At 41.8% G+C, this 142074-nt stretch overlaps 12 protein-coding genes and 1 long non-coding RNA gene across 15 annotated transcripts; 6 read left to right on the top strand and 7 right to left on the bottom strand.

Annotated features, from left to right (window-relative positions):
• Positions 1–212: 212 nt before the first annotated feature.
• On the top strand, positions 213–39980 carry mrpl11 (mitochondrial ribosomal protein L11). Its single transcript, XM_076103815.1, has 6 exons — positions 213–339; positions 12989–13163; positions 31836–31931; positions 37612–37705; positions 38132–38291; positions 39732–39980. The coding sequence occupies exons 2-6, from the start codon at positions 13041–13043 to the stop codon at positions 39847–39849; spliced, it is 591 nt and encodes a 196-aa protein (XP_075959930.1). The 5' UTR covers positions 213–339; positions 12989–13040; the 3' UTR covers positions 39850–39980.
• Positions 21550–22608, bottom strand: tmem265 (transmembrane protein 265). The gene has a single exon (XM_076103461.1). The coding sequence runs from the start codon at positions 22606–22608 to the stop codon at positions 21550–21552; it is 1059 nt and encodes a 352-aa protein (XP_075959576.1).
• A 3945-nt stretch (positions 39981–43925) lies between the features above and the next one.
• npas4a (neuronal PAS domain protein 4a) lies at positions 43926–47879 on the bottom strand. The gene is made up of 8 exons (XM_076103981.1): positions 47705–47879; positions 47139–47296; positions 46934–47036; positions 46526–46826; positions 46264–46373; positions 45970–46105; positions 44076–45844; positions 43926–43954 (listed from the first exon to the last, which is right to left on the bottom strand). The coding sequence occupies exons 1-8, from the start codon at positions 47877–47879 to the stop codon at positions 43926–43928; spliced, it is 2781 nt and encodes a 926-aa protein (XP_075960096.1).
• Positions 47880–64420: 16541 nt separating this feature from the next.
• On the bottom strand, positions 64421–70835 carry efemp2a (EGF containing fibulin extracellular matrix protein 2a). The gene is made up of 10 exons (XM_076103304.1): positions 70655–70835; positions 70054–70102; positions 69723–69908; positions 69066–69188; positions 68769–68885; positions 67619–67738; positions 67391–67510; positions 67094–67220; positions 66435–66630; positions 64421–65295 (listed from the first exon to the last, which is right to left on the bottom strand). Exons 1-10 carry the CDS (start codon positions 70754–70756, stop codon positions 65122–65124), a joined length of 1314 nt encoding a protein of 437 aa, XP_075959419.1. The 5' UTR covers positions 70757–70835; the 3' UTR covers positions 64421–65121.
• Positions 70836–76730: 5895 nt separating this feature from the next.
• fibpa (fibroblast growth factor (acidic) intracellular binding protein a) lies at positions 76731–81234 on the bottom strand. 3 transcript variants are annotated; one of them, XM_076103359.1, is made up of 11 exons: positions 80944–81234; positions 80727–80811; positions 79928–80126; positions 79560–79686; positions 79198–79298; positions 78850–78983; positions 78212–78320; positions 78019–78082; positions 77824–77910; positions 77579–77676; positions 76731–77049 (listed from the first exon to the last, which is right to left on the bottom strand). In XM_076103359.1, the coding sequence occupies exons 2-11, from the start codon at positions 80809–80811 to the stop codon at positions 76980–76982; spliced, it is 1074 nt and encodes a 357-aa protein (XP_075959474.1). In that variant the 5' UTR covers positions 80944–81234; the 3' UTR covers positions 76731–76979. The 3 variants fall into 3 exon arrangements, with proteins under 3 accessions (XP_075959474.1, XP_075959473.1, XP_075959472.1); XM_076103358.1 differs by having other exon boundaries at positions 78212–78335; XM_076103357.1 differs by having other exon boundaries at positions 78212–78344.
• A 2084-nt stretch (positions 81235–83318) lies between these two features.
• Positions 83319–86239, top strand: ccdc85b (coiled-coil domain containing 85B). Its single transcript, XM_076103562.1, has one exon. It carries the CDS (start codon positions 84383–84385, stop codon positions 84983–84985), a length of 603 nt encoding a protein of 200 aa, XP_075959677.1. The 5' UTR covers positions 83319–84382; the 3' UTR covers positions 84986–86239.
• An 824-nt stretch (positions 86240–87063) lies between these two features.
• On the bottom strand, positions 87064–90715 carry fosl1a (FOS like 1, AP-1 transcription factor subunit a). Its single transcript, XM_076103561.1, has 5 exons — positions 90563–90715; positions 90334–90449; positions 89743–90000; positions 88623–88730; positions 87064–88503 (listed from the first exon to the last, which is right to left on the bottom strand). Exons 2-5 carry the CDS (start codon positions 90442–90444, stop codon positions 87946–87948), a joined length of 1035 nt encoding a protein of 344 aa, XP_075959676.1. The 5' UTR covers positions 90445–90449; positions 90563–90715; the 3' UTR covers positions 87064–87945.
• A 3029-nt stretch (positions 90716–93744) lies between these two features.
• Positions 93745–99003, top strand: yif1a (Yip1 interacting factor homolog A (S. cerevisiae)). The gene is made up of 9 exons (XM_076103446.1): positions 93745–93842; positions 94230–94274; positions 94652–94896; positions 95997–96101; positions 96718–96796; positions 96884–96941; positions 97042–97197; positions 97408–97501; positions 98338–99003. Exons 2-9 carry the CDS (start codon positions 94241–94243, stop codon positions 98494–98496), a joined length of 930 nt encoding a protein of 309 aa, XP_075959561.1. The 5' UTR covers positions 93745–93842; positions 94230–94240; the 3' UTR covers positions 98497–99003.
• A 2017-nt stretch (positions 99004–101020) lies between these two features.
• LOC142962541 (uncharacterized) lies at positions 101021–103568 on the top strand. Its single transcript, XM_076103086.1, has 4 exons — positions 101021–101632; positions 101918–102039; positions 102660–102715; positions 103140–103568. Exons 1-4 carry the CDS (start codon positions 101021–101023, stop codon positions 103490–103492), a joined length of 1143 nt encoding a protein of 380 aa, XP_075959201.1. The 3' UTR covers positions 103493–103568.
• A 1431-nt stretch (positions 103569–104999) lies between these two features.
• Positions 105000–113678, top strand: LOC142962470 (atlastin-3-like). Its single transcript, XM_076102979.1, has 14 exons — positions 105000–105116; positions 106554–106776; positions 107227–107361; positions 108464–108568; positions 108650–108700; positions 108995–109051; positions 109151–109243; positions 109344–109482; positions 109585–109712; positions 109791–109847; positions 109944–110015; positions 110108–110299; positions 110492–110731; positions 111910–113678. Exons 2-14 carry the CDS (start codon positions 106573–106575, stop codon positions 111970–111972), a joined length of 1536 nt encoding a protein of 511 aa, XP_075959094.1. The 5' UTR covers positions 105000–105116; positions 106554–106572; the 3' UTR covers positions 111973–113678.
• Positions 113679–116569: 2891 nt separating this feature from the next.
• Positions 116570–121904, top strand: cfl1 (cofilin 1). Its single transcript, XM_076102980.1, has 4 exons — positions 116570–116714; positions 120047–120354; positions 120442–120518; positions 120910–121904. Exons 1-4 carry the CDS (start codon positions 116712–116714, stop codon positions 121020–121022), a joined length of 501 nt encoding a protein of 166 aa, XP_075959095.1. The 5' UTR covers positions 116570–116711; the 3' UTR covers positions 121023–121904.
• Positions 121905–122460: 556 nt separating this feature from the next.
• Positions 122461–126296, bottom strand: prss23 (serine protease 23). Its single transcript, XM_076103837.1, has 2 exons — positions 125946–126296; positions 122461–124271 (listed from the first exon to the last, which is right to left on the bottom strand). Exon 2 carries the CDS (start codon positions 124255–124257, stop codon positions 123094–123096), a length of 1164 nt encoding a protein of 387 aa, XP_075959952.1. The 5' UTR covers positions 124258–124271; positions 125946–126296; the 3' UTR covers positions 122461–123093.
• A 509-nt stretch (positions 126297–126805) lies between these two features.
• Positions 126806–139866, bottom strand: LOC142963132 (uncharacterized). The gene is made up of 3 exons (XR_012957389.1): positions 139771–139866; positions 134770–134930; positions 126806–133525 (listed from the first exon to the last, which is right to left on the bottom strand). It is a non-coding gene; the product is annotated as an uncharacterized LOC142963132 (long non-coding RNA).
• Positions 139867–142074: the final 2208 nt, after the last annotated feature.

Below are 142074 nucleotides of genomic sequence, written 5' to 3' on the forward strand. Positions count from 1 at the left end.
TTTGATGGAATGGTTCAGCCATAGCAGACTTGGGTGTAAATATGTACTCAGTGTAGTAGTAGTCTGCTGTATATGAAGAGTTTGAGCCAGCTTATAGTGTCTAAGGTCTCAGAGGAAAGGACAATTGGAAACATGGGGAAAATATAAATAGCAGAAGTGTCCTTGCGCAACATCTCAGCTCCTCCGTTAATTCCTCCCGGATGCTGCAGCTGCTCCTCCAGTCCAGCAGGGGGCAGCCTTCTGATTACCAGCAGCACACAGCCCGCTGCGTTCAGGAATCCAACATGTCTGCGCCCTGTAGGATGCTGCTATAACGTGAAGGTACAGGACAAGTCTCAGGTAAGACAACACTAAGGTTTATGTCGGTTTTTTAGAGTTGTAAACTTTCCTCTTTCACACGTTGTAAAGGTTTTAAGCGGTGTGTCGGGTCACTGAGTGTTAATGCAGGGCACGTGCACGTAGCTTCTTGCTGTTCAATGTGACTGTGGAAGTGTTGCAGCTGTGCGTCACGCTTGTTTTTAAAGCATTAGTGTTATAAGAGGTGAAATGATGCCGTTCACACGTTGTATCCGTCTAATAATTGTTCATCACGTAGTTTGGGTCCTCAACGGAGAGTTTTTAAAGAATCGTCCGTGGTGTTCAGACTTAACCTGGACGCAAAGTCAAAGCTCCCATTTACGAGCAAATTACTATGAACACAATGTCTTCTACACATTTTTATTTATTGTGACATTTGTGTTTTTGTTTGTGAGGCTCATTTGAGAAAATGCATTCGTTTACATGCATGCACTGATCAGTATTTTTTAATGTAATATTTGAGTTAACATCTGGTGACAGTCTGGGGTTGTTTGCTCGTGTTTCCTGATCAAAGCACAACCACAGTCTTGAAGATTCAGATTACCTGAGATTTTGAGTGTTTAACTCTTATGAAACATTACCTATGAATCCTTTACATTCATTGTTGCTAATTTATCATAATTATTTACTGTCATAAAGAAGTATTTCGGATCTTCTGTTGTATTGACAGTGAATTGGAGAGAAACAGTTTTCATTTATTAGATCTGACTGATGTGTTTGCTTGATGAGTATACCATCTGTTTTGTTTTTTCTTTCTTGTCAAAATACTTATTAAACTTAATTGTTTTATTTTACTAACCAGATTCTTAATAGCCTTATCAGCATCAAAGAACAGTTTGTTTTTCTAAATCGTTCTCAGATTAATCGGACTCACAAACATTTGTGGAACTAATAACATCAACAATCGCTTCTGCAATTATTGGAATGCAGTGCAATGAATGATGTTAATAGTTATTGTGTTTGACATATCAACAGCTGGTTGTGTGGGCTCCCTGCAATGACTCTGTGGCCCCCATGTGGCCCTACAGTGTAAATCACACCGTAAACCTTCCTGTTGACACATCATTGTTTTTCTATCTTTAAATGTAAATGAAGGAATGCTTTTAGATTATATTTCCCTTAAAACTGCTTCAGACCAGACCTCAAATATCATCATTTGAGAAACGTCTACACGTCCTGTTGGTGTGGAGCATGTGTTTTAGTTCGTTACTGAATATTCTTGAAGTACTTTTAGTCACCTGACAGTATAACCGGACATCTATGGAGAATATATTTATTTGCAGGTCTAAGTTAATGCGCCAACAATAAAGCAACTACAAGAAACTTTCATTTGCTCTGCAGACAAAAGCGATAGTTTACGTGGAATGGAGACGTCGCCACTGCCTTGTGTATTTAAGATCTTCATTTGTTCTTTTTCCTTAAACCTCAGAATCAGAATCAGAATCGGCTATCTCAACCTGAAAGGGTTGCCGTCGTATCCTGCCCCAGTATCAGCCATATAACCACGAAATATAACTCAAAAGAATCAGAATCAGAATCAGAACCGTTTATTGCCATGTATGTTGAGCATACAAGGAATTTGGCGTGACGGGAGGTGCAAACATTTAACAATCAACAACAATCAGTGCAAGTAGAAACATATTAAAATTTACAAGAGATATAAAATAAAGATGAAATATAAAATAAAGTGCACAAACGAACAGATAACAGGACTATAAACAACGAACAGATGACAGGACTATAAACAAGTGAGATGTAATTGTAGTGTAAAGTGTCGAGTGTAATAGAAGGGATGCAGGGGAGTGACCGGTGGGAATTTGTCCTGGGGTGACAGAGTCAGTGGGGGACCCGGGCTCTGTTAATGAGCCCGACTGCGGACGGGAAGAAGCTGTTCGTGAGGTCTTGGTCCTGATGGACCTCAGCCTCCTACCAGATGGAAGGGGCACAAACAGTTTTTGTCCAGGGTGAGAGGGGTCGGCTACAATCTTCCTTGCTCGCTTCAGGGTCCTTGAAGCGAACAAGTCTTGGAGGGACGGCAGATTGCAGCCAATCACCCTCTTGGCAGAGCGGATGATGCGTTGCAGTCTGCCCTTGTCCTTGGCAGTGGCTGCAGCGTACCAGACTGTGATGGAGGAGCAGAGGATGGACTCAATGATGGCTGTGTAGAAATGCACCATCATTGTCTTTGGCAGGTTGAATTTCTTCAGCTGCCTCAGGAAGTACATCCTCTGCTGAGCCTTTTTAGTGATGGAGCTGATGTTCAGCTCCCACTTGAGGTCCTGGGATATGATGGAGCCCAGGAAGCGGAAGGACTCCACCGCGTCGACGGGAGAGTCACACAGGGTGATAGGGACATGTGGGGAATGTGGGGAATTAATTCTCTAAAGAAAAATCTCTTCCTTCCTTTTAAACTGGAAAATGTTACTGACTGCAAAACGTTGCCTGTGAGAATCCGTAGGTCATAAAGCTGCATGAGTATTAAATCTAGACGGTTTCATAAACTCCTCGTAGAAGCTTTAACCTGCAGCTAAAGAGCACGGAGCTAAGGCTGCTTCTGTAGCCACCACTAGAGCTGGGAAGTAAATCAGATTATTATATTGATATCGTGATATGAGACTCTATTGTTTTAGATTTTGGATATCGTATTATTGCAAAACGGTTTTCTTTTCCTAATTTTAAAGGTTGCATTTCAGTCAAGTGATGTCGTTTTCTTTCTTCTTACCAGACGGTTCTATTATTTATCTTTTACCCAATTAGTCATATCAACCTTACTGATGATTATTTATCATAATTCTCATTGTCTAATTAGGCTTTTTGGTGATAGAAGCAATAATCAACCCTGCAATGTCGTTGTTATATCGATATCAAGGTTTTTGGTCAAAAATACAGTGATATTTGATTTTCTCCACATCACCCAGCGCTAGCCAACAACAACAACAACAACAACACAACAAATATGAATCTGGATACCAACACACAGTAGGAGGAGGAAAGAGAGGGTTTTTAGAAATGGTGGAGCTGGTACCTTCACTGCTTTCTGGCGTCAGGGGTCTTGTAGCCTCAGTTCAGTACAGTCATGCATCGCACAACTTGTCCATGGAAAGCTCATAAAGACATGTTAAAAATGACCCATTCAAACAAGCCCAAACTCTGCTCTACCTGGCAGTACATAAGATGATGTGTTGTTGTTTTTGCTTAGGACCCCTCATCACTGGGTGTTTGTTTATTAGTTCAAAGCAGTTCAATGGAGGAGTTTTCCCCTCAAAGTGTTTGGTAGTATTTCGCATTAAAAAGAAAAGATTGGAGAACAGTGAGAAAGATAAACAGTCTTTTCTAGCTAGGTTTTATATGTTCTTATCGTGTATGCCTGAATGGTTTAAATATTTTAGAAAACATCAGGGACAAAGGATTTCCAGCTTCAAAAGAGCCGAGTCATTCCCTAAACTGCAAATCTTCTGCTGGCTGCAAAATGGAGCTCCAACTTTAACTCCACCCGGATTCCTTGTCGCGATTAATGTCCTGTGTTAATTCTAGTGTCCACCTCCCAGTTCACTGCCCACCCGCCCGACCACGCTGTTACGATCATCCCGCCCCAGTGTTTTGGATACGAGGTCCAGCTGCAGCCGGTGCTCAGACGGCTCCAGAGTTCAGAGGGTTTACTGTCGCGTTCTGGCTGCAGTCACAGTTGGCTTACGGCTTCTGAGCTGTACTTCTGAAGGCTGGACGTTATAATGTCAGAGCCTTGTGCATCCATGTGTTGCCTAGAGATGGAGTGCATGTGTGTAGTCATCTAAATCTGTGACTGCAAGGCTTGTCCTCCTCTTCCTTTCCTCACATCGCTTGTTGTTGCTGTTGCATAAAGAAGTCTAATGATGTTGTGAGCAATGTATTGCTTCTCTTGGTACATCCAGACTTTATAAATCATTTATCCAGACTTCACGTTGAAGTTACAGTGGAACTCCTCATGTAACTTTAGCCTGTTTTTGACACAGCAGTGTGTAGGTTTCATGTGCTTCGTGGTCAGATAGAAAGTAGGAAGTCACAACATGTGATGCTTGCTGCATGTCTGCAAAATGTATCCGGAGATGATCTGAAACTGGGGGCTGTTTCCCCCTTTTTTTTTTATATTTCAAAGTATCTGCTGCTGATGCAACATTGTCGCGGTTTGTTGCCTTTTTAGATTTATTCAAAGTGCAGGCGGTTTGTAACACACTCTGTGTCACCATTCAAACATGACAGGGAGAGGGTAATGTATTCGGGGGAGCCGGGAAGGAAAACGGCCTCCCTGGGATTTGATCACAGGCGAGCAGAGATAATACATGCAGGGAGTTTAGACTGGGAGTCATCACTATTCAAGTACAAGGTCCTGGTGTGAGCCCAGGCTGCAGTGATGGCACTAAAGCGGCGCAGAGAACAGCTGCTGCCCTCATTAACGGTCTTACTTCTGCACCGTGACTGTTTGACAACTGGAAGACAAGTGAACTGATTACAATACGCCGAGTGGCCACAAATATAATGGACTCCAAACATTACACACACACACACATGTGATTGGCTCACAGTTTGTGCAAGAGTTCATACCAGAGGTGTTGGATGGGGTCGGGGGTCAAGCCTCCAGGAAGAGTGCCGGGCGTTGGACCAAACCGTGGAATTACAGCTTATGGGTTTTTTATATAGACTTACTTTGGAAAATATTAGTTTTTACTGGTAAGTTCATTTACCTAAAAAAAAAAGAAATTAACCGAGAGTTGCAACTTAGGTAGGTCCTAAAAGTTGTAAATGCACTCGTAGACAAGTCTAAGTTCTTTTCCCCTTGGAGGCGGAGTTATAAGAGGCGTAGGTTCACGTGCTCGATGGGCTCATGGATGTGGCCGATGTGGCCGATCGCTGGAAGATCTGAGGAATTTTGTCAGAATTTTGTACTCGGAAGTGAAACTTTTTTTTCTTCATGCGCCACTGAGCTAATTTTTAAAGGAATTAAACGTGGATCAACTTGTTGAATGTGTGGATTCGCTGCTGTTTCTTTCTTACATTACAGCTATTTGAATATATTTGTGTTCTATTGCACTTCTGCCGATCCTGGGAGAGGGATCCCTCCTCTGTTGCTCTCCCCGAGGACAAATTCATTCATTTGAACTGAATTAAATTTGACTGTTGGTCCATCAAAATAACGTTAAGACGTCATCTTGAGCTCTAGGTAATGGTGACATGTTATGTTTCACTGTTTTTTATTGTTTCATAGACTGAATTTATTCATCAATCCCAACAATAATTCAGCCACCAGTGAAAACAATAGTAGGGAATGAGGATAAGATTGAAACAAGGCATTGTATAATAATGTATAATAATATTTTGGACTGTAAAAACATGCTGAACACTGAAAATGTCTTTCACTCCAGTTTTGATTAATATTTTGGCACAAAATAAATGTCTGTCTGCAGAGTGAGAACACCAGCTTAATGCAAAACATGAATTTTAAGCGGCACATCTGGGTGATGCTGAGAGCTGAGAGCTGTAGGTTCAGGTCTCAGTTAAATCGGGTCATGCGGTCTTGTGGAATCATCCAGACTCTTCTTGAGTTCCACGTTTTATTCGACTGGCCTTTAGCACTTTACTTTCAGCAATCAATAGCTCCAGGACCGGAGTTTGACGGGCTGAATACTGATGTGGAGGAACAGCATTGGCACACGACGGGCTCTCTATACGTTTATATCTGAAACCTGATCTCTTCATCTCGCCCCACGTGGCTCAGTGAATGATCACAGCACAGTTCATTCCTGTTTGGTCGCCGCATTAGACTCATCGATCACAGGTAATCTGCTGCTTCTAATTCATAATGTGGCGCCGTCTCAACAAATACGACACACCAGAGTTCCCTGCTGCCGGTGAAGGTCCTTCCTGTGCCGTTTATTGTGCTGTTAACAGATTTGCCATCTTGTCTATTCAAGGACGGCAGTCATCTATTGTGGCTCTAATGGTATTCAGACTTTTCTGCAAAGATGGGCAGAAACATGAAATTGCTTTTATAATTTTATATTTAATTTTCTATTAATATCTAAGGGCTTCAGTTTGTCTCCAGGGCCTTTCTTCTTGTTTATCTTCAATTAGTTTGGTGGCAGGTTCTTGTCGTGGTCGCATAAGTCACACACACACACACACACACACACACACACACACACACACACACGTGACTTACCGCTAACTTATTGTGAATTAAGCTCTCAGCTTTCGTCTTGCGTCTAATGTAAAGGTGAATGCAACCACTAGATGGACTGCCACGCTAAGAGTTGAATAACACTGATTGTCAGAGTTTTAATGTCGTTGGAAGATAAGAATGAATTCTGTCCTTTTTTTACTTTTAATTTCAAAGAAAACTGATCTTTCTGTTTGGAAATGGCCTCTGACGGGTTTTTATCTTTACTGAGATGGAAACCGAATGGATTTGTTTTTTAAGGGGTGAGACCAGAATATGAATACTTCAGTTCTTATCAGAGCAATACAAACCTAGACCCCCCGGGACCAGAAATATGCATCAAGTAATGGATCACACATTTTAAACATAACCGAGGATAGAAGCTTGCTGCGTACATTTATTATATCGACTAAAATCATCCTAATTAGGGTTGTGAACTATCAGCTACGCTATAAATACCATGTTACTGCAGCACGTGGGGAACAGTAGGACAGTAAGTAAATGAAGAATAGGGGATGGGTGATAACATCCTCTATCGCAGCGTGTTTGGACGGATACTATATACTACAGTCCCTGACAAAAGTCTTGTCGCTTGGGTACAAGTTGACCTTAAGTGCCCCTCAAATATATTTGTAATACATTTTTTTTTTTACAAGAAATGGCTAATTTCAATCACAACAGCTTTTGAAATAATGTTTTGGTGCCAAACAAAACTGCTGAAAAGCATTCTAACGTTCACAGCTTGGTAAAGCCCACTGAGTCAGTTTTTGCAAAGACAAAAGTCTTGTCGCCTTGTCATATGATGCACCCAATCCTAGATTACAGCCTCACCTGTGATCAATAATTGATCAATCAATTAGTGGGTGTGTATAAAAAGAACCCCAGCACACCAGACCTTCACATCAACTGCAACTTGACCTCTGACAACATGCCTAAGATTCACCCTGAGACCAAAGCGTTGATTATCAAGAGGCTGAAGACCAGATCCACTGCTGAGGTGGCTGACGCCTTCAATGTGTCTCAGCGTCAAGTACAAAGAATAAGAAAAAGATTTGAAGAGACTGGAGATGTTTTTGACAAGCCCAGGTCCGGCAGACCCCGCAAGACAACTGCTCGGGAGGACCGTTTGTTGGCTCGAAAATCCAAGGCCAGCCCCTTTTCCACTGCAGCAGAGCTCCACCAGGCCTGGTCACCTCAAGTCCCCGTGTCAACCAGGACAGTTTGTAGAATTCTGTCTCAAAATGGCCTCCATGGTCGAATCAGTGCCCAGAAACCAGCACTAAACAAAAGGCAATTAACAAAACGTGTGGCATTTGCCAAGGCCCACAGCCTGCTAAAAGGATGGACGCTGGAAAAGTGGCAGAAGGTGGATTTCTCAGGTGAATCTTCGGTTGAATTACATCACAGCCGCCGCAAATATTGCAGGAGACCTACTGGAGCCCGCATGGATCCGAGATTCACCCAGAAAACAGTTAAGTTTGGTGGCGGAAAAATCATGGTCTGGGGTTACATCCAGTATGGGGGTGTGCGAGAGATTTGCAGGGTGGAAGGCAATATCAATAGCCTAAAATATCAAGAAGTATTAGCTACCTCTTACATTCCCGACCATAAAAGGGGTCAAATTTTGCAGCAGGATGGTGCTCCATCGCATACTTCCATCTCTACATCAAAGTTCCTCAAGGCGAAGAAGATCAAGGTGCTCCAGGACTGGCCAGTCCAGTCACCAGACATGAACATCATTGAGCATGTCTGGGGTAGAATGAAAGAGGAAGCATGGAAGACGAAACCAAAGAATCTTGATGAACTCTGGGAGGCATGTAAGACTGCTTTCTTTGCTATTCCTGATGACTTCATCAATAAATTGTATGAATCATTGTCGAACCGCATGGATGCAGTCCTTCAAGCTCATGGAAGTCATACAAGATATTAAATATGGATCTCACAGCACCACTACTTAATTCACTGATGTTATGCAACATATTTTTGTATTTGAAGTAAATTATTTGTTCAATTTTCACATTACTCTCTGTAGGCGACAAAACTTTTGTCTTGCCAAAATCTGACCTTTCTGTGTTCATTAAATTATCAATCTTTCTTCAGTGAAGCAAATTTATTTTAGTATATTAAACATAATTTGGGAGGGTTTTAGCTTTCATATGAGCCATTTCTAAAACCAATGGATTAATTACAAGTCAGGTTACAAGCTGTTGTTTCTACAAAATGGATAAGTGACAAGACTTTTGTCAGGGACTGTATATAGTATATAGTGTCTGATTTCAGAGGGACCTTTGTTTATTATTCACACTTTTTTCCCATCATTTCCTGTCACATCTTAACTGTCCACTTTTGAATTAAAAAAAGCAAAAATATAACGTGTTAACTCACAATCTACAGCATCACCCAGATGTGCCGATCTCTGGGATGAGGAAAAACTGGGACCGCGACCACATCTTTGGCACCTCTTTCATTCCTGAAGAGTTTGCATGCAAGAAATAAATGGCAAATGTCAACCTCATGGTGGCGCGAGAGGGAAAGTCCGGTTCCCTAAAGTCTGTATCGGATTCATCCTGGTGGCATCATGATTGAATATAGAATACCACGTCACGCCGTCCTTTAGTTGTTGACATGTTTCTGTCTGAAGTGGTGGACCGGCATCGCCATCCTTTACATCCAAGTTTCCAATCGGCAATGATTTCACTTTTATTACGTTTTTTTTTTTTTTTTTTTTAAATCAACAGGTGATTAAGCTTTGCGAGCACAAGTCAGCAGTACGAGCTGTAGTCTGGTGGGCAGAATCAATCCTACAAAGATGGTTTAGGGTGGACAACGAGAAACACAAACCAGCCACATAAAGGTGCTGCGATGGTTAATACTGCATTCATGCTCAAATGAATCTCTGTCAGAGGGTTGAATGAGATCATAATCTTTGATCGACTTTATTATTATAATCTTTTTGCCATGTGGCAACACAAAATCGGTTTCATTGCAAAGTATTTGACTTTGTGTCTCTTTCAAATTAGCTGAGATGTGAAGAAGAGAAAACAGACAAAGTGTAACAAAGACTATTGAACCGGCCTCGGTTCTGTGGTGCAGGTACAAAGCATGATCCCAGTGAGAAATCAAGTCATATTCAGCTTTTACTTCATCAGACTGCAGTAAATAGATATGAAAGATGGAAAGAAGAGAAGAAGATATGATCTCCTCGAGGCTGATGCAGCGTCTAGAATTTACAGTGAGGACGGTCCGGGACTTAAAGACCATTTCTTCCATTTTTCAACAATGTCATTTTATAGAAGATCAATATCTGTAACCTTGAACTGTAAATAAATAACAGATTTTGGAGGATTCATTGATGTTGGCCACAGTTTGATGTGTCTCCTAAATGAAGACTAATGAGAGCGTTGATATTCTAAACAACTAACAGCGGTGGGCTTCACCACTCCGGCTAATCATACATTTTTAATAGCAAACTGATTAATTTCTTTAATCGCAGTCGTCTTCATCGTTGAAGTGCAGTCAGTGTTAATTATGCTGAAAACACACCACAGAAGCTGCTGTCGTGTGAAAATCTAAAGGAATTTTCAGACTCGTTGTAATGAACTGATAAAAGATGTAATGAGTTTGTACAACGGGAGTTTCAGGTTATTCCACTTTTAGGTTATCTTTTCACGACAGCTTATGTAGACCTGCACATTTTAATAACGGGTGGGATTTCTCTCCAGCTTCTCCCCCGTGTGCTCAGGTTTTATTGACATGTTTACCTCCGCCAAAGATGTTTCCATCCCAGGTAGTTTGTCTGACAGGCAGCAGGGGAGATTTCCTAAATAGATAGGCCGAGAAACAGCTCGGATTTAGAGTTTGGATTTTGCCGGTGATTTATAACTAAGGATGAATTTTTGCACCGTGATGTTTAATATCGAACATGTCATTTTCATAATAACGCTGTATGAACTTTTAAAACTTCCTCTTGGTTCATCTGGAGAGTCCATTGTTTACTTCTGGTAAACCATGTCCATGTATGAAGACCCGGCAGCTTCACTTCTTACAGTGTACGCCAGTATTACTGTGGCTAAGTGGATAGCAGGGCCGTCCTTCAATCAGAGGGTCGGCGGTTCGATCCCCGGCTCCGGCTCTGCTAGTCGCATGTCGATGTGTCCTTGAGCAAGACACTTAACCCCAAAATTGCTCCCGTAGCTGTGCCTACGGTGTAGAAATGTGATAGAATCTGAATTGTAAGTCGCTTTGGATAAAAGCGTCTGCTAAATGACTGTGATGTAATGTACTCCTGACTACGACCTAATATTCATGACTTTGTGTCCCATGGAATAATCTCAATAAAAAGAAATGCATTATACCTAAAAATGTCAGCAATAGGAATGCCGTTGTTGGGTGCAACAACAGTTTGGAGAGTGCTCCAACATTTGCGGTGTTATTTTCTCTATTATCGCTCCCCTCGCCCTCCTTTATCAGGTGGTGATTTAAACACTGGCTTTGCAGCATGTCATTTATCGAGCATGTTTAAACAAAGTGCTTTTATGCTGCAAATCTACACGGCCCAAACGCATTGCTCTTTCTGTGTTATCGAAGACGCCGTTGCCAGTAATTGCTGTAGGAATATAATATTCAGCCTAAAGAGCAGCTCAGAATTGTGCCTGTTCCTTTCAAATTACTGCAGCTTTGATTTGATTATTCACAGCAAAACATTAACCCAGCTCTGACTCGGGCTTATTGTATTGCCTTCAACCGTGTTTCCCGCCGCTTCGCGGTTTATGCTCCTTTATACCTTGACTCTAATGTAAATGCAGCTGCGTGAAACCTACCGTCAGTGCGGTTGTGATGCCTTATGTAGGTCAATTCTTCTTCAGCGTTCACTGCTTGGCCTTGTGATGAGTGATTTCATTTTGTGAAAGGAACTGCGGTTTTATTATTCATACTCAACCGAGATTGGAGTTGCGGTGCATTAAAGCATGACGTTGTCATTCCCCACTCGCAGAACTGTTATTCCCTTTGCCCCAAATTGGAATTAAACCCTACATTTGATGCTGGCCCTAATTGTTTTTCTCTCGCAGCCGCAAAAAATCCAGTTAAGCCTCGTCTCTGAATGTACAGTGTGTAATTTTACTGGTTGAAATCTTTTTTGAACCCCCCCCCCCCAAACTGCGATTTTACAAGTTTTTCTGCAGCTTGCCATTTAGGATTCATGAGCCTTTCTGTCACTGTTTGATACCAGTGGGTTTTCTCACTTACGGTTTAATGCATTTAATGCTAACCGGCTCCAAAATTGATCTGAACTGCATCCCGATTTTCTTTCTACAACAAAGTATCTGAGCACATGAGGCGAGTAGCGTGACATTGACCTCTGAAGTGTAGAAGTGTATGAGACTTGCATTGTAAAAGAGGGAATTCAAACTAAATGGATTGTATTTGGGACTCTTTCTGCAGCATGCGCACCACATTAATGCCCTAAATGTTGCTTATGGTGGTTACACTTCAACGGCTGCTAGATAACCAGCAGCGCAGATGGAAGCACAACTTTTCTTGGGAGCAGTTTGTTGCTCCAAAGCAGCGTGAGGTCCCATATATCTTTTTGGTACTGTCTCTTCTGTTGATCTAATTGGATACCCTCTGTTGCCTACAATGAATCATTGCTGGACCACCTCGCTCCCCTCAAGTACTTATTTTTATTGAATGCAGGGTTCCCCTGAATCACGAGGCTCAACCTTAAAACTTGTATTTGTCCCTTGGCTCTAGTCATTGATCTTTTTTTTTCTTCTTACAGCTGCGTCAGTATCACTTTTATTCCAGCAGAGGATTACAGGCTTGCTTTTATGCGTTTCTGCCTCCCCAGAGAAAAGCCAGGAGTTCAGGCCGTTCTCCCCACTCCACTAATTGACTCCTAATTTGGCAAATGCATTTTAAGGTGGAATGGAAAAGCCGACCCCTCTTTGCGTTCAAACAGGAGGGGGGGGGGGGATTGCCACTTCCAGCCCTCCTCCGTGTATTAGTATTGTTACTTATCCATATCCTGCCCTCTACTCTCGACCTCGACTGATGCAGAGGAAGCTCTGCTGCAGCGCAGGGAGTTTAATGGTGACACATCTGAAGCTGAAGCGAGGTGCTTTGGCATGCACCCCATGATTTCTTTGGGAAGAGAAGTTTTAAATCCTGCCAGTTCTCAGGCTCTTCAACACGGCGAGCGTCAGCACTGATGCACACTGCAAACACCTCCAGGAAAGTGGCTCTCGCTGAGCCGATCGAAGGCAAAGATTTTCTTAATTACTCGCCCGCTGCAGAGTGGAAAGGCACGGGTTCAGCCTGTGGGTATCTGTATCGATTTGACTGTATGATGTTTTAATGAGCCCGGCGTGTAAATGATTTGTTGCAGTTGTGTATTCATGAAAGGCTAATTTGTTTGTTTTTTTTCTTCTGCATTCCCAGTGGATGGATTCTCAGTTGACGTGGAGGCAGATTTAAGGCTTTTGAGACCAGGATGTCGAAGATCTCTAAGGCAGCCAAGGCTGTGAAGAAATTGGATGTCAGCAATGTAATCCGGGCTATAGTGCGGTCAGGACAAGCGGCCCCCGGGCCTCCACTGGGCCCCATCCTGGGACAGGTAAAACATTACTTACAATTCCACTTCTTGTTCCATCTGTCTGCTCCGAATAATCAGGAGTGTAAACTTAATTGCAAGAGCATGGCTTCATTTTATCAGCTGACCCTCTGCACACAGCTCTCATTAACTGCGAGACAACCCGGTCCTTTCTTATTTTCACTTTGCCAATCACACAGTTGCCTCTCTCTCTCCTCAGTCACCTCCTCCTGCATCCCCACCACCACCACCACCTCCATCCCCTCTCATAGCCCTATTCATATATATTCTTATTCTAGTCGCACCGCTCCATTGTGCAGGTAGGTGCTACACTCTGCTTCAGTCTGCAACTATTTTCTCACAGTTTCCAAAGACACGAACACCTCCATCCACAGCAGCTGTCCGTACACATTAGCCTCACTCTTTACAAGCCATTTGACGAAATGGGACTGAACCTGTGAGGGTTTTGTCTTAAATTCTTGTATACTTCTCTCTGCTTCAATTACTCCAGAGAGAGAGACAGCTGAGGTTGTCTTGGTTTTCTTTATTGCTCAGGGATGCACCGCTCCGACTCTTTCATCACGGATGCCATTTGCTACTCGTAAAATGTATGTATCTGCTGGTACAATCACAAAATAAGTCGGCAGTCCTCAAGCGTTGAGCAACGAACAAAGATGGATTGTAGTAAGTGGAGAAAAATGACTGAGGATACATCATTATATTTGTTTTGAATAAAGTTATCCTTCCAGTGATGATGTTCGGTACGCGTCCTGCGTCTCTGATGCATTAAAATCTGAAAGGACTTAATAAACTCACTATTGACGCGTCGGGACGACACTGTACATTTAATGACAGAGTCTCATCTTCATAGTCTTAATCATCATGAGAGAGTCATAATTTCCTGCAATATAATTGTGTATTTTAATTTCATCACCAGACTTTCAGTGGAAAGCTTTTTACTACCTACTGATCACATTTACACATAAACTCTGACTGAATACATTGTCTTATTATGTTACGTTGAAAACTGTCCAATTCCGATGCTCTGTTCGTTAACCTCATCTACGTTTCTGATCACAGATCACACAAGTGCATTGTTTTAAATCTTTCCTGTAAAATGTGTCTCTTATTTTAGACCATAAAAGCACAATCTGCTCCGGCTTTAATGGAGATTCAGCGCTTTAACTTTCATTGTCCTTTGCGAGAGTGAATGAGTGAAACCCTATGGCTCCTTCTGTCCATGCAAATGATCCAGTTAGGCTCTTTAATGGACGGAGCTCATCAGCCTGGACTGCTGTTGAACGCTTGGAAACCAGATCAATTCTCTCAGTTCATCCAGCTCTGTGACTTATTGACAGCAGAGAGACATCGAGAGAGAGGACGATGGGGAAAGGGATCAAAACTGGCAGAAAAGAGCTCCACGTGAATAATAATGTCAGGAACAAGTGAATGTTGAGATGTCACAAAGGAGTTAATTTATGTGAAAACATCTCATCGTCTGTTGTTGACTGTAAAGGTGTCGTTACTTTATGGTTATGTTCAAAATGATGTACTTTGCTGTCACCAGCGACATCAACTATCACATAAATTCAGCTAATTAATGGAAATCTGAACTCCCTGCCAGACTGGGACGATGATGAAGTGCTCACAAATACTGGAAGTTTTAATTAAACAAATTTCTCTCCTGTTTTGTTTGAACTTTACCCGCATTTCTCTACACATCCACTCGATCATCTTTTCACCTTTTTATATTGAAATAACAAATAGTTTCTTTATTGATTTGTTGATTATGTTCTTGATTAATCACTCAACTCTGCAGCTCTACATCTTTAAAATCATTGTTTTGATGAACCCTTACTGTATTGGTTCGCTCTCGCTGCTCTCATAGTGTCGTTTTTGTCCTCGGCAGATAGAAAAAGCTTTAAAAACCTCCGGTACACAACCTGCTCAGCACCAAACGCCAGACAAACACAGTAAGCGACGAGCTGGCAAACACAGTTGAGCATTCAGCAGTCTCACATTTTTCTTGAGGAGATGGTGGAGCCCAAAAACGGAGCTAAAAGAGAGTGAACATTGGAAATAAATTCACCATGTGACTCAAAGCAACACGTTTGCTTTATCAACTAAAAAAGTGATGATGCGTCAGATGTTTTGTTTACAGCTTTTTTTCGGTTGCTCCCAAGGGGACAAAAAAAATAAATCAATGAACCAATTTAATTTTTTTTAAATGACCACAGGCGTAAGACGTGTTGTTCTCAAGAGTCTTGCAGACAAACACAGGTCACAGCGTTTGGACTGATGTTTGACTGCGACTTCTCTTTTGAAGGAATAATACAATGAGCAGTTACAGTAATGAGCCATTTTCAGCCAGTAATTAGGAGGCGGATCGATTCTTTAATCTCATCCTATTTCAACATCTTTTACTTCCTCTGAAAAATACAGCAGCCAGGGTTTTAACTGCTGCCAAGTGAAGAGACCGTAATAACCCAATTTTACCGTCTGCACTGTTTACCAGTTAGATGTATAATTGATTTTAAGATTTTCACAGATCACATTTAAGGCTCAGCTAAAGCTTCCCTCCGCTACACTGGAGACCTTTAAGTTCCTTCTGATCCTCCAAAGCTGAGAACTAAGAAACTCGCTCTGACTGTCATTCAACTCTCAACCCTAAAGGTTATTAAGTTGTTCAGTTTGTAGCGCGTCGTGCCTCCGAAAAAATCCCTGTAAATTGACTTTTTTTTACACCTACAACATTGGGTGCAAAAACCTGTTTTTTTATTGCAGAGTTGCATTACTTGACAGAGGGGTTATTTTGAATGGCAGCTCCCCATAGGCATACAACAATAACACTTTGAACAATCCTCTGTGTCTCTCATCCTATGAAACCTGTCACAGTGACACGAGTGCTGCTGATATGTCAGCATCAGTGGTATTTTTGGGTGTTTTCCCCCAAAAAACACATTTTCTTTTCCCAAAAGATGCTCTGGTTGGAATTTGATCGTTTTAAAGAATATGAATTATGTGACAGCTCAAGATAACAGGCAAGAATAAAGATAGTGGTTTCTTTACCATCTTAGACGAGTAGCAGGTGTGATCTTTACTGCCTTTCTTCGTCCTGTCCAAATATTCAGACATTTTGGATATATTTCCCACTTTGAGTTTATTTTTCTTAAAGACCACAGTTAGTTTTATATTGTTATTTTAATGCCTGACTTTTACTTTTAACAGTATTCCGACACTCTGGTATTGTTGGATTTAATTAAGTAACAGATCAGAGTACTTCCTCGGTTCGGTTCACAAAGGAGTTGTAAATAACTCCAAAATAACATTTTCTTTTCAAAGATTCTTAGTCACTGATGATGTTTTTTGTTCACTTGTTCTCCGAAGCATCGCCGTTCATACGGACGTTCAGCTGTGATTCTGTCTTCAGTTCAAAACATTCAGTCAGTTGAAGGTGTCGCGCTCAGTTCAGTACAAAACTAACGCATAAACAATGAGCTATTGGATTATGAATTCATCAGTGGCGTTTGCTCTTTTTCTGAAATTATTTTGATGTGCCAAAAGCGGACGTAATTCAAGACAAAATACATTTCCCTCGAAACGTATTTCACAATGCAGTTTCGGTGAATAGGAACTTAATTTTTAGGAGACCAGGCTGCCTTTTAAAGACCCAGTGATGTAACTATAGACTTTACATAAGGCTGCCAAATTGACAACAAGTTGTTCTACCCCTTTCTAAGACTTTATGTGATTTATTTTTTTTTTTTTCATTTCCAAAGACCATCGATCAATGAGGAGAGAGGAATCACATCTCCATGTCACTGCAATGCGTTTCTTTTGCACATAAAGTAATTTCATCAATTTAATCTGTGAATTAGTTGAATTAGTCTGCTGACTCTGAAATTCTCCAGGAAGCAAATGAGCAGGATCTAATAACTCCTGTGATCTTTGTCGAGGTGTCACAGAAGTAGAACAAACAGGGTACAGCTTATGGAGGACATTGTAGTGAACCAGTTTCTATGAGCTTATTAATAGAAGCTGACAAACTGTCTTGTCATAAATCTGACCAGAGATCTGCATCAACTGTGTTCAGATGTGATTCCCGTCTCGCTCTAGATTTATGCAAACCTGGCTTTGGGCCCTCAATGCAGCAGTAAGGAGTTAGATTTTAGAGATGAATTAGTAAACATTTCCCTCATGAAGCAGTTTCTCCACATCAGTAAATACAGATAGAGTCGTTCCAGGGCTCAGGTTGGTCCTAAAAAAAAAAGGCTTTAATTGAAGATGGCAGAAGAAGGTATTTTTGTGCAAGTCATGTCTTTTAATAGACTTTTAAAGAGGAAGTAATGTGAATCGCAGCAGAGCGCTTATTCACCGCTAAATGGAGCTCCAAAGCTAAAAGCTACTGACTTTCAAAATAGCTTGAAAGTAATCTACCATATTAGCATCAGGTTTATCGTTTATTCATGTGCAGAATAGATAATCTTGTTATTCTGTTTCTCTAAGCTTTTGGCAATACCATATGACTGTCACACGTTCAGCTCATCATTTGGTCCTCGTGGCACTTGTGTTTATCATTCACCTGTGTGTTCGTGTGGCATGAGAGCGCGTAATTATCATCCATATTTTAGAGAAAGGCAAGCACTCTATTTAATGTATCACGAGCTATAGGACGTACAAAGTAAAACGTGTTGCACATATGGACATAGATATATAGATATGGAGCAGAAAAGCAGTCATGTGTGAGACGCTTCTTTCAGACTTGGGATGCAATTCGTCTCTCTGTTTGTAATTACAATATAATTGCTTTACTTTAGTGTTTTGTGCTTTATTTTCTGTGCGTTTGTGTGCTTACATGTAATTTCCACAACAATAGTCGGTTCAGTTTAAAGATTTGTTGGTGGATTTACTGAACACCTGTGATTTCTAATGATAAATAGAGATAAGCAGCAGATCCTCACATCTGAGAAGCTGGAACAGGAAACAGTTTGGCACTTGTGTTTGACAGAAAAACAATTAAACAATAATTCAATAAATGTTCTTTCAACCAGCTAAATGATTAATCGACTAAATGTTCTAGTTAATTTCATTAATTAAGTCTGATGTCACCTGAGATCAGCACGAGTGTGCGTTTGTCTCCGGTATTGCAGATCTCAGACTCTTTTGCATCATTTCTTTCTCCTAGAATATACTTTGAAGTTCTGCCCAAAAGCGACGAGATCGGCGTGTGCTCCGATGAATGATTTAGACATCTGTCTGTTAAATGTGGCTCTTTCTGTCAGACCACGGGGGCGTGAGCTCGGAGGCATACTGTAGCTGTTGCCGTGTCGGGGGTAATGAGGGGAGATGGGGTGTAACCAAATGCTCAACGGAGCAAAACCAAGCCATATGTTTGTCTGAAGGTGCCTCCATTTGGACCCTTGAGGATGTCATTGTTGTCGGGGCGGCGTGTTGAGCGCGTTTGTCTCTCTGGGTTCCTGCGCTCCATCAAGCTAACACTGTGTAACGGTAAATAAATGGCAGTCGGCAGCCGCCCTGCTTGAGGCGGTGGCTCCGGCCCTTTAATCTTAGCCAGCCTCTCCTCCTCTGGGTTTGTCCTCCTCTCTGACTAACCACCCTTGACAGGGCAAGTGCAGAGAGGTAGGCCGCCTGTCGGCTGCGGGGCAAAATTTAAACAAACGAGAGAAATAAAAGAAGGAATGGGAGACAAAAAAGGGAAACTGACAGCTTTGGTACAGGAAAATAATTACAGACTGGAGTGGAATTAACACATGAGAATGGACGGGAAGAAGAGAGGCAAAGGAAGAAAGAAAATAGGGGAGCCACTCGTGCACTTTTCTCCAGGAGCTGGTTATGAGAGTCGCTGGGAGCTGAGGGAAAATGCTGAGCATTGTATCTAGAACTTAACAGGTGTAAAAAATTCTAGGAGGTAGTGGTTTGCCGAGGCTGCCAATGCAGTTGCTGCTTTTAGTATAATAGAAATATGAGAAGTTGCACACCGGGGAGTGCATCCAGAATGCGTAGGTTTGAAATGTTGAGTGAAACAGGGAGGAGGAGATGAAAGAAAGGAAGGGAGGCGAGGGCTGGATGCTGTCTACTACTCTGGTTATCCCGCTGTGGCTTTTCCTTAAAAGTTTTCTCTGAACCAGCAAGAAATTCCCCACTGAAACTTTGAATGCGTTGTTGTGCCCGAGTGTGTGCATTAGTCTTAATACATCCTGTGAATCTAGCCTGTAAATCAAGCATAAAGCACTGAGAATAAGCGCTTGCTTTTTGACGAATAGCCACAATTTCAATTAATAGGACCATTTTAGCAAAGAGGGGAGGCCGGCGGGTGCATTCATGGCCACTCAGAGCAAAGAGCCAGTTCACTGTGAAAACATCACACACTTACTACAATTCTTGACAGGCACACCCCATCTCTCTTTCAACATGAAACAGACAACACGACGGCACACTCAAGGATTACTGCGAGAGGATCCAAGCTGATGGCGCCGCCGGCATAATTGTGATAAATGACAGCCTTTTGTCAGCGTGGCGCACCATGAAGCAAAGAGCAAGCTTTTCTAGCTTGAATATGTGAGGGGGAGGACGGGGGGGGGGGTGCGTCCATTCACTTCACTTCACTTCACCAGCTCCAGTATGAGAGAAAAACATGCAATTTCCAGTGATAGCAGATTGACTTGTTTAAAAAGAGCCTCTTGGCCTTGAATGGTTGGGACTGAGTCCTCTTGTTTTCCCCTATATGTGGGTGACAGTTTGCCAATAACGCTCCTACGCAATAGTCAATGAACTGTCAACACTGGGCGAGTATGAAACACTTTTTTATTAGTTTGCACTCTGTCCTGGAGGTGTAGCAGACAGCAGCTGTGGAATAACTTTACAGTGTACACGTGGCATATGTCCAAGTTCCACATGGTACACTTAATGTGTACGCCTCGTGGCTCCATGAGGAAACAAGGCACTTGACTGTACTGTACATCCTCTACACCTGCTGCTTAGGTCCATGATCCCCATGATGCCCCCAAAACCCCACATGTTAACAACTTAGTGAATGAGACGGGCCATCCATTATTCATGGCATCAAAGAGTTAACTTTCATCTCTAGTTAAAAGGGGGATTAAGGGTTTTTCTTCTTCTTATTGAAAATGACTGAAAAAGACTTTGAGACAAAGTACAGACGACATCAAAACATGAATTTTAAGTGTGTTCTGAAACGGTAAAGGGATTACTTACATTGGTGTTCTGGCTTTGTAAACAATGTAGTAAAATAGACTTGTACTGTTGTTTGTGTTGCAGTAGGATTAAGATGATGCAAAAATGCTCATCTTTAAGCTCCACCATTGAAAGATTTTATTTGTGGAAGCGGTGTCTTTCATAAATAGTTGGCATCTTGAGTGAAGCACATTTTGATGTGTTGAAATCGCTGCAGGAGGGTTTTAAAAGTAAACAAACAAGTGACTGTACGGTATGCATCTCTGAAATCATCTTGAGCTGATGTTCTGCATTTAAATCAAATAAAATGTCATAATACCAAAGAAACTCACTCCAGACACCACAGTTGGTGATGTCACTGAGTAACCTTTCTGCTACACATGTTTTTATTTTCTTTTTTATTGTGGAAAAACTAGAAATGTAATCTTTCAAGCCTCTAGAATGTGTTAAAATACGGAAAATCAAAGCAGGGACTTTGGGTCGTGAGTAGACTTTGATTTAAAGCGCTACAAGCCTAAAAGGTTTGGATCCACTGGATTTGACTCTAAATTGAAATACTGGAGCACCGTGAAGAGTGTGAGCTTTACAGGCAGACGGCTTTTAAATCCTGGAGCTGTAGGGAAAAATAAATCATCACTCCCTTTGTATTAAACTTTTCTCTGTGAAAGGTCCCTGTAAAGTGACGGAGGAAAAAAAGTACACTAAAGGTCACAGTCTGAATTTGGCATCTAATCGGAGAAGAGTATTGATCTAATTTTTCTGACAAGCCACATGACCTGAACTCACTGATGAGATGCTGTATATTGAGTTGCAACAAATCTGAATGCAACAAATCTGTGTCAGTTTGGGCAGCGGTGCCGAGATCAAAGAAGGGAATGAAACACTACGAGTTACGATATACATTTCTGGAATATTCTTTACAGGCTGATAGATGTGTTCACAGTGTTTGAATATAAAAAATACACTGCCGCAAATCCCAGCAATGCATTTTAAGTTATTCTCAGCACAACAAAATGTGGAGAAAGCCAAGCTTGCCAAATGCTTTTCCACAGCTCAACATTATACCCATCTCTGTTGTACTGCAAATTCAACACAAGTTATCTGTTTGGATGTGATACTGGCTCTGCTGGTCTGGGTTTTAAGTGTGGGTGTGATCACATGCTTTTGTGTGTGCGTGTATGTTTAGAGCGACTCTCTAGAGTTCATGGGAGATGAAAGACGGTCCTAAGGGCGTCTCCGCGGGCTCCAGGCTGACGGGGGAGAGAGTGTGGCTTTGGGAGCGAGACAGTGTGTGATAATGAGCGGGAGGAGCTTTCCCCTGAGCCTGGCCCTCTCCCTGCTCTGAGCTCTGGCTTGGCAGGGTCGAGTCTCCTGGTTCTGCTCCAGACACAGTCTCGGCTCCTGCAGCGCCGCGCTCCTGCTTGTGTCTCTCCCAAGCTGAGCTCAGCTTCACAGCCAGAGCCAGCAGGTTCTTCCCCAGGAACACAGTGGACACACGGGAGTCCCTGTACCACAGCATGCCTGTGCCCCTCAGGGCCAGGGTCAAGATGTTGATGGTGACCAGGCTGAGCCACGGGTACAGAGCCTCCTTACGGGGCCCCCTCTGTCCTGGCAGGCCGGTGGCCCCCAGCTCTGTGAGAGCCACACAGGGCAGCAGCAGCAGGAGGGCGTAGCAGTAAAAGAAGACCAGGCCCTCGGCCCAGATGGGCAGCTTCTGCTCAACGACCCCGCCGCTCCCCGCCGCTGCTGCCCCGCCGTGGGCTTCCCACAGCCCCGCCTGCAGGTCCAGCACATCCAGCAGGTCCACCACCACCCACAGGAGCCGGCCCCGCACCTCCTGCTTCCTGCGCAGCGGGGTCATGTGGTCGGCTCCCGTCAGGATCAGAAACAGGGAGGGCAGGCAGATGGACAGCAGCAGCGTCAGGGTCTTCCTGGCCAGCGGGTCGGGCGGCCGGCGCTCCTGCCGGTAGTTATGGCAGACAAAGAAGAGCTTGAGCTGCAGCAGGGACAGGAACAGGAACCAGAGGGCGTTGGCGAAACCGCGACGCGGCGAACGCGCCTCCGACATCACGCCGGCCGACACGAAGCGCAGCGCGAGCAGGAAGCCCGCATCGCCTAGCAACACCGTCGCACACTGCCACACACTAGGACCGCGAGCCCCCAGCATGCTCTGCTCCAGCAGGTAGAGGTCCACCACTGCCATCGTGCTCACTGTGACCAGGGTTGAGACGCACACCTGGGGCGTGGGCACCATGCCTGAAAGAGACACACAGAGGAGCACAGTGGTAAATCTGTTCCATCGTCACATCGCTGCACATCCGTCCCCAGAACTCACACATTTAAGGGATAAGAACATGCTTGTTTTTGCTCACGCTAATTCAGAACCGAATGTAAAATAGTTTGACGCTTGTTGCTATGGTTAAAGACATCGGCTGGCGAGTAAGCAGTGAGCGCCCTTCATCTTTGGCCAGAGCTACATCTATTCTGGCTGCTCAAGCTGAGTAGCCTGCTAAATTGTGTTGTTTTTTTTGTAACCCTGCAGCTCTTTGAATTCAATAGTCTTAATTTTCTATAAAGATCCAAGCTTTGCTTCTTTTTGATACTCAGACTTGCTCTGAGTTCTCTGCTGTTACTTTTTTTTCTGTGAATTCTTGTTGTTTCTGCCACTTTTTTGTATTCTTCTTCATTATTAATTAATTGTATTCAGGCGCTGCTAGGTGCCTTGTCAAAGCATTTTCTTTGCCTCAATAATCGGCAGTATTTATCCTCGTGCTGTGCTGCAATCTTTAATCATTGCAAATCCCCCCTTTCATTCCAGATGAATATTGATAACTTTCTATTTGTTTGGAGATGCGTTTGACTCGTGTCTTTGTGTACACACTGTGCACGCCTGTGTGTGTGCATGCAGGCAATGCTAATTTGACAGAACATGAGGGTACATTTTTTTTTTCTGTCGCAGCTCATATCTCAGCCACAGACCATATAATCCTCAGTATTGATACAGCGTGAGATATGATCATTGACTTTACAGTGTAATCGAACCAATGTTGGCCTCTTTATCGTATTCGGCCTTAAAGCACAGCACAGACCAGTGGACTGTCTGTTATCTGCTCAGCACCACTCGGGGGTGTCAACCCCTCAACTGGATCGATGCCATTATAATATAAAATCACTACCAGCTCAGATGTGTGGTAATGGCAACAGTTCAGCGTGATCGAGCGAGAGATTGACGGCACGATTGCGGTCTGTGAGAAAAGTCTGCCAGTGAAAAGCGAGTATTGATATCTTGCCGATGGAAGACGCATCACTTCCCCGACTGTAAGACTAACAGGAGCTCTGCCATCTCCTCGGTGCTGTCTGAATCATTGAATGGGGCTGAGGAACTCCACTGGGTAAAAAAAGGGGGTTTGAAATTGTTTGTGTGGAGAAGGAGAATGAGCAAACGGCTGCGTGTGAAAGATTAATAGGCCTCTTGGCTGTCTACATGCCTAATAAAGTGTTACTGCGTGATCATTATAGTTCATAAATAAGCTCAGGGTGAGAGGGGGTGAAAAGGATGACGAGGAAGACTCAAATAAAGATAGAAAACGACTTCCACCCACTTTATATGAAGACATGCAGTTAATGTGCCTGCTTGGCCTGGATGAATCCAAACGTATTCATCACAAGGGCTATTGAAATGTCACAGACATTCGAGTTTGTTCTGAAACGGATGAATCTAAGAGATGAGGAAAGGAACAATCTCTGCTGATTAATCCGCTCTGAGGCGTGGTGGGAGGACGGGCGTGGATCATGCCAGCGTTCATAATATCTGATTGTCTGTGGAGCCTTTTGTCTCGCCGCTTACTGCAACTTGATTACCATTCGCCCAAAATTGAATGAATTGCACCAAGCGGCAGATTGAGAGGATATTGGAATTCAAATTTGTTTTTTCATTTCTCGAGGAACAAACCCAATCTGCAGGGAGAAGTTTACAGCCACGGTTGCAGTTGGCTTTTTCCTCCAGGTCGTGCCTCTTACGATATTCCACCTGAGCCTTAAATTCCACCCTAGAAATCTCCCCGTCAGCCCGTGTTTGTGTTTTGACTCCCTGTCAACGGCATGTCATTTATTCAGTTCTGAGTGAAGGACTGGGATGGCAGCCCGTGTGTCCACTATACGCTCATCAATAATGACCTAATTCATCATTCTCCTGTCAGGGAAATAACACTGCTGTTGACAAGGTGAGGCAACCTATTTCGCTGTAAGCATGAGTAATGGCATGTAGTAGTGCGCAGGTGAAAGATGTGTTCAGTTTTGTACTAAAAATAAATTTTCGCCCAATTAATTTTTCTCTCACTTGTGTTGAAGCTCGTATGACAGCAGTGCACTCTCCCTCCATCTGCACCAGTGTAATCGTCCAAAAAAAGCACACACTGACGGAGATAAAGCACGCGGTGGGTTTGCCACTATCATTTGTTTTCTATCAATATTGGGTGATTTCCAAGTGGACAGAAATCCATGTAGAGCAAAGATTAATTTGTGTTTACACCCGCTGTTTATCTCCATAAACAGCCCTCGTAGAGCTCCAAATCCCATCAAAGACCAGCACAAGTTATCACAGGTGCCTCCGGAGCACCAAGGGCATCGGGACAACATCTATGCCATTATGTGCAAACTAATTAATTAATTAATAGAGAGCCAGGCAGTGTGCAATCCCTGATGAGGAATTAATCCCCTCTCCAGACTTCAAGCCACATGACTGAAACATCTGTTGATTTGTGAGGTGGCAGCCTCAGTGCTGCCTGAGGGGCTTTATTGTTTCTAGTTTATCACGTTTGGGGGTTTTTTTTTCTTGAAAAAGAAAAATGATTATCATTAACTGCCCCAGCATGCAGCGCGACGTCTTGCATCCTCCGGCAATTTAACAATCTCTATGAAACCGCTTCTCTGCAACACCTGTTTCATAACTGCCCTATTAACAGCAGGTAGTGCTGTGGGTTTATCCGCGCATTGCTGGTAGTAAAGTGAAGCTGTAGTTACCCAAACCATTCGTCTTGCACTCGGGCTCGATCCTCCTGGCTTGATTTACAGCGAATAAATGTGCTTGTTCTTCCAAGTGGAGGCGCAGCCGGTGACCGATAAAGTCTCTTTTATTGCCGTTGATGAGCCGGGCTCGATGGCAAAGTCTTTCTTTTTACAGTCCGGGTGTTTGTGTGGAGTCGGGCTCCAGGAGAAGGCTCATCTCGAGGCTGTTAGACTTGGAAGTCATCGCCGCTGCCACACCAAGCAGACACGAGTTTGTAGGAACCAAAAAATAAATAAATAAACGGCTCATACTTATCAAGATATCTCCCTCCGTGTAGATCTGGCATGACCGATGTCTCCGTGGTTATTGCAGAGGCGCGATCTGAATCTGGATCCGTCACCTCCTGCAGTGTCGTTTATTCTTTTTTTTTTTTGTGTCGTTGTCGGTTTATCTTTTGATACAGCTGCGGATGCAGAGAGCCGCGCGGGGCTCGGTGCTGCTGCTGCTGCTGCTCGGGTCGGACTCCGGCTGTGCAGAGCAGTCGTGGGGGGGGGGGGGGGGAGAGTCGGTCAGAAGTGGAGCAGCAGCGACGCCAAATCCTTAAAGTGGAGACCGCAGACCGAGAAGATGGCTCATGAGAGAGAGAGAGAGAGAGAGAGAGAGGATGCAGAGCGCTGCAACAGAGGAGCTCGAAGAGAAACTCACTCGCGCTGTCCGAGTTTGGTTGTGGTGTTAATTTGTAAGCAGGTTACGTGCTGCGCTCCAGACCTCCCACCCTCCTCCGATTTTCCTCCTCTCCTCCACCACCAGCAGCTGTGGAAGTTAAGCTGGAAGCTGCTATGAATATTTGAGAGCACCCAGTTACAGTTCCCTCGTTGGTTATGGTAATCACCATGATGCCACTTGCAAGAAGAATAGTTGCATTGTTTTGAGAGCAGGCGAATACCTTATTTACCCCTTCCCCGCTTGAAATAGGAGCGGAGGAAATAGAGCGAGAGATGCTTGTAGCCTGTAGACAGACTTGGAGCCCAGGAGGCAGATGTTACAACTTTAATTAGTCCTCTCTACTTACTGTCGTAGTCACGCAAGGAAATCATCCCTCTGTTGTAGATTAACTCATTACAGCCGGCTTACTGCACGCTTAAACAGGAGGATTGGGAAATTCTGAGACAGATCTGGTCGAAAATGAATCTTTTGGAAACTGTTTAAAAAGGAGAGCTGGCTGATTTCCACGTTCAAGAATTTAATTTTGGGTCCTTTGTCAGCCACAGATGCGATTTAAAGGAATTTCGTGGCGTCGCCTCTTCTTCAAGGTCCTGCTACTTCAAGTGCATCTGAAGGCATTCCTGTCTGCACCTTTAGCTTCAGCCCTCAAATGCCTCTTTTCTCTTTGTGTGCCAGGTTCATTTTAGAGTGAGAGGTTTAATCAGACTGGTAGGGAAGGGGATGGAGAGTCATCTTTCTTGTCAGATTCAGCTCTGCGCTCTGCTGGCTTCCAAGAGAAGAGAGATTTTCCATTTTGCTCACTTCAGCGTCTTTTTTTCTTCTTCTCCTTTTGTTCCTTTTCACTCGTCGTCTTCTTTTCGCTGCCTTTCTTCCACCCCTCTCCTCATGTTTATCCCATTCTCTCCTCCATCCTGCTACAATCCCTCCTCTTTTTTGGGGGCTTTTGTTCCCCGTGGGTGTGGTTGAAGGTCATTCTGCACACTGGCTCACTTTCGGAGAGGAGAGTGTGAGGGAGAGCGACGCAGGGGAAAGGACATGCGAGAACATAGAGAATAAGCAGAGGAGAGGGCGAGGGGCAGCCAGGCGGGGAGAATGTCTACAGGACTGTGCAGTCATCACTTTTAGCTTCAGACATGATCGGGGAAGTCTGGAAGGTCACAGACTGTCCAAGAACGCTGAAGGCGTCAACACCGAGTCATGCTCCACAGCAGACCCGAGGCTGACCTCCACAAACATGGAGGACTCGGTCCCTTCACCTTCCTCCTCTTGGCTCGTTCTCTCAGTGTCACCTCAGAGTGTGTTGCATTCATTAAGAGAGCCCTGATTTAGCATTGTCCAACTCATGGGCAGTAAAGAAAATGTGATGCAGCAGAAATGGAGATATTGTCCTTTTCATTCCACGCATTCTTCTTCCTTGTCGAAACCTGAGATTTGGGTGTGTTGTGCTAGTGCCAGTTAATGTACCCTGTGACATCGCTTCAGGAAATTTATCCGACTCCGTCTGGAGCCACAAAAGGCTTTATTCAACTGTGTTCACATATAGTCCTCCCAGAGACCTGTAAACAGACGTTGATGTGTAAAATTGGCAGAGTTCCCCTTTGAATAACTTTCAGCGTGCAAAATTCACTATTGTCTCCGAATACGCGACGAACACAGAGCAGGCTTTGTCAAAACGTTGCTGTCAGTTGTCGATGCAGTCTGACTTAGTTCTAACCCCTGACTCTCTTTCTTTATGAGTCTCTCCTCCACTTGTCAGCGAGTCTGGTGTATTTTCAGACATCTCCAGCGTGGAGCCTCAGCTGCCTGCAGTCAAGGCTCCTGTGTTTCTGCTGCAGCCTCCACACGTGATTAATCATCTGAAGTGGCAAAAAGCACAACACTGTCAAGACTGTGAGGGGAACCTAATGGAGTTGAAAATGGGATGTTTTGTCGTGATGCAATCCATTTTGTTTCACCCGTCGCCCGCTTGCTTTCACCATGCCCTCAAACAGCAGATGTGTCTTCTTGTGCCAGGAATGAAAACGTGAAGGCTGCCTCTGTTTTAAGCAGAGATCCAGGCGGCAATAACACCTCTTAGAAGTTTTGGTTGTTGTGAAAATGAGTCCCGAATTTGGTCCGCTCCGTCAGGTCGGCCCTCGTGCTCGTGTGAGCGGCGCTCCTCAGCTCTTTCGTGCAGGGCTGTGTATTGGCCTCAGCACAGTTCACTGGAGACCGTGTTCATTTTCCACTTTTGAGCCTAATCCACCGATTCCAGGGTGGAAAATCAAGTAAGATGCATGTCCAGCGTGAACTCAATTTATTTTGCGCTTTGTTGCCGTGTGTGTATCTGTGTGTGTGTGTGTTGGACCTAAACCGACCTGCTGTTCAGCCTCCCAGCTTCCCCCTCTGCAGCTGAAGGGTTCAACATAAAACCTAATCAGCTGTGTGACGCTACAACGGGGCTGAATGTGATAAAATGCCAACAGCGAAGCAGATTAAATGAACACGGTAATGAAGGTAATGAATGAGAGTGTTTCACACTGAAGACTTTAATTAACCTCGCCTCCCACCAGCCTCTCACCACTGTAACACCTTCGCCACCGTATCTCGGCCCTCCAGTGTGCCGATCGCCCGGGACAATTTATCAGGTGGCCTCGTGTGCCAGGGGCAATTAATCCTGCCTCCTGCCCCGAGGCCTTGTCCTGCCTCTGTGTCCTTTATCTCCCTGTTTGCCACGCTTCCATAAGCACAATACTGCTCTTGACCTACTCGCCCTACTCTTTCTCATCTCCCTCCATCGCTTCCTCTCTCCTGCATTTCTTTTTCCGCCCTGTTCTCTCAGATACAGAGACACCTGCGACCGCACACAGTGAACACTTGCTCACTGTCAGCAGTCTCTGGCAGCTTAATATGCACACATATCCACTGTTGAACAGATAGTCTTGTCAGATTTAAATGAGGCCAAAGTATTCATACATAAACATATACACGCACACACACACTCACCCATATTCATGAGGACCTCCTGCGGCCTTTTGCTTTACTTGTCTCCTCTCCCGTTGTTCACCTTGGTTACACAAATCCCTTCTCATTTTTCAAATATTGACCGCGACGATCACTGGCCACATTCTGACAACGTTAATACACCTCGGCTGTCTCTCTTTCTCTTTCCCGTCTCTCCTCCCCTCCATCTACACACTCCCCGTCCTGCCACGCCATGCAGTGCTACATCTTGTTAAAAAGAGTTAGTGAAGCTGAAAGGCCAATCACATTAACGCGGAAGGAGTGTCAAAAAAGACTGCAGGGAATCTGGTGGAAGGGTCAAATCAAACGGACACTTCCCAGATTTTAATTGCAAATGTCTAATTGCTCATAATTATAAGTAATAAGGCTCCGCCGTGCTGATCTTGAATGGATCATATAGCAATTACTCACCGCTGTCGCTGCTGGATTTGACGGCGGGAAATATATTCGTAGATTAGCGATTTAATCCCGGTGCCCAGGATCTCAGAAGTCTTTGAGGATGTGCGGCTGAATGTGCTCGCCCACAGCCGCCGTGGAAGGCCCCGCCTCGGGTGATGGGCTGCAGCCATTTTATACTGGAGAGCACCCGGCTCTAATCAGTCATGGTGGAGGAGAGAGGATTTATCCAGCAGCTCGGACTCGAGGATGATTAGATGCTCAGATGCAGTGAGCGGGGTTAGCGATTTGGCCAGGGCACGAATGTTACTGTTCCAGTTCTCTCTCTCTCTGTTAAATGTCACGTTGAGTTGGAGGAGCCGACCTTGAACCTTCCTTTCATGGCACACCAGCCCTCCGCCACAGTTAAACACTGTGATTACCAGCATGATTCAATCACAGTAATTACTGCAGTTAAACTATTAAATAGCCGGAGGCCAAAATAAAACATCCTCACGCCGCCACCTTCAGTGGAGGAGATGCCTGGACTTCTGTGGAACAGCTTAATTAAAATATGATTACCTGTCTCTGGTGCATACTTTATTGTGTGCAGAGCTGAGGGCAAACTGTCTGCTATCCCCAAGTGGGTGGGCGTGTCCCATCCTCTTTATTTGCCACTCTTCAGGCTTTTATAAAGTATTTGTTCAAGCCCTATTTCAACAGTAAAGGACTATCTGGTCAGGGAGGCCGTGTGAAGTCTTTGTCTATCTTTAGAGCACTCGCTCCTCTGTCTACAGAATGTCTCGTCGTCCGTGCTTAAGCATACTTTAGAAGCATCTGGCATTATCTCCGGCTGGTCAGGGAGGCTCTTTCATAGCATTGTGTGACATGAAAGGGCCATCTGAGTCGGCGGGAGAGATCGTTATCCGACATGGGCTGAACAGAAGGGAAGGAATGGGAGCTAAATGTGTGAGGCAGAGCCCGAGGGTTTGCTTTGACTCATACGCAACATCACAGCCTTTATACTAATCCATATTTAATTAGACTTTCCTTCGGTGCTCCCTCTCCAGTTGTTTACCCTTGCCATGTTGTTTTATGGGAGGCAGGGAAGGGCACGGGTAGAAGATAAGTGAGGTTGACATGGGATTACTATTAATAAGCACGGGAGGGGAGGGAAGGTAGAACCTAGTGAGGGCTCCAGGGACGGAGCTGCATTTCATTTCATTAGTAGCATATTGTAATTCAAATAGCGCCCATCAGCCCTGAAACAATAACCTGCCTCGACTCGTGTCATGTGTTGAAATTTCAATCAGTTTGTTGTTATTGTGTTAGCGGATGCATAGAAACGCCGGTGGGTAATGAGTAGCCTTACAGACCCAAATGGAGTGATGGGGTCACGTAGATCAAGCAGCTGATTAACATTCATCAGGTGCTTTTGAAGCCTTTAGTGGAAATGATGTTCAGAGAACTTTCTGCTCCGTTAAGTTCAAATAAATGTCTTCCCCGTGCTGTCATTGGAAAGTGTCTCAGGATGACTGACTTCTCATCAGATCCTTTATTTGAATCTGAGGGCTGTGCTCGGCTCCGTCATGGAGCAATAGAAGCTCGCGACTCCATTAAGCTGAATAAAATAAAAAAGCTTTTTTCTTCCCCTCATTTTTGAAATGAACATTTCAATCAGTGTGTTGCCTTTGGGAAGGATGACGTGTGAAGGTCAGTCTATATTCCAGCAGTAATAATTAGATTCTTTATTAGTCTTTGCCTCTGACTTCAGCTCCAAAGAAGAATGGTGCAAAGGAGCAGCGTTGGCCGAGTGTTGACTTAATGTCACCCATCCATTTTGCTTTCGCTCTGGTTGGCCTTGCAGGAGCTGGAAAATGGGAGGCTCATTCATCACTCGGGTTTCTCCGGCTCTGGGCACCAACATGCATTCAGTCATAGCTGGAGTGACAGCCACACACACACACACACTCTGAGTGGAACAACAGAAAGGCTGCACACACACACACATACACAGATGCATCTCAGTGTGAATATAACAAGAATAACTAGAATATAGTGTGAGAATATCTCTACCAAAATGTCATGGCACATAAACACACACACACACACACACACACACACACTCATCACATACAGATACTGTCTCGCATCCGAACCCTGAACCACTCGTGTGGGTAAATATAGTCGGTGCTCTGTGAAGTTTTGTGGTTGATGCACTGACAGCAGCTTAGGCATCTGTATTCTGGCAGCACGATGTGACACAAGTGACGTTCAGCTGAATGTTTGCGGGCTCAGACTTTTTCATACATTTTTAAAGTGATCCTCCATTATTTTTCCATGCTTATTTCTCTTGTTTTCCGATCCAGAGAGGAATCCCCATCGGGCAGTTCTGCAAGGACTTCAATGAGAAAACCAAGGAGCTGAAGGAGGGCATCCCTCTCCCGATCAAGATCCACGTGAAGGTCTGCGAGTCTCTCTAACCCATCCCTGACCCTTCACACTCAGTACGCCTCCCGCCCACCACTGTGGTTAATTCCACTAGCTGCATAACATTACTAGAGCACTTCCATTATTCATACTCTCCCACCAAAGTAATCCTTCCCATTTGCATTCATTAATGAAGCAAAGCCCAGAGGAACTTGGAGTCAAGAAGCATTAAGTGCATACAAGGAACGCAAATTACTCAGAAAAAGAGGTGTTATGAGCTTGTAGATTTTATTTTACTCAACCTCGTATTGTTCGACTCGTCACGCCCCCCCTCTTTGTGTGTTGTTTCAAATCAGGAGCTTGCGTCCTTTCGTCTGCATACATATGTGTTGTAATGAGGTTTGTGATGGAAGGAGCGGAAGCCTAATCCTTTTTAAGGCGTGAATGTACGCTGATATGCAATATGCAGCAACAGCTCTGCCACCACATGTGGGGCCTCACTGCTGCCCGTCATCACCATCTGCTGGTGGTTTTTAGTGCTGTTTGTCCTGTTCACACTTTACTGGATGAGATGTTTAATGTGCTCATGCAATTTGTTTAAAATGTTTCTCAGATTTGAACTTTCCCCTCAGGCTTGTCGGTGGCACATCCTTTGGTGCCTTTCGTCTTAAAGGAACAACTTGACATTTTGAGAAAGTCACTTCCTTGCTGAGAGATGAGAATATTGATACCACTCTCCGGATGTCTGTGTGTTGAGCTGCTGGAGCCGGGAGGCAGTTAGCTTACCATAAGGACTTGAAACGGGGGTAAACAGCTAGCCTGGCTCTGTCCAAAGTGTAAAACATCTGCCTACCTGCACCTCACTAGTTAAAATGATGCATCTCGTTTCTTTAAAGTCCAAACATGTAACGGGACCAAGGGCGTAGGTTTGCATATGGTCCATAGGGACTAGTCACGACCAAAGTTTGGGAAAGACACAATTGTCCCCACCAATATTTTGTTAATTTTAATTGCCTGTTAGAAAAAATAATTTTGCACAATATATTTGCAAACTCATTCATATTATTATTAGTGCTGGGCAAGTTAACGCGTTATTATCGCGTTAACTCATTACTTAATTAACGGCAACAATTATTTTATAGCCCGTTTGTTTTATTTTGAAAGCCCGTTGCTCACCGGCAGTGGTGGAGGAATGGAGACTACTGGACATCTCTGCGGTAAAGTCAGCAGACACTCAGATCTCCGTGGTCAACTCAGCAGACACTTACACTTTAGTGCACCTATATGCTGAAATTCACAGTAAACGCATTCAAACGGCACAGATCGGGAGCGAGCAAAGGACTTTGAAAGATAGCGGAAAGATTAACGTGAGACAACATCCGGTTTCTTCAGACGGACATCCGGTTTTCAGAATAAGATGCCAACAAAGTATGAATTATATTCACATTAAGTATAAAACATGCTACCTGCATCTCGTGAGTTAAAGGGAAAATACACCGAAATTGTGCGTAAAGTGTCTTTATTCTTTGATCGCTGGGTCACCATCATCACCTCGGAGTCACAGCATTATATTGATGAACAGTAGAGCTGCAGTCACATGCTCTGACTGTCATGAAGACTGACATTTTTGCTGAAACATGCTGAAACATTTTATTCCTGTTGCACAGCAGTGGAACGTTTCACATACAGTCAGCACACTGAGCACAGATAGTGAAGAGATAGAACTGCTGCTGTGTGAAGGGAATACTGCTGTTAAAAAGAACCTGATGTGTTTAAAGTGTTTACAAACCAAATGTTATTGACCTTTTGTTCATATAGCAGTACTTTGAAAATAAAAGTGCGCAATACACTACTTTTGAATTCATTATTGAACTTTGCCATAACAATGCGATTAATCGCGATTAAAAATTGTAATCGTTGCCCAGCACTACTAATAATTGCATAAAGGAGGAAAGCACTTTATTTGTAGCCTATTAAGTGCTGCAGAATAGATATATTTTTAATTTTTCACTTTTTTTGCCTTTTTTTGCCTTATTTTGGCTGCACAACTGGGAAAAGTTTTTTATATATATTTTGGATATAGAATATACTGTTACTGTATATTGACATTTTAGCAGAACGTTTTTTATTCATTTATTTAATTATTTATTATTATTATTATTTATTTGCTGCAGAATACTGTTTTGTATTTAAACTAAGGTTTTGTTACTGTTATTATGCTCAAATGTTCTTCAGCCCCCCCAAATAATTTGGCATTATTGGCTTAAAAAAAAAATATATATATATATATATATATATATATATATATATATATATATATATATATATATATAATTTATTTATTTTTTTTAATTTTTTTTTTTATTTTGGTGATGTCATTAAATTAAACTATTGTTTCTCACATGGACAAGTTATTTATAACTCTAACATGCTACATATGTGCGTGCGTTCTGGTTTGTATGTTTTCTCCCCCTTCAAATTACAATCCAATAGCCCATCATCATACTTAACGATATAAAGTTGACACTGTCAGGTCCATTCTCCATCCATTGTGTGCGGTCCCTGTAAGAATTAGGATTTGGGAGTGACGAGGATATTCTTTATTTGAGAAAAGTTCATATTTGTGTTGTCAAATTTCACTATGACCCTCAAATTCTGTCTCTTGTGTTATCATATACTGAATGCAAGCAAAACTACAGAGCAAAATCACACTCTTTCTGATTGAACCAATCTATGAACTGTCTGAAACAATGGATATCCACGGCCCCAAAAAAAATTGCCACTACCCTTGGGGCTAAGCCCCCCCTTTTCTTTGAATCCTAGAAACGCGCCTGATATCAACTAAGATTTTTCTATATGGTGGGGGGGGGGGGGGACTGGCAGTGTCCCTACCAATGCTGAGACCAAACCTACGCCCTTGAACGGGACTAAGAGGCTACAGCCATGTCAGCGGCTCTGTGATCTGTGACAGAAGGCCAGTTGTTTACATCTGTTGTTGAACTAAGGTGCTATTAACCTTTAAACAGATTAATAACTTTCCTTCTCTCTCGTCTCTGTTTTATCTTCATTTTGCCCGTCAGAAGGAGCTCAGTGGAAAAATGTTTGTGTTTCATCTTCTAAAATGGAGGAAGAAACGACTCATCGGACCTTTGCAACCAATAGCTTTTCTGCTCCCTGTCGAAAGGTCACTAGTGTTGGATAACACAAGTCTGATGACAAATCACCTGCTCTGTGCTATCTTCTCAGCTCAGCCTGCACTGTATTACCCCATGATTGTTTTTTTATTTTAGATAACAGGTGATCCAGAGTAAACTTTCCTCAGATGATTTATCGATTGTATCTGTTCGTCAGATTTTAGCACATAAAGGTCTTCCACCAGAGAATGAATCACAATGATAAGAAAAGGGTCAGAGCTGAAGAAGCTGAGGACATTATTTTTATTTTGGCCCAGAGGGGAGGATGGAAAGGGCGAGTGAGTGAGTGAGTGAGTGAGCGAGCAGATGGCCTCTTTCAGCTCATTAGATGTGTTTCCATCCACCTCCTTTATGCACATTTTCAATTTGCGCAAAAAAAGTGAGTGGAAACGGCAAAAATTCAACATAACCTTGAAATATCGCAAAAAAGTTTCAACGCTCTGCTGAGGTGGAAAGGTTGTATCTATAAAAGCAAAATGTGATGGCGTGATATGGAAACAGATTTGTTGATTAGAAAAACTAACTTTGAGAAGAGAGAACGAGAAGTGCAAACATTTACACTCATTTCTAGGTTGTAGGACTCATTCTTGCAGCTCTCTGTAGCGGCAGATTAAAACAGATCTGATATGACCTTCCTCACATTAATACATGAATCAAAAGAAATATCTAATTTAAATCAAGTTTTTTTTTTTTAACATTGCTTTTCTCCGTTTAAGGTTAAAATGGCGCTCTTTCAATGTTACTTTTAATCTTGTTGCACCCTTTTATTCTGCATCGGTAGACCGATAAGTGCCACCTACTGCTTATTTTGATGAACCGACTCCTAATAATCGCATACGGTCGTGGATAGAAATGAGCATTCATTTACATGTTGCTAACACTTTAACCATATCATCTTTATATGGAGATGGTATGTCAGTGCTTATTGTGCTGCCTCCAAGGGGCCAAAACACGATTAATGCAGTTTAAAACTCTGGTCTCGAACATTCATAAAAAAAGACCAAATTATGAATTACTTTCGTGTTTAGCGGTGGGAACCAACATGTCTAATATTGTTTAGTAATAAATACACGTTGTTATGGTGTCATTTTTGTTTTTGTTTCTGTAACTTTTGCAATGAGCGTGGTCAGTAATTAGGGAGCCGCTCAAGGTATAAAAAAAATCAGAAGCACTGCTTGAATCTTAAAAGGATGAAAGAAAAAGCAGTGACTCCTGATTCACAGGGAGCTCCAATACTGTCGGCTGAAACCTCTGGAGACGTCCAGCGAGCTGTCGATAGTGTTCGTCTAATCATGAAGCCTCAATTATAAAGAAGCAAAGTGCTTTGAATTTTTTTGCGGGGGTTCATTCTCTGTGAATAGTTGGTCCAAACTTTATTATATTGATATTTCAGCTTTGAATTTCAATTAGAAAATGTTTGAAGTCGGTATTGGACACACAGGAAAACTTAATGACTCATTAATGACTCACTCATAGATGCTGTGCATCTACTCAGTTTTATTCATTTCAGTGATCATCAAGGGTCACAGACTGAGAAAGTGTTTCTTTGGTCCGGGCTGTAGCGAACGTTAAGGACACCGAGGACACATTTACAGTTTTGTTTCTGGAAATAATGAGGTTTAATCACTTGTTTTAAAGTTTACATCCTACAATTACACAGAATAACACATTTTGAATGAATCTAGTATTTCTCCACCAGAGTTGTATTCCTGGTTGTTGTGTGTGTTGACGGCTTTAAAGCAGCTTTTTAGTAATCGTAACCAGTAACATCAGGCCTGTCAAGCTTTGTATTTCTGTGTGTGTGTGTGTGTGTGTGTGTGTGTGTGTGTGTGTGTGTGTGTGTGTGTGTGTGTGTGTGTGTGTGTGTGTGTGTGTGTGTGTGTGTGTGTGTGTGTGTGTGTGTGTGTGTGTGTGTGTGTGTGTGTGTGTGTGTGTGTGTGTGCGGCTAGTAATGGCGATAATCCGTATTTAAAGTATTTGTAGAATTATGTTTTGTTTTTTTAAGCCTTTCCAAAACTAAAAACATTTATGAGAAATATATAATTGTATTTGTCTCTTCTACCGTTGGCTGCAGTCCTTGAACAATGCTGTTTATTTAGTCACTGTTACATGTCTTCTTCATGGATCATCACCTGGTGACGATGAGGACTAAAGCCATCAAGTGCATGTTTAAGACGGAAAGACTTAAAAAAGAAATTCAGCCAGAGTGGTATTTTCAAACTCATTAAGCGAACAGCTGATGGCGACAGTTTTTTATTTCAGCCCGTAAATGATGACCACCGCCGTCTGAAGTTAAACACTCATTGTTTCAAAGATATGTATGAATTTTGATCGTCAATCTGCCGGCATTATCATTAACTTCATACAGCATCTGCTTACCAAAGCAGAAAGATTGGCATGTGCAGCAACAGTAACTAAAGAGCAGAAGTAGTGAACAGTCGAATAAATAAATGTGAAAAACATTTTATAGACTCAGGAATCCTGGCTGTATGTTTTAGTTCTGATTCTTCTGTCTCCTCAGCCTGACCGAACTTATGACCTGAAGATCGGCCAGCCCACAGTGTCTTACTTCCTCAAGCAAGCAGCGGGCATTGCAAAAGGAGCCGGCAAGACAGGTGAGATGTGCTGCTGCACTGATGCGTCTGCTCTCACTCCAATCTTCCCCCGCTGAGTCCATCCTGTGACGGACACGCGTCTCTCCCTCGGCTCGGTTTTGAGCTTTGCTGTGATTGATGTTATATTCATGACATGCGGGCAAACTGCTGCAGCAGAGGAAGGAAGTAGCGAAGGTGGTGTGGTAAGAAAAGAGAATTATGGATGGCCCTCTTTTATGCTCAAAGCTGTGAAGCTATCTCCAGTCTCATGAAGTCCTAACACCACCTCTTCACCGTCACCAACACACACACACACACACACACACACACACACACACACACACACACACACACACACACACACACACCATTTTGTCCTATTTTGTACCAAACCTTTTGTCTTTTTTTATTCATGATCTGAAATCTCGTATGTGTGTGTGTGTGTAGGCCATGAGACCGCGGGGATGGTGTCGGTGCGGGCGGTGTATGAGATTGCCCAGGTGAAAGCTCTGGACGAGTGCTTCAAAATGAGGAACGCCTCCCTTGAGACCGTCGTCAAAAGCATCATCGGCTCGGCGCGTTCGCTTGGCATCAAGATTGTCAACGAGTAAGTCCTGGATCTGTGCTCGGTGCACTTTTTAATAATTTCACAGTGTTGGCCTCAATTACCATAAACTCGACCAGTGTGCATGCAAGCAATGCCGTCAGAGGCTGGTCCTGTCCTGGACCTGTTAGTAGATCCAAGTAGATTGTTGTTATTCTGTATTAACTTCTTGAAATTAACAAGGACACACGGGAACATAAAGCTTCACACATCATTTTGCAGAGTTACAAAGAAGCAGCAGGCAGTGTCACGTGTAGATGCTGCTATGCCTCCTAACGGCCACTAGAGGTCTGACAAGATATCAGTAAAGGACCTCAGCGGCCACAATAACATGAACACCTACAGTTCAGTGTATAGTCAAATGCATTTCAACTAGCCCTGCAGCAAAAAGGCATTGTAATGTCCCCATCATATTTATGTTTGTACTCCTGATTCTGTTCTGAGACCCTTTCATCTGAAAGGCAGCTGTGGTTCATTTCATAACGCTGGTGGTAAAACAGCTTTATGAAATGAACCACTAAACCCATGCATGGGAAATGATTCAGGTGTCTATTTGTGTTGATTTTTCGCAGTTAAACTGAAGAGCATCGGTGCATGTTGCATTATATCCTGTAAATATAAAACTGTTCAGTATGTTGACTTTTTAGATGCACTAACTACACAAACGATATACTAGGACACAGTATATCGTACATACTGTGTACAATCAGTATGCAGTATGTTTTTGAGACTGAATGCTATAAGCTTCACAAAGATTGCACATCTTGCTTTTGTATCAGAATACTTTAGATTTTCCAGAAGTGAACTCCCTCCACTCCTCTACCGACTTACTGTTGTCCACATGAGAGGCTTTACATCTCAACATCCACCTGTGTTCACTTCCAGATATTTATCATTTATTACGTGCACTGTTTTAGTTCAGTATTCTCTCACAGTCGCACCCCCTCAATCTGTCGCATCTACTTCTTCTTCTTCTTAATGATATTGTACATTACCCAGAATCCTTTTCTCCCCCTTACTTTAAACTCGACATGTCTTGAGGCTGCAGTGCTTTATGATTTATTGAAAGTACTGTCATGTGGAGAAATTGGTATCTCTGCCTGTTGTACAATGGATTTCTCCCTGGAAAGGTGTTGAACACTGCTGCACTCTGATGAGTCCAGAAAGAACAAAAACTAAGTTTACAGTTACAGATATCTGAAGGATTTAAAGATACAAGAAGTAGAAATGTACACTAATAAATATCACCATCTATATTGTAAATATCTTGATGTGGTGTTTTTCATCCACAGTTGTCCATTTTAATTAACTACGAAATGACTCTTAACCTTTTGACAGTAGGTTAGATTATCCTGTAGTCAGAGTTTGGGGTAACTGAATATAATTTCTCCTTTATTTCCCCCCCCCCCCTCTCTCTCTCTCTTCCTCTCTCCTCCTCTTCAGTCTCTCAGCTGATGAGTACAAACTCTTCTTGGAGCAGAGGGAGGAGAAGTTGAAAGCTGATGTAGTGGAAGCTGCTGCCGCCGCTGCAGCGGAAGCTTCGTCGATTAAAAAGAAATGAAAACCTGCAACATTTTTAATATGTTCCCTCCATTCCTGTTTGTATTGACTCAATATGTGAATTACAGTCGCACACAAACACTGTTAATGTTGTGTGTGTGTCAGTTAATAAACAGTTAGTAGCTGTGTGAATTTTTTTCCGTGTCCTTATTCACATCTGATATTTAGATATTTCTTTACAGGTAATTGTTTGGCGTCAGTATTTTAGAATTGTTTAAATTATTTAGCATCGGCTATATTTTGGCAACAAAAGTTTTGAAAACGTTTATCACCCCGAGCGTTTCATTTCCTCTGAGCTAAGCTAATGAAACTACTGTTGTTGCTCAGTCTTGGAAGTATTTGTGTGTTTACTCTCTTTGATGTTATTCTCTATTATTAACACTTCTCGGAGCGGTTTGGCTTCTCGTCAGGCTGTGCAGATGGTTCCTTGTACACTTCACAGTCACACACCGCTCTTCAATCTGTGATCTGAAGTGTTCATCACGTGAATTATTGCAGAAATCATATGGACTTCAAGTGAGGCGATGGAGCATATTGTCTGAGATCATTTTAAGCAAAGTAATTATAAATTATTAAGTAATTATTTTGTTTTGAGTTATGAAACACTGAACTTTTTAATATACGCATATAAAGGTTTCGGTTCCATGTAATGCATAATAATTAAACTAATGCAGATTTTTCACGATTCACTGATTTTAAATAAAAAAATGACCATTGATCAAACAGAAAACTAATTGACTGAAAGTAATTATTAGTTGCAGCCTTAAATAACAACTCAGTTCATTGTCTGGAGCATCAGACTATTGTATGCGTTTTCCTGCATCTGTTTGATGTTGTATATCGATATATCAGAAAACATTGATATTAAAGGTTCACATTTTTTCAAATCGGTCTGAAAACAATACTCTCATGCATGTATGGTCATTCAAAGTCTTATTGGTGGCTGTGATTGTGCCCTCTATATACAGACTGTGAAGAAATGTGTTCCTCATTCTGTGCAAACTTTTAAAGTTCAGCTGAAATTGGGAATCTTCCAGTCGTAAAGTCTGGGGCGACTGCCTCAGAAGGTAGACGATGTCCTCTATTAATCGCTTCCCGGCTCCTCTTGAAGTGTCCTCGGGAACACTCGGCCATAGGTGTCTAAAGTTTCAAGATAAAAGCAAAAATGTCCATATTTGTATTGCTGCTGTTCCTCCACAGCTCTGTAAGGAAACACTGTCTGAGGAAATACAAAGAGGGAATTAAGGCCACTGTGAACAGGAAGAGCAATTTCCCCAACCAATCACAGTGAGCATGTGAGTAGTGTTTTAAATCAGACTTTTATATTCTAATGATCGTAACCATATCACCCAGCCCGACATGGACTACCTTTATGTTCGCTTTAAAGAGTGTCATTTATTACACCTGTAATATGACTTGGTCCAGGGAGCGTGAAGTATGACACTGACCATTCCCCTGCCCTTTTCATAACCTTTTCCTAACGTGGCCTCTTACACTTCACATGCTACGCTGCTCTCTGGTGCAATACTTGTCTTTGCCAGAAGATGGCGTCAGTCAGCTGAGCAGCTCTTCCTCCACCACTCATCTTCACTCCATCATAGACACTGCAGCAGAAGATGGAACAAAATGTTCGCTTGCAGAAGACCAGTATAATGTTTAGAGCTTTGCCTCCGTGCGTGTTATGAATTCTATATTATGTCATGTGTTACAGGTGATGAAATATGTCAAAAAAAGATCCATGAAGTGCATCTTCTATCTTTTGGCTATTATGATGTACAGGAAATGGGTTATCCATGTATTTTTATTATATTCACTTCTCCATCCTATGGCGACAGCATCGGTTGGTCCCTCATCCCTCTTTACTGTACCTCTAATTTTAGCCTCCTCTTGCTCCTTCTTTGTCTCCCCTCTCTCTCCAGCCCTCCCCTCCCTGATCCTTCTGAATGGAGGCTGAGAATAGATGGGAGGCTGTTTTAGTCAGAGCAGGAATGCCTATATATGGAGTCTTACACCACACTGAGCGCTGATAGAGTCGCAGGTACATCGAGCGAATGTGGGCTGCTGTGATTTGTAAAGAGGGCTGACGGCGGAGGGGGTCATATGCCTACTATTATGTGTGTGTGCGCGCATCATCATAAGTGGGAGGCCCACCGTGTGTGCCTTTGCGCACGCAAAAACCTCGATGCCAAGAGTGTGCGTCAGTCTGAGTCAGATAGTGTCTCATTCCGTCTCGTCATGTGTGTGCGTCAGTGCTGTTGCTGAGCGAAACACGCTCCAGGGGAAGAAATGGAGGAGAGTGTATGGGAGGGAGGAAAAGAGGCGGGGATGGTGGGATGATGATGATGAGGCTGACGGAGGAACAAGGGGGCTTGACTATGACGACACAAATGCATCAGCCGCATTAAGTGCACTTTTATTATAAATGCATTTGTATGACAATCAAATACACTTATAAGCAACACAATAGAACACTGATCCACAATGTCCATTCTGCAGTAAGTAAGATGTTTAGAATATATTCAATCTTATGCAATAAAAATCTCTTTCTTATATATACAGACCAATAACTGTTTCATACAAATGTACAAATGTGTACAACCTTTCTGAAAAGAACATATGCCTATATCCACAGACATAATGCATATGCAATAACATTGTTTTCAAATATCACACATAGAATATAGTAATTTTACACGTGTATATTAACTTAGCCTTTAATAGCTAGAACGTAGGAATCAATCCTTTACTTGACCGTAGACAACTCTACGTGAGCATGTCGACACCATGGGAATAGTACCATTCTCAACCCGTGTCGCTTGGTAACTGAATAGAAATAGCACCCCATCCCTATTTTCATTTTTTAAAACAAAACTTTTGTATTCTAACCCCTCTCAAAAAAGAAGAATCGCTCATTCACATAGTCAATTGTGCCTCACTACACCGCACTCCAGTGGAGCAACAATGTAAATGTCCATGTTGAATGGACATGATAAAGAGTTCAGAGTTCAGCAGGTCAGGGCCGTTTCAGGCACACAGGAGCCGCTATAAGCTGCCAGCATTGCAAATATTGATGCTGCAACAATATCCAGCCGTCTGCCTTCGGGCCAGCAGGGACCTGAAGAGCCCACATTCAGAGTCTAATGTACAGTACAGCGTAGCAGTGGATTTGTGGCATGATCAGAGCTTCCAGACTTTCAGACAATTTCTTGTTTGGTGTTTCATCTCGTAAAGCAATGGACACCTTCAACATCCTCGAGTTCTTCACATGCCAGCATCTCTTCACATGTTTTCCTTTTTGTTTGCACATCACATTGATACACAAAATTTTAGATGGAGAGATAAATATGAAATGTTAAAGGTTTGAAGCCGCAAACTCAAAGCTCAAAGTATCTGGATTAAAGTTGATTACTATTTATGAGTTCTGATGTTGCCTCTTAGGCTGTAAGGAAAGAGTGCTATCAAATCAGAGCTGTATTGGCTCTGAAGATCGGATAGAGGAGTTCTTAGCACGAACGTATTTTTATGTACCGATAGTGGTCATCTCTAAGGATGTAAACAATTTGTAAACATTTGACTTCCAACACATTTGAGGTTTGGGTTTGCGTTGCTGCATGTCAGGCAAAAGTGCTATAATCCATCTCTCTATTGAAATAGCAAGAAATGTTCTTTTTTTTTTTTTTTTGTTCACAACAGATTTTTCACTACGAGTGAATACAAATGCGCATCTGGAAGTTAAACAGTGCTTACATGTTCAGAGAAGTTTCTCTGTTTGATCATATCTGAAGCTCGTGTTATAGAGAAGCTGAGAAGACACCACATGGACTCAAAACCAAGTCAGTTATGAGTCCATGTGCTTGAATCATCTTGTAAATGGTGCACCAGTTTTATACAGATTAATGACTGAACAAAAATATAAAGCCAATCTTTGTTCTCAGGAGACATGTAGGAGTTAAAGTCCTTAAGTTGTATATACATTATGTATATTTATACACTTAATCATTTTTTACTTTTCAGTAAAAGGGGCTCCACAAAATATGACAATATGCCATACTTAATGAAGTAAGTCACAGACTTATTTTAGAACGGAGGAACACTTCCACTCCCATCTGAAAGACAAAATAAAGGAAACAGAGAAAGAGGCTGTTAGTGGTGTATTTTCAGAAACAGGTTTTTGTCTCATTTATCAAGACTAGGATGAAAAAAAAAGAGACGGAGGCAGATTCTTACCTTTGTGGAAGCACTGTGATGATGGATGACATTGGAGTTGATACAACTCAGGTTGTTGCCCTAAGCCAGGGGCGATCGAGGCACCTGCCCCAAACATGGGTTCCAGGACAGCCAGCTCCTCCAGGAGGGACTGATTGCAAGATACAGCAGGCGTGGGCGAGACGATGGGCGTGGAGGTGGCGGGGCTGGGGGAGGCAGTGAGGATGAGGGGAGGGGAAGCTGGGATGGAGGAGCAAGAGGACACAGGAGATGACACCACCTCGATCTCCATTGCTTCCTCCGCTAGCCCCTCCCCTTCCGCCATTACCCTGGCCTCAGCAGCCGCAGTCGCCCCGCACCCAGCCATGGGGTTACATTGCGCCGAATGGACGCTACAGAAGTGGCCCACTCCCTCAAACTGGGAGGGTTGGCGCCAGCACACTGGGGTTTGAGGAGAGATTGGGCTGGAGGGATTGGGCATAGGGGAAGGGGAGGGGGAGGAGAGGCAGGGGGACTGAGGAGGAAGGAAGTTGTCTTGGAGGAGGTTTTCTAGGATGCTCTCTTCAAACAGAGATTCATCGTCATCGAGGAACATTGGAATGTCCAGACCTCTCCATGCTTTAATGGGATAAAACTCCCTAAGCATGTGGACTGAACCAAGATCAGCAGTTTCTATGACGGGAGACAGGAAGGGGGAGGGAGGGGAGGATGAGGGTGACATAGAGGGAGGAGAGAGTTTGGACAAGAGTGGATCCAGGTAGAATCCCTCTGCAAGTGAGCTGATGTGCTGAGCTAAGAGGGAGATTTCTGCTCTTTCCTTCTCCCTCTCTCTCTCCATGGAGAAGAAGGAGAGGCAGGGCTGTTTACCGGGTGACGCCTCAGGGGTGAGGAGGCCCTCAGGGGGACAATGGAGGGGTACATCTACATACAGCGGACCCCGAACCTCGGGCAGGGTCATCACTGTGCAGTCGCCGTCTCCGGGGCTGTCAGGTGTGGGGGGCAGTTTCTCATAAAGGGCACCACTGCCGTGCTCGCCAGAGAAGAAGAAGTCAGTGGATGGAGTAGTTAGCTGGAGGGCGAGCTTGGTGGACAGGGTGTTGGGGGGAGAGGGGCTGGAGGTGGTAGTTGGTGGGGCTGAGGAGGAAGCTGCAGGGGCCATTGAGGTGGTGGAGGTGGCTGTTGTAGCAGCGGGGGGTGGAGTGGTAGTGCCAGAGGGGTCGAAGCTGAAGAGGGGTTCACCGAATGGGAAGCTACCCCCGGCAACATGGGGAGTGTAGGGTGGCGTGCACACAAACTCTTTGGTCTGCTGATCTTGCGAGGTGGGGATAGGGGGGAGAGGCAGGGGGAGAGATGGCAGTGCAGGGTTGAGCTGGAAGGACGGCGGCAGGAGAATGTTCTGGGTTAAAAAGTCTAAGTCTGCTACTGTTTCAACAGTGACTGGAGTGGGGGAGGAGGCAGCTGAGGGACTTTCAGTAGGATGCTGCTGGAAGAAGCTTTCTTCCTCCAGAGAGGAGATACTGGAACGAGGGTCACCCTCCAGCTGCATGGCCTCAGCGGCAGAACTCCCAGGTTCATCAGAAGAGCCCACGCTGCAACCAGCAGTGCTGAAGTCAAAGGACTGGGCTGACAGGCCGCTGCTGCCTGGGGTGAAGACCTGGTCTGGACTGGACAGGGTGTCTGGAGACTGGAGGCCCAGACCCTCCTGCTGAGAGGCACCACCGCTCAGAACCAGGGTTAGCTGGGTCTGTTCAGAGCTGAGCTGCTGACGCACTGACCAGGCCTCAGACTCACTGAGAGAGAAGAAGAAGAAACAGAGGAGAAACGATGAGTGAGGATTGTGTTTTTGCCTGTTTTCATCAATGTTTTGTCTCCTAATTGGTCAGTGGTGTGTTGTTTAAGAAAAGGCGGTAAATACCTGATGATGTAGTTGTTGCTGCTGATGGGGATTTCTCCAGGTTGCAGCTGAAGCACCATGTAGAGCCAAACCCACGACTGGTCCTGAGTTTGCACACGCACCACCATTTCAGCTCTGCCCTCTCCTCCTTCTCTCACTGTTGAACAACAGTCACAGCACAAGTTGGCATCGGTTTGTAATCCTATTAATCATCATAGTGTTTTTCCACTGTGTGGATGCCAGTGGGCACGATGTGTGTGTAATTGTGTGGGCAGGGATGGTTGTAACTGGTAGGTATGTGAAGAGTACACTTACATAGGCTGCGGTGCTGAGCGGAGGCATGTGACAGATCCTGTGGGTGGAGGAGGCTGTACCAGGAGCAAGAGCGTAAAGCTGTCACATCAAAGCCGAGATAGGCGCTCACACTGTAGGAGAGAGTGGGTGGTGATGTGTTAGGACATTCTTTTTTTTTTACCCATATAGTTATCTTATAAACAATTAATTATTAACGATTAATATGCCAGTAAATATTAAAGCAACAGGTGGAGGTGAGGATCTGTTATTTGTGTGAGCTCACCTGTCCTGAGCGGTCTGCAGCCTCATGTCCCGGGCATGCTGGGAGTGGAAGCAGGCCAGGAACAAGTTGGTCTCAGCTAGGGGAGGGGCGGAGGTTGACTCCCCCTCTGCCCCGGGGTTGGAACGGGATGGGTGGGGCTCCAGAGGGGAGCAGAAACACACCCATACTGGGTTGGATGTCCAGTAGGACCCGGTGGGAGAGACGGGAGAGATGCTGCGAGCTCGGATCAGAACCAGCTTGTTCCCAGCACTCTGCCTCCGCACGGACTTGGAGGTGTTGAAACGACAGCGGAAGAGACGGTCTATGGAGGAGGAGATGAGAGGAGGTTTATTAATGCAAATCATATTCGGCAATCAGTCCGCATTAGATTTAGAGAAAAAATAAATACAACTTTAATGTTTGTCTTACCCATCTCAGGTGAGGTGGAGGTTGACAGGTTGCTCCTCATGGTGAAGTGGTCTGAGGCGTCGATGATATCATACACGCTGTCCCCCTGTGCCACAAGATCCACCTGGAGAAAAAACATACAAACAGAAACGTTAGTTATGAAGCCCAAGGTAGCGCTTGAATATTCATACCAAACTACAAATTAATTGGTTCCGTGTAGACTCACCATGGAGTGTCCGAGGTGCTCGGAGACGCTGTCTGACAGGTACAGCAGCTTCCCTTCCCCAGTCAGCAGCATCAGAAACCCCGGCATCGCCTGCATCAACTCCGACAGTTCTTGGAAAGACAGAACGCTCGCGCTCTCATCAAGACTACTTCCCGCTCCTAGAGAGGGAAACAAAAATGTGTGACAGAGCAGACATTTGTTAATAAACCTGAGGATGTTAAGAATGAACACAACATGTCTGATCCCCGCAATAAGAAAACAGTGGCCGCGGTGTGTTTCAGCACCCTGGACAGCGGCGCGGCTCTATTTATGGCGCTAAATCATTTCAGCACCGCGGGCAGCGACAAACTGTTATTAAAACACCTGCATGAGCTTCTACATCAATTATTTGCGATTAATTAATGACCCACGTATCTACAGTTTATCTGAAAATTAGGCTTATATCAAGTCAATTGCCTGCGGTGCCACTAAAACACTTGTTGATTCCGCCACTGTGAGAGATTGCAGGCTTTCTATGCAGCACGGTCATCAACAGGTCGTTTTATTCAGAGTAAATTCATTCTTACCTTCAGTGAAGAAGACGGATTTCCTGGTGTACATGCAGGCAAGTGACATGATGTGCAGGTATGAGAGCCGCGCTTTATCTGCATCGGATATGTGCAACAAGTCCTTCAGGTTCCGGATCTCGACGTTGATCTGGTCCCGTCGAGCCTTGGATGCTCCTTTGGTTGAGCGGTACATGGTGGCTGGTTGTTGCGGTGAACTATCGAAATTCCTCCAGATGTGAGTTGGAGAGTTGAGAGCGGAGTGCTGTTCAACGCGGTGCCTCGGCTGGAGTCGGGGTGTCCTGTCTCCGAGATGATTTAAGAGACAGGTTGTAACAGTGGAAAAGCTCTGAGGCGTGTTATTGGACTTTCATCTCAGCTTGTTTTCCAGAGAAAGGTATTAAAACCTTCTCCTGTTCCGTCTCAGTCTGCTTTAGCTCCGCCACAGCGTCCAGCTCGGATGCTGGATGTCTGTCCCCCCTCTCGGAGTGCAGGTGAATCCGCGGCTGTGGTAGCCCTCTCTCGCACTGAAGTCCGGAACCCGTAAATCTGGTTGAGGGACTCTGCTCGCCGGTTACTTATATAGCTTGGGACTCCACCGGAGTAGGGGGGCTCCCAACGCACTGACACCGACGTAAAACGGAGGGAGGGGGGTGGAGAAGAAGGGGGGGCCGAGGGGGATAGCTGTGTCTCATATCAGTGTAAGCAATGGTGGAACTCTCCCCCTCCCTCTCCCGTGCCCTCTCCTCTCGGTGACACTGCCTCGACGTCAGCGCTTCCCTCTACTCGGTGATGACGTCGGGCTGAAATCGGGAGCTCCGGCGACGCAAAAAGCCCGATTTGGACAAAACCGAGTAAGGGGCGGAGCAAGCGTAAAACGTAAGCGGAGTCACCGGACTCCGGTGTATTGGGGGAGGAGAGGGGGGTGCAAGGGAAGGAGGGAGGGAAGGAGGGGGGGGGGGGGGTGGAAAGACTGTGTTGCATACGAACGAGGTCTCTGTGTTTATGTGTCTGGCACTTGAGGTAGGCTACTCGTCACCGCCTGTTTGCCCGAGACCATGTCGGTAAACACTGCAGGTGCTTGTCAGGTATCAATCATTTCACTTCGACCACATTTACTGTCAACATTTCAAACATGGTAGATTGATGATGCAGAGCTGGAGACAATATCTTTAGTCACCGAGCTGCTGTTCCAGGAGGCGGACATGGATGCTGAGGCTGTTTTCACATCGCTCCGTTTCCCCGTCGCCTTTTATGAATGGAGATCATTCCTGAGCAGCTGAAAACAGCGATGCAGATAAACGCACACAGAATTTGCCTCCATTTTCTCGACTGTTAGACATGGATGCTGCGGATTTCCAGAATGTACTGCATTGTCATATTTTCATTCCTGTCAAGAGGCAATCTTTGGCATTTTGTAAAAAAATGTTCTCAATATAGAGTGAAACGCTATATGTTTTTATTGTATGTGCACTGTGTGATACACGTCAGAGATAAATCTTCATTGAGATGGACTAAAGTTATTCAGATTCGGATATTACAATGAACAGGCGAGAATTAACCAACAATAATTCGCTCTCGATTTTGTTCTTTTGATATCAAACAGAAAAAACATGGACCATAGGAAACAATCAGAGCATGACCAGCCACACATACTGAAAGAAACAGCACAGACCACACACACCGGTGGCTATATGACGCTCAAAGATCAGCTTCGACCATCAAACATCAGCAACAATCTTATTATAGTTCTCCCTTTTAACCGCTTAACAAATGACGTTAATGCGTGAGTCTGCGCTTTGTTGTGTTCCTGTTTAAAACTTCCAAGGACGATCTTCAAAAAGCTCAATGAAAAGTGAAGTCATTTTGATGAATGAAATTCATGAATAATTTGTGGCGCGCGCAAATAGCAGCCGGTATTTCGCAACCTGCAAACCAGTCGCCAGTCTCACGTGAGGTTAGCCGTGCTGTTTCTAAAAATAGGTCTCACCGGTGACCGACACTGAGAGGCGCGCCCCCGCATCCCGCTCCGATCGTCCTATTTATAGATGAGGAGATTTCACTTTTAGCCCCCCAAAATAGATCTGAGTATGTGCTTCACACACACACACACACACACACACACACACACACACACACACACACACACACACACACACACACACACACACATACATTTGTCACACCGTTTCTTGAATTATTTTGTGTGAAGAGATGAGAGGCGTGGTGGCAAATATGTTCCATTGAAAACTAAGTGGAGAGCATGTTCCGGCTGTTTCCCACTCACAAGGTGATCTACAATCTAGTTTGTGTGTGTGTGTGTGTGTGTGTGTGTGTGTGTGTGAGAGAGCGAGAGAGAGAATGGGTATTACTCATGTTGTAGGGATATTAATCTGTTGAAACTCCTTTCCCTTTTTGGGGACACAATGCAAGTCCCCACATCGTAATCATTACATTTTAGAGGTTAAGAGGTTTATGGTTGAGTTAAGGATTCTTGTTGGGGTCAGACATGTCGTGGTTATGGTTAAGATTTGGGTAAGTCTTCATGGAAATGATAAGTCAATGCAATGTATGATGATAACATGTGTCTCTGTGTTTATTCTCCATAGGCAATTTATTTATAAAGGAATACAAAACCCGATCTAGTATCTAGATGAATAAAGATGAATGTAGAGTCAACAAGATGAGCATTACTTTGTCGCAGTGTTCTTCTTTGAAAGTTTTTAATATGCAGAATATAGCTCTTTGATGAATCATCCAGCTTCTTGTTTCAGCTTTACTTGTTTCAGTCCCTGTGTGTGTTTCTTCTCCTTTGAGGTTTGTTTTTGTCTCATATTTATATTGGATGACTCAGCCGACTCTGCTTCCTCTTATACTTATTGATTGACTATATTTCCACTAACAATGACCCTAAGACCTGACCACAGTTCAAATAAGCTTCACTCCAGCTCTTGAAGCCGTAGAAATGAGAGATGGGAGTTTGTCATCTCTGCACATCACATGGGCGAGCTGCGCCTCCAGAGCAGATAGAAATACATCACACACCAGTCTGTTGCTAGAGTGGAGACCATAGTCATCACAATGACATCAGTTCTCCTTTTGGCTATTCTGGATGCAGTGTCACACTCATTCATTAGGGCAGTTCACCCACAGAAGACATAATTGGACAGAGGTTGTGCACATCTTTTCCTTTTTTTTAATCCAACCCTGAAAGGACTAAAGTTGAGTCATGCTCTTTGTTTCAGATGCATCTTTGATGTTGCATGATGTTGGTGTCAAAGATCATCCAGATGTTATTCCTCCTTCTGGACCTGATGACTACAACAGTGTTCAGGTGCCAAAGGTGAGTGAGTGTCCTTAATGCCAAACTGGAAAAATGAGAGTAAAAGTTTGAGACATCATGAATTTTGATGTTGTACAATTTTCAGAATAATTTTTTTAATGAATAAAACCACAAAAATGCAGATGGAGTAGGGGTGTAGCTATATCCCGGTATTGGCAATAACTGTTATATTTAAAAATGGAATATTGATAATATGCTAATAATACACATATGATAATCTCTCTCTTTTTTAAATCACTCTATTGTACAGTTACAGACTCTCTCCTCCCTACACTCCTTTGCGCTGACATTTTACACTATTTTCTTGAACAAGCAATCAACTAATCAAGAAAATAGTTTGATTAATTAACAATGAAAAGAGTTGTAAGTTGTGACCCTCATCTCACATACACTCCAACTTTAACAGCCTAGTTTAAGTGAGCGCTCCCTGTGACAAACCTGCAGCGTTTTGTAACTGGTTGTCATTGGCAATGTGTTCTCGTTGATCATAAATATATATGATGTGTTCGGTTTTGACATTTTCCTCAGCAGCTACCTCAGACTGCATTACAGCATTTCCATCACCCTGAGTTCCTTCTTCTCAAAACCCTTTGACCCTTCACCAAACCTTCAAGTTTCTTTTTCTTCAGCTGCCACAAGGAAACAAATTGTTCTCTCCAAGCTGCACTAAATATGGTCCTCTGCATCTTGGTGTCATTAGCAACATAACTATTCCAGCGTTCTTGTTAATGTAGAAAAAAAACATTAAATTGAGCAAATAACACATTTAAGTCTGCTGCATCATTAACTAGTCAATAAGCAAGTCTGTCTTGTCTCATATTGGGCATCATTAGAGTAATAAATGACAGAAAACAATGTTCAAGCACAAAAACAACGGTTATTTTTTTAACTGGCCTCTAAAATACTTTCATCTCGTGTTTGACTTTGTAGTCTTTCACCACCGACCACAAATTCATTTGACAGTTAATTATTTAGATTGTATCTCTCTTTATACTTTAAGGACCATGTCATTGTTTGTACATGATTTGTTTAATTTATTAAACCACATATTTATTATCACTGACCATTTATTAAAGCAAGACTTTCAATCACATGTGCTGAGTGCTGTTGCCCCACTGTGTTGCTCTCAGGTCTCCGCTCTTAAATTATCATTTTGGAAAAGACATATTTTCTTAACGAGCATTAAAGGTGCCAAAAATGGTTCACTTAATGTAGGAAATCCCCACACTTGATTACCAAAGCCCAACTTCTTAACACTTACCTTGATATTGTTCATTTGGATCTTGGACACAAGGATGCACAGTGCCAGAGAGGAAACAAACCCAGTTTCTCATTGTACGTGTCACACTCATCATCTCTATCTGTACTTTCTTTCTTGCTTTGTTGTTGGTTCATTTTGTCCTACAGATTTTAACATGAGATGCTTCGGGTTGTGAAGTGGCGGTCGTTTATTATCTATTCATTTTTTTGGTAACGTTACCTTTTTGTCCCTTCAGTTTTACCTTTATGCAGTAATTTAAATAAGAATACTGGATAGGTTATTATCAGTGTAAATAAGTAAGTAAGTACAACTTTATTTATATACATTGTTCAAAAAAGTATGATATGCTGATTAACCCGAGAGGCCCAATTTCTGTAGTGCCTTAAACGTAATTACTGTTATTTTATATTCAATCCTGAATTTGACAGGAACCAGTGCACCGGCGTGATATGCGAACACTGTGGAGTCTCTGTTTGTAATTGTGCTGCTAATTTAGACTAAATATGTGCTGCAGCTTCTTGGCTTAAACAACAATTAGGTGCATTACAATTCTCAAGAGGAGGTAAAACATAACGGATATGTACTTTACATAACACGGAAAGAAAATTCTTTGATTGATGCAATTTGCTGGTTTGTTTTGTCTTCTCTTTAATGGGATTTTTTTTTTAACCCTAACCCTTTTTATAGAGTTTATTTAACGTCTTGCTGTTTTATTTTTTTGTCTGTTATATGTGTTGTTTTTTATGCGGTGAAACATTCACGCTGCCATCTTTTACCCTTTGAAATAGATTCAAAATCTCAGTGGGATTATCCTGAATAAATAACGATTAAATAAAGTAAAATAATGAAGTAAATCATTTTCATGATCCCCTGACTTTTAGAAGCCAGGGAAACTAAAGTGCTGTAAAATATAGGTGGTCCATAATTTAAATTGTCTGTGATTTAACTGCGGGCACTAATCTCCTAACCACAGTTCTGTAAAATAAACAAATTTAAAAGTCCCACAAATACATAAAACAATAATTTATTAAATGAATACCTTATGAAACCCAGTGTATGCACATTGATTCAGTAAATAACACAGTGGCATACATCCTCTTCACTCGAACCACATTAGTAATGTTCTCAAGCAGATCAATGGTTTTCAGTGTTAAGTATACTGGTTCCCTGTTTGTCTGCTTCTGCATGTGAATCTCATTTGCGCTGGATTTGTGACTAAGCACACATCACTTTCTTCGAGCTGTTGTGTTTTCTGAGATTGCCATAAAAAAAAAAACAGTGCTGGCAGACTTTCTCTGGGCAAAAATAGCACAAATCTTTATGCAGGAGCTCCCAGAACAAAAACACTCAAAGTTGTTTTGGTTTTTTTCCACCCAGCAGTCTCGTAGGTACTTAAGCTGTCCCGGTGTCCCACACACTCTCTTGTCTCAAGCGCTGCCATTGTTGCGGTTGTCATGATAATCCCTGCCATTATGAGACAGGGTTGTGTCGGTATCGGAGGTGGGTGGCAGAGATGAACATGACTGTTGAGAGGCGGATGGGCGAAGAGCGAGGGGTCGGAGGGATGAGTACCTCGTCTCCCTGACAGCAAATGGACTCAAATGAATCCAATTAGTGGGCCGTCTTTGTGCAAGAAACTCCTGTTTGCCTCAATATTCATATGGAGGCTAATTTAGTCTTATATCCCTGTTAAGCACAATCACTCATCCAGGCACATTAAGCCAAGCACTCACTCATTCACTCACTGAGACATCCATTCTCTCACTCACTTATTCACTAACTCTCAGACACAGAATTATTTGCTCACTCACTTAAATCTTCACTCATTCACTTAGATTTCTCAGTTATACTCACTTGCCATATTTCTCACAAAATGTTAAGTGAGGCACGTTACCTTGATCAACCTCTAGAATTTGCTCATTCAATCTCTCACTGGCCTTCTCTCTCACTCATATACTTAGATTTTCACACAATTACACACTTATTCACCAGCACTTACTTTTTGTCACTATGCTAAACACACACACACACACTGAGCAGATGTACAATGCGCAGGAGTGTTATTGCTCTTTCAGCACACACGTACAGGCGCCAACAGGTGTGACTTTCACAGCTTCGGCCGTTGGCATAGACTGAAGCTGCGGATGAGGGACGAGCAGCATGTTCCTCCACAACCTTAGTCATCGCATCACAGGGAACAGAGCGGATGGATCATCAGTCTCTGCAGCAGCTCCATCATACTAAAATGTCAACACTTTTGCCGACGATGAGGGACAGTTTGTGTTTATCTTAAATGTAAATGGGGCTATATATAAGTGAATTATTTCTGGACAGTGCAGCAGATGAGTGGGGGGGGGGGGGGGGGGGGGATCTCATGTGGATGTCATGCCACAGGTGAAAGATACTTGTCCTTTTTTCCCTCTAAGACTGTCTTTTCTTTTTTTTTCTGTTTATTTTTACACCCAGAGAGTCGAGGTCTGCGCTCTGCTTCTTGAAAGGAAGGAGCTAATCTGTCGCCTAGCAACACCTCCCACTCCTGCATCAGAGAGAGAGAGAGAGAGAGAGAGAGAGAGAGAGAGAGAGAGAGAGAGAGAGAGAGAGAGAGAGAGAGAGAGAGAGAGAGAGAGAGAGAGAGAGAGAGAGAAGCTGACTCTGAACTTACTGCTAAGCAGACAGATGGACATTAATGTGTTTTATCTGAATATTCGGGCTGGGCGTACATACCTCGATATTGATAGTGTAAACATACTCTAGGGTTTCAGGAAAAGACGACATTTTTACAATATCCACAATCTAAGTAGATATCTAGTCTCACATAACGATAGCGATATAATATCGATATATATATCGCCCAGCCCTAATCTAAATCATCACATACTAAAACGAGCTAGAGCAAGGAGATTGATTATCGTGTATAGTACATGTATACACACACTTGCATGTAAATGTAAATGCATACACAGTCATGTACAATACATGCACACATAAAGACTGTTTGGTTGTTTTCATACTGAATTTAAAAGGCTAAGCACGGTGAGGGGGCTGTAAATTAGTTTCAGCTTGACATATACATTACATCTGCCTATGTGACAGTGTTTATCGGGATTGCTCCTGTTACATAAATTAATCAGTTTTAAAAAGGAGATGAATCAATAATCCACATTATCAAAACTAGGATTTGTTATTGTAAATATGCAGAAGCTAAACCTCCATAAGGATGAACTCATGTCATCACACAGTCTGCTTTGTTGACAATAAAGGGAAAAGACACTGTTCTTTTGCATTGCGGTTACACGTCTTAGGCCTCCATGTTAAGAAAAATGCTCTATAAATAGTTATTATTATTATTATTAGAATTGTTTTGTTTTCTCCTTTCTTTTAGTCATCTTGCAAAACCTTTAATGGTATCTTGTGACCCAGGAACAGGATATGTGTTGTAGAAAATGAAAGATTCATTAGTTTGTACCTCAAATTGTGTCTCTACATAGACTCAGAAAACAACATTTGAATAGCAGCAGCTGTGAGATAAAGCTGTGGATGTAGAAAAAATTAGCGCAATTAAGTCAATTCCACATATGTGTTATCATAGCGCCAACAATATGTTTGTGGTGGTAGAACATCCATGTTATCCGCTGCTCAGCTCACACTCCAGCTCCTTCTGACTACATGTGACTCTGATTCAAAGCCTGACGGATCCGTCGACAGACGCAATCTGTGAATATGAACCTTACAAACACCCACACACACAGCTCCACCCACTCTCCTGCTCCTCACCTCCCGCCTTTATCCATCACTCCCTGCCTCCTTCCATCGGTGTGGCTTTGTGAGCCAGTAGCCTTGTGCCTTTTCTCTTCGCTTTTCAATATCCCGTTTATTTTTAGCCGCCAGGGCACAGAACAGGGGGCAGAAGTTTTCACTAGAGCTTTTTAGTCTTTACTGTTCAGAGTTCTCTGTCTCCCCAAGGTCCCTCCGATTATACTTAGACTCACAGGAGAACATGGTGACAATAACTCGGTAAATAGCCAAGATATTTCTATTGAGGACGGAGTTCGCATGAGAGGCTTTATTATACTGCATGAGATTGAATGTGTGTCCGTGTTCAAGGTTAAGATGAAGTTCTTAAGGTAAAACATGCATCGCTCTTAAATTTGAGTACAAGAAAAACTCTTGTTGTATTTAACAAGTATATATTCAACATTTAATATTCAGAATCACACATTCTTATATACAATATGTGTTTCTTTTATCTAGTCATTTGTACCCGTGTGTCTTTCTTGTTGTTGTGGACACACGCAGAGACTTTACTGTAACATACCAGCACAGACTCCGACTCTTTCTCCCCACAGTGAGTTGGTGCTGATGCGGGGTTGCCATGGCGACGTGATGTCGATGCGTTACATCATGAGAGACCTCCCAGCAGCAGATCTTTCATTGAGACTCCCTCTCTACCTTTTCTCTCCCCATTCTTCTCCGTGTGCATCTCGCTCCCCTCGATTAACTCTCAGCCTCGATTTCAGATAAAAGGTCAAGCACAGATCAGAGACAAAAGACCGCAGACCTGATATCTGGATACATTTTTACATTTGGCGTTAGCTTAATTCCAACGTATACCATCAAGGCATATGTTCAAGTCGAGCAGATAGAGCGAGGTGTTGCATAACAAAAGCAGAGAGTGGGTTGATGAGAGCGAGGGAGGAACAGATGTGCTGAATGGGCTTCACATCAGCCAATAAACCATATTTGTACCTTGTTCTTTTCTTGGACTCTGTCCATTCGTCCTCTTTTCTCTCGCTGTCCTCGCTCAAAAGACATCTCCATTGACCCGGTGTTTTGATACCGATCACCTGACTCCCCTACCATTACAGTTTCCTCTCCCAGTCTATGTGGCCCACTGTCCCGAGTAATTTACTGGTTCATTCATTCATTCTGAGCTGATTCTTCAATGGATGAGGTCAATTACTTGTCAGCTGGTGGCTTGTTCATTTATTCCCTTTGAAGCCTGTTTTCCATCTAGCGCTCGAAAAATTCATTAAAACGCAAACAAGACTCTATATATGTGTCAACAAGCTGGAAACCATGAACAGGTTATAGACACACCTTTGTTTTCCAGGAAAGTAGCCTTTTATTGGATATTGTTGTATTGGTTTGTTAATAAAACACTAAATTAGAAATGCCTATAAAAAGCAGGTTTGGAAATATTGTGGTCTTTTATTTGCCTGTTGAGAAGCCTGATTGTTGTGAGCATTGTGAGCATTAGAGCATTGTTGTTGTTGTTGTTGTTGTTGTTGTTTTTACTAGAATACATGCATTATCTTAGGTAGGAGTAGTTGTGAATAGTTATTGGGCAGATGTGAGGGGTCCAACTATACTTGTGTACTTGTGTACTCTATTTCAGAGGGAAATATCTTCTACTGTTTACTCCACTACATTTATCAAACTACTAGTTACTTTGCAGATTAAGAGTTTACAGACAAACAATGTCATCAGGTTATAAGATATGTAGTATAATGTTACAGATTAAACTGCCTAACAGTGTTAAAAGGTGTTCAAATGAGCCCAACCCTGTATAACATATGAGAATATAACTCTCACAGAGATGTTTCGGCTGCACAACTAATATATTTTACACATTGGTACAATACGCTGATAATACTTGTTTACTTTTACTTGTGTACTTCCTCACTGCTGTATGTAAGATAACAATAATGATTACAAATATATGTAAAGTATTGAAGTGGTAGCCTTTCCCTAACTGAGCGAGGACATTTGATAAAGGTTACAGAATATAGAAATTACCATAAAGTATTGCTATTACACGAAACAGGGAATTATTTCATGTTCTATTTGTTATATTGGCTATCCCGAAACAAACATATATTTACTTTGTTTGCCAAAAAGTAATTCGTACATAAGTTATGTTTGGGGTCAACACAACTCCCCTCTTTTACGTAAACTTTTATGTTCTGAAACTCCAGTAAAATATTCAGAATATTTGAGATTTGGGACAGAAAGTATTATAGAAAATGTTCTGTCAACAACAACGCAGATGTAAAGCATATAAATATCTATTTTATTTAATCATATTTCACAGCTGGGGTCTCGGGAGGAATGAAGAGGTAAACATGTCATCAGTTTAAAAAGCACCTTTTAAACTGTCCTTAACCGACCTGCATCAGTATAAACTCACAAATAAGTCTGATGTCTCATTTTGACAATTTAACAAAGTATAAAGCTGGCAGGAACCCCAAAACCTACAACAGAAATGTTCAAATCTTTAGTGATGATCACTCAAAAATATCATTCAAATAAAAACGTAACTATATAAAATAATTGGTACTTATTGGTACTTATAAGTAAAGTACCTAAATACTTGTTCCACCACTGCCTACTTCTCTTCAGCTGAAAAGTCACAGCATAAATAGCTCTTTTCACAATCAGTTTGTGTTTTTGTGATTCACAGAATTCCTCTCCAGCTTCTGCTGCTTTCTGTTCCCGTACCTTTCAGTTTCAGTTCAGGCTATTTAAACTATTTTTCTCAGGGCTGAATGTCTTTTCAGCATAGGTCCCTTTTGCCGCTGTACACCCACACACCCATAGCAACACATTGTCGTTTCTTGGTAACCACATTCACGCAACGAGTAAAGAAATTGAAGGTAGAGCAGGTCTAGCTTAAAGCCTTATATAAATCTACCCAAGGCTCTAATGTAATCCAGTATCTCAGCCGAAGTCTTATTCGTTTTAAATCAGACTCAGATGTTTTGAGGGCTTCTTGCAGAGTACATGCTGTCATCCTCTCACACACTTGCACAGTCATATCTTTAATTACATTGTTGTTAATCAGTGACGTGTGACCCAATAACCTGCTCACTGCACTAAATTCCCAACGTGTTCACAGGAGATTAGACTGACCCGACATAATGAACGTGCCCAGCTATTGAACCTGTAATTGGACCAGACTTGTAAGCTAATTATTTCCAGAGCTAACAAGAAATGACTCCTGTTGAATTAGAGGGGGGAGAATGTATGGGGCATAACACATGTAAGCTCCTGTGTGATATGTGGAGGTCACTTCTGGTCTGACTGTTCATATTAGAAATAAGAAAATCCCACAGGATTTATTTCTGAATAATAGAAAATTGAAAGACAATATTCATCCTGTTAGCTGTGCTGGTGTCCGTACGTTGCTCCACCAATTTGGTCAAGACTGACATATCTCAACGAGTATAGAGGTGAAGTCCCTCCCCTTCCTGTGTCCCCCATGGGACCTTTTTGTATTTTATTTTTAAATATGTACAGCAATCAACAACAACAGACAAAGACTTTTTTGATCCCATTTGAACTGTGGCATGAATTACACGTATGATGTTTGTCACTTTAAAAGATAATTTTGCAAGTCAAGAAAGTCACAGTGTGGTAGTATCATTTAGTTTTGTGTGAAGCCGCTCAGTAAACTACATCAATCGTTATCTTACCCGATGTGTTTCATCCAGCGACTCCTGGTCTCTTTATTAGCCGGGAAGCCAAAGAATGAGTAAGACCCGTTGCTCATGAGTGAACATCTCGGTATAAAACATAGTCATCTTAGATTCAGCAAGAGACGTCAATAACACAACTTTTGGGTGTGTAGTCTTTCTAATTATGTATTTTCACATATTTCTATAACATTATCTTTTTTTTTAATGAACAAACGTGTATGTTTAATTCATGGCACAATTCAAACAGGATCAAGCAAGTATTTGTCTTTTGCCGATATCTACTCATGATCCCCAGAGGATGAAGTCAGTAACTTTGGTGATTCCCTGACTTTAATTCTAGCACCATCATCTGATCAAAGTTTTAATTTGTCCGATACAGCTTGTGACCAAATGCCTGAAAAACGAATGACATTCCCACGGGTGTCAGTCAGCTGTACTTTCTACTTTTGTACGGTCTCATCTTTCTTTTTTTCAGTAGGTTTTGTCAAGTTATTATTCTTACTATGTTTAAACATTTATCCATTACTTCTTTTGAGTCTTACGTTGGCGGAGGTGTGTGTAGTCAGTCTGTTGTAGTTTCTTTCTAGGTTTACACATACAAGGAATTTGCTTTGGTGTATTGGTGCATAGACAAGAAGCAAAAATGTAGAATAGAAAAAAGTATCATGACCAAGAGGATTTCATAACCAAGTTTCTTATATATAGAGAAGTACACAAGGAGTATTCTCTACAAACAGTATTCTCTACATACAGAGATTAGTACACTCTTCTCTATTTCTATAGAACAGTTTTTTTCTATATTTATTAATGTTTCTATGGAAAACCATAGTTTTAAACATTATTTGTGACACCTTTTGTATGAACCTTGTTTTTTGACAATATATAAACCGTATGCAAATAACCAGAAGAGAGAGCCATTTCCTGCCTCATGCCCTCACTAATTTACACTCTAATCAACTGGCCCTCTTTGTGTTGTGCAGCCTGTTTTTGATGTCCTACAGATTCCACTGCCCGCTCTTTTCGTTAATGAACTAATCTCAGGGGGCTGTGGGTGGAGGGAAATGACACTCCACCTCGCTCTTTCATTCATAAATATAATACCTACATTGTGTTGTAGTGGAGGGGCGAGGCATCGAGAGCTTTTTGAAATGCAATTGGAGAAGATGAAAGCGTTAGACCCGGGGAACAGATTGCTCGTCAGTCATGGCTGCATGTCTCAAACTGATGGATGGGACAGGATTTATATAACATGGAAAGGTGTCTTTCCTGTCCACCATATTTGTTCCATCGTACTGGACTGGTTGGTGCACTCTGGCCCCGCATGGGCCTTCGTTGCTCTGCTTCCCGTCCCACGCCATCCCCCACTGCGGCCTACAGGGCACGGCTTGCCCAGAAATGAGCTCATACTCTATAAAGTTGCCAAAACAAATGAGGCCCAGGCGCTCCAGCACTCCCCTCTGCCACCCCAAACACTCCTCCCACTCGTCTGTGTGGGCGATGCCACTTTCAAACACATGCTCTCCTATGTAAACACCCACGCCCTGCACATACACACACACACACACACACACACACACAGACAAACAAATCCAAAAACACAGACACAGATACAAACACAGACCTACAACACAAATACACGCATTTTAAATGCTTTATTTGTATCTTCAAATTACATAATTCTCTCTCCTTATTTCTTTCTCTCTCTCACACACACACACACACACACACACACTCTTCTGTGTCCACTGTGTTAACACAATGTCCATGGACGGATTACAAGACAATGGTCACCCGAGGACAGACATGTAAAAGGGCCCTTACCCCTCATATATACTAAACACCCAGACTGAAACACACACACAAAATGACTACAAACGTTTTGTCCTTCATTTATAATTAGCCGCTTTGTGTACATTTTAGTCATTTTGTGTCTATTTTTAGTCGTGGTGTGTCTTCATCTTGTTGTTTTGGGTGTCTTGTAGTCGTTTTGTGTCTCTTTGTAGTCGTTTTGTGTCTCTCTGTGGTACTACATCTCTTAGCAATTATTTTAGTGTCTTTGTAGTCATTCTGGGTCTCCTTTTGGTCGTTTTGCATTTCTTTGTAGTCATTTTGTGTCTCTTTGTTATCATTTTGAGTCTCTGAGGTTGTTTTGAGTGTATTTGTCGTCGTTATTGCATCTCTTAGTCGTCATTTTACATCTCTTTCTGGTAATTTTGTGTCTCTTCGCTGTTGTTTTGCGTCTCTTTGAGGTTATTTTGAGTGTCTTTCTGGTCATTTTCGTGGCCCCCTGTGCCCGGTAGGCTTGTCCAGTAACTAATCCATGACAGTGTCATCCTGTTTTAGTCAGGTTTTCTTTCTGTCTGAATGCCAACAAGATATGCCAGGGGACTTGTACCACTCCTCTCCCATACTGTGAACACGCACACCTCCTACCCTACTGCACTCTTTAACACCATCACCAGGCTCTGTCATCTTTGTTCTCTATTATCACAAGATGTCCAGTTATGCAAGAAAAAGTCTGTGCTACAACATATGTCAGAGCATGGAAAAAAATTGTAGGCTGTATTGTACATTATTTGTGAAAAGTAGACAAAGTTGTCAGTTCACTTTTTCCTCCCACAGGTGTATGAGTTCATGAAAAACTGTAGAAAATGTAAGCTCACTACTCAATTAGGTTATAAAACCAACACTCTCTCCTCAGGTTGTTGCTATTCCTGGACTGCTGCTGTGAGAGGAGACCTGTGTGGTCTGCTGCCCCCTGGTGGCTGACGACTGTCTGCTCTGATTACGTAAAACAGGCTGTGAGTGTGAGTCATCACCCCCCTAGTGAGGACAGATGGGAGGTGTGTGTGGTGCGTTTGTGGTGTTTGTGTGTAGGACTGGGCGGAGCGAACCGCAGTGGACTGTAAAATAAGGGCTTTCCCCTCTCTCTTTTCTCACTCTCTCTCTTTTTCCTTAGTTTTTTTTTGTGGGTCAGGAGAATCAGTAAAAACACAAGTGAAGTGCTGTGACAGTGAAAATAGAACAGAAGGCTGCAGAGCTTCAGTCTTGTTTAATTTAAACTGCAGCCATTTTGCATTTCCTCTCTAATTTAAGGATGACAGGAAGTTGATACAGAATTACATCTGCCTCTACCTGGCGCAGAAATGAAACATTTTTAGATTTTTACTGAAGAAGAGAGAAATCTAAATAGGGCAGTGATCTTTCTGTCTTTGTGTGTTAATGATTTTTACTGTGTAGCTAAGAGATTCCAGGCGTCATTTTAGGATTGGACGGAAGCGTTTGACAGGACAGAAAGCGTGACGATGTTAGCATGGTTGTTGACGATGTTACAGAAAGAAGCAAATGTATCTTGCTACAGAGGGTTGTGTTGAATGTGCGGATGCATATAAAGAGGGAGTTGGTTCTGATCTGCTGGAACACACCGTCGAGCATTCACGGTGTTGTGGTCCCAACTCAACCAACCACCGTTAGCTATGAGCCACTGGCTGGCCGTCGACATGTTGAGAGCCGTTGGGAGGCAATAGAAACGCTCCCACTCTCAGATCTTGCACCTTTAACAAAACAGGTCTAGTGAACCAGAAAAGCAGTGATGGTGGTTGGACTTGTGTTAATGGGTGGGCCTTGGCCTTCAGTTGAAGCTGGCTGTCAAGCCAGTTGGACCAGCTATTGTAGTTAAGCAGGTACAGTGTTGACATAAAGGGGTCACACCGCATCTGCTCTTTGATTGGGGGAAAGTAGGGACAGTTTAGGACAGTCTGCTGACGGGCCTGGATTGTCCTGTAGACAAACTCAGGGAAGCGTCTGTGTGCTCTGTAATGATGATGACCTGATGCACATTTACGATACAAACCAGTCAGTTGTCATCCTTGCATTTTTTTTACCCTTGTACAACTGTAAAAACACAGTTTGAAGACACGTCTGATGACGCATGAATCTCACCTGTATGTCACTTTTTAGTAAGTTTTCTAGAGCAATGTATTTTTTACTTCATTGCAGCGAGCTGATCGTAACATGCTCATTACTGCCCCCTGAGGCCGAGGGGCAGAACACACATACTGGTACTTGACAGTTTGAGTACTGCAGTTGTAGTGAGTGTTTTTCCCTCAACAGCCACAAGAGGCAGCAATGAGCCCATTCTACACCTGAAAAGTAACTTCGACGAGTGACACAACGGTGAGATTTAAATTTTATTACAATCGTTTTCTGTGTTTTTTGGTTTTACAAGCTAAAAGACTTAAAGGATGAAGACTAACGGATTGGTTTGACGAATGTACTTCTGGTTAACTGCCCCACCTCTATTTAAAGAGCAACGCGCAGCTTCACTGAGCTTTTCCATGGAACCATCCTAACAAACTATTGACAGGGCCTTATGATAAAACATCATTTAACAATAATACTGAGACTTCCACAGAAATGATCAGCCAACTTTTAGCACATTGCCAATGAAGAATATAAGGGCTAATGACTATTTATATTATCAACTATAACTATGTAACTAATTAAATAAATAAAACTAGTTTCAGTTTCCCAGACTGCCCAAGGTTTAGTTTATAATGATAAAAATCTTAGAAATGCAGCCAATCCCTCACCCTGGAGAATGAGAATAAAATGTCCTATAAGAATGACATTGTAATCATTTCACTGTGAGACAGAGGAAAAGTTATATTGTTTTATTAGGGTTTTAAATCTTAGACAAAAAACACAATCAGCAATGTGATAAACCTACAAAAGGCAGTGATGGAGAGCTTGAACATAGGAATGAACAGTGGAGGGTGGAGGAGGAGGAGCGTGGATTGCTGAGGTCTGATCTGAGTGGTTACTGAATCACGTCTGTCAACAGGAAACAGGGCTGACAAGAATAAAGTGACAAACAGAGCGGAACCAAAGATAAGGATGTAAACTGGTGAAAACAGATTAATCTAGTGACGCTGGGCGTGAATCATTCCACCTGAAGGCAGCCAGAAAATGTGTCACACAGATTTGTTATCACCCTGAACAGATGTGAAGAAAAGAAAATCCCTTTTTATACACATTGAACACAGAATGATGCTGTCTGATAGGTGTTGAATGGAAAATGACAGTAAACATGATATCCCATTTTAAGGCTGTTTCTGTTCTTTATCTGTGAGACATTACTGCTACAATGTATTTGTATACTGTACATACATGTGGCTTTCTTTGGAAGTACAAAAAGCAAAGAGTGTAACATCACAGTGACTGGTTGAACTGCATCGACCACTTTTGTTTTACAGCTTAATTTTCTTTTTTGCATCTCGTCGTGTTTCTCCCCAGCGCTTTCTCTCCATCTTTCTCTGTGTCCCTCCACTCTTCTTCTTCTTCTTCTTTGTCTTCTTCTTTAAAAGGTGTACGGCCCGACGTAGATGGAGAGTCTGAGGGCGGAGCTGGTCTGGTAGTTGCCCTGGTAGCTGTGCAGAGGGTTAACTGACACCATCTCCAGGTCCAACGTGTACTCTCTGGGCCCCGACACGGCACGGGCCAGCACCAGCATGGCGCTGATATTATTGATTTGCTGTAGATGACAAAAAATATATTAACAAGAGAAATTCTACATTATTTTCACTTAAAGGAACAGTTTGACATTTTGGGAAATATGCTTATTCCCCTTCTTGCCAAGAGTTATATGAGAAGATCAATACTACTATCATGAAATATAAAGCTACAGACAGCAGTGTAGAGTACAGTTACAAAGACTGGAATAAGGTGGAAACAGGTCGCCTGGCTCTGCCTAACAGCAACTCTATAGCTCACTAATGAACAAGTTAGGACTTCTTGTGATTTTTTGTCTTTGTGCTAAGCTAAGCTACGTGTAGCTTCATATTTACCGTACAAACAGGAGAGTGGTATCGATCTTCTCTTCTTCTGAATTCTTCGCAAAAAGTGAATAAGCGTATTTCCCAAAATTTTGAACTATTCCTTTAACAACATTTCGCTCAATACGAGTGATAAAGGTGTAATGCCTGATTCATGACACACTATCATATAACCAAAGCTTAAGTTGTCTCACTCTAACACGTGCTATGAAATTAACAGGACAATGAGCACACACACAATCCTGAGAATTAACTATTACGGGGACTTTGTTCTAATATTTTAAGATAAAAGACTATTTCTCTGTTTTGAATCCAAGCAGAAAGTTTGTGTTTAGGTTTTAGTGGGACTATGATAAATCTTGTTTTCAAAAATCTTGTTTTCAAAAATGCATCGACAGCATCTTGTGACTCTAAAACTCTCTCAGGCTAAATCAGTCATCACACATACATACACACATTGGTTTAATGGTAAGTCTATTTGGCCATTTTATGAGGAATTAATTTGTTAAGATGCACAGATATGAATGAAATGTGGTGGGTGAAGTAGGTTTAGTCAGGAAGGAGCCTCCATCATACTGTGTTATACCTGACAAGTGCACTATGTTTCATAAAACGTCTGTCCAATCTATCCATCAAAACCTAAATTGAGCTTTTTCTTACAGTCAGTGTCCTGGGACAGAGGATGTCGTATGTGTACAGATTGTAAAGCCCTCTGAGGCAAATTTGTGATTTTGGGCTACACAAAATAAAATGAATTGAATAAAGTCGTCACGCTGGCCAAAGGTTTTGTCAGCGGATGCAATCATACTCCTTCTCTATGCTCTGTAACAGCTCTCACCCTGATGTAGAAGTCTCCGTTTTCGTCTCCAGACCGGATGCGGAAGGTGTTGTAAGCCCCTGGAGAGACGCTTGTGGCCTGAATCTGGAAGATGTCTGAGGGGACGGAGCGCTCCGAGGTGATGCTCATGTAGCGGTGGACGATGGAGAAAGGCAGATCTCGACAGACAGGCTTGTTGACGGGACAAACACAGCGGCTGGACACACAGAGAGAAGTAAGTCCACTTGAGTACAACAATGTTTGGTGCAGAAAAAATGTAACCGTAGTTCATAGATCAGCCAGCAGAGGGAGTAACATGACTGAAGGGTAAATTCTCCTAAAATCTAAACAAATATTGAACAGTAGCCATTTTTTTCCCTCATGTTTTTTAACACATTTTATACTACCAAATCATCTGGGATATGTTAATAGGGACCCACACCTGTTCCCAATCCAACACTTGTAACAGTGTAATGGTTTTCTTATTGCAGCGGACCATGTTCAGAAGAAAAGGTTGGAAGTTGGACTCGTATGTGGAAAAAGTAATTGGGTAATCTTGCAGTTTGAGCCATACTCAACACAGGGGCTGATTATACTCTGAGCTGATGGCCAGCACATATTTTAGTAATTGGGAAAAGGTGTGTGACTGTGTACACAAGCTTTCATGAGGTGTCACTCACTTCTCAGACACCTGTACATAAGGGTCCTGGCACCGGTTGGTGTCCACACACTGGTATCGTCCGTGGATATTCACGCACGTCTGTGTGTCGCTACACTGATGCTCACCTGTTTCACATTCATTTATATCTGCAGAAGAAAAACAGCTGATGATGTTTCATTTGAACAAGAACGGGACAAGAATAGAGCTACTGTCAAAGAATGAATAAGCGTTGACTCAGTGCAGCATTTGTGACTCTGAAAGCACAGAGAGGAAGGTGTTAGGACTGGAGGAAGGAAAAGGAGGCGGGTGTGCTTACCCTGGCATAGCCTGGTGCCTTGCAGCTGGTATCCTTCTGGGCACACACAGGAGAACTTCCCTGGTTCGTTGACACACTGGTACTGGCACAGGTAACTGGAGTAGCTGCACTCATCGATGTCTGTCAAGTGAAACGGTCAGATGTATAACGGGAAAAGAAAACAAAGTAACTGAAGTTTGTACAATCGTTCATATTGATCCTTTTTTACAGACAGAGTGGGTCTCTCACCGTTACAAGCAAAGCCGTCAGACCCCAGTTCATAGCCCTGGTCACAGCGACACAGGAAGGTGCCATACGTGTTGTAACACCTCTGAGAGCAGGGGGCACCCATCTCACATTCATTCACATCTAAAGGGAGGGGAGGTAGATGTTATAGATAAACTTAAATGCTGACAGAGTCAAATAGCAAACACATCCCAAAAAACAGTTGTTGGATCAAAAACTGCAACTGAAGGCAAAAATCTAAATGATTGCTCCAAATACATAAAAGGCCCTGAAAACATATTTTCTCAATCAGCTTGTTACTTCGATTGGTGGGGTCCAAAATTAACACACACAACTGTTTTTCCGTTTTCTTCGCACAACAGATTTCTTTCTGTGCTGTTTTTAATCACTATTGTAAAGTGAGATGTTGGAAGAAGGCAACGTACTGTAGCGTCTGTGCACCAATTAAAATGAGTCAATACGGAATCACTATGTAATGACAGTTGTGGGAACGTTTTCTTAAATCTTAACTTTAACTGTTACTTGTGTTGTTATGGACTTGTAATGTTACAGAGAGATGCTTAAAAGCGTACATTGATTTAGAATTGCACTGCTGACAATTTGATCAAACTCAGTAGAACAAAAGATACATATCTACACATTCTTCTTCCTTGACAAAACTTAACGAATTGGTTACCCATAGTTCAACTCGACTGCTGACAGGGATTTGGTTGCATTATGCTAGTGGCGGCTAATGTAGCCGTTAGCCTCAAGCAGAGATGAGGTGCGTATACAGATGTCTCACTTCATTATAACTCTACACCACCAGCTTTCTTTTTCATTTTCCAACTTGTAGTCTTCAGCCTCAATCGACGCTGAGTCACTTGAGGCAATTTATCAGACTTCATACAACTCCCTGTGAGACTACAAACTTTTTTTCACATATGCAGTACTCCCCAAAACTTGTTAAGAGACTTTAATTGAAAATCTATGGGGTTGCCCTTTAAGATTTGCCCTTTCAGTTTTTACATTTTTGTCAAAGCCTGATTAAGATCTCTGTAAGATCAAAATTGATCGGAGGCACTAAGAACACTGTGCAGACCTTTTGCCTGACTTCAGAGACATTGGATTTGACTGTTGAATCTTATAACCGGTTGCAGTCGGCGTCACTCACCGATGCAAGATCGGTTGTTTCCTGCCAGCTGGAAACCAGGTTCACACTGACAGGAGAAGGAGCCGGGGACATTAACACAGCGATGTTGGCAGTACCTGTACCTGCACTCATCGATGTCTGAGAGAGAGAAATAGAGTCAGAAAATGGATATTCACAGTCCTACAGGTTATTAAGGTCACTCTTGCGGCTATAACTAACTTTCCCCCAGGCCATGTAGCAAGAAAGAAAACAGTCAGAATTGCCATATTTAAACCTGCTTAGCTACACTAGTTAAAGGATAAATTCAGATTATCTCACCAATGCACTCTGTGGCAACCTTGCGGTAACCATCCGGGCACTGACAGGTGAAGGCACCCTGTGTGTTGATACACTGTTGGCTGGGCTGGCAGTCATGTTCGTCTCGCTCACACTCATTGATATCTGTGTTTGTGAGTGGAAAAAAAGGACACGCATGGGAAATAAAAAATCATGGTTATTGTGAGCAAACTCAGCATCTTTTATCATGAGTGAAAGGCACAGTCTGACTGTTGAAGGGCAGACTATGGCGACTCTGTTCGCCTCATTTGCACCCGACAGCTGAGAATATCACATCATGTTGAATCATGTTTGTGGTCCCAGATGAACACCTCGTTGTCCTCCAGCGCTAGTAGGTTTCTCGCTTCAAGTCAGATTCTTAAAGCACAGCAGCTGTCCTTGTGTGAAATCTTCCAAATTCCTACGGTGTCTGTCTGCCCCCCGTGGACTCATACTCACTGACACCCACACAGTTTGCACACGCAGCCTCCAGTCCCAACACCTGCTACGGCCACCTGTGCCTCGCATTCTGTGGCTGCCGACAATAAACTTACACCGTCACACACACACACACACACACACACAAACATGCTTAATGATCACCCATCCTGTGGCCACCTGTCCACCTCCAACCCCCAGACCTACAAACCAGACACCCACCCACACAGCTGTCTCCCTGCGCCTCGTAGCCCAGAGGGCATGGGTTGGTCTCGGTGGGCGTGATGGGAGGCTCTGGGGCCGGGATGACCGACGCAGAGCGGGGAAGGCACAGGTAACCTCCATAGTGGTTGAAGCACTTCATTTCCCCTTTGCATGCATCTGCAATGGTCTCACACTCGTTTATGTCTGATGGGAGACGCAGAGACGACTTGTTAGGAATTAATCAAAAGGACAGGACATAGCATGAGGAGCAACAGGATGATCCCAGCTGTGACTGTATACAAGAATTAGGTGGTGACACGGAATAAATGCAGGTAAAAGAGTGTTTTACCTTTGCAGTGCTCAGTCTGATGGTCCCATTGATACCCATCTGTGCATTCCTGCAAAGAGCACCAGAGAGAGAAAGAGAGTGTAAGAAAATGATGGAAAGAAACAGGCACCCTGAGCCAAGTAGTTGCATAATATATTCATAAAACATAATAAATCCCCAGTAGTGGAACTTGAAAAAAGAAGCAGAGGATAGGGAAACTTGTTTCCTGTGTAGGAGTGTAGAAGGGCTGGGCCAAAACGACAAGAAGGCTGCTTCCTTAAGCCGAAGGTCGTTTTTAAAAACAAAGAATTTATAGCCACTGTTTGGAAAAAGGGTCATCATCATTCTGGAAAAAAAAATGTTGCTGTGAGCTGCATGGAAAGAAAAAGTGTGGCATGAAAGAAACATGGAATTAAAGCTAAAATTACCCCCAACTATGACTACTATAAAATGTTGGAAAGGGAAAACTGCTAGGAGCTAGGAGAGAAGAAAGAGGATATGAGGTCAACATTTCAACACAAGAAATGTTTGATATATCATATGGAAGAAAGGAAGATGCACAGAAAGGAAAAGGAGTGAGAGAGGAGAAGAAAAGCAGGTGAAGAGATTTGTCCATCCTTACCGTGTAGGTGTCACTTTCTGTAGGTGGCTGTGAAATAGCACTGCGGAGGAGCACAGACACACATATGCACACGCACAAGACTGACACACAAGCACCCTGCATACTAATGCACTAAGATGGGACGGTAACACACGTAAAACATGCACACAAACACTCTGCTATCACACAGGTAGCGCTGCTTTGAAGATGAGAGAGGCAGCCAAGAGGTGGTATCTGTATTTCAGAGGGAGACAGAGAGAAAGACATAAAACAAAAAGCAACATTAGAAACTGAGAATCACAAAATGTTTTGATTCATTCTGATGCTGGGAGCTGCTCCCACAGCTGAAATGGATAAATCAACCATAAATCAATCATTTTGCAAAAAGCACTGGAGCCAGGTTGTTGTTGTTTTTAAGTAGGCCCGTCAGTCAAAACACAGTTAGCGTCTTGGACTTGGTTCACTGTTTGTCAACCAAACAGTTCCCCGTTGATCGCAGCCGAAATAAATTGAATGAATCACTCTGCCAGGTAAAAACATAAACATCGTGACGTACTCCATCCTTCAGCTGAAAATAACAAAGTCAACATCACAGGAATACTTTCATATTAGCTGCTCACAGAAGACTCTCTGTGTCTCCAGGCTGGCAGACTACAACTCACTGGAATGATGGTCTCGCCGCGCGCTGCCTCCAGAGGTTCGGTTCACTGTGTATCAGAGCAGCGTCTCTTGGAGCCCATAAATCATGGCCATTAGTTGCATATTTTATAACAGCATCTCCTGCTCTGCTGCTTCCATCTGTGAGATAGATTCTAAGCTAATTTGTCTCTGTGACACAGAATCTCCTCCGTAGAAGCTGTGTTGTCTTTTGTCATTGGTGCAAAGTAACTAAGTACTCAAATACTATACGTATTTTAAGGTAGTATGTCTACTCCACTACAATTCAGAGAGTTATCAATACACAGTCAAATGTGCAAAAAGTTGAGGGAGGCTTCTTATGGAAGCCCAGTTTTTATGTAAATTGATGTTTTGACCCACCGTTCGGCCCTGCAGTGGGTATCAGGCTGTCGTCATAAATATACTGGGCCGTCTGAAAGGTGACCGGCTAGTTTTGTTTTTTATTCTGATGAAGACATTTCTGCCGTGATGAAAAAAAAAAGATTCTGTAAGTCATTATAATGAGACACTATCTAAAAATAACGACTTCGTTGGCCTATGTCAAAATAATATTTTGACGTAATATTTCAAAATAATGAAAAATTCTCTCAATATTTTTGATTTAGTATCTCAAATAAATCATTATTTTGAGATTTTCTCATTATAATGACTTTTATTTTTCATCACAGTGGCAGAAATGGGCTTCCGGTGTGTTTGCACAATGAAAGGCAGTAAATCAGCGTGCTCCAGTCCCTTCTTTTACTTTTTAAGTTCGCTGTCCTTCAGTCGAAAGGCACCTGATTTAGCTGCAGGCTGCTGGAAGAGTCCTGTTTCACAGAAATGTTGTAGTTTTTACTCCATTAAAGTTATCTGAGAACTCATGTTAGTTGCTACTTTGATTTTAAATACAAAAAAACAATGTATTGTTATATATTAAAAGCCCTGTGCACCAACGCAGGGGATTTCCTTCGTGTGGCTGATTTGACCTGCTCTGGTTGAAGTTATGCAAGGTTCAGCTGGGATTTACGTCACCAATAATGACAAAGTTGTAACTTGTTCTGCAAAAGAACAGAACAGACCCTGAAGTTCTTTTTTCCTTGTTTTACAAGATAACTTTATTATTACAAAATATCATCTTAATCTTTCAGGGTACCCATACTGAAAGGGGCCATTAGGCATAATGAGCACTTTCACTTTGGATAAGTTATCTGCTGGTAGCCTAATACTTATGTACTTATGTACTTGTGAATTTTAAATGTAGGGCTCACTTGCATTCTAGTATTTTTACACTGCGATATTGCTTCTTTTACGTAAGTAATGGATCTAAGTACTAACGTTATGTCCAGTGTATTTTGAGGCAGATTTATAGTGTATTATGTTTGCTGAGTATTCTAAGTATTCTGATGGACTTGGCTTTTCTCCCAGCAGAGACACAACCACCCTTCAGTTAATGTTCCTGGAGAGACGCTGTAAGTGGTTAAGCTGACTCTAAACATAAACAAATCACCTATTCCAGCTCCCGCAGACCAAAAAAAGTAGGGGAAAAAACAGGCTAATTGAAGGAATGAAAAAGATTCTGAGAGAGTGCTGTTTGCAGAGTCAGTGAGCTCCAGTTAAAATACATGACAGGAAAGTTATAATCACTGCCTGTCTACGTGCACAGGCACATGCTCTGAAATGTCAGGACGCCACATCTGCAGGCATGGCTCATTGTTGTACTTCAAGTTGAGACAAACAGAAGGCCGCAGGGTGACGTGGACACACTTAAATACTTGATGGATGACATCACAGGCCATTCGTGAACCTCTGCGGGGTTAAAACCAACAACGCATGCCCTCACCCTGTAAGCACAGACGGTAACACATACCACTGTGCAATCAGACGGCCGCAGTACGTGACCTCTCTGAGTTGGCCCATCGGACACTTACAACCAGCAAGAATGTGACCCCAAACTGCCCAAAAACAGAACTGACCATCAGTCCGGGGTCCAGACACTCACTGGCTACTGAGAGTGGGCAGCAGGGATGCATGGGTGTATCCCTGATGTCGCTGGAGACCAAGTGGCGGTGGACCTCTGGAATGCCCGTGGCAAGGATGTGGGCGCCAGTTCTCAGCTGGGATGCCCTGCCACGGCAGTGGTTCCCAGAGTATCAGGTTCTGGGAAACCCCCCATGGTTCACATAAGAGGATAGCTGGTGCCAAACCTCTAGCCACTGCTCCCCTAACCTCTCATCTCTCCTCATTGTGTAGGTGGATGTCAGACAATGTGAGCCAAGAGCCGAAATTCATCAGAGAAACAGGTTGGCTGAAATATATTTATCGTTTCTGTTGGTTCGGACTGCTGGTCAGACAAAACAAGACATCGCCTTGGACTCTGGGAACTTGTGATGGGCATTTGTTTTAATTTTGACATTTACTTGACGGAACATTTACTAGAGAAAATGATCAGCAGATTAATCGGCAGTTTTAGTGTAATCCTCAAAATATTACTGCTCTAACACCTGTTCAGTACAGCTTCAACAGTACTTCTAATATAGTTACCATTTCGGGCTTACCCTCGCCTCAGTAACAGCAGACTGACCCATTTCTAAATTCACACAGTCGGCACAATATATCATGCAAGATTTCAGGCGGCTTATAAAAGTGACCATCTGGGGACCAAGAAAAACACACAGTTGGACACCACACACACACACACACACACACACACATGCACACAGAGTGTAAACTGCAGGATGGTCATGTGTTGTAATGTATACATAGCTAACTTTGTGTTGTTCTGCTTGGTTGTGCATGGAGCAGCCTGAGAACACGGTGGCCCAGCGGGCTAAAACTGCGATCCGTTACCGCTGTGGCAGTGAACCTGTAAATCCACAACCAGGGGGTCACTATCACTCACACACACACACACACACACACACACACACACACACACACACACACACACACACACACACACACACACACACACACACACACACACACACACACACACACACACATATATAGCCTAACTCCTTTGCTGGAAAACTCCACAGTCAGCAGTGATGTATTGTGGCCTGCAGGAGAAATTCACACACTGTAAATGAGATAAATCCCTCTGGTGTGGTTCTTTTCTCCCAGTGGTGATACTGCTCTGTTTCCCTGTGTAAAGGGGGGTTAAAGAGCTGTGATTTATTAGTCTACGCATACAATGTGGCACGAGATGATGGGCTGCTCTCAGGGGAACTGTGCCTGCTTCCTGTTGCCTTTATAATCCCACTGAGTCATTACAGTGACGCTGGGGCTGTCACATGTTAGCTATTAGGAGTATACGGAATAAACAGTGATAAAATGCACTGTCAAATCATAGTGAGGCAGCATCCTACACTGTCTGTGATGTTATCCAGAGTGTTTTGTGTGTGTGTATGTTCCTGTAGCTGCCACCTGTTTCTTCTTTTTGTTCAAAAGTCTCTGCTGCTTTGTCCCATAAATTTTAACCGGAGTGACTAAACTGAGATTGTGACACTGACTTCCAATGTTGTACACGAGAGATGAGGTGGAAGAACATACTGCGCGATAATACATGCCCTGTGACTCATTACCTCTCTTCCTGTCTATCCCCCTATTACAGTCTCTGAAACACAGTGCCAAGAAGTAAACTTGCTTCTTGGCTTCATATTGCTGCTTTTGTAAGCAGCAATATGAAGCTGTGAGAGCAGAGCCGAGAGCAGAGCAGTGGTGGTACTGTGACGTGTATGGCCTGTACCATACACGTCCTTGAAAAGAAGGTACCTTAAAAAACATGATCAGTCATCCAAAGGTTCTCCTTTTCATACAAATCTCTTCTAACATGGTTGTCAGACATTAAAGAAACACACGGAAACTCACAAATGAATCTTTTTCGGATGAGTCTTCTCCTTCTGACCGGTGTGTCCTTCTGCTGGCTGCGGTCGTCCCGGCTGAGTTGGCGCTCAGAAGTGGTCCCTTAAACTCCTGCCTGTCTGACCCTGAGAGAGTGAGTGGGGAGACCGACAGCTGGAGCAGCTGAACACATGCAAAGGGAGGGAGAGAGAGAGAGAGCAAGAGACGGAGAGGAGAGAGAGAGGGAGGAGAGAGGGACAGCCCATTCTTACCCCACCTCCTCCCCGCCTCTGGCCCCCTGCACTGCCATCCTCCACTCTCCAAACCCCCTCTCCCTGACCCCCCAGGATGCAAATTCCTGGTCTGCGGCCCAAATACCAAAATTCCAAATCTGTCCAAATCGCAGGCCGAACAACAACTCACAGATTCACACACTTGCCCCCCCATCTTCTTACCCAGTGCCCCCTCTTATGGTCCCACAACACACCTGGTTTCATTTAAACTAAACCCCCGCAAAAGCTCCAAACTCTCCCACCCTTTCCTCCCTCCCTTTTCCCATTTACCCCCCATCTATCTATACTTACCTCCCCCGTCTTTTACTCTCTTTTTTTCTTCTTTCCATAAAGCGACTAAAGCCCTCGCTCTCATCCAATCTGACATGCAGGATATTTATAGCCGGGGAGAGAGAAGTTAATGGAATGTGGACAAAAATTAGAGAGTGGAAGAGAAAGAAAGTGGAGACTTATTCGGAAAATTTGTCCGCTTATTTCTCAGAATAAACTGGAGGAGGCTTCATGGGATGAAATAGAGAAAATAAAATACTATCATTATTCTTGACCAGCTTTGCTGCTCTGCTTGTACATGACTAATCCATTACTGCACTTGGAATAATTTCAGCTGTATTTTGTCTTGCAAAATAATCGGTGTGCTTTGCAAACTGGTTAAGATGTTGCTTCACCCAGATTTTATGAGTCTGACTCAACCTAAAGTCAAACCCATTACAAAATGACTGCATGCATTAAAGTTTATACAGAATATTCTTTAATAGACATACTAATCTTTATATTTTTAGAGTGCACAATCGTGCTGTTTTGTAACATTGTGGGGCAATCATTTTATTTTTCCTCCTGTTTTTTGTTTTTGTTTTTTTTAAAGTAAACCTTTGGTTCTAAAATAACCTTTACTTCGCCTCAGATTGTTTATCTGTCCTGTGTTTCTGGGTGGTGGCAGAGATGGCAGCTGTCCTTACGGGAGATGTTGTTAAAAGTCACACGAACAAACCCCCTAGCTGGACCAACTGTGCCCCCCTGGCTGGTCCCTCATTCCCATGACCACACACAGACACTGGAAGAGGTCTCAGTCCATGACACATGCACTCTGCTGGCCAGATTAAAATCTAAAACACTAATACAGCTGAGATTGATGACGCAGGGCTTTCTCAATCTGGCCTCTTCCCTTTTGTGCTATGATTTATATCTTTATCTCTTTGTCTTTGATGTCCATCCAGCACTCAGTAAACCTTGTCCCTGGAATGGGTTAATGATAACAACTCCTCCATATAATACCGCAGATAAAACGATAACATAAAGCAGGGACATTTTGATGTAAATACGTTCATTTTATTTACAAACCAAATGTACAGACACTGCAGGGACTCTATAGGTGCAAACAGGGAGACTGAAAGCAATAATGGGGCTTAAGAAGCAGAATTCATCACCGCTGACAAAACGAAACAGATAAAACCAAAAACCGAGGGTTAAGATAACGGCTTCGGGGGGGGATATAGCCAGAAAAAAAACGAGGGAAAAGTGGGGAGAAATGAGGGTCGAGCTGCGAAGAAACCGCTTCAGTCGTGATACATTTTGAAGATACAGCTTTTGACGACACCCATGTATCTGTCCCACACAACCTGATGTCTGAGGGGCAGAAAACAGAGAGACAGAAAGAGAGCACACAGTAAGTAAATGGAGAGAGAGTAAGACTCATGACAAACTGTAATTGTGAAATCAGTGTGAAGAAAGTAAATGAGGCAATCTTTGTCCACTCGGTGTAACATGTGGGGGGTGGGTCGTCTGTTTCTTTTTATGAATATCTCTTTGTTAAACATGTAATGGTGCAGGGCTGTGTAAACCCTTAACTACATTCCAGAGTGTTTGCATGAGAAACAAGGTAACTACAGTTTGAGAAATCAGGGGCGAGATAGGGTGACACCCACTGGTGGAGCCGAGACGTCAATATTAAAGACACAACTTTATGCTTGAGCAGCATTAATGATTGCCAAAGTATATATAATATTTGGTTATTGCTTTTTTTTTTTTTTTCTTTCAAAGAGCTCTACAACATCCTGACTGTATTTTTCGCCCCTTTAGGAATAAATAGTCCTGGCAGGGTTGGAGTTGAGCTCTACCTGATAAAGCTTTACAGAATAAAAGCACATTGACTCACTTGAATGTGTCAAGTATGTGTGCCGAGTTGTTGTAGTGAGTAAGGTAGAGTCTAATGTCCGCAGCTGTCCATCGGTCTGAACGACATGGCTCAATAAACTGGGGGAGAAAAAGGAGGGGAAGAGACGTTACATCACACCGTCTCCAAGGCAGACTTCAAGACTGGATTCAGAAATACGAGTTGAATGATCTGTCTTTGCTTGAACCACGTAAAGATAGAAACTACATTTTGTAGAGGTTACACACCTTCTCCACAAGATCAATGAAAAAATCTCGGACATCCTTTGTGTTGGTTAACTTTGCGGCAATGTTGACCAGGCCTCTGGATAGATTCTACGAAAAGAATGAAATAATTACATTAACAAAACTATTATTTCCTTTCATTGAAGAAGTTACTGACTGGTTTAATTTCCGATATTCTGAGGTTGTTATTTCTCTCACCTTAAAATTAGCCTCCATCTCATTAAAAGCTTTAGTCTTTCCTCTAAGAGCTGTACAGACCAGACTGAACAGAGAGGAGAGGAAGGAAGAGAAATTACCAATACAAGTGTGTATAAAATTGTAATTAAAAGCCAGTTTAAAAAAAATCAGAAATGGCAAAAAACGTGTAGGTTTCTCTTTATTTTCATGTTACCTTTTGTGTTGATCCAGCAGATCTTTGTCAGTGATTAACACCTTCAGTTCTTTCAGCTCTTGTAAAAACTCTTTATCGAGATCCACATCCATGTCTTCCACCATGTTATCTACAAAGTCACACACTGTCATATCTGTTCAAAAGAGGGGTTTTTTTCTTCTTTTAACTATCATTGCTGCTTATTCTTTTTTCTTCTTATTTATTATTATTTATTCTTAGGCAATTAACATTGTTCACTTCACACAATTTAAATTAGTCTTCATTGTATTGAGGCTATGCAAAACCTGAAGGACCTCTGGTGGTCAGCTGGCCTCACTGACGGAGGCACTGCTCTAAATGTTCCTTATTCTTAATAGCCACCATCGACAGCATACCTCTTGTTCTTACGTGAGATATTTCTTTAAAGTCCTCTTCATAGTTTGTCTCACAGTTTCACTTTTTTTTCTATTTTTAGTGTTCTTGGATTTATCTCTAATGTTTTATCAATCTGTAAGCCTCAAACTAAGACACATTTAGACGGTTACAGATGATTAATATGCTGTATATGTTACATAACTGATCAAAATGTCATACATGTCCTTCATATCTCAGATAAAAATGGCAGCAAACGGCTGAAGGAAACAAGACGAATGGCTCACCAACAGCCCCAACGGTCCAGTTGCTGATAAGTTGCCCAGCACAGAAGGCAAAGTCCTGGAATGTGAGATATTGCAGCTTTCTTTTCCCCGTCTCAAAGCGATTGTTGGCAAAGAAAACAATGGCAGCATAATCCCTGAAATAAGCGAAAGAGGCATTATAGAAGCTAACAAATAGACAGAAAGAACTTTGATGTTTTCACTAGTTTGAATAACCCTGAATGCTAGCCTTCTCAGGTGAGGTTTTGTTAGAGTTAGCTAAACATGTAAACCCATGAAGTAATTCCTCATAACAACTACAACAACACAGAGGCAGGCAGGGAGGTTTTGTACGCTCTTCACACGGATTACCTCGCAAGCTTGTCAGAAAGAAGAAAGTGGTGACGTATGTTCTCCACCAGGGGTCCCTTCAGCTCTTCCACAACTTTAAAAACACGTTTGAAGTTGTCGAACTGAAATTAAACATATGATACATGAGATTTACTAAATTTATAACAACATGACAACATGTATAAAATCAGACAGTAAAAGTCACTGTAACTGAAACTCAAAACGAATTTTAAAGAACGAAAAACTGAAAGTCAGATTACGACCAGAAAGAATTCAAGGTGGTTTCACAACAAAAATGAGCAATGTCTTTTAAAACTGCTGAAGACTCCTCTGATAACTAAACTGACAACACAGACACGCGGCCATTGTGGTGTTGCTCTGACCTGTCGTCTGCAGCTCTTCAGTGTCACACCTGTCTTGGCTCCGATATCGTCCAAGTCTTTCTTTGTTCCCTTGGAGAGTTTCTTTCCCAGGACCTCACGGACAAATGCATCATCGAAGGTGTAATATCTAAACATGTAAATACAAAAGGTGAAAAAGGTGAGTTGTAAGAATATATTCTCATTTACTACGTCAGGAAACAAGAATAAAGTAGTGGCGTTTAATAATAAATACATGTCGTGGTAACATCTGCCTTGAGAGGGGAATAATCTAGTTCAAGGAAGGGGCACATTTAAAAGATTAAATAATGACTTTACTGCAAACACATCAGATAATTAATGGTGATCAAATCGGAGCATCGTCACTGCACCTCTCTATGAGCATGGCTTGTCGATGAGGTGGGATCTGGAACAGTAGCTGGTTGCCTAGTTTGGATGGACTGTGCAGCAGACGCTCACACATCTGGAAAGTCCTGTACTGGTCCATGGTGTCACTCAGTAGAACATCTGCACTCGCCTCGCACTCCTCCATCACTCCTCCATCCATTCGTACCTTCACTGCATCGTTCACTGTTGGATAAATCAGACACGCTTGGTGATCCAACCGTGGCTGTAGTGATGTGTACAGTGACCTGTACTAACAAAGCTGCTGGTGTGGTGTGAACATACAGCAGCACTGTCATTATACTTTACCTGGGCTACTTCCAATGTGCAGGGTGTAGATATATAAATGTCACAATATGTAGGTTTTCATTATGTTTTGCACATTAGCGGAACATTTAGCTTGTAACCCTTTAAAGAAACAAAATGTATATCACAACCCCTTGACTTAAGTATCATGCGTTACTTATAAAGAGTAACTGTTTCATTTGAATAGTTTTCAGAGGCCTGAAAAGTCAGTCTCCTGAATTTAACAATAAAAAGCACACAGTAAAAGTTTTCTTTCTTTCCAGTGTTTTTATTCAATTTCTGACCCCTCAGATTGGTTGGTCCTGACCACCAGATTCGGTGCATTTGAATTATATGTTCAATGATAATACAATAAAACCCACATTCTGTGCATCTTTGTAAGATAACTCCAACAAACCAGGACTCTGTATAAGCTCCTCTACTCCGCAGTAAGTCCACAGTCTGCTGCAGTACATTGTGACCCATAAATGTGACTCATACCTGTGTATCCATCCAACCAGAGCTGGTACACCTCCTCATCCATGATAGTGGTGTTACCCACGAACACATCCAGCTCCATCGTCATCTGCGTGGTGGCAGAAAAGTAAAAGCAAGTGGGTCAGGAGATGTTTCTGTTTAGCTTAAGTAACGTTAGCCATCATCAACCAGCTTTCAGATGAGCTCAAAGACATAGTAAGGACCAAAACACACATCATACCTTGTTATGAGCGTTTCAAGCACCAAACTGAAATAAAAACTGAAATGCAAAGTAAACGGTTAGATTATAATGGCCATAGCCGCCTAGCTAACTTCCTCCATTAAAGGCTAGCTTCTTGTCCTAGCTATGTTAGCAGCTTCAGCGAGACTACACTGACAACCAGACAACAACACGGTGAATTAAGATCAAATTAACGTGATCGCGCGTGGTTTAAAACACGATCATCTACGAAATGGCAGCGTACTGTATCGCTATGGGTGCTCGCTATCAACAACAGCAGGCACGCTAAACGGACTTCCGGTGTCGTGACGTCAGAGGAAAGGTTCTTTACGCATATTACTGTAAGTGTCTCTTTAGACATCTTCTCAAAACAAACTGACTGACTTTTTGTTGTTTCATGTTTTCTGTTGTAATGTTAGTGTCGCGTGACAACATATAGGTTCTATGTTTAATTATAATATATTGTTTACGTGTTCTCGCATACAGCAGACTACAGATTACATTTTACTGTATATCCTACCAGTAATAAAATGACGCAGTGCAGTAAACAAAAATCCACACCCGAGCACAAATAAATAAAGGCAGTGTTACTACATAGCGGGCTGCTCATAATGCATAACGATTTTGTAGGATTGTGTGTTTTTTGTCATTTAACCCATTTGTAGAAAGTATGCTTTTATTCTGAAACTATTATAGTTATTTTTGCTGTTGCATCAGTTTATTGTCAGTCTATGGTACTTCCCCTGTCAGAGCAGACGTCTCTCATCCTTCGTGGTTAAAATGTGGCACAACCCCGATACTAATAACGCTCCTAAAGTATGCGTAATAAGAATAATAGGTCATTTATTTTTGTCTTTGTCCTCAGGGTTAAAATACAAAGACACACTTTTTTTCTGACCAGTGAATATGGCTGCAGACAAAATTGTGGTGTAGACAAGTTAATAATTAAACATTAATCAGAGATAAAAGCAGAAATGGACAGCGTTTTGTAGGTTTCTAATTAAATTGATTTGAATGTGCTATATTTGAGGGATTTGTCACAACAATTTATAGCCTATAGTATAGATAGAGCATGATGACTATGTTTAATCATGATGGTATAAGCTGACCTCGGGTTGTTTTGTTTCATAAGGTTGCCCCTGTGTTATTTGCGTCGTCCCACTTCTGAATCCAAACCTAAAGCTGAGGGTGTCTTGCTGTTCCTAGCAGCATGCCGACATGGGGCCTACCCAGCACCCACAACGACCTGCCTATGAGCCGCAAAATTGGCCCATGTTTAATCCCTTTTAATTCATGTTAAGTAAGAAAGCCATCAATGGCCAGAAGAAAATCGAATTATGATTACGATTATGTAAAGACTCAAATTATACAGCACATCTGTCAGCCTATTTCTGCCCTTCCATTTGTGCTCTTAAGTTATTTTAAAATGTACGATCCGAGATCTGTGTGAGCACAAGGACGATGTGTGCCTTGCTAGCTGCGTGTTCACAATCTGCTCTCTTTTCCTCCAGCGATTAATCTAAATAAATCCCTGCAAATCCCTCTCCATGCCCTCCCTTTTGATGTTTCTGCATGTGTCCTTCAAAATCACAACATAAGGGAAAAACGACTCAGTCAACATGTCTTTTTGTCAGATCTCCCCCTGCACATCAACACTCTCACTTCTAACCCCACATGACACCCTGATTCCATCCCCAGCTCCCTCTTGCACGGTTAACACCCTACATTGTTATGGCCTCAGCTAAACAATGGAGGTGGGACAGAGGGCGGAAGGATGTGGCTGAATGCCTCAGCATAAACCCATGGAAAAAAGCCTGCAGTCACACTTTCCGCCAATGTTCTTTGAAAAGAAACGAGTAGGCTACAACCAGGAGTCACTCATGATGCAACTGTTATACTGTACATCTTTCTTTGTAGTGAACTTTAAAGGAGGGCCTGTTAATGAACCTCTTATGTTTGGCAAAGGTTTGGGCAGAGCTAAGATCTGGTCATAGCCCATGTCTTTAGTTTTTTTGAGGAGGATGAGACCAAGCTGATCAGATAATCCAAGAGTCACATGGGGTTTCTACTAATTTCCTTTAAGAAGTGTGCATATCCGTGTTGTTTTGGATTTATGGCATGATAAAGGTAAAAGTAAAATCCAAATGGGGGCGCACAAGTTCCTCTCTGAGAGAGCACATGGAGCAGATCTTCACCCTCACATCTGGATGATTTTCATAGCTGAGAAGATCAGCTGGATCCCTGAGCTGTTCGGTTCTATGTGGCCATTTACTACAATGCCATATGCCTATGGTATGCGAAGAGCCACTGTAAACCTCAGAGGAAACCACTAACATGTCCGATTACTGTCTAACCGACGTGTCAAGACAGCAGTCATCGTAAAAAGTAAAACATCCGGTTAAAACATTAAAAATAAAATGATTGTGGTTGAGGAACATGATTGCATTGAAACCCGAAAAAGACACCCTCTAATATAAGTGAAGACTGACAACTACGAAATCTACATTGTAGTAAAATACAATGTGTTCTCACTATTTTCATTCAAATGTAACAAGTCAATGCTTTTATTCTGAAGGCTACAAAGACTGTCTTCCAGTGATGCTGCAGCTTGACACGCAGCTCGCTGCTCGGTGGTGTCACAGCCGTGAAAGTGGCGGAGGCGGACATTGTTGTGGTAACAGTCCAGCCCCAGAGGACGAACAGCGATGATGCACTTATTCTGAGCGGATAACGGGAGAGATTGGATTTTCATTTGTTTTGTTTATTTGTTTTTATCTAAAGATTAGTCGTTTGTAACGAAAAAGGAAAGAAGCTGCTGCACCGTACGGACTCATCCTCCAGCACCGTGGAACGAGTTCATTCAGCCGAGGCGAGCGGAGCACAGCCTGGTGAGACGATGCCAGCGACGTAAAAAAAAAAAAAAAACACACACACACAACATCTGCAGGGTGTGCATCCGAGGCTGCTGGATTAAGCCTCCGTGGATCGACCGGTCATTTGTACATATAGGCCACCGAAGAGCCCACGGGGCGGCCGTTGCCTTCAAATACTGCGAGAGGAGGTATAATAAGGACAGTTGTATTCCTGGAGGCCTTTGGAGAACACAGTCTGCTGTTGAGAAGATGACAGATTGACATTAATGGGGGTTCGCGGCGCAACACGACCTCATTAAGACATCATCCGCGGAGAACTGGGTTCAACACAAATTAGGGCTTAAATCACAGCGCCTTGAATAAAGCCGTCTAAAAAACGAAAACACATTTTTGTGCCATGATTTGGCCTCCGGTGCTGTAGTGATTGCAAAGGCTGACATCTGGAAAACACTGTATGCAGAGGAAGAGGATGTGATGGCTCTGTGTTAAGCAGTGAAGCACACAGCTACACCTCAGCGCTTTTAATACATTCTCAGGTACCCTCTAGGTGTAGGTTTTTAATAGAAATGGGTAGCGAAGGTGAGATAATAAATAGAGAGCTGTCAAAGATGTCCGACGAGGATTTGCTGGCGTGCTCCAAAGAGGAGCTGGTGATCCGGCTGCGTAAAGAGGAGTCGGAGAAAATATCAGCTCTCATCCAGCGAGGACGGCTGATAAAAGAGGTAAATAAACAACTGCAGGGACACCTCCTTGAAATCAGGGAACTGAAAGTCATCAATCAGCGCCTGCAGGAGGAAAACGTGGAGCTGCGGGACCTGTGCTGCTTCCTGGACGACGACCGGCTCAAAGTGAAGAAGCTGGCCAGGGAATGGCAGCTGTTCGGGCATCACGCGGCCAAAGTGATGAGGGAGGACCTGGGCGGTTACTTGAAAAAGCTCGCCGACCTGGAGCGCATGCAGGACGGGCTGGTGAAGGAGAATTTGGACCTGAAGGAGCTGTGTCTGGTCCTGGAGGAGGAGTGTGTCAGCAGGAGTGACTCCAGTCCCGGAGGGTCCACCGAGCTCAACCTGCCCTGCATGGTGGCCCGGGACCTTGGGGACGGAAGCTCAAGCACAGGCAGCGTGGGAAGCCCAGACCAGCTCCACCTGGTGTGCTCACCTGATGACTGATGGCAGGCTGACGTCAGCAGTCAGGGCTTCTCCGTCTCAAATAAGGAATCTGTAGGCTAGGGGTGGTGTGATTGACAGAATGGAGACACAGAAGCTTTGTCAGACAATACAAATCAATTTGGTGCAAAAGCATCAGGGCCTTCTGAATGCTGCAAAGATTTGTGTGCCACTAGGTTTTGACTTGACAAAGAATCTACCACTATAGACATTTTCAGGACTTTACAAAGACATTTAATAGATGTTTGCCAGATGATAATGTATCAAACTTTTACAGTATTTGTTTTCTAATGACTCCTCTGTTTTGGGGAGATTCTCCTTTTTCAGTGGTCTGTTGTTGAAAAAAAGAAATGGGACCAAAAGACTGGGTCACATATATCAATTTATCTCATGCACTGGACTAGCCTACACTGGTAGAAGCCTTTTTTCTATTGCACTGGACAGCATTATTATGGATCTTTAAATCACAGATCTAAAGATTCATTTCAATCCAGTTTTGAGCCATATTTAGTCCACTGAATTCCAATAGCACTGAAATAGAGGAGTTGTGATAAAAGAAAAAAAAATGAAACTATTTGATATTTGCTTTTGCTAGATGCCCAATAATGTGTACTATTTTATGCACTCTCTTCCTCAGGACAGGATTGGAGTGCCATATGTGCATGATGATTGTCACAATTTGTGCAGGCCTGTTAACCAGTCTGATGTGAGGGCCCTTCAGGTTTACTGTGAGTGGGGCTGCTGTGCATAATGTACATGTGCTAGAGCCGGAGTACAGAGTACAGAGTTTGGGATCAGACATGGTAGATGTCCTTGGACCTCACTCAGAGCTGAACTGAACAAGTTCTGTCACTTTTTTTAAAAATCCAACTGGAAACTCTTTGTATCAAACTGGAAGGTCTACAAGTTTTAATGATTTATATTCTATTCAAACCAAGCTGTTTAAATTCACTTGTATTACATTTTTCTTACATTGTTGTTGATGTTCAATTAGCACATCACAGAGTTTGTTTAAGTTGACGACGGTCAGCTTTGTCTTCTGTAACTCATGCTTTGTATTTACCCTGTAACATTAACTTTGACCCTTCTTTATCTTGATTTATCTGTATTAACTAGCATTAGGCTACTAACCGATTTCAGTTTAAATCATAGATAATGCACATGGATTAGAAAAGATTTATTTTGTCGTTAGCTGTTTATTGGTGGGCTATGCTCGTAGTGCATTGAAGAGCTTTAAATACAGTGGGTATGACACTTTGTGCTGTTCTGACCTTTCTTTGTGTGTTTGACTTTGCAGAAACAAGCATTTACACATTTACATGTCACACAATGAAGGATTGATTTCTCCACTTGTTGTTTTGACCTTTTGTGTCTGAACCAACTGCACTTGATTGATGCTCCCGTCATGTCACACAGACTGACTTTATGGATGTTCATCAGTTTTATTTTTGGATCCCAGTCCGGAGAGCTGAAGAGGGCAGCAATGCTTTTAACCACTTAGCGATGCACAGACGTCCTGTGACAGCACCAAACACACTGAGTTTTTTTTCCATCATGCTCTATAGCTCTCAATCCGACTCTCGTCCCATCTCCATTTTTCTCTCCAACCCCATTTTAGCAGAGCAACCCAATTCCCTCTGAGCCATGTATGTATTAGCAGGAGATTCGCTTCATTTTTTGGAAATGGAGAAACAGAGAACAGTGTTCATGGTTGAGGGGCATAGAGCGTGTATTAACGTCAGTCAGTATAATAACTTCTAACACGTGTCAGAAAAAGGGTTGTAATTATTTTCATTTTATATAATTTTCTCAATTCGTCGTTTCTTATGAAATGTAAGAAAGGAGAAAGTAATATGGCCATTATAATTGGGTCAAAGGTTATGTCTTTTTTTTTTTGACCAACACACAGATATTCAGTTTACAATGGTATAAAACACTGCAGCACATCCTCACATTGGATAAACTGCAACCTGAGAATATTCAGGATTAATCACAAAATAGCTGCAGATTAATCTTCTACCAGCTGACTAATCAAATACTCCTGTCCCTCCTACAGTATTTATGTCCCAGTTATTCTGGTGTCTCAGTGTTCAATTTACAAAATTATTTATTCTCGATTGAAACTGATGAATGTGTTGATTTTAAGATGCAGTTAAGTCTGATCATATATCCCTTTTTTTGTTTTGTTTTTTTACAATAATGATATTACACCATCACAAATTTCACACAGTTATGAACCTTTGCTCTTTATTAAATGTGAAGTAGTACAGCTTTAACAATAGATTAAAGTAAGGCACTGCCCACCAAAACAGTTCATCTGTCAGAGACAATAAAAACATTACCAAAAATATATTACACTCTCAAGAATAAATATGTGGTAATATAATCTATATTAACTCCTATGGCCCAGCCTTAGTGGTCAAATATTTGCATAGACAATATTAGGATTGATAAAAGATTCATACAAAAATAAGGACCATTTACTAATAAGTACTCTATTTCCCTTGGTGAGGAAGTTCATAAAAAGTTACATAACATGACGTAACAATGTAAAAAGTTATTAAATGCATTATTATACTGAATTATCGCTGTTAATATATTATTAGATGGAGTTATCACAGTTGTATTATTATATAATTCTGCATGCAATGCTTTGTTTTGAACCTCAAACAAACTCATTCTACGTTATAGCTTTTAAAATAATTTTAAAATAATTTTAAAATATAAAGACTTTATATTTTTATCAACACTTAAAAGTGTGTAACATTCTTATCCTAATTTGCACATTATCTAAGTAAAGAATCATCTTTCTAAAGAGAAGAAATGACCCAGATGCACACAGCTCATTTTGAAATGGTTATCACAATCATCATTTTTCGTTTCCCTCGTGTTTCCCAGAGATCCTTTTTGTCACTCGTGATGAAATCAACATTAGTGTTTTGCCAGGACGACACGGCAGTCATTCACAGAGTGAGGATGGTCGGGGAGTGCAGCGAGTGATCCGATTGGTCTCCACTGCTGCTGCTGCGGCGATGAGCTGTCCCACAGGGCTGTGGGGCTTGAGACTGGTGGCTGTTTCCGTGGTGTGATGAAGCATGGGACGTGATGGAGGCGCTGGTGTCTAAAGAGGCAGAGGGATAGGTGAAGACCATACCAGCTGTGAAGGTTAGGAGAGAGGGAGTAGATGTGAGAACCGGGGTGTGGAGAGACTCTGATTCAGTGGCAGAGGCAGCCGATGTCACATGCTTGGTGGGGATGGTTATCTTTGGTTTAGGCTTCTCCGTCTTTGGTGGCAGTTTGGTCGAGGGTCCGGGTCTGGGTCTGCTGAACTCCTGTGGCTCTAGTTTGATGCCTCCCAAAGAGGAAGTTGGTGGATTTGGGTCAGAATCAGAATCTGAGTCCTCAATTTTACAAATGGGACGGTGAGCCTCCAGGACCAGCTCAAGCTTGTCCTTCTCCTTTTGTAAATCAGCTATTTCCTTCTGTAACTTAGACTTATCATCCTCCAGCTGGTCAGTCTCCTACACCAGGGGAAAGCAGAGAGAGACAGACATATGTGTAAACTCCCTCATGTCTCATTGAGATCAATGCCTTGTATTTCAATCATTAATGTTTGGACATTTGTACAATATTTACTCACAGTTTGCAGTGTGTCTGTCAGCTCCCGACGGCGATTGCGACATTTTGCTGCTGCCAGCTTATTCCTCTCCCTTCGTATTCTACGTCTCTGCATCTCTTCCTGGGATAACTTTGATGAGAAAGGGAAGATTCAAGATTAAAATACATAAAATAAGTTAACCTGACGCAGTGAGTCAAACTCCAAACCCCATTGACAGTCTAAAGTTGGATTCTGAAACCTTGCTTTGGGTAAAAAACTTAGAATATCAAATGTACAGGGAGAAAATTTGGGACGCCATCATAGACTACATGACACATGTGAAATACTACCACCATGTGTGTGCACTGAGTCATCACTGTCATGGCGGCTGAATGATCTTGAAATGCTTGAGCTTCTGTGCCTTTGTAACATCCTAACTCTGACTTCATCCAGCGCCCTGCTGAATAATTGCTGTTGATCAAATATTTCCCGCCCATTCAGGGTGATGAGTCACTCAGACCCTGGGGGTGACTCAGGTGTGAGTCACAGAACATGACTTGCCCCTGTGAGTCACATGACAGTCCACTTCCTGTACAATGAAATTACAACGGGTTGTGTCCCAACGTGTGTCTGATGAAACCAAAAAATGATGGTGGTGACAAAAGCGCTGATGGTCCTTAAGGTCAAAGTGGCGTTGAACTGGGTCACTTTAACATCTACGGTATTGTGTTATGACACGTAACATTGCTCTGCTAACAAAAAGTAGATCTTTACAAACAGTGTGTCGCAGGTGATGATTTCACTGAGGCTCAAAGCAAACACCATCAAAGAACATAAACAGTGCGTGTTGGACTCTGGAGAGAAAATGTTCCCTTTTTAAAACTTATTTAGATAATGTATTGAATAAAATATCTACATTATCCTATATTGTCCTTCCCCTATTTCTTAACTGATTCACCTGCTATGTAAGTCTAAAGGAAATGACACAGAGAGTATTACAGGATATTACACACTAATTACGAAATGATTGAACTTCTGTCCACACCTCACTATCTGCATCCCCTACAGGGAAAATATGCCACCCAAGATAGCTTCCCCACAATTACCAGTGTCTAAATATATATGTTTGTAAAGTTTCAGACTCTGTTATTTCATTTCTTACATATTCATCGGTCCTGCGCCTTGTCGAAGTAGTAGTGTTTGCGGCTGCTCTTATGACCCCTGGTCTGAATAGATGGGAATGGGAAGGTGGTGGACCCAGAGGCCGTGCCCCTGAGAGGGTTGGGTAGGGAGGTACTGGAGATCGGGAAGGGCCCGGTGGATGCATGAGGGAGGGCTGGACCAACCACTGGAGGTCCTGGTTGGTTGTGATGGCATTTAGGCTTGGTACGAACTGACTGCTGCCAGCCATTGTAAACTTCTGGAAAAATGGATTGAAAACATTTATTAGATAAAGTAACAGAAAATAACATGTGATCAATAACAAAACACTTGGTTTCTGAAGTCTAAATGGACAATAATTAATGTAAAACATAACTGATGATGAAGCTTATCATGGTTACATACATAAACAGGATGATAAATTGTATAACTACACACAAATTACATATGATGTAACATTAACAGTACTACTTTATTGAAGCTTGAAATCCTCAACTTTTTAAAACTTTGTTTTTTACTCTTATAGTTTAGTTTACATTCTGTCTAAATCTCTGAGGTAAGTTGTCGCCTAGTTAAATGAAGGTACACCTACCTGCTCCTGCTGTGTAATTGTAGTGTTGGAGGTTCCCTGAGAGTTTGACCCAGAGACGTTGCCTGTGTACGTCGGGTTGCCTCTCCCTTGACTCCCAAAGTTTCGATACATCCTTTCTGTTTAAATTAAAAGAAAATTAGATCCAGGTGTGGTTATAAAGCCTTTACGTCCCAGAAAGGTACTTTCGGGTTGAATCTCGTGTGTCAATTCAAACTCAGGGTTAGCCCACCTTATTGCGGTAAATCGGTAGAGTCCAAACGGGTGCGTCTTCAAGGGGGTACAAGGAAGGAAATATCGCCTCGCTTTTTTTGCAAATCGCCTTAAAACTTCCAAAAACAACTTTCAATGGACCATCCTATCGTTAGTCATACGTCTAAAAGCCAAAGTCTGGGAATGATTGTGAGGTTGTAAACTCTTAAAGCGGCACTATAGGTTCACCACGCCCCTCTGCAGTTACGGGAAATAGTGTTGTCTGGAACCTCTCACGAATCAAACCACGTGCCGTGACGTCATTGACCATATAAGGTGAGAGTTTCCTCCTGACCGTCGCGCTCGGGATTCCTCACACTCAAACCACTTCTGATGCAGTGGTTGAAATACTACAAGTTCCTACTCCAGTGGAAGTGTTGTCACTTATGTAATATATTGTATTTACGCAAAAAAAACATGTCGATTAAAAATCGAATTGGCCGAAGTATAAAACAAAAAAACAGGACGGTTATTTAAATTGTAGCCTATTTACTGTTATTTGAATATTTCCTGTACTTTTTAGATCATTACAATTTCAACAAGCTAAGAGGAAAGTGATTACACTCGACGGGTTTAAAAAGTGTATCACTGTTATCCCTGTAATTGAGCTTTATGAAATTACAAAAACAACGTACATTAGTTTTTTCTTTATTATTGCAAATAGATGTACTGTTTTTTCTCATTTCCAATGCTTATGGGGAATTTACTAAATGTTTGTGAGTTTGTTCAGTAGCCCATACTACTTCAAAGTGAAATGACTGAATTTGAATATACTCTAAAACACCATACAAGGTTTCAATGCAACCTTCATATTTTATGACTAAACTAATGAATATGTTTTATCAATTTCACGTTAACTTAACTTTAAACTTCCAGTTTTCATTAAATTTTCAGATCCAGTTCAGAACATCTACATATCTAAAAATTATGAAAACCTTTGTATTCTGTATAAAAATTATAAATTAACAGTGAACTTTACTATTACTTTATGTTGATGTGAAATTATGGGCCATAAAATGTATTCACAAAAGTACAAATACTCGTAATAATCATACTCTGATACTCTTTCATTGTAAATATGAATTTAAAGGTTGCATGGTGTTACAGGACCGGTTATGAAATAGATCATAACATGTGGGTGAAGCTGGGTGAAGCTGGGTGAAGCTGGGTGAAGCTGGGTGCATGCTGTGCTTAATTGTGTTGAGGTTTTTGGCAGTCACTCTCACTTCACAAACCACATCAATGTCCATACATGCCTGTGGAGATGAGTCAGTGCATTGCCACAAAGCTGCTCATTTATATCGTCATCCTTTTCAACCACTGTGCAAGCACAATATAGTTCCTAGCAAAGATTAAAAAACTGCATGCTGTAGATTCGGTAAGCTTAATCTGTCACAACAGCTGCTGACCTTGCAGTCCCTAAGGACAGAGTTCCTGGCAAGGGTTGATTTCTTCTGTCGATGCACCAGTGTCTCACATTACAGATAATTCTTCTCCTAATAAGGATGGCATAGTATTTTTGAAAGAGTCGCTACAGTTAATTGCAAAGACAGTCTGCAGTCTTTTTTTGGGAGGAAAAAAAAGAAGAAAAAAGTGCAGATTACTCATCCTCATCTATGAGTAGTGGCCTTCTGTCTCCTCATAACTTATGAATGAGAATAGAGACAATGACCAAACACTGAAACTGCCAAGAGCGTGGCACTTAACAAAGCCCACCTGAGGCTCATATTTCAGATTTGTCATAATAAAGACACGCATAAAGGATGTTTTTTTTATGTGGTTGATGGTATCATATGACGGGAATATGGGGTAAAGGTGAGAGTCAGATGACTAAAGCTTCAGGAATGCATGATGGCACACTTGCTATGTCTCTAATTGTGACATGTCCCAACATGTGGAGCACCTTTCTTTCCCCTGATTACATCCATTCATCCACCAGCTGTTTCGTTTATGTCGTATTTGATGAGGAAAATGTCTGCTCATCAGACATGCACATTTGGGTGCATGAAAAAATGTTTTTACATTTATGTATATTTCAATGTGAGGGTGTGTAAGTAAGGTGTTTTCTGATTTTCTTCAAATTTTCCCTACAAAAGTTTTAAACGTTCTGTAGTGGATGAAGGAAGTTTAGATTTCATTACCATTTACTCACCCTACAAACACTCCTCTACACCCACACATCCATCCCACACACATACTTTACAAAGCATAATAGCATCCTCATGACACACACACACACACACTTATGTTCATTTGGTTTATTGGGTGTTTCCTTGTCAATTCATGTAAGTACCTTGATCATTATACCGAGATTGTACAGTGCAGTTTAGCCCATACCTGCAAAAAACAGATTGTCCAGGTCATGGTTTGGTGAGATAAATATCAAGAAATAATGACTTCACTTAAATGCAATTTGAATAATATTTACTTACTACAATCCAAATGGTGTAGGAAATATTGTTTAGCTTGGTATTAGCGCTTATTGTATTCATATTAGGTTGTTGCACTTATTGTATTTGTATTAGTTTGTTTCTGCACTGTACTTTTGCTCTGGTCTATGCTCTTAGATGCTTGTTTAAAAAAGGAGATGCACTTATGACTTCTGCTGACTATTGAATACCTATGTTGAATAAGTCGCTTTGGATAACAGCGTCTGCTTAATGACTGTAATGTAATGGTATTTAAAATGTTGAAGCATATGTACATTAGTAGTTTAATGTACTCAGGTAAGTAGGGTAGGCTACTTATTTTGAAGCACTGTGGAGGTGATAAAAGTACAAATCCATAAATGTATAAATACCTCAATATAGTAAGTAAAACTTGAGGAAGTATTAGCAACCAAATGTTCTCAAGTAGCAGCTTTTCAGCTGGTCCAGATGGAGTTAATTATAACTTCAGGTTATAGAGTGTATAGTATATAGACGACTGTTGTGTTAAATTTCATTAACATAACATATGTTTATAATTTAATCTGCAAAGTATGTAGTAATTTGGACCAGGTGGGATAAATTGAATAGATTAACGTTAAATTAGAACAAATAACGCACCATAATTCCTTACAACGCAGTGGAGTAACGTTATAAGTGTAAAGTAAAGAATCACATGGAAGTAGCAGCAGAAACTCAGTACTTTCATGGTTTGTACTTGCATCTGTAATCTGCCACGCAGGCACACTGAAGTCAACCAACCGCAGTGGATGGGTGGGATCACCAAGAATAGTCTGGTAGCCACGTAGCGAGCTAACAACGTTAGCTGTGCAGGTAAGTGCTCTTGTGCTCGTTGTTTACCTCTTAATCATTACATCATTACATTGTCACTCATACAAACTGTGGTGGCATTTGACATGTTACTGTTACCGAATGTGTATTTTTCACACCGAGTGTTACTCTGTTTAAATATGATGTTATATTAACTTAGCTGGCTAGCTAGCTAGCTAGTTAGCATCAACTGGTTGCTAGATAGTGGTTAGCTGGCAGGTATTAGCGTAAGTATGTTGGCCTCTTACTGATATCGTGGAACGTTAACTAACTAAATGTGCTCACTGTTAGCTGTGGTATAACATGCCATTGATATAATTCATGCAAGTTAACTAGCTGAGCTCTAAATAAGCAGAAATTTAGCTAACGTGTCATTGTTTTTATTTTTAGCGAACGTCACAATGGACTTGCCACATCAAGGGTACCGAGCAAGTGGTAAGTGGAAAATATGAATCACCGCGTTACCAATAGTTATCATTTTTGTAAAATATTTGCAAAATATCCGTCCATGGTTTCTACTTCCTGTTTTCTTACTCGAGCTAGACACACAAAGCTCAACAAACAGCTGTCACTGTACGGGTGATGTACAATAACATGATCCCAGTTTATGAGGTGAAGTTACACCTAAAATGATGCAATCCAATACACCAGCTACTTGGATACATCTTACTTGCAATAGGGTTATAATGACTATGCTCTTTGACTATCATAGGGTGGAGAAAATATTGTGTATATATATATATATATATATATATATATATATATATATTCAAATGCCCTTCATTTACTCTGTTGTGTCCATCTATTCACAGCTAAACCGAGAGCTCGTGCAGCTCCCTCCACATCTGATTCTATCCTGTTTGATGACACCAGCTCTGCAGCACCAGCAATGAACAATCCAGTTTACTACACTCCTGGGTACAATATGGCAGGACCCTCAAATGACGTGCAAGGAGGTGCTGTGCCGAACAACATGTTTACTGACCCAATGGCCAATGCTGCGTTGATGTACGGCTCCTCATTAGCCAACCAAGGAAAGGATATCGTGAACAAAGAGGTGAGAAAAAACGGGATGTTGAAAGAACGGTTTCCTTCAGAGATGATACATGCAACAGAATGAGGTGTTAATCCAGTAAACTATAAATACGATTATCCTTACAACTGCCTCAAAACATGTTTCTTGGGGGATTCAATCTGAAGTTGACAGTTGTAAATACTAAAGATGCACCAATTGCAATTTTCTTGGCCGATTCAGATTTGACCTGCTGATTAAGATTTGAAATTTTCTGTCTTTCTAAGGACTATAATTGACAGCCTACACAAACAGTTTTGTAACTTTTCTTTCAAAATTGAAATTCGATTGTAAAACACTGAGCATTAAGTAACTCCAAACTGTACCAAGTTACAGCATCTTCTTGTTTTCAAAACCTTGTTTTTTAACAATGTTCCTCCACGGCTTATTTTGGACTTTTAGGTGTTACAAAAATGACGCGTGTGTGACTGTACTATACTGTGTATGTTGCACGTGTGTGGCTGTGACGTTAGTCTGTGCTGCTGTGTGCACGATGTAAAACGTGTGTAAATTTGACCGGCAAAAAAATTGGATATATGAGACAGCTCAATGGCCAATCAATCTGTGCATCTCTTGTACATTCCAGTTTAAATATGACCCAGACACACTCTGAAGCATTTTTACAAGGTTCTGCTGTAGCTGTATGACGAAGCATACAAAGCAAGACACAGCCTGACTCTTGATATGGAGAGATAAAATGTCTAAACAGGAGTACAGAGTCCTCTCAAATACAGCAATTAACCACTGTGAACAATCTGTTTTCCTCCATGCAGGTGTTTTTTGTGCCGTTTAATTTAATTTTTGTCCCTAAAGGTGACTCTCTACACGTTCATAATTTTAAGTTTCTCAACATAGAGAACCATACAGATGTGTTCTTTTATCCACGTGGCCACTCTACTGTATTGTTAGCTTTCATACACAGTTAGTTCAATGTACATAGACTGGTGTCAAAGTGATGCACAGTCCTTAGGGCAGCCACAGCCTTTTAGTTTTAAAAACTCAACAGTAGTAATTGACTTTTTTTGATGGCAGACTTGTCACTCTTCATCTGTCAGGTTAATGTTTGCACTTCCTTTGCCTTTCAGATCAGCAGATACATGTCTGTGAACAAGCTGAAATACTTCTTTGCAGTTGACACCAGATATGTATTGAAGAAGCTTATGATCCTCATGTTCCCTTACACGCATCAGGTAATCAGTGCCATTCAACGTACGGGGTGACCTAAAACATCAACTGGCACGCATAACAGCTTGATAACTTTCCCTGGTATCATGTTTTCACCCACTTATCAATTTGAAACTATGCAAACAACATAATCAGCCACTTAAACACCACTCCAGCTCTAGTTATGAACGTGAGAATGCTGTGATTGCCAGTGCAGATATAAAAGCACACCGAGCTCCGTTAATTCCCACACGCTTTAACACACTGAGATTGTAAATTAAGTCACCACTCCAAACATTGTGTGCCCTGATAATGTACGAACAACACAGAGTGCAAACTCTCCTTACAAGGCCAGGGTCACAAAAAGCCAAAAGCCATTCTAAAGAAGATACTTTAAGTGTAATATTTTATTCTGTATTTTATTCTGTATTTTCTCCATTCTCCAATGATCATCTACTACTGCCGTTACCCCTAACTTATTATTGAGCTTTAATCTTATCAAGTTTAAATTGGCTTTCATTCATTTTATTGTTTTATTTAAGACCCTTGAGGTGAAAAAAAGAGCACCAAACATCATGTGCGTGTTTTATTTTGAGTCCAGGCTGCAGGGTGATTCGTACTGTACTTGTGTGTTCACGGTAGGATTGGGAAGTTCGTTACCATCGGGACGCTCCACTGACTCCAAGACAGGATGTGAATGCACCCGATCTTTACATACCAAGTAAGTTTTCTATGAAAACTAAATGATCGATAGCAGAGTATTTTTTGATGCCGATATAGTGTTTTAAGTGTACTTTTTGTCTTTTAGCGATGGCTTTCATTACCTACATTCTACTTGCTGGAATGGCCCTTGGCATTCAAAAACGGTGAGTGACTCTTCCTTATCTAATTTACTTTACGACTCAAAGTAAATTTATTTTGTATGAAATGAGTTAAATAAGGAGTGTTTGTTGTGTTTGTGTGAAGGTTCAGTCCAGAGGTTCTTGGACTGTGTGCCAGCACCGCCCTGGGGTGGGTCATCATCGAGGTCCTGGTGATGCTGTTGAGTCTGTACCTGCTGACGGTGCACAGCGACCTCTCCACCTTTGATCTCATCGCCTACAGTGGATACAAATATGTTGGGTAAATGTCAAGTTATACTTAAGATGAGTCTGTTGTGATGATATGAGGGTTAGTTTTAGGACAACGCTTCAACCTGTTGTGTATTATAGCTTAAATTATTAACTGCTAAATCAAAGATGTAAATACATTTATTCAGATTCAGCTCGGTGCTTAAAAAGTACCGTTTGTAAATACGGCATTTCTAAATCTTTTTTCATGCTTCTCTTCTAGGATGATCTTCACTGTGTTGTGTGGCTTAGTGTTCGGCAGTGATGGTTATTATGTGGCACTTGCCTGGTCCTCTTGTGCCCTTATGTTCTTCATTGTAAGTATTTTGAGCTAATTTTGGAAGTTAATTTAGATTTAGTCCTTATTCTTAAGCTAAAAATGGCCCATTTCAGTCATTTTTTATCCTTCATAGTTTTCGTCCAATTTCAGTCGACGACAACTCAAAACGTTTTGGTCCAATTTCAGTCATTACTTTTCAGTAACATGTTTTGTCTCAATTTTGTCAGCTTTTTTTTTCCTTTTTTTAAATTTAGTCTTATGTCAAATGTCTTTTTTAAGTCATCAGATTACATTTAACATTTCAGTTCATCCAGTTTAGCCACAATGAATCATTTTGTAATTTAGTCCAATTTATTTCAAGATTTTATCTTTTCATTATCTGATGAAAAATACAGGTTCAATGATTAAGAATGCAGCTTTTCTGTTATTGCCGTATTGTTTTCTTCAGTGAAGCATATTTTACATTCCTATGTAATTATAATTAATTATATTCTATAAGTAGGTCAGATATTTACATATTTAAAAGCTGTGTTTTTCCATTTCAGTTGTTCTTTCCCAGGGTGTTTTAAATATGAATAGCAAAGAAACAAATATACAAAGTACACACAGAAGAAAGTACAGCTAATACACACAAAACAATATAGATATGCCTCAGGTTTAGGCTTTACAGTGCAACTACCAAGTGTGATAAATACACTGTAGTAATGTATTATTTAGCATTACTATGTGTTGCATTGTTACACTAAATTACATTTTGTTACTTAAATACCTCAACAATGACCACTGACTCTACATATGCTACAGTGTTTTACTGAAAAACATACTTTTTGTTGTAGCCTTATTTGCAGTTTACAGATGTTTCTGTGTTTGCAGGTTCGATCTCTGAAAATGAAGATCCTGCCCTCTCTCTCTTCGGACTCCATTGGAACCGGACCAAGTTCCAAACCCCAATTCCGCCTTTATATCACTGTGGCTACTGCCTTGTTTCAGCCAATCGTTATATACTGGTTAACCTCTCATTTGGTCAGGTGACCGTGATGCATTCAATAACTTGAAGTCCAATTTTATTGGAGCCAAAACATTTTGTTGTTGAATGTTTGTACACCTGCCTTTATATGCTGGTTTGTCAGTAAACTTAAAACATATGTAGATGGTGTTGAGCTTATTAATGAAAGTGTGACACAGAAAATGTCTCATGTAAAGTAAATCTGACAAATGCTTATTTTTGGCCACCTAACTTTAAGACAAGGGCTTTCTTTGTGAGATCCTTTTAATCATAACGTTGATTCAGTTCAAGTTTCCTTTTATATAACGTCCCTGGACCTGGTTTACAGTATTTCACCCCACAGTACACACACCACACAGACATAAAACACACATGATTCGAGTACCATTTTCCGGTATGGGTGTGTTGCTGCGTTATCCCCCTTTCTCTTGTGAGTTTTGGGTCGTATTTATCTACATTTGACAAAGCATGACAATGTTTGGATTTTTTGTAGAAAAAAATAAATATATTTAGCTTTGTGTATTCAATTTTAACCGTTTGTGAGACCTTTATTGTTTTATTTAAACAGAAAAAGTAGTCATGCTGCATTATATGATGCTTTTGATACTTAAATATCTATGCTGATTCTCGTTTACATTGTTGGAGGCAAGACTTTTACTTATAACAGTATTTTTACACTGTGGTCACGCTACTTTTACTTTAGTGAAAAGACAGAATAGTGCTTTCACTACTAGCAGTTTTGGTACCATGTCCTTCTTGTTTAACACTTGTGCATCACTTAAAAACGTAGCTCTGTCCACGTTAGAAACTATCCTAGCCAGTCCTGATCATTACTACCAAATAGACAATCTTCTTCAGAATTTTAACCCAAGTTTGTTTACTTCATCCACCGTTGTTAAAATAGAAAATAATTTAATAACCAGATGATGAGTCAAATGATTAGCAAAAACACATAATGCAGCAGCAATGCCCCTAGTGGAAACCAGGAAAATAACACAATAGCCCCAGAGGGCAAACGTGAGAAAATGGCTCAATCTGGTGGAAATGGCAAAAAACTACAATTTGAAGACTGAAAGTCTGATATAATAGGATGCATGATTTTATGCTATGATTGTCATTAAGGGTCTGAGTGTCTTTTGGCTACACCGTTTAATCTTGACTTATTATAGGAGCTGAGGTTGAACTTTCCAAATTTGAAAAGAAACCAGACCTTATGCAGTGTACACTGGCAAAATGATCGAAAAAGTAAAAAATGTCCTTGTTGATGCATAAGGATATGAGGTATTTTAAATCAAAAACTGCCCCCCCCAGTCTATTGGTTGGTGTGACACTGTATAATTAGTGCGGGAGCGTGCATGTGCACGCGCACACTGCAAAGCGTCCTTTTCGTTCCCATGGAGACCTCGGACGGCAACAGAACACGGCGGATAGGAGTCCGAGTCCACTTCTGAACTCCAGAACTTCACCTTTAACTCTGCAACGACGTGTTTTCAACATTTAAGGAGCTCCGCGTTCCGCCTGGATCATCGATTTAGTTATTTGGTGAGTAACTAGTTAATGTCAGACATTTTTGAAGCACAAGGTAACAACCACCTGTGAGAGGAAAACGCGCCTTTCTAGACTAAATGAAACTTTATATTCTTCCGCCATTTGCCTCCTGGACTGCTTTGTAGAGCCATGTGGCTTCACATAAAAGAGACTTTCAGGGCGTTATGCATTGGATTTTCCTCGATTTCAGCTATACCTTCAGGATGTACGATCAACAAAGACTTTCTAATAGACCTGCACCTGTCCACTGGGTTAGTGTTTAGTAAAACGTGAGATGGTAAGCTAGTCTGAAGGTGTACACGTGTTCACTTAGTGGACTTTGTTCGTTTAAGGGGATGCTCACCAGAGGGGAACAGAAAGCTAACATTTAACTAAAATATTGCATTTTCCATCAGCTCGTTTAGTCAGTAAGTTAGTAAACCTGAAGTTGTGATGGACCTGGAAGTAGATAGCCCAGCCTGCATGTTTGAATTGTTGTTTTTGTTTCAGAGTTTTGTTTACTATGCCCTTACAAAGGGGAAAAAACAATGCAAATACAATTTCCCTATTGTTATTTCTGTGCACTCAAAAGACATGTTGTATGCTGAGCAGATTGTAATGTTTGTTGTGATTTTTGGCTAAAGGCTCTATAGATAAAACTGACACGACTTGACTTCCGTCCATAGTGCAAAGTGGCTCTCTGCTACTTTTAGATTGAATTTGATTAGATTCAACTTTATTGTAATTGCACAGATTACAGGTACGAGAAATTCAGTTTAGCATTTAACCAGAAGTACAAAAAAACAAGTAAAGTGCAGAGTAATGTATAGAGTAATATAATAAACAGTAAGGGATGGATATCAATACACTACAGATAGATTCCATATGAACATCTGCAACAGTTAGTCAACTTTTAACCCTGAATAACATGAATAATTCCTCCCAGCAGTAGCTTTGATTGATTTCTGTCATTTCTTCCAGCAGTGTGCTGAATGACCCTGGAAGTTTCCACCTGGGAGCGAGATGGAGAATATCTCTCATACACTGCCACCCTCGTCACCATGTCTTTCCACTTTTGAGGGGTCCCTACCTTTCTCCTCCTCGCCGCAGCAGACCTGCTCAGAGGGCCGTGTTTCACTCCCACTTTCACCTATTTCCTTCCCCCCGTCCCCGACCTCGCTTTCTCCAGCAACAGTAGAGTCAATTCACTCTTCCTCGCCTCTGTCACACTGCACAGCCTCTCACGGCCTCGAAGGACGACTCACACAGTGCCTCAGCCCGGCGAACATATCTGACCAGGATGACCTGACCTGCCTCAACTGGCTGCATCAGAGGGGCAACCTGCTACCTCTGCAGTCCCTTCATAAGATGACACCACTGACTCAGCTAGAGTCCTCTGTGCCTCCCCGTCCCCTTCCTCCTGCCTCGTCCAAGCCACCGTACTCCTTCAGTAGTCTTATTTTCATGGCAATAGAAGACTCGCCTGACAGGAGGCTTCCAGTGAAGGACATCTACGATTGGATTGTGAATAATTTCCCCTTCTACCGGACAGCCTCTGGAGGCTGGAGGAACTCTGTCAGACACAACCTGTCCCTGAGCAAGAGCTTCCGTCGTATTCAAAGGGACAAGAGCCAGGTGGGGACATTACTCACGTTTACCACATTAAGAGCCACATTATAGTGTGTGCTTAAATTATAGGACAGATGCTCAAACATCCATATCACTGCAATGTCCTTGAGCAACACACTGAATGCAGATGTGCTGCTCTGTAGTCGAGTCAGCAACTAAACTGCTCTGCAGGGGAAATTATAATTAAGTACTCCACATGTGTTGAGGTTGTTGTTTTGTCTACTGTCAGCGTTGCTTAAGAGTTTAAGTTTGCAGTTTGAGTGTTTCAAGTGTTTTGTATGTTTTTTTCAGTCAGTGGGTAAGGGATCGCTGTGGTGTGTGTGTCCAGAGTATCAGCCGGCGCTCCTCGAGGTGCTGAGGAAGACCCACAGTTATCACAGCACCAACATCAATCTGTTAAACAAGCCTGCACTGTGAGTATCACCACACAGTCTGAAGTATGAGCAAAGCATATTTTCATTGTGTGTTAATACATCATTTTCTATTCATATTTAACTCCATTAATTGTTAGGTATACTGTATTCACTTCATGACTAAAACACTTCATATAGTTTCTGTTGACTGATTCTAGACAAAAAGTCAATACTAAATGTGGCGATACGATAAGTTAATAACAGAAAATCATTTGACAATTCAAGAACAAAATGCCAAACATTTGCTAGCATTAGCTTCTCAATTCATAGTTAAAAAAATTATAATTTAAATGGAATATCTTTGGATTTTGAGCTATTAGCTGGACAAAACACACAATTTGAAGACTTTTCCTTTGGCTATTGCAAATTGCAATGGGCATCTTTCACTGTTTTCTGTTTTTCAACAGATAAATTGATTGATTGATGAAGATTGAAAGATAATCATTAGTGTCAGCGCTACAAAATATTACTTTCCTCAACATTCCTGTGTTGTTTTTTCTGTTAATACACAGCATTCTATGGGTTTCTTTGGTGGATGAGGAGTTTTTGAATAATATTACATTTTAATGAGGCTCTTACTGAGGTGTATTTTATGTACTTTTCTAACATTTTGTGTGCAGGTTGGAGGGAGCTGAATTTGTGGTGCCTGCAGTGTGCGACTCTATTGAGATGTCAGGTGAGTGACGAGTTGACACACAACACTTAATCAGCACACGAGCGTGTACACATTTGACCCTTTTATGAATTTCTTTTAGTCTGCAATAATTCATCAATGTAGTAACTTCTCTCTGTGACACTTTTATTACCTGCGACTTTTCCCCGTCTCTGCAGCTTTTCGACATTGTTCCTGTGTTTGTGTTCAGTTGTCATGGCAACAACCTTCTATTACCTTGGAAACCCGGCAATAGTCACGCTTAGTCTCCTATATGTCTCCCCGTTTCATTTCCGGGCCTATGGCGCTATATGGGCCCATAGACGACCATGTCAGACTCCTCAGAACGACCTCGTTCAACCAGCCTGCATGAAAACAAGTTATTCATATTAATGTCTTACTTTCTGACACATATTTTGCTTGATTGATTGTTTTTCTTTTTATGCAGATCCTCTCTCTCATGCCCTCTTCCTCTCCACATCGTCATCCCAAATCCTGACCAACGATAACCCAACGTTCTCCGACAACCCACCGTGTCCTTTGACCCCAGATCACGAGGAGCTTGTGACCATGGAGTCGGTTGAATACCAGCAGGGGGAGGTCAGTGAGGACATGGAGAAGGACCCCCTGTCAGACAGCGGGTACATCGAGCTACACTACTACCAGTCTCACCAGTACCAGTACCTGGTGCTGCCGGGTGACACAGAGTTGGACCTGGAGACCGTGGAGATCCTTCAGCTCGATGCCGAGGCCCAGGAGGCTGCCGGGTCACTGCTGGACCTGGCAGGTGGTGGATATTAATGTTACATCAACATTTAACAATCACAACCAAAAGAAAGCTTCAATCCATCATAAGCAAACGCTCCAACAAAGAAACATAAATAGGGATTTATGTTTAAAAGTCTTAAGTGATAATGGATGGGGGGATGCTGATGCAAGTTGGCTGCTTCATCCTGAGACGTTGACGCTGCCCTAAGGCTTGTTTTGTAGTTAGGTAAATAATATAGCTCAACTTTCTAATGGACTATAAATAATATGGGTCATATTACTTAATATATATTCAGGCACTTTCAATGCAAAAGCTGAATTCACCACCATACAATGACTACATGGACAAAGCAAACTTGTGAGTGTCGTGTTAACTTGAAAAAGGGGAGGGGCAAGTATTAATAGAGAATGATCTTCACTACAATAAGTTTTTAGGTTTTCATCTATGTTTTTTTACTCGTTAAGTTCTTTCTCAGGGTGGAAGGCGTGCTTCCAACTCAAGCAGAAGTACTGTTTCTTGATAAAGATGTTTTCAAAGTAAAAATAAGTGACCAAACTTTCTTTATAAGAAGGTTTTTTAGAGGTTATTTTATGAGGGGAAAAAAAAATCTTATAAACAAAGTTAATTTGAATATATTGTTGTTAACACTGTTACTGTAACCTGTTCTGAAAATGCTGCCTTTTTAAAAGTAGTTGAGTATAATACCTGATTTAAAAGTACTTTAATTTATAATGCAGTTGCAATTGTAGATTGCGCTCGAAAAGTCGGAAAGCACTTCTCAATTCGTACCTCCAATTTTGTTTCTAATTGATTTCTTTCCACCTGTTGTCATTATTTTAATCATGTATGCTGGAGTTGATTTTATGCTACATGATGTTATGTTACTGACGTTCTGTTAATTTTCTGGTATAACTATATAATCCTGTCTTCAACCAGGCGTAGTTTGATTGGAATTTGGAGTTAAAATGCTAAATGAACTCACTGCCATTTAAATTACTTTACAGTACATTTCTGTTTGTAAATTGCATGTATTTTGTGTTCATGTACTTTAGATCTTTTAATCTAACAAATAGAATCTGTTATGCGGTTCTTGTGAATAAAATTAGCTTGTTTTTAATGTTTGTCTATTTTGAATTGCACTGCCGGTTTTGTTTTGTTTCATGTGAATTAATTCTTAATTTATCCTGTATTGTTATTACTTACACGAAATAAATAATTGAGATGTGATTATATTGGAACCACAAGACTATTAAGCTACTGCTAAATATCTATAATGGTATAAATGTAGTTCATCAAAAACTGGTTGCAAGGCTACACTGTGTTTTGAATACACGCAAAACACCAAACTTCTGTTTTACATTACCTGTCCGGTAGTTCCGTATTCGTTTAATTATTTAGCTTTATACATTAAAAACTACATTTCCCGAAGCTTTGCGACAGGGTGGGCACGCTGGGTAGCGTAGTTCGTCAACGGACTGAGGCAGAAGCAGGAAGCCACACTCGAAACTACATTTCCCAGACGACATTGCGCAGGAATATCCCGGAAATGTGCGAGTTTTCGTGGTGGAAAAAAGTTCTCATAGTTATTTTCATGCCAGAAGTAACGCTTCAGTCGTTCCTCCACGATTGTGTTTAAGCCGTTTGAATACATCAAAGGTAACAACACACACACAAAGCAACTAGAGGAAGAGAGTTATTGTCAAGATAGTTTTATATTTAAAAGATCGCTGAGACGTTCGTTTTTAGTTCCCTTTAACGGCAAACAACAGAGACGCGTTAGCTTATGCAGGCTATTGGCTACGACCGTTAACTAGTTGATTAGTCAATACTTATGTGCTTTAGCTTGATAGCTAGGTTAGCCGTTGAGCTTCATTAACGTTAGATATCTGTTTAGCTTAGCAAACTGGTATAAGACCTGAACGTGTAGCTAACACGGCTGTCAACGATCAAGCCACGTTCATTATAGAGACAGTAAACTGTAGAGTTTAGCTTGTCTCTTGTGGTGCTTGCTCATAACAAAGTGCAGACAGATTACAAAACAGGGTTTATTCTCAGAACTGCAGAATTTCTTTTCTACGTTTCAACACAGTCACTGCAGATAAATGCTCGGCATGCTGCTGCTGAGTGCCACACCTTATTTTGAGTGTGTGGTGAAGGATAAAGCGAGCTTTGGCTATTATAACTAGAAATAAACTGACAAGCAATGTGCCTCCCTGTCTGAGTCATCGTGGGAGCGACGACGTCCTCACCAGAGAGCAACAACAATGAAGTCCTTAGAGACAGCTCAAACATACACTGTGTTGGAGAGCACTGGCTGGAGGCAAAGCAGCATGACACAAAGACAAATATTGTGTCTGACGAAAAAATCAGTGCATATCTGATTTTTTTTACAGGAGGCACTGTTGAAATGGTATTATTAGTAAACACTTTTGGGTGGGATTATCATCCAAATCTCATATTTTATTGACGCTCGAAAGAAAGTCAGTTGCTGGCTCAGAAAAGTGATTTTTAAGGAATTTGCCCTTTAGGCCTACAACTAAGTTTTATTAATTAATCTAGTGGTTATTTAGTTTTCTTGTGACCAATTTATTTTTAATTTCTGCTTTGGTCACGGACAGACTATAACTCTATTGTAAAATGTCCATTACAAGTAACAAGAGTCCCAAACATGCCTGAGAGTTGCTTGTGACCAGCCAACACAAGAAAACTAAAAAAAAGTTATAAAAGTGTTTCTAATAACTGAAGATACAGAAAAGTAAGCACCCAACCAGCACATGTTTGGTAAATATTAATAACTAAAACTATTCAGAGATTATATAAATTTGAATCTAATAATTCTCAGTTGACGACTAAAAGTGATAACTTTGCTAAATCAATCAAGCAACAAATTACTTGGAAAATATGTTTTTTTATGATTAATAAATTGCTAAAATCATTAATCTCAAAAAAAAAAAAAAGTCAAAGATTTGCCATTCACACTTGTAGTTATTTGCCACTTTTGTATGCTGTCTGTCATTGTAGATTGATATTTGTTTTACCTTCTTCTAGAATAGTTTCTCACTAACACGATGCGTTTGTCTGTGGTGTTCACAGGGACCAGTAACTCTTAAGGATGGGGACTAAACCAGGCCCAGTTCAGATCGTCACAGTGTGTAAGGAGGAACACTCCTTTGCGCTCGACACGGAGGCTCTGGCCCGGGTTCTGTTGGCCCCCGAGGTCAGAGACAAAAATGTGGTGGTGCTGTCAGTGGCTGGAGCCTTCAGAAAGGGCAAGAGCTTCCTGCTTGACTTCATGCTCCGCTACATGTACAGAAAGGTGAGTCGTGCTCTGTAACAGGAGCTTTCAGTGTCTCACCAGACATTATATCTGTCTGCTGTACTCTGAGGCCATATCACCTATCATGTTAACTAGTGAGTACTAATGATACTGACTAGTTCCTCCTCGTGTGTTGACGGTGTGAAAACCTGGAAAATCACATATAGTCTTACGTTGATTGCTTAACTAATGCCCATCCCTGCTGTAACATGTGAACTAACTAGTTTACTTAACAGGAATGTTTGAGACCGTAGTCATGATCCATAGTAAGGAGTGGAGTCTATATATAGCCAACTGGGTAATCGTGGATAATTATGACCTGAGAGTAAAAGCTGCTATATTCTTTAGAGTTATTGAAACTACATGACAAGGCATGTTACATTTCATATGCAGAGTTTCATGTAGAAGCCCCAGCTGGTCTAGAAAGTGTATTTTGTATTATTTCTGCAGGGTGATGAAAACTGGCTCGGTGAGGATGACGAGGAGCTGGCTGGATTTTCTTGGAGAGGCGGTTCTGAACCAGAGACAACAGGCATCCAGCTGTGGAGTGAAGTTTTCCCCATCCAAAAGAGCGATGGAACAGAGGTACTTTAAATATATTTGTTCATCTATGTACCATATGTTTGTCAAGAAACATAGTATTTACAACTTAGATAATGATGTCAGATAATATCTATAAAAGATTGTTGTAGCTACACTTTCTCATTTGTTAGCCTGACTTGCCTTGTCTGTTGTGCTGGAAAAAAAGTCAATCTACAATAAAAGTAGTCAACAATTTTTCTAGTCAAATAATTGTTTAAGATATCAAGAAAAATTTCAAACATTTTCTGGTTGCAACTTCTTAAATGTGATTATTTGCTGATTATTTGCTTTTTACGGTGGCATTATGTTTTCGGGTTGTAACATCTGTACGTCCGGTCCATTCTTCTGAACACGATATCTCAGGAACACCTGGAGGGAACTTCAAATTTGACACAAACATCCACTTACTCTCAAGGATTAACTGATTAGATTTTGATGGTCAAAGATCGCTGTGACCTCACAAAACACATTTTTGGCCATAACTCAAGGATTCATATTCTATTCATGACAATGTTACACAAATGTCTAATAAGATAAAAAATGATGGTATGATGACATTATAGACAGACATCGGTGTAACCTTGAACTTGACTGTTTCGCAATTGCATACAACTGCGAGGCAGTAATTCTAATATTTTCTCATTTATATCGTTGTAAATTATACTTTGTTGCATTTTTGTTTGTTTGAATAGAACAAGCAATCTGAAGATGGAAATTACAATGAGCATTTTATACACTAAACAATAAATAATGCAATAGAAAAATATAATAATGATAACACCCCTCTCTGGTCTGGTAGTGTTAATTTAAGGCTAAAAATCTTTATGTTCTATTTGGCACAAATCTGCTGACGTCATCCGAGTTTAATCAGGATTAAAATCAATCTTTTTATATATATATATATATATATATATATATATATATATATACATACATACATACATACATACATACATACATACATATATACGGCAGATGAACATTAGAGAGGGTTGAATGGAGAAATATAACAACATCGTACATCAGTACACATAATTTCATCTGTGTGTTTCTCTAATAACTAGTTGCACACAGTGTTAATGTCATGGGCTGTGTTTTGTGGCAGGTGGCAGTGGTGTTGATGGACACTCAGGGAGCCTTTGATAACCAGTCCACCGTGAAGGACTGTGCCACCATCTTCGCCCTCAGCACCATGACCAGTTCAATACAGGTGACCGAGCTCTGATTGTCAGTGAGTTCATCGATGCTTTTTATTCGTGTAATGTGTGCTTATTTAGTTTCTCTTTTGTAGATCTACAATCTGTCACAGAACGTACAAGAGGACGATCTGCAGCAGCTACAGGTCTGTTTACTTGAGCATGAGATCAGATTAGTCAGAGTCAACCTGAGTGTGTCAGCAGGTATTTTGGTAAATGGACTTGCATTCGTACGTATATAATTATTTCTAGTCTTCTGACCTCTCAAGGCTCATTAATCTACATATCAACATTCCCCATTTACACACACATTCATACCTTCTTATGATCATAAGCTCTTCTGCTTCTGACAGACGGGTCTTTTTCATAATCTCACTTCTTAACATTAGATGCTCTCCAGATTTGTGCGTCGTCTCACTAATAACTTTGTATGATCATAGCTGTTCACGGAGTACGGTCGTCTTGCCATGGATGAGATCTTTCAGAAGCCCTTCCAGGTAAGAGAAACCACAATATGTGATTCATTCATTGCTGGTGTTTGACATTTATCTAGTTGTTGCTCTTTAATTTAACACCTTTTCATTTTCCTCTTACAGTCCTTAATGTTCCTAATCAGGGACTGGAGCTTTCCCTATGAATATTCCTACGGGTTTAAAGGAGGCAATGAATTCCTGGATAAACGGTTACAGGTACCAATTCTGTCTTATTCATTTGGAAGAATATAATGAAAACACTTGGCTGATCTTGGATACTGAGTTTGGGATTTTGCCTTCCTATTGATGTCTGAAGGTGAATGAGACCCAGCACGAGGAGCTGCAAACAGTGAGGGATCACATCCATTCATGCTTCAGCAGCATTTCCTGCTTCTTGTTGCCTCACCCTGGGTTGAAGGTTGCCACCAGCCCTGAATTTAAGGGACAGCTTAATGGTTAGAGCCCTGTTTCCACACTCGTCTAATGTGTTTAAGGTTAGCAGAACACTCAATGTACCATGTGCTGTCTTAACTTTTGTTATATATTTATTACCTCAGCTGTTGCCCCGGAGTTCAAAGAGGAGCTGAAGAAACTGATCCCTAAACTGCTGCATCCCGATCGTCTGTGTGAGAAGGAAATAAATGGAAACAAAGTCACTTGCAGGGGCCTGCTCGAGTTCTTCAAGGTAACATCTTCTCCATCTGAGTTTTCCTGCGGAACCAGATTTTTTTAAAGTCTAAAATTGTAATTTTTGTCCTACCAGGCTTACATCAAGATCTACCAGGGAGAAGATTTGCCACAGCCAAAGACTATGCTCATGGTATGTACAGGATTAACGTATATACGTTTTAACAGCAACATTTTGTTTAGTTTTTTACTACAATACCATTAACATGTGCCACTTTTGTTTCGCCAGGCTACAGCAGAGGCCAATAATCTGGCAGCTGTGGCTACAGCCAAAGATCAGTACAGCAAGAACATGGAGAGGGTGTGTTTCACCTAAACGATGCATCAACTGCACTTCTTCACTGGTGTTTTCATATAATCCTGACTACAAACGTTCCTTCTTTCCGCTCTCAGGTGTGCGGGGGAGACTTGCCCTATGTGGCTCCGGACTCTCTGGAGGAAAAGCATCACTTTTACTTCCGAGAGGCTCTTCATAACTTCTCCAAGACCAAGAAGATGGGCGGACAAGAGTTCTGCGACCGTTACCAAGCAGAGCTGGAACAAGAGCTGGCGGAAATGTGGCAGTCACTCGGCAAGCACAATGCGGTAAGAGACTTCTCCATAAACATGAGAACCTTTATTTGACATTGAAATAAATATCTTATAGATTTATCAATCAAAACACAACAGTTTGACCACTTCAACTGATTATTTTTGGTGTATTATTATTGGATTGATTGCCGTTTAAGGCAGTGATATTATTTCTTAATCATCTGTTTCTTCTCTTTGCTGTAAAAGGCAAAAAACCTCTTCAGCGCCTTCCGGACACCTGCAGTGCTGTTTGTCCTGGTGTGCCTTCTCTACGTGCTGTCGGGTGTGTTGTTCTTCGTTGGCCTGTCTACCTTCGCCTTGGTGTGTGACTGTACTCTGGGTGTGGTCATGATGTCCATGCTGACGTGGGCCTTCATCCGCTACTCTGGTCGGTACCGGACTGTAGGAGGAGCCATCGACCAGGCCGCAGGTGTCGTCCTGGACCAGGTGAGAATAATGGGACTGGTGTCCGTCTATAAGTCTTTCAGAGATTTCAGTTATATCATTATAGACTTTTTTTTGGCACTGCATGTACCCATAAACGTCACTAGAGGGAGCAATTGATTTTGGGAAGTACAAAAAGGGTATGCAGCAATCTAAGGGTAAGAGACATTTGTAATAATCTAGATATTGACTCACCTGTCAAAATACTGGTAAGAAAAACAACAATTTAACAGATAAAGAGCAGTTCCATTTTAGTTTATAGAGTCATGTACTGTATGACAAAAGCTGGATATGAGCACAGTAAGTTTAGATTTAAATTATGCTTACCGCCTTCAATGAATGGTTTGTAACATGTAAAAACTCCAAGAACACAAAGGAAGGAGAGACTTTTCAGATACTGCTTTTTTGGTGCTGAAAGGTTGTATACTGTGGGTTTACCAGAGCGTGTTTACTTGATACCGGGTTCAGAAGAGTGGTGAGACTGAACCGTACAGTACACAGTAAATGTGTATAAACAACAATGAGCTAATAGAGGCACAAGAACTGTACTGTATCTGCAGGGTTGGATGATAATTATTTGTGGGTTATTAAACACAGTTTAATAGAAGCATTGCAGGAGTTGTATGGTTGGATTTTAGCTGGTAAACCTGTGAAATCAGAATGTGGTTGAAGTCTGATCTGATTTGTTTATTTAACCGTCGTCCTCTTGATTGAACAAGGCATGTGGGGGAGGCCTGTGCACCACATTGAGCTGCTGGTTTTGCTAAGCCACGCCCACTCTGAAAAATTAAATCCCATGTTATTGTTTGATTTAAACCCCACCCACATATTCTGTTGCACATTGAAATACGTTTCTCTGTGACTTTAACTATTGCAACCGTTTTCATTTAGTTGTAAAGCCGGATCCAACATCAACGGATTTCAAATAGAAAATTAAACTAACAATGTTGAGAGAGACCGTCGAGAGTTAATTCTCAAGTTCATGCCTTTTTACTAACACGAAACAAGAAGTGTTTTTTTTTTTTTTTGTCGGAGCCGCTCTTCCTGACAGATGAGGCCGAGAGGCCTCAGTGAATTAACCACAACACCAAAAAAACGGAAGTCAACGTCCGTTGCGAGAAGCACTTGACGCAGTCAGCCGTCACATTAATGGTCCCTTTTTGTTTCTCCTCTGTTTCCAGGCCACCGTGGTGTTGAACAAGTCGAGAGGTACGGCCACCGGTGACCAGAAGAAATCCAGATAAAGGACCTCTGGACCTTCGTAATCTCGACGCAATGCTACCAGCACACCACACAAGCACACATTCAGCACTAAAGCCTTATCATGCCTCCCATTGGAACAAACATGCAGCTCAACCAGATTGCCACAAGGAACAAAACATGATGCCAATCCACCAGCATCTTTATTATGCACGTTACTCTGCCTGTCTACGTCCAGGCTTATGTAAAGGTGACTGGAGTCACTGAGGCAGGGAGTTAAATCATTCCAATCCCTCTTATTGATACTACAGGTCTTAAATTGACACTGCCATCATTTTACAAGTTTACAATTGGTCTTAATGGACATGTCGATGTTTACCGTTAAACTTATAAAACACGTTCTTGGGGAAGTCAGGGTGATTATCAAAGAAAGCTTCTGCAGTATATCTTGTTACCTTAAAAAAATGCTGGCTTTAAAGCTTATACATTTATACATATCACTTTGTGGCTATATTTTTTTACTTTGCGGCCTTAAAACATTCCATTCTGTTTGTGGATTTGCTTTATATTTGATATAAACTAGCATTTCTACTTTGAAAGGAGAAGAAGAGACGCACTTTCTATATAGCACAGTAGATTTTGGAAGTTGCATATAATGGGAGTTCAGTTGAATCTCATTTGTTTCAATTGCTTTGCTGTTTATTCCTTGATGGAACGTGTTACACTTTATAGATTTTGATACTATATACTAGACTCTTCTGGCAAAATTATATATATAGGAACTTGTATTCTGGACATTTTCCCTCTCCAAAGATAAGACATTGGAATACTCAAAGGTGTTGAACACACAGTATAATAAAACTAGCGACCAGTCAGCCAAAGAGTTAGCTTTTAATATTTGATTTAAACTTTGACCGTGTACTCAGTGGCTACAATGAACTCAGTGAAAAAACACTTTTCCAATCAAACATAGCAAGTGTTGAACAAACATGGAACAAATAACAAGCAGGATTTTTTTATACAGTATAAGAATAAGAAGTAATAATCAGTAGAAACATATAGAAAATGTGACAATTTGTCAGTTGACTGCCGCACGTTGTCAAAAATCCTTAAGATGTTCTCAGAATGAACACGGCATTGGATTAAAGGATCCTGGTTATTTGAAACTATGCCCTACATGTCTGAACATGAGAGGTGGATTCTTTCAGAAACATTCAATTGGAGACGTGGAATGCAAGCATCTAGTCTTGTATAATAGGTCTTTCAAATGCCACAAGATTGTAAAACCTGAGAGCAAAAGTAGGATAATATAGTCCGTAATGATTCTGCATTGTGTACTTCAACAACTAACCATATATTTCCTGTGTTCAAATACAGAATGGACACACTAAATGCTAATAAACAGTGCATTAATCTCACAGTCATTCCATGAAACTGTAGATATGAATCATAAGAATACAAGGTCAAAAAAGAGATGTGCAAATATGGATGATGGGAGACTTTCTCAAGCCATGAGTTCTGACCATCATTTTGCACATTCCATGTCTGTCCCTCTGCACAAGAGGAGGAAACGAGCACTTTCTTTTGCACTCCCCCTCCTCTTTGGTGCTATTTGCACACTGCTTGTTCCAAAGGTAAATGCATGCAATATTGTAGTAAAAGCTAATGTAGTAATCTCTTGCAGGAGTATTGTGGCCTTGACTTGAGAAATGCTGTTTTCTAAAGAATAAATAAAGCTTGAAACTGTTAATGCGCCTTTTCAATCCATTCTTTTGTTTAAAAAGTGGCATCAGAGAAACTCCGCCATAAAGGTTGTACAAAAAAAACGAAAAGAGGATGTAGGATATTTTGAAATCTCTTACCACACTCACCCAGCAGCAGGATCACCATTACAAACACTTGCTGTGTGGCAAAGCAGTGATCATTTTACTCACTTATGTCAAATTTGTGTTCACTTTTCCCTTCATGTATTTGAATCGCCACAACATGTTCTGTTTCAGATTGCATTTGAATATTTGGCTCAGATTAGATTACATTATATTAAACTTCATTGTGATTACATAGAGCAAGTACAAGTTTAGCATCTAACCAGATAGTGTAAATGTTACCGGCACCAGACCTAGAGGAAGTCTGGACCGGCAGCAAAGGTTACACAGGCTAGGAAGCAGCGTGTAGCCAATAGATACAACTGGATCGATAGAGAGAGGACCAACGTTGGCGTCATGCTCAGGCCAGAGAGAGTTTTATTCTCACACACAATTGCAGATCAAAACATTTCGCAATTTACATAAACAGGGTGTGACCAAATCCAAATGATTTCAAATATATTCCACATTAACACAGATTCCAAAATACTATAACTCAGAATATACACGGCCTTTACTCTTACAGTGGCTCACATATTAACACATACAGTCCTGCTAACATTTATTTAACAGTAGCATAATAGACACAAAATCTAGAACATTCTTACGTGTCGTCTGCTTTCACACACTTGTTCTAACATGTGGTGCAAACACTTGTTCGAACATGACGGGCATTCTTGAACTAGCTTGAACATAGTATTTTTCTCCAAACCATTCACTTACTGCTGGCTGGCTAATAGTCTCATTTAAAACACATTGTCTTATGCTACAGAAGGCTTATGTCATAGATAGAACAGTTCAATTATTAACAAAAAATAGGGGGGGGGTCTGTTTTATAAAAAACTAAACGTAGCATTACCAACCTACTACATAAACAGTAGCAAAGTGCATAAAAATATGAATGATTGTACAAAATGAACAATAAACCAATATGGAATATGTATTGTATGTAATATATTTATGAAATATACAATTTATACAATATACAACATACAATGTAATATATAAACTACAGTTTGAGTAAATTTAGCTATGTACAGTACTTTAATAAAGGCAATAAACCTACTGCTGTAGCTGCAGCACATACTGTATATATCTTAGCACATTCATATAAAGGCTACTAATTGCTGTTTATTCTAAATATACTTTTTATTCTATATTATACTCTGCACGTTACTGCTTCTGGTTAGATGTGAAACTGCATTTCTTTGTCTCAGTACTTGTACCCTGTAATGATAATTATGTTGAATCTAATATGTATTAGCACTTATATATTATATGTACAGTAGGATTTGTGAGACTATTGTATCTGAACAAAATAAGATAGAACATGTTATATTCCTTCAGCTATGGTGGGGAAATGATTTAATGAATGTAGAAGCTACTGACACTATTGACAACATATGAGTGTGTGTTTCTTTTATTGAGCTAGTGACGCTTGTTTGGCAACATAATGAATGTGGGTCATATTTTACAGGCTTTCTGTTTACAACCACAGCACCGTTAAGCCATAACATACATGCCCCACAGCAAAACAACAGCCCAGCCTCAGTATGAACTGACCTCCGCTGTGATATTATAGCGTTTATATCATTGTATTCTCCGGAGAAATGTGTGTATTCAGTGCCACTACTGCGCCTCATCTTCCGCTTCTTCTCATCCTTCACACTGACACTCTCTGTGTGTCTTTCTCTGTACAGAAAATCTGCTACAGCGAATTTTGTGTCCCTTGTTTCCTTATATGGTGATCGGCGTCGTGGCCCGACCCTCCTCGTGCTGTGAGCGAGGCGCGTGCACTGATCGCTGCCGCTCCACCGTTCACTTCCATATTTGGAAGTGAGTCTAACAAAAACCCGCACGGAGGGGAGGGGAGAAAGGACGAGAGAGAGAGAGAGAGAGAGAGAGAGAGAGAGAGAGAGAGAGAGCGAGAGAGCGAGAGAGAGAAGGGGTGGGTGGCGGAGAAATTCCTCCCACCCAGAAAACTGCTTTGCGCCTGCCTGGATGGCTGCTGAATTTCGGTTAAAACAGCAGCAGCACAATAGTTTTACTTATTCATCTCTCCTCGCGCCATTGGAGAATTAATGAGTAGCACGTATTCACCTCCTTGAACACTGCAAATGTATTGTTACGGTCACAATGATGGTTTCATATACGTAGGTTGTCTTTAATAAATTAGAAAAAGGTTACAATGAAATTAAATAAAAATGTTAGGGCTATAGTTGCGTTAAAAGCTTGAAGGATGTGTGTCCGACCAAGATTGTTGTATTTTTTATGTATTTATTGAGCACCATAATATGATTTCATAATGTACATTAGATATTATCAGGGAGTTGTGGGTGTATTCATATACCACACAAACACAGATTCGCATAACGCTCTTCGCCACCTATTTGGTATGTTTGATTTGTTCATCAGTGCTGGCCGCGACGCTAAAGGAAATACAAAGTATTAATATAATTGCAGGGAAAATAAAAGAATAAAATGCGGAAAAAATACTAGTGGTAAGAGGTATAATATTGCTTCCCTCAAATGGTTGCCAATTAGTGTCATGTTTGATAACATCAGTCAATATGTTAAAATCACTGGGAAGATTAGTTTTTTATTCACTATTTAATTTGTGTGTATAATATATTGAGCTGAAGCTTATTAATATTTATATTATATATGCGGCCCTCTTTGTGTTATCACACGTGACAGAATACTTAAATCAATAGCATATCCAAAAACAAATACAGCCACCGGACAATTATAGGTATAGCAGACAAGCGCCCCCGCTCGTGCACCTGGCCGGAGTCGTCAGGGGCGCGCGTTTATAGCCGCGTTCACATTGTGTATCCAGTGTGTGAGCGAGACCGACCATTCATCATCACAGTTGATTCAATTCCTACCCAGACGCTGACTAATCCAGAGCTACAGCCATGGTACGTCTAACATCGTCTTTATCACGGTTTTTTTCCTCCTGCTGACTAATGTCGACTTCATCTTAAGATCTGGGGAGATTTTGCCGGTCGATTTGTGTTTTATTTCATAGGTTATGGTATTGCTTTTAACGTTAAACGTAGCTAACGTTAGTCGCTTCCGTATCGCACGAGTCGCTGCTCGCGCTGTGGCTAACGGCAGCGAACAGCACTGCTGTACTAACCGATAGGCTAACAAAGCGTTCATACAGCGCGGCCATCCGCGTTTTATATTGAATTAATCACACGCCAATGACTTTTCCGTGCGGTATTAACGTGTTTTACGAGGTTGTGATAATGGACCCGAATAAACGGCTGTGGTACTAAAACAACTGGCGCCATTTCGTTCATCTTGAGTTTCGCTGAAAAAAAAAACCCACACGGTTCTTATCGTGTTACCATGCACACCGTTGTCATGACGTTACTGGTTACTTTTACCGCATCGTGTTTGTGCCGTTTCACCTCTTGCTCGTTGACGCTTCTTCCGAAGCGCTGGCAGGTGCGCAGCGCTAACATGCTAACGTTATTGTTAGCTGAAGCCAAGCTACGTTAGCAAGAGGCAGGAAATGACACCCGTAGTGGCTAAAGCTAGCTGTGATTTCCTTGTTCTTTGTCTTAACGGTATCTTTAGACGCTGGTTGTCTACGTTCTCCACATCAAGCCACCATTTGACCACTGTGACGTTATCTTATGTATCGACCATTTTATAGGTTTATGGCCGAGTTGCGCTGTGACACTAAAAGTGTTAATCGACAACGGAACCGTCCTTTTTGCCTTTATATAGCACGTTAGCGCACAGACGTGCACGTGTGCTGCATTCATGGCCCCACCCTGAATTTGGTGCATAGACAATTTTTTATTTTTTTTGTATAACTGCTCTGGAATGAGCTCTATTTTCCTGACATTTACCCATGTAAACATTTTACCATGTATTAAGTTGGGATGTAGCAAATATTTTACGTTATTGTCAACATTATATAAGACCAGTTTGGGGCCGCGGTCTCTGGGTTTTCATAGTCGGTAATGCGCATCTTCTTTTTAGTTGCGCATCTTATTTGTACAGCACGTCACCCCATTAAACTCCTATATAATTCAAACGGATTAATATCATTCATAAAGTTATTTTTGTGCATTACTGCAATGCGAAAATTTAAAAAAATCTCTTACACATATATGCGCCGTTGACATCCTGATAATCACCTAAATCTGCCACTGCACACTTTACCGTTGCAGTGTTTTAATTTCAGAGTTTGGATATAAACCCATCAGGCCTGTTTGCTAGTGAAAGTGGCTCCTATGAGGCCTGTATCGTAACTGTTACTTTATGTAAAGGAATTCAAGACTTTTATTGTGGCTACACTTATATTGAATCACTTGAACCTTGACTTCTGTTAAGAAAAGTACCCCTGATTAAGATTAGATAAGGCTAGAGTTATAGTTAGCTTGTTGCTACAACTAAAAATATACAGAATATGAATCTGATCGGCTTTACCGATGGTGTTTGTGTACAGAAGAATTAGACATCATCATGATGTCTGAGCATCACTGGCTGTCATGTGCTGGGTCGTAGACATTTGTGAACCTCAGCAAATATTTTGGAGACTGTCTTGGATATTTTTTTTCAGGTTCCTTGCAGTCATAGCAAGGTATCATTCTTATTTTATTGCTGCACAATGATTAAGGAAGCGAGTAAGGTTGTTTGCTGGTTAATTATTACTCTATAAGTCACGGCTATCTCATACAGGTCTTTTACGCCCTGAGCAAACATACAGAGCCTGCCTGTGCTACTTTACAGTTGGGTTCCTTTTCTGTCTGTCCTACCCTATATTATATTTCCCTTTCTTTGTCGTCTCTTTTTCCATTGACACATGGCCGCTGGTAGACAGCAGTTTTCATCTCCTGAGACTGCATTTTCCTGTTGCCTTAAGCAGAAGTCAGAAGACCAAATCGAGTTACGGAGAGGCGGTGACTCAGCAATGTGACTTGTAGCTACAGGCAGTTTCTTCAAAAGCCCCATTGTTTGAGACTGAACTCTGTGCTTTAATGCTTAATCATGGACCACTCCCTCACCCACACAGTCATCTTCATCTTCTTTTTACTACTTTAGTAACTACTTTACTACTTTACGACCTAATCACATACGTTGACGCCTGTTAGCTTAACTTTAGCATTCATGTTGAAGATGGACTTTTGACACGCAATGGAGAATATGTATTTGTTTATCACTCTTACAGTGTGACCATACACATATTAAAATAAAAGGCTGTACTGACTGAATCGTCAGTGTTGATTTCATTCGTACAAACTTTGCTGACTTTCAGAATGCACTACACAACTTGGCTCTTAATTTTTAATTTTTTAAAAATTGATTATACTATATTGATCCCTTTAAGGGGGAAATTTGTCTCTGCATTTGACCCATCCCTGTATATAGGGAGCAGTGGGCTGCCAATGACAGGCGCCCAGGGTTCAGTGTATTGCTCCGATACACTTCGACACGTGACACGTCCCAGTCGAGGATCGAACAGTTGACCTTGCGGTTGCCAGACAACCCTCTTAACCCAGTGAGCCACGGTCACCCCTTAGTCAACCATGACCAACGGCTTGTCACAGCCACATTTTGCATTTCAATCCTCTTAATCAGTCGTCCTCATAAGGAGCATTCCTGCTCTGCGTGCTGCCCTCTCTGGCCTTTTTTATGATGTCAGTACTATTTATTGTACTGATGTCACTTCTGGCCACAAGTCTGGTCTGTTGCCTGATTCAGGCAAAACTCACACGGTGGAGGAGGGCTGAAACTAACAATTAGTCTGTCAATCATTTTTTAGATTTATTGTTTGGTCAATGTATCATTCAAACCTACGTTGATATTCAAACTGCTTGGTTTTGTCCGAACACCTAAATATGCATTTACATATCGTATCACAGGACAAAGGAAACTGGCAAATATACACATTTAAAAGTTGGAACCAGTGTTTTATTATTCAAAAATGTATTTTAGGGATCAATGGATAATTGATGTGGAACTTAAAAGTGTTGCTGCCCATTTACATTTAAAACATTTTATATTTACATAATGATATTCCCCCAAATCAATTCAAAGTGATTAAGCAGCCATTCAAGGTCCTAGCAATGGATTTACATTTCATATAAAACCTGCATTCATATCTAAATTACCTTTTTGTTGTGGCATCAATTATCAGTTTAAAAAAAGAGGTCTGTTGCAGAAATATCAGCCTCCATGTTAAACTGTGAACACTTTAAACTCTTGAGTTAAAGGATTGTTCTGTCCACAGGCCTCGGGGGTGAAAGTCACAGATGAAGTTATCGCAGTCTTCAACGACATGAAGGTGCGTAAGGCTCAGCCGTCTGAGGAAGAGAAGAAGAAGAGAAAGAAGGCCGTTCTGTTCTGCTTGAGTGCCGACCTCAAGAATATTGTTCTGGACGAGGGCAAAGAGATCCTTCTGGGTGACTTGGTAAACATCTCGGACCCATTCGGGCACTTTGTTGGGATGCTGCCCCAAAAAGACTGTCGCTACGCTCTGTATGACGCCACCTTTGAGACTAAAGAAACAAAGAAGGAGGACTTGGTCTTTATCTTCTGGTGAGGGCTGCCACTATCGGACATTACCGGGTTTGGAACGAGCAATATAAACAGTTGGCTTTAATAATGTTTCTGCCTCACTCGTAGGGCTCCAGAGGACGCTCCCCTGAAGAGCAAGATGATCTATGCCAGCTCAAAAGACGCCATCAAGAGAAAATTCCAAGGTAAGTGGTCGTGTGTGTATATGGTTAGACCATAGGCAAGGCAAGCTGTCATTTACAATGATGTTGATAATGTCGAGCACATTTGATACAAGAAAAGTCATTCAGCACATAATTTAAAAGCAACTGCAGACTGAAAAGTCCAATGCATTGAGTTTTAAAGCACTCAGAAGCTAAAAGCAGATTTTCCAAGTTCTGTGCTGACTCTGGGTGCTTTTAGTGTAAGCCAATCATTGGAGCGATGTGGTCCGAAAGGTCAGAAAATGTGCTATACTATGACACTCTAGCCTATAATCTATCTATATTACCAGGATATAAGTATTTCTTTGTCTGAACACTTGTACAACATTGTAATTCTGACGTTTTAACATGATTTTTTTTTTTTAATTTTCAGGTATTAAGCACGAGTGGCAGGTGAATGGTTTGGAAGACCTTAAAGACCAGAAGACTCTGGCAGAAAAGCTTGGTGGCTCATCAGTAATCACCCTGGAAGGAAAACCTGTATAAATCTCCCCCCCCCCCCCCCCTCCCCCTTCTCCTCTCCGGCTACGATCGAGGCCTTTCAGGCACATCTGTTGGGTTTTGCTGTTCATTCCGGTATGGTTTGGAGACAGGCAGAACCTAAACCATTTACGTGACTCTCAGGGTGGGATATTGTGGGTGGGTTTGGGGTCAAGTGACAGTTTAAAAAAAAAATGACTAAAAAAGAAATTCCACAAATGCAGACTGTCATTCCACTTCACGCAACATAAAGAATATCAACAAAACACACAAAGGAAAATATTAAGATACAGCTGAAAGATGAGGATGATGATAGAACTTAAATACACACACTGTTCATGTTTGAAGACGGGGTTTTGTTCTTTTCCAGGTTCCATTTGAATGATTGCAGAGAAAGGGACAGACGATAACCGGTTTAGTTTTCCAACTGTTAAATCCCGACTTATAATCGTTCCAACTACATTTTTTTTTTGCCAAACTTCTAGTTAAGTTTTGTAAGTGTGTGTAGTTGACTAGTTATAGTATGAACTAATTCATAAGATCTATTAAATCCTTCTCTGGGGGAACACGGTTAAATATATATTTTGTTCTTTTTGTTTTGTTTTTGTATTTGTTTCTTTTTCTTCGAACAGGCAAATTTCAAAATTTGAGTGATTTCCTTTTTAATTTCCAGTTCTCAGTCAGATAACCATGGCATTTGAATAAGTTAACAGACAACATTCCTTGTACTTGTTAAAACCAGGATCTCCTTGAATTAAAATCTCTGGTGTTATAAGGGTCTGATGGGAGCGATGTGTATATGAAGGAGCAGCGGTCAGTTTAGACTGAATATTGAATGGTGGCTGTTTTGTATCGTCTCCTTATCTCTAATAAAAAGCACTAAACTACTGACTTGTATGGCTCTTTGTCCACTTTATATTACTGTTTCTAACTCATGGTGTTTTAGTAATCAGTTTCTTATCTATAATAGCATCATGGTTGTGGATGGCACCCATTAAAAAGTAATTCTAAGGATGGTCCTCAGATTGTACTGCACAATGATTATGTGATAAATAATCTGCTCATCCAATTAAAGTAAGGCTGCAACTAACTACAACATTCCTGTCAACTGATTGCTTTGTCAATGAAATGTCAAAGATTGTATTTAATACCCAAATTGAACTATTCCAACAATTTACAGATATTCAGTTTACTATCGCAGAAGATAACTGCATATATTTGCATCTGAGAATTTGGGACCAGTGGGTTTTTGTAGTTTTTCCTTGTGGAAAAAAATGGATTAGTTGCAGATTAACTTTCTGTCAGTTTTATCAATTAAATCGACTTTAGATTTAATTTAAACCGAACGAGTGGGTTCATTTAATTCCATTGCAGTACTTGTTCTGACCACAAGAGGGGGCCACAACATCACTCTTGAAACTTCAAAGTAAACCACTGACACGAACACTTTATAAATCTCTCTTTAATAAAATAAATCAAGCATTTCTCAAAAAAATTAAATTAACACCGTCTCTCCAGTCCACATTGAGAAGAGCATAATGTCTGCTGAAATGTCAAGAAGCATCAGTGGTGTCCAAGAACATGTTTTAATCTATGTATTATGTAGGTGTGTATGCAGATCAAGTGGACAAACCAAATGATCCTTGAAGAGGCATACACATACTAAACCATTTTCCACAAAATCAGAGAAAAGAGCAGGAAAGATGTGAAGACAACACGTCAGACTGCTGTCGTCCACAGAAGGAAAATAATCTGGTGCTACTGCTCACTGCACATGAGGACAAGTGTTTTTTCCCTCGTAAAAAAGTGGCTTATGTTAATAGGCTACTGCGGAAACACTGGCTGTGGGCAAATACATATGAAAAGATGCCGTGGTGATGATCTAATAGGCCCAGATGTTACAGGGGGAGATTGAAGGAGAGAAAACCCTCAATGAAGGGGATCCTAAAGGTATTTATCTGCTCTACTGATGTATCACTGAAGGGTGTTATTTTTTATTTGATTTAATCTTGTTTCACTCTTTTCTTTCGGGAAATAATACATTTCACCCTGTATTTTTTACACGTTGTGCAGGTTCTTAGTCCTGGACACAGTCTAGTCGGTTTCCATGCACCCAGTAACAGATCTGAGCGAACTTCAGAGGAGTGATTCGCACGGCCACATTGTAATCCCTGTTCTCCCCATCTATCTCCAGCCACTGGTGTCCAGAGAAAATGCCGATGACCTTCCTTTCCCAGCGCTCTAAACCGTTGTCCCACACTCTTCCGTACACTCCAGAGCCGCTGGCTCCAGGTCGGGCGTCACAGTGCTGGTATATCAGGTCGCTGGACTCTTCTTCCACCGGACAAAACCTGTACACCAGCTCCCCAGATCTGTCGCTGTCAAACCCAGAGAAGTGGATGCGATTCCCTGCCAGGTCATCAGAGGAGGGTGCCACAGAGAGGCGCATGAAGGGACGTCGGTGAGGCCAACGCAGCTCCAGCAGGGCGTAATCGAAGTCCATGCTGACCTCCTGAGTGCCCTGGATCCAGCCCTTTGGCACACGGGTACGTTTCACCCTCACCCAGCGGACCAGAGGCTTCTTGGAAGAGCTGAGGCCGGCATTAGTGCTGTTGATAAATGGAGGAATCAGGAATCCCACCCTGAGCTTTCGCGCCCCCTTGACATAATCCTTTCCATCATGCACACAGTGGGCAGCTGTGAGGACATGCTGCTGAGACACAAGAACGCCGGTGCAGCCGGTGGAGATCCGCACGGCTGTGGAGAAAGGGTAATCCAACAGGAAGTTGTCCCCTTGGATGTTGAAACGTCCGTCCGCTCCGTAGATCTGCCGCCTCACGCGTCTGTGCCTGGGCTTCACTCTCGGCCCTCTCCCGGGTGAAGGGTGAGCGAAGGGATCTCCTTCAAACTCCTCATCACCCTCCACATCTACAGTGGTGAGAGTGCGGGAGCCGTCGGCGTACAGCGTCTCAAAAGCCAGTTTCTCTGTGAGCTGCTCCTTCTGGGCCTCCTGCTCTCCTCTGTGGAAGCAGCTGGAGTTGCAGTGAGTGGTGAAGTCCAGCTGAGTCTGAGCGCTGAAGCGGGAGCGGATGAGAGGCGTCGGTGAGTGAGGGACGAGCGTGGGGACGTGGACGGGCGGAGGGTGAGGAGGGTGAAGAAGGGCCCAGGTGAGAGGGAGGAGGAGCTGGAGGAGCACGAGCAGGTGAGTCAGCAAGAGGGAGCGCTCACGTGGCGAAGTCATGGTGACGGGAAACACTGTAACGACACAGAATAATCACGGGAGAAACAGTTTACACATTGCATGAATTCCTACATGTTTGTCAAGATAACAACCGTGGAAAACCCTCCCAAACAAGCCGTCTTACAAACTCCAACCCCCATAAATCTGGACTATTTACAGTTGATTGTTGATTGCAGATCACAGCAGTGATCTGTGACGTCAGCTTGCAAAATCTAATGTTGCAACGCACGCCGGGGTTTCATCTGGTGTGACGGGGCAACAATGGCCCTCTTGTTCCTGTAATATAGATTAACAGGGAAATAGGATTTCAACCTGATGGAAACGAACAAGCATTTTATTAAAGTCTGTTTGGAGACGAATTCCAAAGGAAGAAAAAAAAAAGTTAATTGGAGAGGAAGCAAAGTGGCCACAGACATAGCTGAGAAGTCAGAACAAAGTGGAGCGGTCAACACTGAAAGGAAAAGAAAAGCATGTGTGATTACTCAGACAACATTTAAAAAGACAGTGTTCCCTACATATTATGTATTATATGGGGGACTGAATAAGAGGTTGGGAGGTTACAGGAAAACCCCTCCGATCAAATATTTGTCAAAGCTCAGATGTAAGACGTTGTTTTCCATCAAACATTAAGGGCTTCAGTGTAGGTGGGGCTTTCAGGGCAGATTAGCAGCAACAAGGAGATACTTGATCCCCTCTAAAGGCCGTGGACTCGGAGGCACTCATGGCATGAAGAGAGCAGGTGTGTAAAAAGTGAAAAGAAACAAGTCGAGGCACGGCAGCAAAACAGCTCTATTTCTAACAAATGGCAGGGCGGGGCAGTCCACCTATGTGCAGTTTCTTTTAACACTAAAGGAGGCAGCGTTACAAAAAACAAAGAGTAGCCTACAAACTTCCCTCCATGTTGAAGTGTCAGATACTTGACAGCGACGGCAGTTACAGAGGATCTTAAGTGGTGAATAGGCTGTTGAAGAATCATTAATCTGTGACGTAAACCTGTACAATTTATTAAAAACAGGGAAAGTGATATGTTCATTACCACTGCTGTCGTAAACAGAATCTAAGTGATGTTTTTGTGATGTAAAGGCATGAAATAAGAGACATCCCTGTGCAAAAGTGACAACATATAACTAGAGAGTGTTGATCTTTGCTTGGAGATTATGGTGCATCTTTTAAGTAGTGATACATCTCTTCACAGTTGTTAGGCTGTAGTGCACATAAAAGGAGAAAGTACAAAAAGTCTGCTCTTTCAGCACACGGATCACAGGCAGTCTGAAGCCTATAGAAGACTCCCTGTTCAGCACATAAATGTGATCTAATCTTGTCTGACATAACGTATGCAGCAGAGTCAAATGAAGTTCAGCTCCTTTTAGCATCTGTCATTCAACAAAGAAGCACAACTCTCAGTTTTAACAAGGATTCAGTTTGGAAACACCTGAAACCTCAGACAGACGGTTCCTTATTTAATGTATTTAATGTCCAATCTTTGACCATCATTTCTCCCTATCCTTGGGTAATATTTGGCCTAAATAATCACCTTATATCTGGCTGCATAAGGCTGTAAAAACCCCTCTTTTAATTCATGGAAAGACCTGTAAATGCAGCAGTGGTGGTCATTTTAGGCATCCCAGTAGATACAGAGCAGCGGAAAGTGTCAGTTCTCAATCAAATCAATACATTTAATCCATTACCTTCGGATTAGAGATCGATTGCTCGTGTTTACATCCCAGTCGTGTGTTCCTCCCCATCAGCAGAGTCCCTCAGGATCATTCCCCAGGTTTCCCCTCATCCTCTCCGGTGACAGGCAGGTCGTTTTTCCGCTCCTCGTCCGAAGGGAAGATCTTGCTCGCTCTTTTACTGCTTCTACAAATAAAGCTCAGTTGCTCTGCATGTCCGGAGAACCGTCAGTGCTTCTACCGAAACCTGCTCAGTCCAGACACAGAGACACAAATAAAAGTCACTGAAAAGAAGTGTTTACTCTCTCTGGAGCGTCCGGCTTCACGGCTCTAGCGCCCCGCCTCCGCCAGCTTGTTTGCAGGGGGGGGGGGGGGGGGGGTTAATGTTTGGCTACCAGTTTGATATAAACCTTCAATTGCAGCTTATTCTCGCAGTTTGTATTATATTGTACATTCATCACACGTGATAAATAAACCAACACTATACGATGACAAGTTTGATATCATCTTCGTCGTCCTATGTCTTTTTATGACAATATTACGCGTTTTTATGACATTTTTATGTAATGACTTTTTTATAAAATCTTTATGTCATACTATATATATACATATACTATGACTTTTTTTCCACATACTGTATTATGACATTTTTTCAGCATGCTATACTATGAATTTGTTTTGAAAAACTATACTGTGACTGAATAATTATGACTTTTTTTTACTATGCAACACTAGAACTTTTCTTCTACTTACTACAATATGACTTTTTCAACATACTATACTATGGTTTTTTGTCATTTTTTGGACATACTATACTATGGTTTTCCATGGCATTTTGTCAACATACTATACTATCTCTTTTTATCTATTTTTATGACATTTTCATAACTTTCTATACTATAACTTGCTCATGTCATCTTTTATGGCTGTCAGGGACCAAGCAAGTAGACCAGAAAGACAGGTGTGTTTGGTTTTTTAAATGTTCCTTTATTATTTTAGAAAGGCAAAACAACTAACAAAAATACTTAAGGGCCCATGAAAGACGTCAAAATAACAGAACTAAATCGATGCACTAACAGAAGAGTACTGACTAGCACAAAGCAACCTTCTTAAAACTGAGACATGGAGAAAGATATAAAGTGGATGATCAGGCCATTCAGACAAACAAGGGGATAGACTAATACATAATAGACTAATATGATAGACTAATACAAAAATAAAACTAGAAAACACTGCCTCTCCTCATGATACAGGAGGAACTTGGTGCGGTCCAACTCCTTGAAGCAGGCCTAATGCAGCTGGAACTCTTTTTGTTTGACAGACGGATGACTCCAACAGCAACCACGATGAACTGGTACCTGGATGAAAACCGAGTGAGCCGCATGGAAATTAAATAACTTTAAGTTATTGAAAACAAATATTGCAAAATTTGAAAATAATTCTTACTAAATGTCTGCACTCCAACGTTCTCAAAAACTGCAAATGAAACTGTGTCATATGAACCCAAAATATATGTGTCCTGTTTTTTATCAGTTTGTATGTGTGTATTTTAAGCATCGTGCTGAAAAGAACTCTGAATTGAGTAAATTAAACAATAAAAAAGAGTTACCACCTTATGTTCTGTTGTTCAGTGTGTGATTGTGTGTATATAACAATGGGATTAAATACACTTTTATGACATTCAATACCATGACTGTTCATCACTTATTTATGACACACTACACTATGACTTTTTAGTGACATTTCTTGAGGCATATTACTACACTGTGTCTTTTTTATGACATTTTTAGATCATAATATACTTTTTTCATTACATTTTTTAATTCTATACTATGAAAAGTTCCTGACATTTATTCTGACATTTTTATGACATACTCTACTGTGACATTCATATGGAATACTATACTATGATAATTTTACAACATACTATACAATTACTATTACCTTAAAAAAAATTATATTAATATATTTCTATTAATATTTTAAATAAAATAATGCCATACAATACTATGACTTTTTTATAACATTTTTATGACGTACTTTAATTTGTCTTTTTATGACATTTTTGTGACATACTATATTTTCACCTTTTTCATGACATGACATACTACGAACCCAAATCCAGATCTTTGACAGTGAAGTAAGTCCATCTTCCACATAAACGTGTTGCTGGACGTGTTGCATCTCAGCCATGTTATTTCTCAACCAGGTCAGCCACTCATATAGATGGTCACAGCTGGTGAAGGGTTTCCAAACACATGCACCTTCCTGCGGAACTTCGTGACTCTATTGCTGAGGTCATTATACTTGAACCAAAGGTAATTGCTGTGATCTTCTCCGACCTTAAAGCAGTAAAACAGCTGTTCAACATCCTTAACAGCCATTTGTTTTCCACGAAAGCACAGTAAGACCCCATGAAGCGTGTAATTATGGTCTGGTCCCCTGATAAGTGTGTCAAGCACTGAGACGCCTTCAAACTGGGCACTTAAATCAAATACTACTCAAACTTTTCCTGGTTTCTGGGGATGATAGACCACAAATGTGGGCTAGTACCAACACTCTTCACCTTGCCTCAGTGGTAGTGCTGGTTCATGAGGGTGCCACCCAGTGGTTAGCTTCATCAATGTAGACTTCTCTGTCCATTATCTCCAGAGAGATGCCGTCTTTGACAGACAGAGCAAGTTCGTCATCACCTGAGCCGCTTTGAAAAACCTTGCCTCCAAGGATGTCTGTGTTAATGACAGGAGCTACCTCCTCAGGACTGACAAGAGGGGTCAAATGATGTTGCAGTATAGGAGCACTGAACTTCTTATAGATTGATCCAATACAGGGTCCTGAAGACGTTCACACTGGATGGCTTGGGTGTAATGCAGAGATGTGCACTATTACATTCTTTGCACCTCACAGCTGCCGTACAGTCCTTAGCCATGTGCTTTGTAGATGCACAACACCAGAAGCAGATGAACATTTCCCTAGGATGAACTTTTCTTTCATCTAGATGCTTGCTTGGTGCAATTCACTGTTGTCAGATTACTTACAGATTTCTCTGGCTTTGAATGGCTCATGTTACTGGATATGGAAAATGCAAAACTCTGATCATTCCTGGCCATTGCTTGACTGCATATGAATCTTACAAAGAAATGTGTGAATGGTGGAAAGGAATCAAGATGGTCTTATGGCCATAAGGAAGCTTTTCTACTTGCAGTTTCAAGATATGCATGATAAGGTAGGTGCCCACATGACTTTACTTCCAGAAGTATGTCTACTCATTCTCTGAGCAGCTGGTTACCCTTGTTGGACATTCTGGGAAAATTCTCTAGCTTTTGTAGCGGGCATGTTCAATCATCTCAGGACAGACGAAACTGTCCTCCAATCGCTGCCAAATCAGGTTTACACCTGTTGTTGGATTGGGGACATTATCCGACCTGATCCTAGCTTGTGAAAATGACTTTGGGCCAAGCTTAGATAGTAGATCAAGCTCGCCATCTCTCCACTGACCAGGTACTTTGGAGAGTCTGTCATTTGTGGTGCTTCAAATGCGTGGTCTCTAAGGCTGGATGTGTGAGACATTGGAGGAGGCGGATAAAGTGAATAGTCCGTTCCTCGCATGTGTCCTCTACAGTCTCGTCTCTAATACCCAACTATAGCAGAATACTCACTGCCTTTGCTGCTGTGGCACTCCTCTCTTTTTCTAGATCATACAGACTGGCTTCCACCTCTGCTTTAGGCTGTGCTGTTTCAGCCACGATCCATTGATGCTCTGCCTCAATAGAGCTGCCTCTGCTTTAGCGCTTGCTGTGGTTGCTGTCACGCTGGCTGAAGACATGTTTGATCTTCTCAATGGCTTGGAGCTGGCGACATGTGACCTGGTCTCAAAAGTTTTCTGCATCTGGTGTACATCATTTTGTCGCTCCATGATGCATCTTTCCACTTGGTAGTGCTGATCAGTAATGCAAACTAAATAGGGATCTCAGACTAATCTCTCGGAACAAACGGCATTGTAACAGAAGCGGAGCGCCTACCCTCTGGTTCCCCCCAGGGTTAACACTGTTGGCTGTACCAGCACTGTTGCTGTTGTTTGCACTGGTTGTGCTGTTAGCACCGTTAGCTTCTAGCCAACAGTGCAGCCATCACCATGTTGAGAGCCGTGTAGAGGCAATCCCTCAATCATAGATATGCTCTGACTTTGAATTTAGAGCCTTAAACTGTATGAGTTTAATGCCTAAAACTCTTAATTTGAAGGCTGTTCAAATAAAAATAAATTATAAATAAATGAAATTCACTGAGTTGTAATACATTGGAGAACTTTCACCTGAATTTTCAGTTAACTTTCAAATTCAAGGCTGCAAAAATGGAAGATTTTATAGAAAAGTAAGATGATGCATCTTTTAAGGCCTTTCTCATATTGTTCAACATTGTCAGTTTAGCTCTTTTATGGTATAACGATTTTATTTATATCCTAAAATGCAGTTAATCAACATGACTGCTGATTGTATTTCCTTTTCTGACTCAGATAATAAGTGTCTATGTTTTTCATCTTTTCAGGCATTTGGCACTTTCATTGTAGCCTCCAGCTACACCCAAGCAAGAGAAGTCTTGTTTCTGGCATCACCGTATAGTCTTCTTATCATCTGTGCCAAAAGCAATGATACATAGAAGCGAAGACCAACTCCTGAACGCTCAGAGATCGCAGCTGGCGGGCAGAGGACTGTTGGGGCATGTTGGGAGCAGCGTTCACCTCATCCTCTGCCTCCTGAACTTGATCTCCAAGACGCCTTTTATGTCTCATTCAGAATCTCTGGGAACATGTGGAATTTGGGAAGCCGTGCACCAACACTCCCATGGGGTTTGTTCTAAGCTTCAGGGGTGCCGAAACAGAGCTCCCAGTCACAGCGACAGTGCTTTCAGGAATGCTGAGGAATGTCCCAACAAGGACACAGGTCAGGCTTTCAGCACAATGCGAGCGCTGTTGCGCTCGGAGCAAATGTCACCGCAGAGGAAACACCTAGGCTACCGAAACTGCTCCTCATCCTCTGTAATAAAATCTTCAGCTGGTGCTGTTCCTGCAGCGTGAACAGTGTAGTGCTGACAGATTGAGTGTAAGGTATATTCCCTCAGAAACAGGGAGGGAAATCATTGTGGATGAGGAGGAAGGTAGCAGGCAAAAGGCCAGAGAGGTGTGAATGTGTAACTTTGTAAGCATGCTGTGTGTGGTGATGGTATCACTGCTTGTCCGTCTGCCTGGCTGTCTGCTACAGAGAGCGAGCACAAGAGGTTCCCTTTGAATTTATGTGTGTGCGTGTGTGTGTGTACGTGTGTGTTTGGCATGAAGCAACTTGGCTTCTGTTTCTATGGATTTTTCTCTTTCCGTTCGCTCTTTCTCACAAACAATGTTCTGCTCATATTCTTTTCCAACACTGTCAAATTATACGAGACAAAATATTTTGGGAAATATGCTATCTTGCTTTCTTGCCAAGAGTAAGATGAGAAGTCTACAAGCACTTCTAAAGACCTTTACACACACAGGCTTTTTTTTCTTGCGATTCATTTGCACAACAACACATTTTTTCGAGCTGTTGTTTTTGTCATGAATACTTTCACTCAAAACATGAATGTTATGCAGCGAAAAAGAAACGTAACTTGTTTGGATTAGGCAGATTTTTCGCACAACGAAAAAAAAGGCATCAACCAATCACGTGCAGAATGGGTTGGTATGCGGTATATCAACTTGGAGGCTCAGTAGTCTGAACCAAGATGGCAAACTTCATTACTCATGGTAAATTTGACAAAGACAGATCCACTCCTCCTATTCTTACCATAAAATAAATGAAAGCCTTGAAACATACAATATTTTCAGTGTCAATAATTTCACGTTTTTGTACAAATTACACAAAATCTGTTAATTAGTGAGCTTTAGAGGTGCTCGTATGCGGTCTCGTCGTTCTTCTGCTGTGCTGTTCGTCTTTAAGCTACGCTAAGCAGCTGCTGGCGGTAGCTTCATATTCAGAGTACAGACACGAGAGTGATATTCATCCAGTCATCTAACGCCCAGCAGGAAAGCAAATAAGTGTATTTCCCGAAATGCTAAACTATACCTTTAAATAAAAACATTCCATGTTATTAATAGAGAGGAAAAATATATGAGAAATAATTGATTGAATACAATATTAATGCAGTAAAACAGTCATGTTCTTATCAATCACTGTCTGTTTTTCCGTAAATAATTGTAGCATGTATAAAGTATAACTCTGATTAAGAGAGCAAATAAGTGTATTTTCCAAAGATTATTCATGTATTTCACAAAACTGTATTAAAGCTTCTTACACATGATGGAAACTTTCCAGTACATTTTTCTCAATTTGTCAGCCTGTGTAGATTGATGTGTACGCTAAGGAGTCTTGTCAAGTTAAAAAATAAATCCTTTCAGGGTCCAGTATCCCACCAGTCTCCTGTCTGTTGTACGGTGGATTACCAGTTCCTTGTTTAACATGTGTTTTAAGGTTTATTCATGGTTCAGTTTTCAGACGAGGCACCTGCAGTGTGTTTGACAGCATAAAGGAAAAACCTGCCTTTAACCTGTTGGTCGTATATCTTTCATTTCCGAAACCATTTGTTTTGTCTGACATGTTCATTCAATTATTCAGGCTTTGCATGCTTATTCCTGTCGTGGGCCACACGGGGCTGGAGCCTCGAAGCTCCCAGCATGCTTTGGGTGGTGGTAAGTGCAAATAAACACTCTAGACAGGTCTAATACAGAAGCTCAAAGGTCACATTTTAGACTATAAATTAGCCTGACTTGTATGTCTTATGAATTTAGAAGGACACAGAATTGAACGCAGGGAGAACATGTTAACTCCAGATGAAAGAACATTCCTGGACCGAGAACCGACTCTGTGACACCGACGCACTGCTGCTTCTGTTTGATGGTGTCATTTTTCACCCCTCTGCATTGCAGACCTCGAGCTCCACGTCCCACATTGTGCTCATTCATATGTGGACACCAGGTGGGATGATCAGCCATTGGCCATGCAAAGACAGTGTGGCCCTCTGGTCAGTGAACAGACCAGATGTAAACATGAGCCTTTGGGCACAAGTGATTTATTGAGCAGCACCGCACAGAAATCGCAGCACATGCTCGCAAGACTTTGATTTTACTGCTTGAGACCATGAAGAAGTTTTTTTATACATTTTTAAATGATTTGCTTGAATTAAACAGCTACTTCTTTTAAAAACTCCACTTTCCTTGAATGATGTAAGTATAAACTTTTGCATCCAGCAGTCCAGAAGGGTTACAGAGTCTACAGCCATGCTAGCAGCTCTGTGAGGCCTGTGGTTTGAGCTACAGGCCAACATCAGCATGCTAACACAATGACAACAGTTTTAACCTGATGGTGTCACGAGATGAAAAGTCAGGGGATCATCAACCGTTTTTACGTTTCCTCCTGAAAAGAACATGAATGTCTGCACAAAATGTATGTAAAACAAAAATACATACCTCGTGATGGAACTTGAAGAAAAGTTGATCACCAACGTCTGACCCAAAGTGGCGAGCCGACCGTCTGACCGACCAACCTAAAGACCTGCTTTGCCATCACCTTCATCGGAAAAACGAAAAATCAGTTCCTGGTTGTGGGCAAAACTTGGGGAATACACTGAACACTGCAGACACTTAAAGTGAGGGATGTATTTTTCCTCTTCTTGATGTTTGTGTCTTTAACACTCAGGTCCTGAGGGTCAGTGACCCCCCAATCCTCAACACTCCAAGTCACTTTCTCTGACCCATACTCTCACACTTTCCAAGATGATTCATCTAAGAAAACAAAAATATGCTTCAGATATCCAGTTTTTTTTCCCCTCTGGAGAAAACGACTCTCATGTTCATTAACATCTGACCACTTAGGGGGAAGTGTGTTATTAGTGTGTCACTGTGCGACTGGGGAGAGAGGAAAACAAATGAGGGAAACTGAAAATGAGAGCCGCCAGGTTACCAGCCGGTCTGCGTCGCTTGTGTTTGACTTTCTTCATAATTATTCAGTGTTTGTGCAGGACTCCCTAATACGTGTCATTGCTGGTAGCTGTCGGGGCTGAGCTTGTTCAGCCTGGAGGAAAGCGGCGTGGAGGATTCCAGATGTGTGAGTTCACGTTGTGTGAGCAGGCATACTTTAAATTTCCATGAAAATGGTGCTGTGGCACTGAGCATAAGTCAAAGCCTGTAATAGTCCCATATTGTATGGATTTCATCAGCCCTCATATGTGTTTCCTCATGTGCAAATTAGACTGAGTTGTTCATTTAGGTGGTAAATAAAGACGGAGATCATGGTGGGCCGGGGGATCAAGACTTGTGTGACCGTTCAGCTGACATGCTGTGAGGGCCCCACGACAGTTTCTGTAAGCAAACGGGGATTTATTAACTGGACCACAGGGTTTTCTCTGGACTCTTTAATCTGATAATTGGACATCTGAGCCTTAAAACAGTAGAGTGAACCTTTTATAACAGTCCTGCAGCTCTTGACCCGCTCTCTGCCAGACTCTCTCGTCACTTAGGAACAGCAGAAACTGGAGGCTTTTTTTAGAGAGCGGCTCTTTACAAAGGGGGACTCTGAACACAAAGAATGTCCCTTTCTCCTCTCCAGCCTCTGTGTTTTATGTCCCCTTTTTTTCCCCCATGCGGATATATTTATTGCTCTTTCACCCCGTCTCTTTTCATCAAAGCCGTCCCATCTGTCTGTCCTCTATCTCTCCTCATCATCAGATCAAATCAGTGCAGACATTTTCCACATTTTCAGTCCACATGTTGTTGCAGCACTTGACAAAGAGCTTCATCTGTGCCAGAAATTACCTTTTCAGATGTTGTATTTTTCTGCCTGATAAATATCTCACGCTCCTGTTGAGCAGACACCCGTCCCGCCGTTGCTCCCTGGTTCTCCTGCAGGGCCTTGTGGGCACGTATTCAGCCCGACTTCCCCTCGGCATGATGTCATTTCAGTTTGGCTGCATGAGCTGTAAGAGGAAAAGAAAAAAAAAAAAAAAAGAGGAAAAACACAGTTAGCAAAAACAGAACTAAGGAATGCAAACTGCGATGAAATCCATCAGGAGAGAGGGGGAGAGTGTGTCTCCTCATATCTTCAACCGGTCTGGGCAGAGAAAGTGTGTAGGAAAGAGTTTACTGCGGAGATTGGAAGTCATCCCAAAAGGTGTTCAGTCCCTCCAACCTCTGGCCTCCCATAACAACCTTTAAACATCTCTTTGGTCTGGATAAATGGGAAGGAAAAAGGTATATGTTGGTATATCAAGTGATATAATAGCTACAACACGGATTATGGTCCCAAAGGCAAAATAAATCCACTTTTCGCATTTAAGTGACATCACAGATTGTGATGCCAGGTCTCTGTAGAAGAATATCGGCAACAGAAATGTTATGTTAGATAACAATTGAATTTGCAAATGTTATTTTTTGAAGTAATATTGAAGAAAAACAGTACAAATATGGAAACTGGCGTAATATCTTATTTGAACCAGACACAACGGAAAACCAAATCCTGCAATCTGTTTTTAGTTTCATTTTTTATCACTAATATAATTCTTGTTATGTTAATCGTGACCCTGAACAAATCTTGACCCTGAAAATGATGCTGTCACATAGGGAAATTAAAAACGTGTTTTGCTTCCAAGTCCTTATAAAAATATACTTTTCTTGTGATGAGAAGATCAGCGTCAAACTATTTGATAGGAACTTAAGGAGGACAGGCACGAGCCAAGTGCAGGTTGAATATTTGGGTCATTTTAACTGATACCAGAGGGAGGAAATGACTCAGGGAATTCTAGACATCTTGTGGGCTGTGAGTTGCTTGGTGAGACCATAGATGATACAGAAGTGTCTCTCCATCTGTGATCAACAGTGACACTTAAAGTGAAATACTCTGGGGAACAGACGGCCATACAGCTGTTATACATTGTGGAAAATGCAAATGTGTGAGCCTCAAGTAGAACAGGAACAGTCGAAGCAAAGCCTTCCCTGCACCAAAATATGGTTCGAATATTGAGAAATCGTCAAACAAGACCTTCATAAAAACACAACGCAGGCGACTGCAAGCCATCTGACCACATGAGGCCGTTTCTGTGGAGGAGAAATCGGGAGGAGAGCATTCAGGTCATTTGAGCCGAGGAACAAATCCGCTGTAAAGGACTCTGTAAACAGACCCAACCAAATATTTACAGCCTTTGAGCGAACATTCCCGCTGACACTCTTCTGTGTGAGTCTCTGCTTTGTGCACCGAGGCAGTTGAGTTTCATTGATGAGTTTGCTACTGAACACATACTCTTACCTCCCACCTATTTATCAAACAACAAACTCAAACTGTCTTTAAGTCTCCTGAATATACGCACGTTAACAAGCGTAAGATGTTCATCATGGTGATGGTCATCATGTATCAGAGTAAACAGTTCTACAATCCATTAAGTCCAAGCTGAGGAGCACCTGAGTCCTGGGTGGAGTGTTCTGGAATGTTCCGGAATGTTATCACTCACAAAAGACCTGGCAACAGGAACAACGAGGCTGCTGGGTAACGAAGAAGCCTCGATAAGGGCCAGTCTGCGTCTGTGACTGTGTGTGTGTGTGTGTGTGTGTGTGTGTGTGTGTGTGTGTGTGTGTGTACATTTACCCCGGCCCCTGAAAATGTAGTGTCATTTTATTTCTTTAATTAACCAAATAATTGTAGTTTTCATCCTGGCTCAATTAGGGGACGATCCAAAGGCAGCTCTAACAAACAGAGCAGTGAGGCTGCCAGATCTCTTCTCTCTGCCGTTATCTGCAGCTGTTAATCCTCACACTTACATGCAACATTCATTTTGGCGACACTGCTCTCTGACTAAAAACAACAGCAACGTACATAATCACTGTCAGGCTCGCTGAGCAGACATGTCCTCGGCAATACACTAAACAACTTGTACGCGATTAAAGAGAGAAACAAGGCCTTCTTTTTACACATCCTGCCACTCTCTCCAACAAACAATTTAAAGTTCCTAACAAGGGCTAAATTGTCAGTGCGTGTGTTGCTGCATTCCCTCATGGAAATGAAAGCATTTTTCCACTGCTAACCTCTTTCCCCCAGATATCTACTACAGCGCTGAGCAAGCCTAAAGACTGCACTGGGAGTTTTTCATGGTTGTGAAAAAAATATATAAAAAGGAAGAGAACGTGGCTCATCTCGCTGCATTCTTTCCTTCATCAGGAATTCACTGAGGTTTGGCCATGCACTTTTTACTGGAGACTTTTCCTGTTGGCCTGGGAATAACAAGGATGTTCTTTCCTTGTTCTTGTGTGCTTTTAACAGAGAAGCCTCAGACTGTGTGTCCGAGTGCTCAGGGCAACTCCACACCCACCGTTTAATCCTTTAAACGCTGCATATCTCACAGAAACAAAGCGAGCCCCCACTCCCAGTGTCCGAAACAGAACCCTGAGAGCCGTGGAGCTTATCTTCCTGAGAATAATGCTCTCTATGCAGATCGGCCACAAGCTCGGGTTCAGGGCTTTGTCCCCCTGACTGGTTCTCTTTTCAGCTGCAGACAGCTTGATGAAGCAATGACGCTCATAATTGGGATTCCAGCATTGGCACATTGCTCAGCTGGAGTTTATTGTTTTTTTTACCAGCATTTAATCCACGACTGATTGGGGTCTATAAATTCAACAGACAGGAGATGGCGCAGAGATTTACAGCTCCAAAAAGACTGGAGGGCTATGACAAAACATTCCAGCGACAACTGTTTTATTGTAAACGCATCTAAAGGTTATCCGCAGCCACATGAACAAAAAGCCCGCGGGACATGAGTGCCTGAGAATCTGGGATGATCAGAAAAGCTTTGCAAACGCATGTCTGTTTATAATAAGCGATAGAATCCAAAACACCCCAAACAAAGCCAAGGAAAATTTGGAGAAAACCTCAACTGTGTGTGACACCAGGGACCAAGGCGCCCTGTACCAGCAAAACCAGTAAACCACGTCTCAGTCTCCACCATACTTTCAGTGACTCACCAATTTTCTTCATTTTCTAACACATGCTTTCACTATCCTCTCCTAACTCCCTTATTGACTCGTTATGGAGCTATAAATTGTGAAATCCCAATTTAAAATGACAACCTGTTGAAATCCTTTTTTGATCCATCCCTCCGACAGCTATAGAACACACTGATCCAATCACACCAAGTGTTCCCGTTTTTCATGCGAGGCAACGCAAACGTCTGGTGGCTCATGCAGGCAGTGGGACCGGTGACATCAGTCTGTCAGAGAAAGAGAGGCACACGAGGCGGCTGCGGTGGCCAAAGCCTGATCTCAGTACAGACGAGGCTGGGGTGCAGCTGTGTGTCCTCACGTTCAACTCCCATCTACAGATTAGTAGCACCCTTACTCAGCCAAGACCTGCTCCCACTGACACTCGGACATAAGTACCATATATACACTTACATACGGTTGAGCTATTGACTCTATTCGTGCATCTGCAGTATCTAATAATTGAAAGCTTCAGAAAAAAAAGAAGTGGACGTTGAGTTGATTTAGTCCAAATCAGTTTATGTGTGATTTTTCATACTGTGATATGTAATATGTCAAAAACTTTAAAAACATATATCATGATATTGAATGTACCCTGGAACTAGTGTAAACAAAGCAGGTTTAAAATCATTCAAAAGAAGTTTTGTTTCATAAGAAAGGAAACTCACTCAAAGCGTGCACATCATTGTTGGGTTCACAGGTGCAAAAGACAGTGGTTGACAGCGGGTGTTCAGTCTTCATGAGTTTCACTGAGAGATGTTGAACGGGTACCTTTAATTTAGTCGAAGTATATTTTTCTCTGTTTCCCATCATGTCCGGGCCATTTTATGTCTCTCTTTGAGCTTCTTTCCTACATACAGTATGTGCTGCTGTCAGAAAGTGTGGGGGATTTATCAGCCTGTGACTTGGCAGGGTGTTAAATGACTGTCAGTGTTCAGAGCAACGGTTCACCAACTCCACCGCAGAACCAAAGGAACTCCACTCATCCGCCAAGTCCCAGATGCCCTCTAGTCACCCACGACAAACACCCCGAGGACGCATGAAAACCTGTCATTAGGTCCTCTCATTTCTTTTTGTTGTTTTTCACGCTGCACAACCATTATTACATTTTGCACAATCTCACCCCGTAAAAGCTAAACCAAGAATGTGTGTTCTTTTCCAGCTCCCTGTTTCACAGTTGACAGCTGCCTGTTACAACTCCTGAGTGTGATGTAAAGCTTCACTGGTGCAGTTTGAGGGATACGTGCATTGCTCAAGGTTATTTCACATCTTTCCAGTGATTATGAAGATACAAAACAGCAACATTAACCTGGTTCTCTACCTTAAAGGAAGTGATGAAGCAATTAGCTGATTATCCAGTTCAGGATCAACAGAAAGTTGTCAACGTTTTTGATAATTAAGTTATTTTTCAAGCAAAAATGACGAACATTTTCTGGTTGAAAGATCATGATTTGCTCCTTTTCTCCGTTTTATCTTATTGTAAATTAAATGTTTATATGTTTTTGAATTGTTGCACATTGTTGTCTTTAGGAAAATAAAAAGGGAATTTTTTTCTGACATATTTTCTGTCCTACTTGTACTCTACAGAGTCCTCAGACTACATTTGCACAGAAACAAAAGAAGTGTTCAGGACACAGTCCAGAAGCTCTTTCCCATCTAAATCATATCTTTCTCTTCCTGTATATAAAACAAAAATATGGAAACAGTGATCGAGTTTAAGCACCACAAACAGTGTGAACCTGCTGCCCATAAATCAGACACCTGACAGCTCTATAACAATGGACTGCACCTGACCTTTCCTTGTTGCTGCTCTCAGCACCAGAGCTGCTGCCACTGTTGCTGCTGCCGGGTGGTGCGAGTCCCCAGCAGGGCTGACGAAAAGATCACCGCTGTTCAAAACAAAAAGCAATCAATTCAAAGTATGTGTCAGAGTACGGTTTATTACGTCTGGCTGTTGTATCACAGAGAGGATCAAATTTCTTGATGAAGAACATGGAAATAAACAAGACACAAACACTTTTGAGAGCAGCAGAGGAGGTGGCGTGGGTTGATTTCATGTGATAATTACTGAGCCGTGTTTCTTCTAAAGAGTCGCCCAGACGCCATGTGACAGACAGATGGAGCGTTAAGTCGTGACTCACACAGACACTGGCTTCAGAACTGCAGTGACTGACCATGGTGAAGGTTTGAAAGAGAGACGAGAGCACAGAGACAAGCTCAGAGGACCCTATAATATTGATAAATAGACTGATTTTCTCAGCCAGCCCCTCCTTCACTCCTCTCTTTGTGAGGCCTTCACAAAGAGACATGGGACTTATCCCACAGTCATTTCTTCATTCATCCTCGAAAGTTAGGGTTTCTCTCGCCCCGTCGTCTTTCTCTAACTTTGGCTGTAACGCCGGGAAACTCCAAAACGCATCCAACAATGTTATTCAAGTGGAGCAGGGTAGAAAGCTAACATTGCAGCTTTGTCTCTGCGCCTGAGCGATTCCCAGCTCGCCATCATCCGATGCTCTCTCATTGGGTTGCAAACGGTGTCAGATTCAACTGGGTCAGAGGCGTGTAGAGGCAGAAATGCTCCAACTGTGCATGGAGAGGGAGAATAAAAAGACAGGTCTCTGACAATCTGGGTGTGAACACACATTTATCAACCTCCAAACGCTGATTTCCGTGGTTTCTCTGTGCAACAAGAGATTTAAAGGTTGCAGCAGCAGCAGCATGTGCAACATATTTGCTGCGCCCCACATGGTAAATGGCGCGTGGGAGCGAGGCCAGGTATCTTAATCCCCATCACCCTTGGGATTCCCCGCCAAGAGATCCCATTAGTGAGGATAAAAGCTGTAATGTAGTCCGCAGAGGCTCGGTGGACTTGTGGTGCGCTGCAACCCCCACAGGCCAGCGGTGACCTCCATCTGATCCCTCACTAACTGGAATTACAGCTCCGGCTCCAGCAGGCAGTGTAAAAGAGCAATGAACTGTAAAGCATTTTGATGTCTTAATGAACAACATACACACAGCAACAAGTCCAATAAACGGCACCTATAAATATAAAAAAGGAGCAGCCGTATTTGCAGATACCGTAGAAACCGCTTCTAACACTTGAAGGCTTGCAGTGTGGGGGAGAAGAGGTATTTCAACACTCGAAGACACTTAATGACACAATGTCAGCGGTTTCGAATGATGCTCAGCGACGCCACAATGTAATAAAACGGCAGAATTTGTCGCTCTGTTTGCCTCATTGTGTTTTTCAGAGAGTAGAACGCTGTCTCCCATGTTGAAACTGAGGAATCTGAAGGGAGAAAACACGTCTACATTCTTCTCAGACATACAGTACAGCACATAGCCCTGGGTCAGCATCTGGTGTCACTGAGCAATAATCACACACAATGTGAACACGTGAAGTAATTCAACGACTACATCAGGAGATCAGGAAATGTTCTCACTTTAATGATGTCTGGAGAGCGATCAGAGCGGGTGTCGGAGCGTGAAATCAGAAGAAATCAGAGACACCTGAACGTAAATTGAAAACCTTCATCCTGATGGTAAACAAGGAGGAAAAGAAAAGGACGGATCAGGTGCAATTAAAGACGAAAGCAAACAGAGTCGTTTAATGATCAATGTTCATGATCGGCAAAATGAAAATGACGGTAGAGTTACATTAATCAACATAAGAGGGGAAACAACCCGGGGACGAGCAGCAGGACAACACTGATTACATAAAGTATAACGATCGCTATAATAAGCAGAATTTAGGTTTCAGATCCAAGTTGTTACATCAACAACAAAACAGGTAATCTGTAATCAGTCGTTTGTAGTGAGCCCGACATTTTCTGGACAGCATTCGTTCCACGCTCTGACCTCAGTTCTGTAATTACTTTAGTATGTTTTCCTTCTTAGTTCTTTCTGAGCTCTTCATTTTAAGTGAAACTACAGGAAGGAGGTCTGGTCAGAAGCCAGTGCCCTCGAGTGAACACTTGTCCCAAACCAAACAATGAGGACACAAGTTTCCTGAGCTAAGAAATCACAGAGAAATGTTACAGTAAAAGAAAAGATATGTGAATGTTTATGCATCATCTGTGAGCTATGTGCCTAAACACG

This window comes from Anarhichas minor, unplaced genomic scaffold (assembly GCF_050575085.1).
Source record: "Anarhichas minor isolate MPS153535 unplaced genomic scaffold, ASM5057508v1 ptg000028l, whole genome shotgun sequence".
Classification (NCBI taxonomy): domain Eukaryota; kingdom Metazoa; phylum Chordata; class Actinopteri; order Perciformes; family Anarhichadidae; genus Anarhichas; species Anarhichas minor.

Coding starts and splice junctions, on each gene's coding strand:
- fosl1a (XM_076103561.1), bottom strand. CDS start 90,444: ATGTATCGAAACTTTGGGAGTCAAGGGAGAGGCAACCCGACGTACACA. Junction 90,001..90,333: donor CAATTACACAGCAGGAGCAG/GTAGGTGTACCT, acceptor CCATTTTTCCAG/AAGTTTACAATGGCTGGCAG. Junction 88,504..88,622: donor TGACAGACACACTGCAAACT/GTGAGTAAATAT, acceptor CCCCTGGTGTAG/GAGACTGACCAGCTGGAGGA.
- tmem265 (XM_076103461.1), bottom strand. CDS start 22,608: ATGGTGCCCACGCCCCAGGTGTGCGTCTCAACCCTGGTCACAGTGAGC.
- fibpa (XM_076103357.1), bottom strand. CDS start 80,811: ATGACGATGGAGCTGGATGTGTTCGTGGGTAACACCACTATCATGGAT. Junction 78,083..78,211: donor CTGCTGGATCAACACAAAAG/GTAACATGAAAA, acceptor CTCTCTGTTCAG/TCTGGTCTGTACAGCTCTTA. Junction 77,911..78,018: donor AGATGGAGGCTAATTTTAAG/GTGAGAGAAATA, acceptor TTCTTTTCGTAG/AATCTATCCAGAGGCCTGGT.
- mrpl11 (XM_076103815.1), top strand. CDS start 13,041: ATGTCGAAGATCTCTAAGGCAGCCAAGGCTGTGAAGAAATTGGATGTC. Junction 13,164..31,835: donor TGGGCCCCATCCTGGGACAG/GTAAAACATTAC, acceptor TTTCCGATCCAG/AGAGGAATCCCCATCGGGCA. Junction 38,292..39,731: donor GGCATCAAGATTGTCAACGA/GTAAGTCCTGGA, acceptor CCTCCTCTTCAG/TCTCTCAGCTGATGAGTACA.
- LOC142962541 (XM_076103086.1), top strand. CDS start 101,021: ATGGAGAATATCTCTCATACACTGCCACCCTCGTCACCATGTCTTTCC. Junction 101,633..101,917: donor TTCAAAGGGACAAGAGCCAG/GTGGGGACATTA, acceptor TGTTTTTTTCAG/TCAGTGGGTAAGGGATCGCT. Junction 102,716..103,139: donor CGACTCTATTGAGATGTCAG/GTGAGTGACGAG, acceptor CTTTTTATGCAG/ATCCTCTCTCTCATGCCCTC.
- LOC142962470 (XM_076102979.1), top strand. CDS start 106,573: ATGGGGACTAAACCAGGCCCAGTTCAGATCGTCACAGTGTGTAAGGAG. Junction 109,713..109,790: donor GCCTGCTCGAGTTCTTCAAG/GTAACATCTTCT, acceptor TTGTCCTACCAG/GCTTACATCAAGATCTACCA. Junction 110,016..110,107: donor ACAGCAAGAACATGGAGAGG/GTGTGTTTCACC, acceptor TTCCGCTCTCAG/GTGTGCGGGGGAGACTTGCC.
- efemp2a (XM_076103304.1), bottom strand. CDS start 70,756: ATGCAGGGTGCTTGTGTGTCAGTCTTGTGCGTGTGCATATGTGTGTCT. Junction 70,103..70,654: donor CAGAAAGTGACACCTACACG/GTAAGGATGGAC, acceptor TGCTCTTTGCAG/GAATGCACAGATGGGTATCA. Junction 68,886..69,065: donor GGTTGCCACAGAGTGCATTG/GTGAGATAATCT, acceptor TCTCTCTCTCAG/ACATCGATGAGTGCAGGTAC.
- cfl1 (XM_076102980.1), top strand. Junction 120,355..120,441: donor GACTTGGTCTTTATCTTCTG/GTGAGGGCTGCC, acceptor CCTCACTCGTAG/GGCTCCAGAGGACGCTCCCC. Junction 120,519..120,909: donor CATCAAGAGAAAATTCCAAG/GTAAGTGGTCGT, acceptor TTTAATTTTCAG/GTATTAAGCACGAGTGGCAG.
- yif1a (XM_076103446.1), top strand. CDS start 94,241: ATGGACTTGCCACATCAAGGGTACCGAGCAAGTG. Junction 96,797..96,883: donor ACCCGATCTTTACATACCAA/GTAAGTTTTCTA, acceptor TTTGTCTTTTAG/CGATGGCTTTCATTACCTAC. Junction 96,942..97,041: donor GCCCTTGGCATTCAAAAACG/GTGAGTGACTCT, acceptor GTTTGTGTGAAG/GTTCAGTCCAGAGGTTCTTG.
- npas4a (XM_076103981.1), bottom strand. CDS start 47,879: ATGTACCGCTCAACCAAAGGAGCATCCAAGGCTCGACGGGACCAGATC. Junction 46,827..46,933: donor CTCCACCTCACCTGAGATGG/GTAAGACAAACA, acceptor CCTCCTCCATAG/ACCGTCTCTTCCGCTGTCGT. Junction 46,374..46,525: donor CTGCAGACCGCTCAGGACAG/GTGAGCTCACAC, acceptor TCTCTCCTACAG/TGTGAGCGCCTATCTCGGCT.
- prss23 (XM_076103837.1), bottom strand. CDS start 124,257: ATGACTTCGCCACGTGAGCGCTCCCTCTTGCTGACTCACCTGCTCGTG.
- ccdc85b (XM_076103562.1), top strand. CDS start 84,383: ATGGGTAGCGAAGGTGAGATAATAAATAGAGAGCTGTCAAAGATGTCC.